The following is a 144,179-nucleotide window of genomic DNA, read 5'->3' on the forward strand; positions in this document are numbered from 1 at the left end:
ATAATTTTAAATGGGACCTTATGGCAAGTGATACCTCGTTTGAAAGGTATTTAAAATACCTATTCAATCATACTAATTTTATTTGAGTTTAAGCTCATTTTGCTGAATAAATGAAATAAATATAAGATCGTAGTTCCGCATTAAATTGATAAAAATTCAAAATGTCGCCTATGGTTACTTGTCAAAAAGGTTGACGTTAACGTAAAAACTACTAGACAATTGAAAAACGTCAACTTTTTTGACAAAAAAACCATAGGCGGAAATTTGTATTTTTATTAATTAAATGCGAAACTACAATATTATATTTATTTAATTTATTTACCAAAATTAAAATCAACTTAAACCCAAAAACAATAGTATGACTGAATAGGTATTTTGAGTACCTTTTAAATGAGGTATCACTTGCCATAAAGTCCCATTTAAAATTATTGGTCACAGTAGCTCTGTAACGTCATCTGTCACTATCACGTCATCTGTCATGACTAGTTAAGAAGCCTACGTCCGTTTATTTCCTCTCTCCAAATTTCAATATTATAAGTATAACCGTTCAAAAGTTACGAGGGGGGGTACGGACTTTTGACTAGCACTGTATAAAGAATATATTCTATTGAATAAACTTAAAAACAATCTGCTAGTTTTCACAATCATAAACTTGTCGGGATGATACCAAAATAATATAGACGTTAAGAGTATATATTCTTTGTGATATGCAGGAGAGTAGATATTCTTTGATGATACGTTCCACAATTAAAATCATGTTCCACAATTAAAACTTTCCTGTTCCCATACATCAAAGTGTGTCCGACTAGACACCGTTAAGCTATTAACAAATTATCAGCTTGCTATTAATAACCTTTTTTTGGTACGCGGAATTCAGGCCTTTATCAGTTAGCGCTGAGTTAAATAATGTTCACGTCGTACTTAAGAGGAAAGGCGCAAAATGTCGCCTGTCAAAATTTTCAATGTGTTTTAAATGTATTCATTTTTTTCCAATCCTGAGAAAACTAATAAGTATTTTTGAAAAATTTAAACGCACATTATGAAATATTACGTTATTACCGAAGGTCGAAAGTCCCTTAGAATAAATAAAAAGTTTCTTTCGAATGAAATATTTGCAATTAAAAATCACACTAAATTTTCTCTTTTATTTTCACCCCTGTAGCTTATTAAAATAAACATTAGGTAGGTATAGAAGTTTTCAGGGACTTTCGGTCCTCAGTAATGTAATCTATCATTCTGCGTTTAAATTTTTCAAAAATATTTATTAGTTTTCTCAGGATTCGAAAACATGAATATACATTTAAAACACATTGAAAATTTTGACAGGCGACATTTTGCGCCTTTCCCTTAATATCTGAACTCACAGAACAATGTAACAATAAACATCTGGGAAATTAAATAATACAAACGTAATAACTTAAAAAATATATATATTTTTTATATAAAATAACATCACTATTCAATTTTTAATTCTTTAGCAAGAGTAGTTGCACAAACATGCATCATATTATGTCTATTAGATTTAAAATTTTCAATAGCTCTATTTCGACTAACCTCCCATTGGAATAATTCTCTATATAAAGGTTTTACAAATTTCATTCTACCAACCACATTCACCCAATCTAAAGCGTTTTGAATTTGTACTTCCCATTTGGCCTTAATGCCAGTTTTCAGCCAACGGAATTTAATTTCTGAATTTTTAACACCATCAAAACCAAACAGTTCATTTAAAGCAACAAGTTTTGGAATTGGTTGCGACTCAGCTTCTGACAGTTTCTGCAAAAAGTATATTAGTTGTTCTGGTATAAGTTGTTGCTTGTCTTCAGCAGATATTGGCAAAGAACCTTCTCCCGTCCAATTGTAAAATTTCTCCAAGAGTTGATCACAGGCTTCAGCCAAGGAAGTATCGTAATCTGGAATGGTTAAAGGCATTCCTGGGGTATGCAACCATTTGTCCCAATCGATATTTTTGATTTCAGGTTCACTTTCAAAGTAATTTTCAAAAAAGTTTTTAAAATCTGTGGTGTCAATAGATTTGTATTTGAAGGTATCAAAGTAGGATCTTAAAAACGGCTCGAACTTATCTAAAATAAAAATATTATGTCAGGTTTATTGACAATTGAAGGGTACAGGCAAAGAAGGTGCTATGTCAATTTTTGTAGAAAATGAGCTTCTGGTCCCCTCTGTTAGCCAGGAATCTCGACTATCATTATATAAATCACCGTTATAAACGTGTTCAGTCAGGAATAACAACATATATTTTAATTTCTTTAGTCATGCTAAGAAGGTGGCAAGTACGCGCGGTCCCGGCGAAAAAATGCTATGTCATGTTGTACACATAGGCTGATGCCATCGCTGTAATTCCAGCAAAATAAACGAGTTTTCGTCAGTGCATAAATAATAAAACACTAGAGAGTTTTAACCTTTAAAACCATTTTTTTAAAAACTTATTATTTTGACGTAGCACCTTCTTTGACTGTTCCCTTCAATTTTAATATATATAATATGGATTTGTTCCTTATCTACACTCGGAAAAATGAAAGAATGCCCATGAACGATCATGTCAATCACATACAATCACATATTTTGTATTTGATGTCTTTTTATATAAATAACAAACGAGAGAGATAGATTATTAATTATCTTAATATGTGATTGATATGATCGTACATGGGTAATCTTTCATTTTTCCGACTGTAGTTGAAGCGAATATACTTGCTTAAAGTTGCTCCGACTATAATCTATTCATTACATTTATGTTAAAATATACACAGTACAAAGAAGTTTTCTGGGAGTTTTAGATCAAAATGTTTTATAGAAAAAAAAATAGTGCGACTTGTAATTTTAAGAAAAACGTGACTTCATTCTTTTATTTTTAGGGCACAATTGTGATTTTAATAATGTTCCCCCACTTAAACTTCAAAATAAACTCCATTTTCGTTGTTAGCACCATTAAAAACATAAAGTAAGACCAAAATTAGCTATTCAAGTACAACCAAATTGGAAAACCAAGTACAACAATTTACAGAATTAATACAGTATGCCTCGTGGGAATCTACTCCACCATTGGTCAGAACCCAAAACAGAAGTCACTGTCCTCCTAGTATAAGGGAGAAGATTAAAGAAAAGCGCCACTTAAGACACCCTGCAGATAAAACCAATTACAACAGGGCAGCGAAACGTTTAAAAGACTACCTATCAAGCATTAAAAATGAGAGCTTCCAAAACTATGTCGAAAACCTAACGTCAACAAAGGATACAAATTACAGCTTATGGAAAGCAACTAAAAAATTGAAGCAACCCAAAGAACATATTCCATCGATAAGGAAACCTGGTGGAAGTTGGGCAAAAACAAATAAAGAGAAAGCAGAAATTTTCGCTACACATCTTGAAACAGTTTTCAAACCTCTCTCAACAAGAGAAGATACAGATGACGAAATTATAGCGTTTCTTGATGCACAAATACCATCAGATGAGCAAATACAACATATTACACCAAATGAGGTACGGTGCATTACAAAAACAGAGCTAGACCCTAAAAAAGCTCCAGGACACGACCTAATCACTGAAAGAATTATGAAAGAACTACCGCGAAAAGGAATACTTATGTTAACCTACCTTACTAACGCCGTCATAAGACTCAAATATTTTCCTGCGCAATGGAAGGTAGCGCAAATAATACTAATCCCTAAACCTGGTAAACCTCAACACGAAACAACTTCATACCGACCGATAAGTCTACTGCCTGTCATGTCGAAAATTATGGAAAAATTACTAGCTAAAAGACTAATGAAAATTATTGCAGAAAAAGAACTTCTACCGATACACCAATTTGGATTTAGAGTCAAACATTCAACAATTGAACAGATCCATCGACTGGTAGAATTAATCCAAGACTCTTTTGAAAGTAAGCAATATTGCTCAACTGCATTCATCGATATGAGTCAAGCTTTTGACAAGGTGTGGCATCAGGGACTACTCTATAAACTAAAAAGGGACCTACACCAGAACATGTATGACATACTATACTCATACCTAAAAGAAAGATATTTTCAGGTAAAATATGAAGACGAGATAACCGGTCTACATCTCATAAAGGCAGGCGTTCCTCAAGGTAGCGTTCTTGGGCCGATCCTGTATCTACTATTTACCTCCGATTTGCCTACGGACAATAAAGTATATACAGCCACATTTGCAGACGATACCGCAATAATGGCGGTACATTCAGATCCCGTTGTTGCAGCAGACCAACTCCAAGAAAACCTAAATAAAGTCCAGAAATGGACTAAGAAATGGAAGATAAAACTTAACGAATCCAAATCAAGCCACATAGTATTCACTAAATGTCATAGCGATTCTCCTCATATATCATTCAACAATGCTCCCCTTCCAACGGTAGATACTGTAAAGTACTTAGGCCTACATATGGACAAGAGACTCACTTGGAAAACTCATACATGGAAAAAAGAAAACATCTTGATACCATATATAGAAAATACTATTGGTTGCTCGGAAGAAAATCCCAGTTGTCGTTGAGAAATAAATTACTAGCATACAATGCCATTTTCAAGCCAATTTGGACCTACGGAATACAGTTGTGGGGCACTGCTTCAAAATCCAATCTAGCAATCATGGACCGGTTTCAAAACAAGCTGTTACGAGCAATAACTGATGCGCCGTGGTTTGTAAGCAACAAAGACATCCTACAAGACCTTCAAGTGCCAACTGTGAGTGAAGTGATAGTGTCACACAGTGATAAATACTTACAGCGACTAGAAAACCACCCAAATGTGTTAGCGCTAAATTTATTAGACAATAGTCAACAAATTAGACGCCTTAAGCAAAAATTTCCATTAGATTTACCATTCTTAACTTAAGAAACACTAATTGTAAACGTAATTGTAATACTCATGTAGAGTAAATATTTATTGAAATATTTCTCTTCGGGCCATTGTAATTTTCAACAAATGTGTTTATGGTCTGTTTTTTTTAGACTAATTGCACAGTAAACAAACAATAAAAAAAAAGTTTTTTTCTATAAAACATTTTCATCTAAAACTTTCCAGAAAACTTCTTTGTACTCTATATTTTAACATGAACGTGATTAAAAAGCTAAATTTCAAATTTCGTCACTCAACTCTTGCAATTAAACTTTGCAATTCAGGAATCTGCACCTTTTCGGAAACAATCGAAATACGATCTAGAATTGAAAATGCCAGAGCAACATTAATATATTCAGCCATTGCGACATATTTCGTTCACTAAAAATACGGCTGCTCAAATGCTATGTATTTCCAGTCTTGCTGTATGGAGCAGAGGCCTGGACAATAACGGAAACATTAATGAGGAAGCTGGATGCATTCGAAACGTGGGTGTACCGACGTATCCTTAAAATATCCTCGGCGACTTACACCACCAACGTAGATGTATTGCGCCGAATGGGAAAACAAAAAGAAACCTCTTTCACAATTAACAAACGGAAACTTGAATACCTCGGTGATAATATGAGACATGATAAATATCATATACTCCAACTGATAATACAGGGTAAAATAGAGAGCAAACGCGGACCCGGAAGAAGAAGACACTCATGGCTTCATAACGTACGCCAATGGTTTGGACTAACATCGATCGAGTTATTCAGAAACGCCGCACACAAAATTAAAATTGCTATGATGATAGCCAACGTCCGCAATGGACAAGGCATATGAAGAAGAAGAAGAAGAAACGCCTTTTACTTTAAAAAATAACTTTATTTTTAAATTACTTTTCGTAACTTATTAGAATAAGACTGAACGCTTGAAATAGCCTCAATTGTCTTTAGAAAGGTGAGACATATACATACAGTGATGAGCGCGCTAATAACCGGCAAAATAACGCAAAAGATGGAAAACATATTAAGTTGTGAGATAAAAAAAATGAAACTTGTGGAGGTGGGAGATTTAGCGATAAAACCTATACACTTGCATTCTATTTATTGTTCCCACCTTTAGACGTATCAGAGGAGTATGTCAACTAAAACTGTCACTGAGACAGTGGCAGTTGCCAAACTCGTCCGATACCTACGTCTAAAGGTGGAAAACAATAAGTAGAATGTAAATGTATAGGTTTTTATCGCTAAATCTCGCACCTCATTTCTTTTTATCTCACAACTTAATATTTTCCATCTTTTGCGTTATTCTGCCGGTTATTAGCACGCTCATCACTGAATACTATAAAAATTTCAGAAAAAAATATTAAAATGGGACAGTCGTAGCGAGTTAAACGCACAAAAACGTGATTTCATTTTTTTAAGATAAAATTGCGATTCTTATCGTGTTCCCCCACTTAAAATTCAAAATAAACTTCATTTTCGTTGTCAGCACTATCAAAAACATTAATAGTGCAGTCACTGAAGGTGGATATGAACTATTATCTCCGATTTCGTTGAACCTCCATCGATTTGCGTGAAAATTGGTGAGTGGTTAGAGGATATCTCAAGGAACAAAGCTGACATGGTGTCAACTTACGCTTTTACCCTAGGGGTGGATGCCACCCCACCTCGAGGGTGAAAATTATTTTATTCTAAATAACCACCTAAATCGATAGAGGGACAAATTCTAAGCAAAATTTGTTATATAAAGTTATTAAAATAAATCAACATTTTTTGAGTTATTAAAGATCAAAGATTTTAATTTTTCGTGAGAAAAATGCATGTTTCAAACCGATTTTTCATACATAACTCAAAAACTATAAGTTTTTACAAAAAAGTTGTTATTACCAAAATTGAAGCTAATAAAAAATGAACTAAACTCCTTACTTGAAAAACCTTTTAATGTTAACTAGAAGTGAGTTATAGGTAATTGAATATATATTTTTTTTCTGCGAGCACCCAAATCTAAGTATTCCAGCTTAAATAACGGGAAAATTATGCATTTTATAACACAAACTTATTAAACATTTTTCAAAGTACTTAGAAATATCTATCAAATAGGCTCTCGAACAAGCTGATAGTATTAAAATTTAGGCTCCAAAAATTTTTCAAAATTTTATCTTTTAAAATTTTTTCCAAAATATGTTATTTGTTTTGAATAACTCCGTTAAGAGGGGGTATGGTTTGAAAACAACATATCAAGCACATATTTGTGAATTTTTTTCGAAGCTATGGTACAAATATTTTATTTTTAAATTAAATAAGCATATTAAGTACAATTCAAAGAATGCTTAGAAAAAAATCCAATCCAAAATATTGGAAAATAAGCCATTGGTGACAAATTTTGACAGGCAGCTCACAAAAGAATGGATTTTGCGGTGGACATCAGAACTCGTCACTCGATCATACGAAACAAAAAATTCAAAAAGATTTAATAAGCTTATGAGTTTCACGAGGTCACAACGTCGAGTTTTTTATTTTTAATGATTTTTGAATTTTTGGTATCACTCAGAAATAAAAAAAAAATGGAATTTATGGTAAAAATTTTGTGAAAATCAACAGACTTATTATTGTTGAACAAAAAATAAGCAAAGAAAGAAAAATATCTCGACGTTGTTACCTCATGAAATGTCTAAAGAAAATATGTGCAAAATATCAGGTAGATCGGCCCAGTAGTTTTTCAGTTACAATGTCCACCGATTTGAAAAAGCAGTTTTGAGAAAAATGCGTTTAAAGTTTTGACAACTGCATCTTCATCTTCTTATTTGTCTGCCAAATCGTAAAGTGATGCACATTGCAATATGTTTTTTAAATCGAGGAGTAATCTACAAAAGAGAAGGCGAACAGTTGTTTAACGTTTCTCACTACGCTCAAGCGTGCTGGCGCGAAGCCGCGGCAACGCAAGTCGAAGGTAGGGATATTCAACACCCTGTATCTCTGGTAATTTTACTCCGATTATTTTGAAATTTTCAGAGAGTATTCTTGGAAGTATGCACTTTTATTTGAAATAATAAAAAAAATTAAATATGTCAAACCATACCCCCCCCCTTAATATTTACGATATCAGGTTCACCTAAAAACCATTTGAAAGTTAATTTCAAGGGCTATTAAGACACGTTGGATTTAATCTTTTGGACTTTTGGATTTAATCTTTAAAAATAAAAGGTTAAATAGCCCCGGTTACATGGTTCTCGTAGCCAAATTTAAGTTTTAAACGTTTCTATCTCGGTTATTTTTTACCCTACAGAAATAGTAAACAAGGTAAAATATTTGATACAAAAAAAAATAAAATTTGGTTATATATCATTTTTTACGTATAGTGAGTATTTTTGGAGTTATTATCAAAAGAAAATGAAAATTACGATAATTTTAAAACTTTTGATTTTTGTTAATGATACCTTTCTTTCAAAAATATGCATTCTAAATGGGTCAAAATTGTTGAAATCATTACTTTTGCTAATATAAAGACATTCTTGTAGGATTACTATAAATTTTAATTTCTGTGGAATGGGCGTATGTTTTATTTTTCACTTTTTCCTAAAAAAATCGAAAGAGTTCTCTTATTTTCATCATAACTTGCTTAATTTTGATGTTATTAACTTCTTCTGGAGGTCATTTAATGGGTATTCCGAAGTACTTTGACAGGTACTTAGCGGGTAGATTTTATAAAATGCATCGTTTCCCGTTATTTAAGCTTGAATACTTAGATTTGAGTACTCGTCGAAAAAAATATACATTCAATTACCGATAACTCACTTTGACTTAAAATTAGTTTAGTGTTTTAAGTGAGGAGCAAATTCAATTTTTTATTATCTTCAATTTTGTTAATTATAACTTTTTTATAAAAGCTTATAGTTTTTGAGTTATAAGTGAAAAATTGCTTTAAAACGTGCATTTTTTACGAAAAAATAAGATTTTTAATCTTTAATAACTCAAAAAGTATTAATTTATATTAATATCTTAATATAACAAATTTTGCTTAGAATTTGACCCTCTATCGAATTATGGTATTACTTTTAATACAATAATTTTCACCCCCGTTAAGGGATGGCATCCACCCCCAGGGTAAAAGCTCAAGTTGGCACTATGTCACCTTTGTTCCTCGTGGTATTCTCTAACTACTCACCAATTTTCATAAAAATCGATGGAGGTTCAACGAAATCGGAGGTGAAAACATTTAGTGACTGCACTATAAGTACGACCAAAATTAGCCATTCACAAGTGGTCAGTATCTCGAAAAATAAGGGTTATTTTGAGGTTTTATAACGTCGATATTAAAAGTCGCACCATTTTTTTTCCATAAAACATTTTCATCTACAACTTTCCAGAAAACTTCTTTGTACTCTATATTTTAACATAAACGTGATTAAAATTTCGTCACTGAACTTTTGCGATTAAACTTTGCAATTAAGGAATCTGCACCTTTTACTTAAAACATAACTTTTACTAGAATAAGAGTGAAAGTTTGAAACAGGCTCCATTGTCTTCAGAAAGTTGAGAAATATATGCTATAAAAATTTCAAAAAAAATATTAAAATGGAAGAGAGGAGTTAAATGCGAAAAACGTGATTTTACAATTCAAAATAAACCTCATTTTCGTTTTCAGCATCATCAAAAACATAAAGTAAGACGAAAATTAGCCAATAGCCACACTGTGATCAGTATCTCGAAAATAAGCGTTTTTTTGGGGGTGTACCGCCCGACTAATATACAAACGGAAAGATAACATCTTAAGTTTTGATACTGTCAAAAATTTTAAACATACAACTGTAGCATGTATATAATCGTACTAACTTTACCTCTATAACTATTAATTAGCACAAAAATATACATGCTACAGTTGTATGTTTAAAATTTTTGACAGTATCAAAACTTAAAATGTAATCTTTCCGTTTGCATATTAGACGAGAGGTACACCCCCAAAATTTTACCTCTACAACTATTAATAACGAGACTGGCTGAATGACTATAGTCCAAGCAAAAAAACTATTAATAATAAAATTCTCACCTGGACCACCAACAGTTTTTTCTAAATACCTAAGGAATGTTTGACCCTTTTCATATGGGACTGTTGAAAATGCTTCATCTGGATGGACTCCTTTTAAATCTACTATAAGATTAGTTAAAGGACTATCAGCGCCCAACACTTCTATCTGAAAACAATTTTGTCCAAATACGTTTTAACCAATATACCACTTTAATACTTACAGCTTCTTTTAAATCACTTATGCCCGTGTAGGCGTCAAAGTCTTGCATTTGTGGTGATACCAATCTACTAATAATTTTCCTCTCAACCAACATTGTAAAACCCTCATTTAACCAGAAATGCTCGAAGGTTTTGTTCGTTACCAGATTTCCTGTCCAACTGTGTGATATTTCATGAGCTATTACATTAGCTAAAGATCTATCGCCAGCCTAAAAGTAATAAAAAATCTAAGTTACATCTTTTGCCTTCTCCACCAAACCTGATATTCACAAAACAGACTACTTCTTGGAAAAAACCACATCAATTGGGTGAGTTTCATATAACTCTTCTGGTGCTTGCCTTCTATGTATAGGCATTCGAGTGAATATATATTTATCCCTCCTACCGATTGGTGATTTACCTCTTGCTATTTTGACCACACGTGTCTCCCCCATTCTGGTTATGTGGTTATTCCATTCTTTTTTCTATTTAGTGTTCATTCGTTTATACACTGTACGTTACATTGTGTTCTAATGTCTTCACTATTCTTTCGATCTCTCAGCGTATTTCCTGTAATTCTTCTCAGTACTCTCATCTCTGCCGTTTCCAGTAGTCTTTGTGTTGTGGCTGTATCGGGTCTTGTTTCTGATGCATATGTCATTATTGGTCTTATACTGGCTTTATCAATTCTTGACTTCATCATCATCATTCTCTTTGCCTTTATCCCTATGCGGGGTCGGCTTCCCTAATTGCATTTCTCCATACAATTATATTTTGGGTCATATCAATATTAATCCCCTTTACCAACATGTCCTGCCTAATCGTCTCCCCCACGTCTTCTTTGGTCTTCCTCTTCTAATCCTTCCAGGAATCTGCACTTCAGCAATTCTTCGTATTGCGTGATTAGCGTCTCGACGTTGAACATGACCAAACGATCTCTACCCATGCTCTCTCATTTTGGCATCAATTGTTGCCACACCTAGACTTCCCTTAATATACTCATTTTTAATTTTATCCTTTTTTGTCACTCCACTCATCCATCTAAGCATTCTCATTTCCGCCACATGCATTCGTTGTTCCTCTTTCTTTTTCACTGCACAACATTAAATTCCGTACATCATAGCCGGTCTTATGGCTGTTTTACAGAATTTTCCCTTCAACTTCATTGGAATTTTCCTCTCACACAGCACACCACTCGCTTCCTTCCACTTCATCCACCCAGCCCTAATTCTACAGCATGCATCTCCATCTATTTCTCCATTACTCTGTAATACCGATCCCAGGTACTTAAAACTATTGCTTTTTTACAATCAGTTCACCATCCAAAGATATCATTTTATTTGTAGTAACTCCATCTTGAACATTGCAAATACTCTGTCTTTGTCCTACTAAGTTTTAAACCTTTTTCCTCCAGAGCTTGTCTCCACTGTTCCAGTTTTTGTTCTAAGTCTCTTTCACTATTTCCTACTAACACGACATCATCAGCATACATTAAGCACCATGGAATGTTACCCTGTAGTTTCGATGTGATCTGGTCCAAAACTAATGAGAATAAATACGGACTAAGCACCGAGCCTTGGTGCAATCCTACTTTCACATGAAACTGATCAGTCTCTCCCACACCTGTCCTAACACTAGTCGTTACACCCTCATACATATCCCTCACAACCTTTACATATTCACCAGGGACTCCTTTCTTATTGAGTGACCACCACAGAATCTCTCGAGGAACTCTATCATAAGCTTTCTCAAGATCAATGAATACCATATGAGCGTTTGTTTCTTTACTCCTGTATTTTTCCATCAACTGCCTTATATGTAATGAAAAATTGCATCTGCTGTTGATCTGCCCTGCTAAAGCCAAATTGATTCTCGGATATTTCGATCTCTTCACATATCCGTCTATCAATCTACTTTCCCATACTCTTTCCCATATTTTCATGGTGTGGCTAAGCAGTTTTATAACCCTGTAGTTTGTACATTGTTGTATATCTGCCTTGTTTTTGTAGACAGGTACTAGTATACTGCTTCTTCATTTATCTAGCATTTGTCCAACTTCCATAATTCTACTAAATAAACCTGCTAGCCACCTTGTTCCTGTCTCTCCCAATGCTCTCCATACTTCCCCAGGAATATCATCTGGTCCTACCGCTTTTCCTTTCTTTATTTTTTGAAGCGCTTGAGCCACTTCCTCGTTTGTTATTTTGGTGACCATTGCTGCTACTGTCTCCGTTGACTCTACAGGCAGTCTGTCAAATTCTTCATTTAATAAGCTGTCAAAGTACTTTCTCCATCTCTTTTTGACATCCTTTTCGTGAACTAGTATTTTATTATTTTCATCTCGGATACATCTAATCTGATTAAAATCTTTTGCTTTCTTTGCTCTCTGTTTGGCTATTTTATATATCTTCGTTTCGCCTTCCCTGGTATCAAGTTGATCGTATAGGTTTGAATACGCTTCTGCTTTGGCTTTTGCTACTGCTACTTTCGCTTCCTTTTTCGCCACCATATAGTTTTGAAGATCTGTGTTGGATCTGGTTTCTTGCCAGTTTTTATATAATTTTCCCTTCTCTTTTATTTTTCCTTGTACTTCATTTGACCACCAGTAAGTCTCTTTATCCTCAAACTTTTTTCCTGACGTTTTCCCAAGTATTTCAATAGCAGTCTCTCTAATGCTACAGGCCATATTTCTCCAAATTGTATGTATTAGGGCTTCCTTTAATGTTCCAACAAATTTTTGTCTACTATTCTTTCCCTGAATTCTTTCTCATCTTTTAGCATCCACCACTTGATTTTTTGTGGTCCTCTCCGATATTCTGGTTTAGCTTCACTTTTTACTTCAATGTCCAGAACAAGCAGCTTATGTTGTTGGCTTACTGTCTCACTAACTATTACCTTGCAGTCCTTGCATTCACGTATGAAATACGTATACGTATTCCTTATTCAATACGCCGTCCTTATCATGAAATAGTCTATTTGGGATTGATGTTGTCCACTTTTGTACGTAATAAGATGAGTTTCTCTCTTTTTAAAATGACTTCATCTCAGTTCATTTTTAAAATGACTTCAATCTCAAATTCTTGACTTCATCTCAGTGTTAATATGTCGGTTTAGCCATATAGTGTTATTAAGGCATCCTGCCAGTCTACTTACTTTTTGTACTTGATTTCTCACTTTGTTCAGGTCTCCGTAACTTGACAATGTAATTCCAAGGTATTTTACTTCCACTACTTGTTCAATACTGATACCATCAATTTCTATTTTACATCTGATTGGTTCTTTACTGATTACTATTGTTTTAGTTTTCTGAGATGAAATTATCATATTGAATTCTTTTGCTCTTATGTTAAATCTGTGGACTAATCTTTGGACTATCTTCATCTTGGGCTATCAATATTGCGTCGTCTGCGTAGCAGAGTATTTTAACTTCCTTGTTCCCCATTCTATATCCCCTTCCTTTGTTGACGTTTTTGATGATTTCATCCATGATTAAATTGAAGAGCATAGGACTCAATGAGTCTCCCTGTCTTATTCCGCTGCCTATATCTATAGGTTCTGTAAGTTGTCCATCTATTCTGACTTCCACGTTGTTGTTTTGGTAGATGTTTTCAATACTTTTTATATCTAGGGCGACTTCTCTATTATACAGAAGATGGATTACATCTTTGAGTCTTACTCTGTCAAATGCTTTCAGTGCAATCAGACATAGAAATGCTGGTCTATTATACTCTAGTGATTTCTCAATAATTTGCTTTATGACGAATATTGCGTCTGTACACGATCTTCCAGTTCGTATGATCTAGATTCTAGATGAAATATATAAATTGAAAAAGTAGTTAAAAAAGAGCAGATATTTGAATAGGGCATTTCTAAGTCTTCGGTTTGAGTATTACCATGTGATTTTTAAAATAAAATTATTATAAAACCTATATAAATTACACAAACCTACCAATAAAGTGGGCGTAACAAAAGTTAAACAAGGGTTTTCCATTCCTCCATATGGAAAACTGGGAGGTAAGACCAGAAGATCATATATACCCCACACATATGGTCCACAAATATCTTCAGCAGTCTTAAGTTGATGTTCTGTTTCAGCAAATTCATAGGCACTCTCCTCGATCAGTTCTTTTTCTGCCCAAACGTGTGATCTGGGTCCCAAACGCCTAGATTCAAGAGCACCTACAGCAAGGGCTATAAGGTAAGAAGGCACTGGAATCTGCTGGTAAAAAGAATATTGCTTCTTGTCGCCAATCACCTTGGATCCTTCATTGATAGCCGACATTAACACTTCCAATTCCTTTGGGGCAGAAATCTACAAAACATTATTTGTTTGCATTATATTTAATCCATATTATTATTATTAATTATTAGCGTCAACAATATGTTTTATCAGAAACATGATGATGTCAATTGCATTTTATTCAAATTATCTTATGCATTAGGAAAGTGTATATCTTAAGTACTGATTACTTTCAGTGTTTGCACTAAACAACTTTGTAGATACATTTTTACACAATCAGTTTGTTATTTATTTATTAAGTACCAGATATTATTAAATACTATTAAATACAAGTAGATATCAAACAAATATTGACAGTCATTCGGGATCAAAATCCTGTAATACTGACATTATCAATTTTATACAAATGATATTTACTTCTTTATTTTTTAGTAAACGTCAAACGGGACTTTAAACCCTTTGGATCAGCTGAAATTGGCCTTGAATTAATTTGAAGATTCTCTGCATACACACATAATAATGGATCAAGGTTTACATTATCATTTACTCGATTTTTAAAAACTATACTTTCTGCTATAGATTTTTTTATACTCGAGCTGTTTAAAAGATGGAATCCAAGGTCGCGTGATAACTCAATGCAAGCATCGACCGATCGTTCGAAGCCAGATCTTCTAGCAACTGTTTACACCCTACACCGTCATTATTTGCCTTACAAAAGCCCAACAGGGTCAAGAAAGCATAACAATACATGGAGAACAATTTAAAAAGTTGAAAAATATAAATATCTGGGTACAATAATTAATAAAAATAATGAATACAGAAAAAAAAATTAAATCAAGAATAGGACAGGCACGAAATGCTTTCAACAAACTGAAAACAATATTTGTAGCAGGGACATTACTTCTTCTTCTTCTTCTTCTTCTTATAATATACCTCTTGGCCTGTTCCTTACCGATTTTGAGCTTGTATTCGTAGCTGTGATGTTGACTGCCAGCTATCTCGCCACCTTTTAAAGGGCCTTCCTATTGGTCTCTTGCCTGTGTTGGCTTCGAATCCCTGGCTATACGGGCTATTCTCTCGCTGTCCATTCTCGTCACATGCTGATTCCACTCTCGTCGTCTCTGTCTTCTCCACCGTACTATATCTTGTATGTTACAGAGATCTCTTATTCTGTCGTTCGGTATTCTGTCTCTCAGTGTTTTCCCAGTTATTGACCTCAGCGTTCTCATTTCTGATGTTCTCAGTATCCTCTTGGTTTCTGCTGTATCACATCTTGTTTCTATCGCGTACGTCATGATCGGTCTGACACATGATTTGTATATGCGTACTTTCCCTTCCAGCCTCATATCTTTGTTTCTCCAGATGACATCCCTCAGACATCCTGACACGTAATTGGCTTTATTTGCTTGCTTTCGGACGCTCTCTTTAACATCTCCATAACTACATATTTCGATTCCCAGATATTGGAATCTCGAGACTTGTTCAATTAGTTCGTTGTTAATTACTAATTTGCATCTTATGGGTTCCCTTGACACTACCAGGGATTCTGTCTTGGCTGTTGATATTTTCATGTTGTAGTTCTTCGCCACTGTATTGAAAGTTTGTGCCATTCGCTGTAGGTTATCCTCGTTATCGGAGATTAAGATTGCGTCGTCAGCATAACAGAGGATTTTTATTTGTCTTTCCGCCATCTTATATCCTTTTCCAATACCTTTAATGTTTTCTATGACTAAATTTTGTCCATGACTAAATTAAAAAGCAATGGGCTCAAGCTATCCCCCTGTCTGATTCCCGAGTTGATTTCTACTTCCGATTCTCGACTTTCGGTTCATTCTCGACTTTTATTCTGGTTTTGTTCTTCGTATTAATGTCTTTAATTATCCTTATCATCTTGTTGGGCTGATTTTTCTTCTTTAGCAATCTTAGCTCATCTTCCAATCTTACACAATCGAAGGCCTTAGTCAGATCTATAAAGCACATAAATGCAGGTTTATTATATTCCAGTGCTTTCTCAGCAATTTGTCTGGCTATGAATATGGCGTCTATTGTGGACCTATTTTTCCGAAAACCTTGTTGTTCCTCACTAATTCTGTATCCTTCATTTATTTTATTGGCAAGTAATTTTGTTAAGAGTTTAAGGGTTGTGCTCAGCAAGGTGATGGTACGGTAGTTGCTAGGGTCTTTGCTGTTTCCTCTCTTGTGTATAGGTATTGTTATACTCGTCCTCCACTGGTCTGGTACACGCTGGCTACATATTATTTCTTGAAAGAGGATCTCTATGTTTTCGATTAAGGTTTCTCCTCCGTATTTCAGGAGTTCATTTGGTATCCCATCGGGTCCTGGTGCTTTTCTGTTTTTTAATTTACGTATGTTATTCCTTATTTCTTCTTTTGTGATTTCTAGTTCTGTGTCTATGTTGGATTCGTCTTCATTTCCTGTTTCTTCCTCTTCTTCAGGTACTATAGTATCTTCCTTATATGGTTCTTCTATATAGGCGGTCCATTGTTCTGCTTCTATTTTATTTAAACTTCTATATTCGTTAATGGGTTTTTTTCCTATTTTTTAGTATTTTCCAAACTTTTCTTTGCGCCCCATACAAATCGTGTTCCATTTCTTTGGTAAAGCGTGTCCAATATTACCTTTTTATATTTCTTATCTTAGAATTGATGTAATTTCTTGTGTCTCTGTATTGTTGGTAATTGTTTGGTGTTTTGTTAGTGCAGTATTGTAGGTATGCTTTCCTCTTCTCATACAGCTTTCCTTTGCGGCTTGTAATATATTATATTCTATTTTTGCCCATGTCTCATTTACTCCTTCACCTGTTGTTACTGGGTTTATCTCAAATCTTTGTTCTAAACGTCTTTTATACAGCCATTTTGTGTTTTGGTTCTCTAGAGACTCAATGTTTAGTTTTTCGAAGTACTTGAGTGGTTTTTTCTTGTTTTGTGGTATTTTGAGCAAAAATTTTCCAAGCACCATTTTATGGTCTGATCCGATATTGGGCGATGTTAATGCTCTTACGTCTAGTATTTGTTTAGGTATGATTTCTCTATTTGTAATTATATAGTCAGTCTATTGTTGATTGTTGGCCTTGCGTGTTTTGCCTCGTGTATTTGTGTTGGGGTTTGTGTGGAAGAAACGTGTTGTTTATTCTCAACAAATTTTGGGTACAGAATTCAACAAGGTATTCTCCATTTCGGTTCAATGTATCTTCGTTAAATCGTTGTTTGCTATTATCTATGCTGTCGTTTCCTATTCTTGCATTGAGATCTCCAAGAATAATTATTTTTTCGTTCTTCTGTATCTTGTCGATTACATCCTGTAGTTTATTATAGAAGTCTTCCGTCTCCCCCTCGGGTTTACTTACAATTACAGGGACATTATAATTTCTTTAAAAAATAAGACTTGTGAGATGCTACGTGTTCTCCGTATTATTTTATGGGTTGGAGGGTTGAATATTACAAAAGGATGTTTCGGACAGATTAGAAACATTCGAGTTATGGGTCTACAAAAGGATATTAAGAATAAGTTGGGTGGATAGTCACGAATGTCGAGGTATTGAGAAGAATTCGAAAAGATAAAGAGGTTTTAAATACAATTAAAGTCAGAAAACTGCAATATATGGGTTATAACTTGTTGCAATTGATAATACAAGGAAGAATACAAGATAGAAGGAGTCGTGGAAGAAGATGCATCTCCTAGTTAAACAGTTTGAGAGCTTGGTTTAACTGCACCTGCTGATCTCTTTAGAGCAGTGGTATCGAAAGTGCGAATTGCCATGCTGGTTGCCAACCTTCTCAAAGGAAATGGTACATGAAGATGACTGATCCTGCTCGAAAAAAGGACATTAAGAGTACTACGGAATATACCAGGCGCAGGGAATGTCACTTACTGAATCTGTACAGCTGGTTGGAAAGATTTAAAAATAAAATAAACATTACATAAACAGTACAAGGAAATATTGGTGAAATTCAAATGGCAATCTCAGTGTCATTGTTAATGTAGATTCTGAGCTATGTTAGTTTGTAAATGTTTATGTAAATAGAATTTTTGCGTAAAGAAAAAACGTTATTTGAAAATGGGCTTTATGCAACTATTGACTGGACGTCCATTTTTGGTCTATTTGTCATTTATATAATTATTGTCTTCTTCTTCCTCTTTATAAGCAATTCTGCTTGTTCATTGGCGGATTGATACCTCTATGGAAGGTTATCACTCCATCTTTTGCGCGGTCGGCTGATACTTCTTCTACCGATTGGTGATTTATCTCTTGATATTTTACCACTGACATTCTGCTTGTGTGGTTATTGCCATTCTGCTTATGCGGTTATTCTATTCTTTTTTTAGTGTCCACTCGTTTATACATACACTGTCAACTCTGCCTGCAGTTTTGTTAAGTGGATCGAGTAGAACTGTTGCCGGTCCCAAGCCCGGATAAAGGAGGAGGGGGTCTACAGCCAGGTTAGCACCCTACTGCTAAACGTTAAAAGCATACAGCTCATAGAAACAGGAATATGCCTCGGAACAGGAATGATATAATCAATGTGTGCATCAAAAGTATTGTCTATCTAAATAAAAATTATGAAACTATGTGCTTATTACATATGCGCATAGTTTGAAAAAAGTTTGGTGCATATATTATATCCGGTCTTTAGTAATAGAATATAACAATAAAATATGTATGTGTTCGACTTACTGTAGCTCTGTAAGGATGTTTAACAGCTGGAGTATCTTGGCAAGGTATCACAGATCTTGCATGTGTTGGCTGAAAATACAAAATATAATGAGTAAAGTTAACAATTTAAAATCAACTGTTGTCTTACTTGAAATTGGCTAAATAAAAATGGGTGTATTTTTCCTGCGGTTGTTTGCGGCTGAAGCCATTGAAGACCACTAGCGTCGGGGGCAGTTTCATACTCGATATGAATTCTGAAAGTTAATATTTTGTTAGTATTGATAATAGGAAGTGCATTTTAAGAATTTAATATATTATGCTATATGTATGTATTTTGTTATTGGGACCGTGCAAGTTCGGCAAAGCGACACCTGGTTTCTACGCTCAGCAACATTATTCGCACTTTTAATTATATTGGCCAATTATATTAGTCCTGGTTACTGGATAATTGTCAAGGTCATAGTCCAAAAAAATAATAAGAAGAAAAGCTAAGATTCAGGTTATGTTATTAAAACGTAAACAATTGTAGGTAGTAAATAAAATTAGTTATTAAAATGCAGTACTGCAAGCAAAATGCAATTAATTAAATTTACCTTTATAGGTATAATAATTGCATATCATATCAATATTGTGGAGCAATATATAATTTTTCTTCTTCATTGACAGTAGATATGAAATATACGCCAATTTGACAATTTCAATTGACAATGAATTATTTAAGAAAGTTACAATATTTCTCTGCTATTCTCGCACGATCGTTTCTCGTATCCCCTCCAAGTACTTGCACACCGCGAATAGAAGAGAAGTCATACTGGCACTTGTACAAAGTATTGGCTCTACTATCATTCTCTTCTAGATACAATTTTCGTTTCATTCATGCCAATCTTTATTATTGTACTCGACGCCTATTGTCTTAGTTTGAATTTGACTAAGTATATACAAAAAAACCTGTTAAAAAAGGTTTTGACTAAAAATGACTACCCGTTGTCGTTTATAAACAAGGAACTCCACAAGATTGAAGAGAAGAAACAACAAAACACCACAAGCACTTCAGAGACACCCACAAGAAAGGATTCAAAGATAATTGAAGATGATAGGAAACAAGTACATCACAACAAAATTCAAAACAACCAATACTCTGATATCTATCCTGTCCAAACCAAACAACACACACGAAAGATCCAAAAACTGCATCCATAAAATACCGTGAATGCAACAATTTCTACGTGGGAGAAACTGCAAGAACACTAACTGTCAGGGTCAACGAGTATGAAAAATCATCAAGAACAGAGAAATTCGAGATATTCAAACATTCCTGGGATAGCGAGCATAGAGTAGAATAGAAAGATAGACCAGGGCGCATATGAAAAATATTAGTACATTTGGATGTTGAGAGGTGACTCATATTTTTTTGCAGAAATTGCTTGAAAATAACTCATATAATAATATTTGAGTTATCCTCCCACTCAAAAAGGTCCGGAACATGTAAATAATCAAAATTTAAAAAAATAAAGGAAAAATTCGATTTTTTTTAACTTTTCAACAATTATAACTTTAAAAGTATTCATTTACGAGAAAAGTTGCACTAACATAAAAGTTCAGTAATTAAATTTCCTACAATACAGGATTAGTTGAAATTTTTAAAAATTGCCACCCTGGTTGCAAAATAGCAATAATTGCGAAAAAAAAAACAAAAAAACAAGTATTCGCATTTTACGTTTTTCAACCATTTATAGAATTTATACTACACATAGGACCTTCATATTTCACCCAGAAAAACTTTATGATATAGTGAAACAATACTGTTAATTTCATTAAGATGGATTTAATAGATTTTGCAAAATAAATTTTGCAATCCAGCTTTCGCAAAAAAATTAATCTTTTCAAAATGTTGCAGGACTGAAAATAAAGCAGACAGCAAGTTGAATTTTTTTGACATTTAAAAGAATACTGTACCTTTCACTTAAAATTTTCAAAATTAAAATCGGTTAACTACCACGGCGTCAGCAATTTTTATAAATAAACATTAATTTTTGAGATGTTACGCGCAGGATAGCAGATACGTTTGCTCTGATTGGGCATTCCAATGACCTTTGATAATGATTGATAAATTTTAATTTTTTAGTACATTTCGATATAAATAAATAAATTTGTTTATTGCAAAATAAAAACACATTCTCTGTCCTTTGAAATTACACTTTTTTTAGCAAAAACTTTCTTTGTTCATATATTTTAACTTAGATAATAAAAGTTTATTATTTTTAAACATATCAATTGTTTAAAAAATATTTCACAAACAATAATCAGATTAGTTTGATTTTTGTGGAATTAAAATATTAAAATACAACAAAATATAGAGTTAGAAAATAATATATTAGATAAAGATTGGAAGAAATTTTGGTGGAAATCAACTTGTGTGAATCGAACACCGCTGTGCTGCGCGTAGCACCAAAAACTAATGTTTATTTAAAAAAATTCCTGACGCCGTGTTAGTTAACCGATTTTAATTTTACAAAGTGCGAATGAAAGGTACAGTATTCTTCTATATGTAAAAAAAATTTCAACTTGCTATCTGCTTTATTTTCAATCCTGCAATATTTTGAAAAAAATATTTTTTTCGCGAAAGCTGGATTGCAAAATTTATTTTGCAAAATCTATTAAACCGATCTTAATGAAATTTACAATATTGTTTTACCATATCATAAAGTTTTTCTGGGTAAAATATGAAGGTCCTAAGTGTAGCATAAATGTTTGAAAAACGTAAAATGCGAATACTTGTTTTTATGGGTTTTTCGCAATTATTGCTATTTTGCAACAAGGGTGACGATTGTTAAAATTTTTAATCAATTCTATATTGTAGGAAATTTAATTATGTAACTTTTATGTCAGTGCAACTTTTCTCGAAAGTGAATACTTTTAAAATTATAACCAAAAACGAAGAAAAAAATCGAATTTTTCCTTCATTTTTTGACATTTTGATTATTTAAACAATGTTCCGGACCTTTTTCGAGTGGGAGAATAATCAATTATTATTATATGAGTTCATTCCAAGCAATTCCTGCAAAAAATATGAATCACCTCTCAACGTCCATCTCAAAATAGATGCGTCCTGGACTAAGATGCGTTAATAATTATGAAAGAAACATACATGAAAAGAGAAAACTTAAAAAAGCAGCCTCATCCTATTTAACGAAAAATAATGAGTAGCAAACTTCTCAGCAGAATGCAGTAGGCTTTGGTTGCCAATACTAAAAGAAGCCAGCATCAAAAACATATAATACCAACAACTGGGCTGAGCTGGGATATACAGAGATAAGTCTTCGTGAAAGCCTAGGTAATCACTATACTATCGTCCAAGCGGAAATTTATGCTATAGAGATGTGCCTGCAGGAACTAATCACGAGGAACTATTCGCGGTGTGCAAGTACTTGGAAGGGATACGTGAAACGATCGTGCGCGAATAGCGGAGAAATATTGCAACTTTCTTAAATAATTCATGTCAATTGAAATTGTCAAATTGATGTACATTTCATACTACACTGTCATTGAAGAAGAAAAATTATATATTGCTCCACAATATTGATATGATATGCAATTATTACATAAAGGTAAATTTAATTAATTGTATTCTCCTAGCAGTACTGCATTTTAATCACTAATTTTATTTACTACATACAATTGTTTACGTTTTAATAACATAACGTAAATCTTACTTTGTCTTCTTATTATTTTTTTGACTATATCCTTGACAATTATCCAGTAACCAGGACCATATGATTGGCCAATATAATTAAAAGTGCGAATAAAAATGCAGCGCGTAGAAACCAGGTGTCGCTTTTCCGAACTTGCACGGTCCCAATAGGAGCAAATCTATAAAAATTATATCTAATAACCAGGCAGGATTGAAGGTACTGGAATCCAAGTTAGTTTAGAACTGTATTCAGAATCTGATTAGGATCCGAAAAAGTAATAAAGTAAGTTTACTCTGGGTGTCTAGAAATATTGGTATTGAAGTGAAAGAAAACCTTTCCTACTTGCTAGGGAAGGGACAAAAGAAACATTCATAGGCTCAGAACATGTTGTTCGCCTAGTAAGAAGGACAGCCAAAAGAACAATATCGTACTGGGTGGAACGGATGAAACATAACCACTGGTACGAACAAATAGGTCTTAAATATTCTGAGATCCAAAGATCTACTTAAAGTGTCGTCTCCTCAATGGAGGTTGGCTACTACAATTGCAAACTCTTCTCTGTCTTCAGCTGTTCTTATTAGCTGTTTAAAATTTAGCCCTGTCCATTGTCGGATATTTCTGAGCCACGATAGTCTCTTCGTTCCTAGTCCTCTCCTTCCCTCGATCTTTTCTTTCACTATAAGTTGAGCATATTGGTACTTATTATTTCTCAGTATGTGGCCCAGGTATCATGTTTTTCTAACTTTCACTGCGTTGAAAAGTTCTCTTGCCTTGCCTATTCTATGCAGCACTTTTTCGTTTGGGGTATGCGATGTCCACGAAATTTTAAGAATTCTCCGGTAGATCCACATTTCAAAGGCCTTCAACTTATTTATGGTTGATGTTTTAAGGGTCCATGTCTCAACTGCATAGAGAAGAGTCGACCAGACGTAGCATTTGGATAAACGTAGTCGAATTTCGAGATTTATTCGAGAATCACAAAGCAGTTTTTTGATTTTTTCGAAAGATTTTCTGGCCTGTTCTATTCTCGATCTTAATTCTAGATCAGGATTTAGGCTGCTATCGATCCCACATCCCAAGTACTTAAATCTATTGACTTGTTCTAAAATGTGCCCATTTATTGTGCAAGGTTGAGGTACGTTTTGGTTTTTTCGGATTGGCATCACTTTGGTTTTTTTTAATGATTATTTTCATACCAAACTGCTCACAGGTCGAGTTGGTCTTGTCGATGAGTCGTTGTAGACCCAAGTCGGAATCCGCAATCAACACCGTATTATCGGCGTATCTGATGCTGTTGATATTTACGCCATTCACCTTGACTCCATCCTTCGAGTTCGCCAGTGCCTCTTTAAATAGAAACTCGGAGTAAAAATTAAACAGCAGAGGCGACAGAACACATCCCTGTCTAACTCCCCTCCTAATTTCTACTTCTGCGGATGTGGAATCCTCGATTCTAACTCTGGCGTTTTGGTTCCAGTACAAGTTCTTTAGTAAATTGACGTCTTTTCCATCTAAACCGACTTCTTGCAAACGTTCTAATAGTAGGTCGTGTCTTACTCTATCAAATGCTTTTTCGAAGTCTATAAAGCATATAAATATATATTTCTGTTGGTCTTAGCATTTTTGCGCGAGAACTAGTAAATTGAAGAGGGCTTCTCTCGTTCCCATGCCGGCTCTGAATCCAAACTGATCGTCTCCGATGATTGTTTCGCACTTTCTATAAATACGATTATGTACGACTTTTAACAGGACTTTTACTGCAAAGATCTACTACTGTAAATATCTACTACTCGTTGATATGAATAGGAGTGATTTGGGTATTATCGTAGGCCTGTTAACAGGACACTTCTGTCGGCTCAAGGGGCTCATGAACAAAATCAGACTGACAGAAAGTACGAATATCCGATTCTGTCATGCTGATGACGAGACGGCGGAACACGTTTTAGGCATTTCCCAGGATTGGATAGGATAAGGCGCATTACATTTGAGTATTATCAACTAGATCCCTACGACGCACGTCGTAGAAGTGTCACCTAAAGCCTAAATAGACTTTGTTAAAAAGGCTGGGCTAAAGGGACAACATTAACCTAGGGATGATCCACAGTAGACCTCTTAGGTCGAGTGGAAGACTGGTTAAGCGCCCACTGAAGTTGAACCTACGCTACCTAATAGATGCTTCATTATTTTGTATGCTACTTCTTGCCATCCATGGATGTCATGTTCGATGTTATATTTCATAGCTACAGCGTTAAGCAGTTCTTCTGGCGTCTTTAGTTTCCTTATGTTTTGTTCTGTATATTTCGTTGTCATCTTCCATAGGCGTTTGAAGATAATTTGAATCCTACGTTTTTCTTTTCAATGGTATTTTTAAGTTCGGAGCTCTTTACTTTAAGCCCTCTCTTCTTATAGTTCTTCTTTCGTTTTCCTAGCACTTCTGCTGCAATTATTGTATGTATGTATACAGAGTGAGTCTGTAATTTGGAATAAATTCAATATCTCAAATACTAATCGTTTTTTTGAAAAATGCTCAGGCCCGTCGATTAGTATTTCAAATTGTCCTTTTCGACATACAATAATAACGTATACAGGGTGTGTAAAGTTATACATAACTGCAAAATTTCAAATTTTTATTCCCTACCATTTACAAGATAATAAAAAATAACAATGTTATGAAAAACAAGTAATCATATAATAATTGAATAAAATTATTTCAATTAAGCAAATGCTCATAATGTTGCCCATTGACTATTTGACAGTAATTGAGGGCAACATTATGAGCATTTGCTTAATTGAAATAATTAAATTCAATTACTATTTGATTACTTGTTTTTCATAACTTTGTCATTTTTTATTATCTTGTAAATGGTACTCAATAAAAATTTGAAATTTTACAGTTATGTCTAACTTTACACACCCTATCAAAATAGCTATCAAAATGACAGTGTTGCCATTTAAGAAAATCAACGATGACGTCATATCTCTAAATTGGGACACCCTGTATACATTATTACTATATGTCAAAAATGACAATTTGAAATTCTAATCGACGGGTCTGAGCATTTTTCAAAAAGACGAGTAGTATTTGAGATATTGAATTTATTCCAAATTACAGACTCACTCTGTATATAATTTTTTGTAATGGCATTCCATTTGTTGATACTGCTTTTGATTGCTGTGATTTGGGCAAACAGCATAAATAATCATATTTGGTACATATCTTTTGACAGAAATATCTTGAATTAGATCTATTTTGCAGATTTCAGCTGTATTTGGTATTTGTAAGTCAAAATAAAATAATCTAGTTATAAACTAGGTTAGCAACTAAGTTGTAAAAATATAAGTACTAAGTACCTATACCTACAATACGGTTATAGTGATTGTAAATTTTGAGGAATAAAAAGCTATATAAATTAAGAATGATATGTGTTGGAATCGATTGACATAATGCATTTTGTCCCACTTTAATATATAGTTCTTTTCTAAATTATAAATGAATATGTAGAAAAATACGTAGGTAATTAACTCTGGGCCATTCTTCTAACCTAAAAAATATTGTACCTACTTTCTAATTTTTAGATTTTGTTCACAAGCAAATGTTGTTTACCAAATAGTACAGTAGCTATTAATAACTTATCAACGAAATATATTTTATAAAGATAAAAAATTGTAAAAACATCGGTTGATTATGATATCGGGATTTCCACCTTTCAAATGGATGTCGAATCAGTTTCGATTAAAAACTTATCAATTATTTGTATTTTTCTTTACGAAGTACCCGTTCTACCAAAGGTTATTAGATTAAAGCATATGAAATATATTTCAAGTACGAAATATACTTTCTAAAAATAAAAAATTGTAAAAACATCTGTTAATTATTAAATCGGGTTTTCCACCTTTCAAGTGGATGTCGAATAAAATTCGATTAAAAGCAAATCAATTATTTTTATTTTACTTTACTTTGTTTTTAAAAGCTTAGCTTTGAACTGTAGGATTGCCAATAAAGGTAATTCTTAGTGCAAAGTTAAACATAGGCCCCCCAACGGCGTAACCAGGATGATCCTGGTTACAGTATAGGATTCCAACTGTTGAAGGGCTTCTGGGAGTATGAAATACCGCCAATTTAATCTCAAAGTTCATCCCAATGGTTAACCACTGGTTACGCCACTGGGCCTCCCTTAATTTCTTCCAGCTTCCAGTTCTGTCTGTATTGAGCTTCCTGTAGCTAGTTCCCAGCGATTCTGTTGACGTCTTTAGTTTTGGTGTTGCTGTTGTTGATACAGCATTGACGTATTTTGTTTTGGGATATTTATTTCTAAACCTATTTATCTGCAGGCTCTTTCTAGGTCTTCTAACAAGGTGTTGATTTCGCCTAGGCCATCTCTTATTAAAAATATGTCATCAGCATAACTCAGGTGGTGCAGTCTTTCCCGATCGACATTTATCCCTTTATGATTCCAATTAAGGGTTTTAAAAGCGCGTTCTGGGGTAGTTTTGGCGATAGTGTGTCACCCTGTCTAACTTCTTCTTTTGGCATCATAACCCTGGATGGGTCTTTGCCTGTCTCGCTATGTTTTTCCATTCAGATCATTCTTGTGTCCGTCTTCTTCATTTTCTTAGGTTATTGGTTTTCAGGTCGTCTTCCATGTCATCCTATAATGACCGGATGGACAAGAGGTCATGGGAGCTGAACCAGAAGGGTCAGGGCGATATTATCCTTAGATGGAATAAGGAATGACCGAATATGGAAAGGTCCAATCGCATACATTGACGAAACAAAGGCCACGTTGCTCAGTCGGAAAAGATGTGGGCGTGGTTCTTTGGGTTGGGCTTCTGTTGCAGTAAGAGATGTTAGATGAATAAAGAATGACATGCGAATAGGGCTAATGAAACGACAATAGGTAAAAGATGGATAGATAACACTAACTGATGGTTTGACACTTGGACTCTAAGAAAACGGAAATACTGAATACATCAAATTAAAAGTCAGGCGCCAGGAGTTTTGACCGCTAAGCTCTCAAAGGAAAAATTAACGAAACATAACACAACAACAGAAAAATTAGCAACACTGCTACGACAAAACACCAATGTTCTAGTCTTGAGCTGTAAATAATAATTAAATACAATGAAACATCGTACACTAAAACATTTATTAAAATTCTCAACGAAATCTCAATATTTACACAATACGTACATAATATGCAGTGTTAAATCGTCAACAAAAAAATTAAGAAACCAAAAAATACCTAAACAGTTAATCTGTAAAACAAAATGTTAACGAAACAATAACTGCCGAATGTAATTGTTATCACTGCATATAAATTGGTGTATTCACCAACACAGTAAAACAAAAAAAAAAATGCTAAATGTAAGTGAACGAATATAACTCTTATTAACTCAAAAAAAATGAACTGAAGTTCATTTAAAAAAATAAAAAATAAAAAAAAATAAAAAATCGATACCCTAAATGAAATCTAAAAATGTAATTGTTATCACTGCATATAAATTGGTGTATTCACCAACACAGTAAAACAAAAAAAAAAATGCTAAATGTAAGTGAACGAATATAACTCTTATTAACTCAAAAAAAAATGAACTGAAGTTCATTTAAAAAAATAAAAAATAAAAAAAATAAAAAATCGATACCCTAAATGAAATCTAAAAAAGTTCACTTACAACAAAAAAAGGAAAGAGCTCTTTGCTTAAATCATAAATCTAATACTTAATAATACTCAAAAAAATATTTATATAATGTAAATGTCTAGTTTAAATGATCACCCATTTAAAAATAAAAAAAATAATCAATAATGACATAAACTCCATACTAAAAGTATGATCTGCTTTTCAGAATATCACTATCACAACCTGAGCGAAAAATTTAGGTCATTAAACTTATTCCACGAAAACCACAAAAAGGTCTTTGCCCTGGGCATGCCAAAGGCATCTCTACTACCTTCTTCAGTAAGTAAAGGATGAGTAACTTACTTAAAACAGCTGTCAGAGGGTAGCCCGTGTCACAGGCGTCCCTGTCGGCTAGTTCATAATATACCCAGCCGCAAGTCGAAATAAAAGGAGAGACAAAGAATAGCTTTGGACCACAGCGCAACGTGGACCCAAATATTAGCGGTAGGTGATAAATTGGACTGGGACCAGCCCTATGAACAAAATTAATTATTCACAGCGAGTGTTCTATGAAGAAAATAGGTTTTTAAAGACTTACCAGACTAATCCAGGCTGGTCTTAAGATCACAAAATACTAGAGTTCACTACATGACTGCACTCTATCAAAACTCAACTCACAAGATTGACAAAATCGCACGGATTTCTGCTTAAATATAGACGCTGGCTTACCCAAGCCGCTTGATCAACCGCCGTAAAAGATATGCAAAAAGGGAATTTAAAACCCTAATTTATAAATGAGTTATGGCTCGTGGATGAAGCATTAACGACTTAGTTTACCTAAAAGCTATTAAATCCTCACATTTTTCGTGAGAACGCGTCTATCGATAAGGCACATGTGTTTCTGAGAAAAACACGCCGATAGAGACTCTAAAATCTACAGGCAGTTAAGTCAAAAACCGTGAAGCGGTGAAAACTGAATTAAAATCTACACTCAGAAAACTTAAACGTTACAATCCAACCATCTCGTTCTGGGCCTTCCTTATTTTCGCCTTTCTATCGACTTTCATTGTAACATTTTCTTTGTTGTTTTTGCATCGTCTTGTCTCTGCACATGTCCCAGCCAAGACAGTATTTGACTTTTCAGAAATCTTACAATATCATAACCCTTATTTAATTCATTAACCTCGTCGTTTCTCCTTAATCTCCATGTGCCATCTTCCTTTTGCACCGGACCATATACTTTTTTCAGTATCTTTCTCTCGAATGTCCCGAGTTGGACTTCATTTTTTTTTTGACATTACCCAAGTTTCACAACCATAGGTTACTACTGGTCTAATCAATGTTCTGGAGATAGTCATTTTAGTTCTTTAGTCTAATAATCTCGATGCCATCAATCTTTTATAGCATAGTATGTACGATTCCCGCTGAAAATATGTACGTGCATTAATTTCTCTACTTCTCTACGTAATTCTTCCTATTGATTTTTGTGCCCAGATATGTAAAGCCATCCACACGTTCAATAGTATAGTTGCCTATTGTGATATTATTTTCATTGTCATGTGTTCTTTTGACGGTCATGTACTTCGTTTTTGCTTCGTTTATTTTAAGCCCCCTTTTACGTGCTTCAGGATCAATTTCTTTGAACGCTTCCATTAGTCGTGGCTTGTTCCTATTAATCTGCATATCTGCATATGCAGTAACTCGTACTGTTCATCATTATCATCAGTAGCTCCACAACCCTTTTTGGGTCCTGGCTTGTTCTAGGATTTTCCTCCATTCTGTTCTGTTCCTTGCTTTGTTCTTCCAGTGGGTAATCTCAAGTGTTTTCAGATCTTGTTCCACTTGTTCCATGTATCTAAGTTTGGGTCTCCCCTTTGACCTTCTCCCTACTGGTGCTTGCCTCATTATATGTTTTGGTGTTTCGGTCTTTAACATCCGTTCAACATGGCCCATCCAGCGCAGACCTCCGATTTTTATGGATGTTATGACGTCGGGTTCGTTGTAAGCGGCGTATAGTTCAAAATTCTTCTGCGCCATACGTAATTTTCTTTCACCCCCTTATATATGTGTCTGAGGATTTTTCGTTCAAACGTACCTAATAAGTTCTCATCGCTTTTCGACAGTGTCCATGTCTCTGATCCATATATAAGGACCGGTTTTATCAGGGTTTTGTATATTTTGCATTTGGTTTTTCTCGTGATGTTGTTAGATCTTAGATGTTTAATTAGTCCATTATATGTTTTATTAGCAATATGTATTCTTCTCTTGACTTCTTCGCTGACATTGTTATCTGTGGTGACTAGTGAACCTAGACATGTAAAAATTTTTTCCACCTACCTCTACCGAAAGTATACTTTTCCGGAAAGTTGTACTTTTCCTCCCAAAAATACAAAGTACAAAATCGCGCTCCGCGCTGGAATTTTAAAAAGGCGGATTGGAAAAAGTACAGGGAATGCACAGATGAAGTCCTTACTCAACTAACACTACAAGAACCAGAAGAAGCAGCAAAGAAAGTAACCGAGGCCATACTTAAATGTGCAAAAGAGTGCATACCGCGAGGTCAAATTAAGGGGCATAAGACTTTCTGGTCCCCAACGCTATCCAAATTGAAAGCTGCCAGAAATAAAGCCAGGGGCAAAGCTGAAAAATCCAGGCAAATGAACGATTGTGTAGAGCTTCGAAAGAGACAAGCGATCCTAACTCAAGCCATTAAGTCAGGGAAAAGAGAGGCTTTCAAATCCTTCCTTGCTAAGCTCGACTTCCGAAAAGACGGCGTCAAAGCGCACAGGTTCGTTACTACGCTAAACAATGATGGAAACAAGCAACAGCAAATGCCAATGAGAGGCATGGCTAGAGAACTCACTACACATGCCGATATAGCAAACGAACTCTGTAAACACTACACAAAAGTGAGTAATATTAAGATAAATAAGAGGAAGAGAGCAAGACTGTTGAGCTATCCCCTCCTCGGCGGATGAGCAAAAGTATAAAGGACATCTGTACAGAAGATTTCTCGATATCAGAGCTGGAAGCGGCTCTCTCTGACACAAAAACGAAAAAGGCAGCAGGGATTGACGAGTTGTACCCGGAAATGCTTAAATATCTGGGAGCCGCAGCCAAAAACATCATTCTGAACTTGATTAACCTAACATGGAATTCAAGAGTCCCAAGTCAATGGAGGAAGAGCGAGGTCATACCCACCCTAAAGAAACAAAAAGACCCGAGCCTGACTGATAGCTACCGTCCAATATCCCTCACAAGCTCCTTATGCAAAGTAGCCGAAAAAATGGTTCTGGACAGACTGAACCGAGCCATAACCCATCTTGAACTGATTGACGACGCACAAGCTGGCTTCAGGAAACACAGGAACACCATGGACCATGTAGTCGAGTTTGCTCAAAAAGTCAAGGATGCTTTCCACCGTAAGATGTCAACAGTTGCAGTGCTAGTAGACCTCAAAGCTGCATACGACACAGTATGGAGAGGTTTGCTGTTACACAAGATAGCGAAGTCTGGAATTGACGGTAAACTGTTCAATTGGATAAAATCTTTTCTCGGGGAAAGGTATCAGAGAGTCAAATTTCACAACCATTGCTCCAAATTCAGACTACAAAGACAAGGGCTGCCACAAGGAGCTGTCATCAGCTGTCAATTGTTCAACCTAATGATAAACGATGTGCTCGCAATGATTAGAAAGACACCTGGTGTTGAAGCCCTCCTGTATGCCGATGACCTCCTAATATGGGCATCAAGTAGCAGTCTGAAAGCGCTCGAGGGAGTAATGAACCAGGCTCTCAAAAATCTAGAAAAATGGGAGGATAAAAACTGCCTAACTGTCAGTACAACCAAAACCGTATATCAAGTACTTACCCTTTCAACAAAACAGACTGCTGTCAAGCTGACATACAAAGGAGTCGACCTGGAAAGAGAGGATGTAACAAAATACCTGGGGGTGTACATAGATAAGAAAATGACGTGGAAACCTCAAATCGACGACATTGCAGAGAAAGCCACAAAGAGATGTCGACTGCTCAAACGTCTCACAGCAACAAAATGGGGCGCCACGCAAGATGTCTTGGTAGCAACATACAAAACCTATGTCCGGCCGATACTAGAATAAGGGAATGAAGCTACAATAACTGCGAGTACAAACACCGCCTCCAAGCTTGAAGTCGCCCAGAACACTGCCCTTCGCGTCATCACCGGTGCTCCAAAATCAACACCGATTACATCAATGGAAGCCCAGACCGGTATTGAACCAATACAATGCCGCAGAGAGCAACACGCGTTAACCTTCTGGGAAAGGCAAAGACGAATACTTCCACAAAAATGGGACGAATATAGACAAGCAGCCTCACGTCTTAAAACACAAACCCCTCCGCTTACAGTAGCAAATCAAATCATGGAAAAATACCACACTGACCTGTCGAAAGCCGCCCCCTTCCCAGCGCAAACTACACTTGCCCGCTCTCTACCAAACACAGAATTGCGTCTTGAAAACCATAACGACCCGAAGCACTTATCGTCAGACATTGTCCTAAGGAAAGCCGCCCTAGAGACGATACACACCAATTACCCAGCGCATGAGTGGCTCCACATCTACTGCGATGGCTCCTCGATGCCGGACTCGGGAAGAACAGGAGCAGGATATGTCTCAACGTTCTCCAAAGGCTCCATAGCTGTGGGTGCCCCTCTCACCAACTATGATGGCGAAATTGCTGGTATACACGAAGCCGCTAAAAGTCTCGAGAATCTCCAACACCCCCAAAAAGTTGCCTTCTTCATCGACTGCCAAGCCGCAATCCTCGCCCTGTCGACAAATCGATATACCGACTGGGCCCAAAAAATATCTTGCCGCGTCCAACTATCGAACTTGCTGGAGAAAGGGTGGCTGATTACTTTACAATGGATCCCTAGTCATGTCGGTGTTGAAGGGAATGAAGCGGCGGATGAACTTGCAAAAGAAGGCACTACTCTTCCACAGCCCCCTAGCTTCCAATCGTACACATCGGCAAAGTCCACCATTAAAAGAGGAATCAAAGCGAAGATAAAAGACCAGCAAATACAAGCCGGTGCTGGAAAATCTTGGGCCCACCTAATAGAGTCACCAATCCCTCACAACTTGCCGAGACCCATCAGTGTAGCCGCGTTTAGAACAACTACGGGGCATGACTACCTGGCCTCCCATCTACATCGCATCGGCGTCCGTGAAAATGACAGCTGTCCACTATGTAATCAGCCCCAGATGGATGCTGCTCACCTCCCAGAGCGCCCAGCCCTGATAACAGACCCACCCGAGGAGGATGAAGATCGCCTACGAGAAACGGCTCGTCTATACTGGTCAGCGCGCCGCCAAATGGCTAACATGCCAAGGGTGGGCGTTGGCTAGTAAGTAAGTAAGTACTTTTCCTCCCTAGGGAGGAAAAGTAAAAGTGACGTCATGAAATTTCATTCATGAAATATAACTTATTGACGCCCTGTACAATATCTATTTTCTATTACGTAAGTATCTATACGTTTTAACGGTTATTTATAAAACACCCTGTATTTTGTAGAACGGTAAAAAACAGTAAATTGTTATTTTGATTTAACAATGTTTACATTAATAATTAGACTTATATTTGACAGTTGACAGTTATATTGTACCTACTTGTTAGTTTTAGTTCTAATAAATTTTGTTGGCTAGTTACATAAATAAATGAAGTAAAAATGAAAAAATGACTTGTTATTTGAGGAAGGTGGAAAAACCATGTGTATAACATGGGAGTAAAGTGCCTTTTCCTCCCTTGAATGATTACTGCTCTCCGCTACGCGTCGGGCAGTAAACTTCATTCTCGGGAGGAAAAGTAGCACTTTCCTCCCTTGTTATACAAATAGCTATTACGCTTTCGATGTTATAGTCTCCTATTGTCAGATTCTGTAGGTTTCTTTGGCCTGTCGATTTGCTGGCCTTCATGTATTTGCTTTTTACTTCATTAATATTTAGGCCACTGTTTTGTGCCGCTCTTTCTATCGCATTAAATGCTTCTATCATTTCTCTTTTGTTTCTAGCTATGATATCAACATCATCTGCAAATGCCAATATTTGTACACTTTTTGTTATTATTGTTTCTTTGGTGTTGACTTTTGACTCTAATTATTTTCTCTAATGTGATGTTGAATAGAATACAGGATAGGGCATCTCCCTGTGGCAGTCCCGTTCTAACATGTATTGTATCTGTTAGTGCGTTTTGAATTCGAATTTGGCTCTGTACTTTAAGTGTTTCTTTTACTATATCAATGAGTTGAGTTGGAATATTAAACCCTTTCAGGGCGTGAATCAGAAATTCTCGATGGGTACTATCATAGGCACTCTCAAAATCAATGAAGAGATGATGTGTGTCTATATTAAATTCACTAGACTTTTCCAAGATTTTCCTCAAGACGAAGATCTGATCTATTGTGGACTTCTGCCTGCAGAAACCACATTGATATCCCTTAACTATTTGTTCCTCATATGGTCTCAATCTCTCATAGACAATATTTGACAGTATTTTACATGCCACAGTCAGTAGCGTTATTGCCCGGTAATTTTTACATTCAAGCTGATCTCCCTTTTTATGTAGTGGAAGAATTACTCCGGAATTCCAGTCTTGTGGCAGTTGTTTATTATTCCATATGTTCACTATTATTTCGTGTATCGCATTCAATAGGGAGCCTCCGCCTTCTTTTATTAATTCTGCGGTAATATGCACGTATATGCAGTAGCTCGTACTGTTTTGATGTTTATATGGCCGGTTACATTGGTTTTTTGATGACTGCCTCAAGAACTAGGTTGAATAGCATGGTTGATAGAGCGTCTCCCTGTCTAACACCTCTTTTAATATTTGTTTCTTTACTATTTTCGTGTAAGTTTATTACATTTGTCGCATTTCTATAAATATTATATACAAATCTTGAATAGCAACTATAAATACAACAGTTGTATTAAAGTAACTTTAAAGTAAAGTTACTTTACTTTAATAAAAAGATCCAGATGCCTACCTTTGCAATAAAGAACCAGAAGATGTAAAACAGGCGCTGGACCGCAAAAGACGAAAACTATATGAGCAACCAAGATAGTCCTGTCGCCAGGGGGGGGGGCACAACGTCCTCCTTCATTTAGATGGACTTACCCAAGTTTTTTTTTTATATATTTTGACCCGTAGAACACGAATTTTTTGGGTAACAGTTGATCCGAATGTCGATAAGATTATTATAAACCAAGAACTTGAGGAATTACATAACAACAATTTCTCGCAAAAAAAACATTTTTTTTGTATTTTTTGGGTCATTCTAAGCAAAAAATGTTGTTACAAGTTTTTTCGTAGGATGCATAGTTTTCGAGATAAACGCGGTTGAACTTTCAAAAAATAGAAAAATTGCAATAACCCGAATAACTTTTAATTAAAACATAAAATAGCAATTCTGCTTACCGCATTTGAAAGTTCAAGTCAAATTATATCGGTTTTGATTATATGTATTGCTAAAAATTTATTTTTTTATTGTTAAACAAACCTATAAACACATAGTGTTTCCCGTGAAAAATACATGCGTTTTAAGCATGCTACGTAGAAATAGCCTCGCTTGCACTTGTACACTTCGCGTCATATAAAACTGGTACACTTTTTTTCCCAATGTAAACCTGTGTTCAGACTGACAATTATTGTTCGTGAATCACTTCGTTGTTGCCATCACAGATAACGGAATTGCACCAAATGTAAATACAAAAAAATAATGTTTAAAATGTATATTTCGAATTGTAATACATACATATATTTAAATTACACACTTGTTCACTGTAAAAGTTATTCATTTTGTATTAATTTCAAATTAAATTTTTAATTTTTCCAGTGTGTTTTATTTATTCTGCACAACTTAATGCAGTTTTGTTCTACAATTTACGAGAAACCAATCACACCTCTCGATTTGACATTAAACATAATAATTTAAAGTCATGTCAAGATTTATTATCTATCATTATTTTTGAATTGAAATATTTTCATAAATTATAATAAAACACGAATTAATGTATGGATACTTAATTGAGATGACGGAAAATTACAATTGTTTTAGTTTTTAGTATATTAAAAAATGCGGTCTGTCGCACAGCCCCGTTTTTACCTAGTTTGATATAATATTTTCGTTGAACTGGCAACGTTGCCCTAGAAATTGGAATGACACTTATGACAAGATCAACTTACACAACTTGAAAAACACGATTTTCGGTTATAAGAGTTGTACCAGTTTTTTTTTGAGGCGAAGTGTACCTACTCGTTCGATTTTAAATGAAAATCATTGAAAACATCACTCAAGCACTATGTGTTTATAGCTTTGTTTAACAATAAAAAAAATAAATTTTTAGCAATGCAAATAATCAAAACCGATATAATTTGAATTGAACTTTCAAATGCGGTAAGCAGAATTGCTATTTTATTTTTTAATCAAAAGTTATTCGGGTTCAAACATTTAAATTTTTCGATTTTTTGAAAGATTAAGCGCGTTTATCTCGAAAACTATGCATCCTACGAAAAAACTTGTCAGAACATTTTTTGCTTACAATGGCCCAAAAAATACAAAAAAATGTTTTGTTTTGCGAAAAATCGCTGTTATGTAACTCCTCAAGTTCTTTGTTTATAACAATCTTATCGACATCCGGATCAACTGTTACCCAAAAGATTCGTGTTCTACGAGTCAAAATACATAAAAAAAACTTGGGTAAGTCCATCTGAATAAAGGAGGCCGTTGTACCCCCCTGGCGACAGGACTAGGAGGAAACTTTGGTATATTTAGGACAAACCAATCAAAAGATCTATACAAACTTCTACAGTTTAAAGCTTTATACTAAATAAGCTTTAGCTTCAGTGATAACGGCGATATTTTTAGATCAGACAGACCCATGGAAGAAAAAAAAATATATTTAAAGCATTAGTCAATAAAATAATTATAGACAGAATGATGCTATTGCTTATTGTTTATAGCAGATATGCTGTTATTCGAAACGAATAGACACAAAGCAAGAAGAAGCATATTTTTTGCAGCACTAAAAAGGGATGGAATAAAACTTTCAACAAATCTTATAGTGTAGGACACAGAGGTTGAACCTTGCAAAATGGACACAAGTCCGGTTTTATTTTTTTCTGGTATATCAAGGGGTGCTTATTATGAGACTAACTTTTTCTTAAAAAATTTCGCCCCGGAACCCCCCTTTTCACCCCTTTAAAGGGGTAATTTGTGGTTTTTGCGGAACGTAGCCTTTCCTGTACCTTTTGCAAAAAATTTCTTTTATAGAAATATGAAGAGGACTATGTTTTCTACGATTTATTTCCCAACAGCATATGTCTATCACCCACCGTTTAGTGGGGGTGGGGCCCCAAAAATGACAAGTTTTTAAAAAAGATGTTTAAAAAAAATATTTTTCCCTAACTGTAATGGAAATCAAGAAATCCTGCGGCAATTATTTACAAATAAGTGACTGATTTTTTGGTATAGGTTTCACTTAAGGATAATTGCCCTTTTTTTAATTACAGGGTGTTACATTTAAAAAAAACCCTTTTTATACAATCTGAACCGTTTATGATAGAGTAAAAAGACTTTCAGCGATAACCCATGTACTGGTGCTATTTGCAAATTTGAATAATGCACCCCCATTTTTTCCCCGTAACCACCAAAAAAAAAAAGAATTAATACAGAAAGTGATTTTCTTGGAATCCTTCACACACAATGCCCTTTATTAATATACTTCATGTATCATTTTGTGCACGTTATTATTACCCATGCACGGACACCAAAAGCGATTTCCTAGTGCTACACCCGTAGCCAAAAAAAAAAATAAATAAAATGGGGGGTTGAAAAAAATTTTTTTTGTTTGCTTTTTGATCCATATGGGCATATGCTTCATCAATAGTGTTTTTCAAAAATATATATGGTTATTGCAAAATCCTTGCGGAAATCACCCCTATCCTTGAAAATATACTGCAGAAACTACCCCTATCCCTTGGCGAGCATGTTTTTACGATTTTCTCATTACCTATGCATTCTTTTTAAACAAAACTTATACACGATTAAAGACCACTATTTATTGTAAAAATTAGGTCCTGTTCATTTTTTTCGTATAAGCAACCGTTACGGCACAGTGGCGCCGTAAACCTCAGATATGCTTTGGCGGGCTTCAGTTTTTGTTTTTTTTTCGTCACCTGTTCGTTTTACTGATAAGGTACTTATGTAAAATAAAACAACACAGTGTAACCTACAAATTATGACGTATGCACATTTTACATTCTTTGCGCCCTAAAGCCACATTGGTGGCCCAAAATAAATTTTTGCATATTTATTGCATTAATGCTACCTTAATAGCGCAATATTCACCCTTAAGTGGTCGCTAAGCAGTGGCGGATCCAGGGGAGGTGAAGGGGGCGATCACCCCCCTCTCTAGCCAAGTGATATTATATTTAAAGATTATAAAATTATTCATTTATTTTTATAAAAATTTAGCCAAGTGGCACCCCCCCCCCCTTAACGATGCTGGATCCGCCACCGTCGCTAAAGCATAAAAAGTACGCCATTCTTATAAAAATAATAATATAATATTAGTACATATTTCTATAAAAATAAATGAATATTTTTACAATCTTTAAATATAATATTACTTGGTTTGAGAGTGGGGGATCGCCCCCATCACCCCTCCCTGGATCCGCCACTGCTTAGCGTCCACTTAAGGGTGAATATTGTGCTATTAAGGTAGCATTAATGCAATAAAATGCGTGTAGGTGGCGAAAATATGAAAAAATTGATTTTGGGCCACCACTGTGACTTTGGGGCGCAAAGAATGTAAAATGTGCATAGGTCATAATTTGTAGGATACACTGTGTTGTTTTATTTTACATAAGTACTTTATTAATAAAACGAACAGGTGACGAAAAAAAAAACAAAAACTGTAGCCCGCCAAAGCATATCTGAGGTTTACGGCGCCACTGTGCCGTAACTGTTGCTTATACGAAAAAAATGAATAGAACCTAATTTTTAGAGTGAATAGTGGTCTTTAACCTTGCATAAGTTTTGTTTAAAAAGAATGCATAGGTAATGAGAAAATCATAAAAACATGCTCGCCAAGGGATAGTGGTAGTTTCTGAAGTATATTTTCAAGGATAGTGATGGTTTCCGCAGGGATGTTGCAATAAGCATATATAATTTTGAAAAACACTGTTGATGAAGCATATGCCCATATGGATTAAAAAGCAAACAAAAAAAATGTTTTTTCAACCCCCCATTTTATTTATTTTTTTTTGGCTTCGGGGGTAGTACTAGGAAATCGCTTTTTTTGTCCATGCATGGGTAATAATAACGTGCACAAAATGATATATGAAGTATATTAATAAAGGGCATTGTGTGTGAAAGATTCCAAGAAAATCACTTTCTTTATTAATTCTTTTTTTTTTTGGGTGGTTCCGGGGAAAAAATGGGGGTGCATTATAAACATTTTTAAATAGCACCAGTACATGGGTAATCGCTAAAAGTCTTTTTACTCTATCATAAACGGTTCAGATGGTATAAAAAGGGGTTTTTTTAAAATGTAACACCCTGTAATTAAAAAAATGGCAATTATACTTAAGTGAAACCTATACCAAAAAATCAGTCACTCATTTGTAAATAATTGCCGCAGGATTTCTTCTTAATTTCCATTAGTTAGGGAAAAATATATTTTTTTAAAAACTTGTCATTTTTGGGGCCCCACCCCCACTAAACGGTGGGTGATAGACATATGCTGTTGGGAAATAAATCGTAGAAAATATAGTCCTCTTCATATTTCTAAAAAAGAAATTTTTTGCAAAAGGGACAGGAAGGGTTACGTTCCGCAAAAACCACAAATTAACCCCTTTAAAGGGGTGAAAAGGGGGGTTCCGGGGCGAAATTTTTTAAGAAAAAGTTAGTCTTATAATAAGCACCCCTTGATATACCAGAAAAAAATAAAACCGGACTTGTGTCCATTTTGCAAGGTTCAACCTCTGTTTCCTACACTATTAAGCTTCAGACGAGTCTTAAGCTCAATTTACGAAACGTACGAGTTGCACCATTGAGTCTTAGATCGATTTTCAACTTGCCACAGTGGACTGCCACGTGCCAACGTGAGATAAGAATCGAAAATTATGGTACAACATAAGTGAGACTTAAAGCGGCCCTATCTATAAGCTGAGCTGGGCTAAGCTGTAGCTTAAGATTTGTTGGTGCGACCAGGCGTTAAACTCTCCACTTATATTAGATTACATATGGCTGGTATAGTACAAACACCGTTGCCCGTCATTATCTACACTACAGATGTAAGATGAACATTGTTGTCAAATTACAACAAAAAAATCCTGAATTCATTTTCAATCAAATATTGCACAAAATTATTGCAGAAGCGGATTATTCAGCAAAACAAATTAATATTCAATGTAAATAAATAAAAACTTTAGAAATAGAAAACAAGAATTAAGTAATAATTTTAAGTTAAAGTAAATAATCAAAATAGTAAATATAATAAAATAAATAAAATAAAATAATAATCAACACCGCAACTGTCATAAGGTCTTACGCTCTTAATAGAATATTCATTCCAGGGTTTGCTAACCCTATTTACTGAAAATACTATGAAAGAAAATAATCACAGACATCAAACTTAACTTATGTAGAACCATATTTAGTTCTTATCTCTTGCTAAATGACTTACTTTTTAACTTCTTTTTGGGGCAACTGAATTGTTAATTTTGATCCAAAATCTTCTAAGTGATCTGATAATGTATATTCTAATTTTTCTGTACAATTTTTATCAGCGTCAAATATCGACGTTATATTCAATTTAAATGTGTCAAGTACCTAAAAGCAATAATTAAATCTATACTCATACAGCATAATAAGGTCAAGTTCAAAATGATTAGGTGTCAGTTTTTATTTTAAAATATCCTATGTATAGATTAATAAATAACAAAGGAATACAGTATTCTAGTGCAGTCACTGAGGGTTTTCAACCCCGATTTCATTGAACCTCCATCGATTTTCATTAAAACTGGTGAGTAGTTAGAGGATACCTCAAGGAAAAAAGGTAACATGATACCAACTTGCGCTTTTACCCTGGGGGTGGATGCCACCCCTTTTCTGGGGTGAAAATTACTTTATTAAAAATAATATAAATCGATAGAGGGACAAATTCTAAGCAAAATTTGTTATATTAAGTTATTAACATAAACCAATACTTTTTGAGTTATTAAAGATTAAAGATTTTATTTTTTCGTAAACATATGCATGTTTTAAAGCTGTTTTTCACGTATAACTCAAAAACTGTTAGCTTCTACAAAAAAGTTATTCTTAACAAAATTGAAGACAATAAAAAATTGAATACACTGTTCACTAAAGTACTAAACTAGTGTTAATTTGAAGTGAGTTATGGGTAATTGAATGTATATTTTTTTCGATGAGTACTCAAATCTAAGTATACAAGCTTAAATAACGGGAAAACGATACATTTTATAAAATATACCTGCTAAACACTTATCAAAGTACTTTAGAATACCTAACAAATGAGCTCCAGAAGAAGTTAATAGCATCAAAATTAAGCAAGTTATGATGAAACTAAGAGAACCCTTTCGATTTTTTTAGGAAAAAGTGAAAAATAAAACATACGCCAGTTCAACAAAAATTAAAATTTATAGTAATCGTTACAAAAATTTCTTTGTATTAGCATGAGTAATAATTTTAACAATTTTCACCGGTTTAGAATGCGTATTTTTGGAAAAAAGATATAATTTAAAAAAATCAGAATTTTTAAAATTATCGTCATTTTCTTTTTCGTTTGATAATAACTATAAAAATACTCAATATACGTAGAAAATTGTAAATAACCAAATTTTAGTTTTTTCTATATCAAATATTACACTTTTTTACCATTTCTGTAGGGTGAAAAATAACCGAGATAGAAACGTTTAAAGCTTAAATTTTGCTGCGGGAACCATGTAACCGTGGCCATTTAATCTTTGATTTTTAAAAAGGTAAGGGGTTTAAAAGATTATATTTAACGCGCTTCAATAGCCTTTGGAATTACCTGTTAAACTGTTTTTAGTTGGACCTGATATCTTTAAAATTAACGGAGTTATTATAAAAAAACGATAACATTTTTTGGAAAAATTTTTAAAGATAAAGTTTGAAAAACTTTTGGAGCATAAATTTTAATGCTATTAACTTGTTCGGTATCTCATTTGATAGATATTTCTAAGGACTTTTTCATAAATGTTTAATAAGTTTATGTTATAAAATGCATAATTTTCCCGTAATTTAAGCTTGAATACTTAGATTTGGGTACTCGCCGAGAAAAATATGCATTCAATTACCTATAACTCACTTTTAGTTAATAGTAAAAGGTTTTTTTAGTAAGAAGTTTATTTAATTTTTTATTGACTTCAATTTTGGTAATAATAACTTTTTGTAAAAACTTTTAGTTTTTGAGTTATCTATGAAAAATCGGTTAAAAACATGCATTTTTATTTTTATTTTGATCTTTAATAACCCAAAAAGTTTTTATTTATTTTAATAACTTTATAAAACAAATTTTGTTTAGAATTTGTCCCCCTATATAATTATGGGATTATTTTTAATAAAATAATTTTCACACCGAGAAGGGGTGGCATCCACCCCCAGGGTAAAAGCTCAAGTTGGCACCATGTCACCTTTGTTTCTTGAGATATCCTCTAATCACTCACCAATTTTCATGCAAATCGATGGAGGTTGAACGAAATCGGAGGTAATAGCTCACATCCACCTTCAGTGACTCCACTATTCCTGCATTGCATCAGTTCTAATGATTGTAAAGTTACATAAAGATGTATAAACAATGTCATTGCAATGATTGTAAAGTTACATAAAGATGTATAAAACAATGTCATTGCAAGGGATTACCTCATTAAAAACTTAATCGCTAAAAAATACATTAAAATTTCTAGTAAGTAGTAAGTAGTAAAGAGTAGACTGAATAGCAACAGATTTCACTGTTTTAGACTTTTATTTATGGGGACCGATTAAAGACCTTGTTTTTGCCGCTAGGCCCACTACGCGAGAAAACATGATCTAGAATCTAGAGAATACGAAACGTCATTCAAAGCATTGCGAAAGCAGAAATTGAGACTGCTGTTCTGTTCAATCTACTTTTGAAAGAGTAAATGTTTGCATTGAAAATGATGGGCAACAATTTGAACATTTAGGTCGTCTCTAAGTAAGTATCTATGGTGTATTCCACGAATATACGACTGTTTTGGATTATTGCGACAACGAATATTTTAGTGTGCAACATAAGAAGTACGAAAGTCTTTTGCTCTAATAATTACTTCAATAAACAACAATATAATTTGCAATTTACTTTCGTTCTTCATATTTTGCACAGTAAAATATTCGTTGTCGCGATAATCCAAGAGGGTCGTATATTCGTGGAATGGGGTATAGTTGCTTTTATTTCTTTGTTATATTTTATAGTGTTGTTTGTCTTATTGTTGTTTTAATTAATTATATACGTTTACATCTGGAAAATGTTTATTTGTTTTTGCCATAGCACACTACTTTTCCTTAACCTCGTTTACCAGTGACAGTAACAGTTATGTTTAAAACTTACACATTTCTTAAGATATCTCGAGATAGAAAAAAGGTATTGACATGCGGTTTTCGGTATTATGTGCTAATTTGGTCTAATTTTGTAATTCAGGATTAAAAATGCATACTTGTATTTAATATTTTCCAAAGAAAACTAGATTTCTGAAAATAATTAAATAACGCCTCCTAGCTTGCATATTACTTATCAGGCTATTTCAAAAATAAGACACACTGACGAAAAAGAGCTGTTTTCAACAAGACCAAGTATACAAAATTCGATTTAGCAGAACCGGACGCATATTTACAAATGCTCCTATACTACGGCACCAGGGTGCCGAAATCGGTTAGCCTTTGAAATACACTATTACGCTACAAACCCTCATTGATTTCGGCACCTATTAAATTGTACGACTTCTATTAAATTTTGGTGTCTAAGTTTTTATTGCAATTAATATTATTGTAAAATGTCTTTCGCAGAACTAATTAGCCAGACTTGTTTGTGATTGATTGCAGATTCATAGTCATAAATTTCTTATTTCATAACATAACTACTACAATATTATTTTTATAGATACATAGATACATTTTGTTGCTTTACTTTTATTTTTTTTTCATAGAAATATCGAAATTTTTAATATGTACCAATGTCTAAACTGCAATAAACCTAGCCTATATAAGAATGTGTTTTTTGACCCTAACCCGAGGAACAAATAAAACAAAAATTATAAAAAAAGCCATTGAATAATAGCTATTTGTATAACAAGGGAGGAAAGTGCTACTTTTCCTCCCGAGAATGAAGTTTACTGCCCGACGCGTAGCGGAGAGCAGTAATCATTCAAGGGAGGAAAAGGCACTTTACTCCCATGTTATACATATGGTTTTTCCACCTTCCTCAAATAACAAGTCATTTCTTCATTTTTACTTAATTTATTTATGTAGCTAACCAACAAAATTTATTAGAACTAAAACTGACAAGTAGGTACAATATAACTGTCAACTGTCAAATATAAGTCAAATTATTATTGTAAACATTGTTAAATCAAAATAACAATTTACTGTTTTTTACCATTCTGCAAAATACAGGGTGTTTTATAAATAAACGTTAAAATGTATAGATACTTACGTAATAGAAAATAGATATTGTACAGGGCGTCAATAAGTTATATTTCATGAATGAAATACCATGACTTCACTTTTACTTTTCCTCCCTAGGGAGGAAAAGTACAACTTTGCTCCCTACAATCAGGTCCGGAAAAGTATACTTTCGGTAGAGGTAGGTGGAAAAAGCAATATTTTCTATTTTTATTTATTTATAGGTACAGATACAACTACTAGTATACAGTGCGTCCATAAAGTATCGCATAAATTCATTCTTAACTAAAAAAACAACATTATTAGAAATTACCGAAACAGGTCGACTTTTGATTTTAATTTATGATATTTGGCATATATATCATACTAGTGACGTCTTCCGTCTGGACGTGATGACGTAATCAATGATTTTTTAAAAGATTTAAAGGAGAATAGGGGTCGTGTGCTAGCTCATTTGAAAGGCAATTTAATTCTCTATTCAATAATATAAACATTAACATAATTATTTAGACAGGGTGTCCAATTTTTTATATTAAATTAATTGACACAAAAAGACAAATGTGCCTAATTTATTTAATTAAAAATAAATTTTACTGCTGTCATACAACAGAAATAAAATTTTTTATTTGGCAAATAAACATTGCCTTTGGCTTAAATGAAATGTTAAAACTGTCAAGAGGCAGGTGGGTGGCAGCTTAAACATTGAATTTAAGCAAAAAAGTAATGTTTATATTTAAAATAAACATTTTATTTCTGTTTTCTGACAGCAGTAAAATGTATTTTGAATTAAATAAACTACCCAAAGTTTTCTTTTTGTGTCAATCAATTTAATTAAAAAATTGTTTTTGAATACCTGTATAAATAATTATGTTAATGATTATATTACTGAATAGAGAATTGAATTGCGTTTCAAATAAGCTATCACACGATCCCTATTCTTATTGAAAAAATCATCAATTACGTCATTACGTCCAGACGGATGACGTCACTAGTATGGTATATATGCCAAAAAATCATAAATTAAAATCAAAAATCGACCTGTTTCGGTAATTTCTAATAATGTTGTTTATTTAGTTAATAATGAATTTATGCGTTACTTTATGGCCGCACTATATACGAGTAATTATATCTGTAGGTACTTATATATAAAAATAAAAAATATTTATTTGTTTTTTATTCATTGGCGTTTTTTTTTTCATTATTTTTTTATTTGTTTCTCGGGTTAGGGTCAAAAAGTCACATTCTTAAGTATCCTAGGTTTATTGCAGTTTCGACAATTCTATTTGAATACAATAAATTGAAGTACACAATACTTACAATAATATTAATTGCAATAAAAACTTAGACACCAAAATTTAATAGAAGTCTTATAATTTAATAGGTGCCGAAATCAATGAGGGTTTGTAGTGTAATAGTGTATTTCAAAAGATAACCGATTTCGGCACTCTGGTGCCGTAGTATAGGAGCATTTGTAAATATGCGAACCGGACTTACAGCCATTTTTTCATAAGAAGGTTCCCACTCACCCCCACCTCTTATTTGCAAAGGTAGACCTAAACTTGTGAAATCAAATATGCGCAGAATTTTATGAAGAATACGATGATTGGATTTCCAGTGCCCCTTAATTAGGTAAATTTTGTAAACTTCTGATTTTTCAATTTTTAATATTCAATTACGCCCTCTAGCGGTGGACCTACAATTATGAAAATAATTTCCAGGCTTTTCTCGAGTCAACTTTTGTTATAAATATTTTTTTCTCATAGCTGTACTATAAACGGTTCCTGAGATATGGCCGAGAGCCATTCTTATTGGGACACCCGGTACATATGTATGTATATACATACATAATATGTATTATAATAAGAAATAAATGTTCGGATTATCCGTGCATTTCAATTATCCGTGCCACGTCCGGTCCCGAGAAGCACGGGAATGGGGTTCTACTGCACATAAAAAAAGCCAAAAATTGTCACAAACGATCCTTAGTGGTAAAAATCCTAAGGTTAAAAACACATACAATTTTTTTGAAACATGAGGCCAGAAGAAGAAATATTTTCTTAAAGTAAACCGTCTACAAACGCTCTGACCAAACCTGACATGACAGAATTCCCCGACCATTTTTGGGGGTCTAGGGTCTACGACATTTCGCCGTCGCCGTTTCGCCGTCGAGCCATTTCGTCGTCGCCGTTTCGCCGTCGAGCCATTTCGCCGTCGCCATTTCGTTGTTAGCATTCGTACTTATAATTTCGCGATGATCATTACTTGTATATGTTACAGTTCAAGTTGATTCTCAGTTAGAGTTGACTCCAACTAGTTGGAGTCAACTCCAACTGAAACGAGCAGTAAAAGTTGATTTTAAAAATTTAAATCAAATTTTACTAGTTGGAGTTGACTCTTCCTGGATCGATTCAGTAAATGTTGATTATACGAGAATCTCAAGTGCATTTTTGATCAGTGTGCGTTTCTTTGTTTTGACCGTTTCAACTACTTATTAGTATAGTCTGTAACGTCGCCCCCGTTAAGTAAATTATTCTGATTCGATTTTTTGCACAAACTTACTCAAAGAAATACATCCGTATAACAATCCTTATAACAAATACACAGGGTGTCACGCGGTACCGCGGTCGAAAAATTGTTTAACCAATTTCAGTAAAGTAAAGTCAGTCAGTAAAGTGACTCTTTATCGAACGAGTCTGATATTACGAGCAGAGGAACAGACGCGTTCGATAAAGAGTATTGAGGTGGTGCGTACAAAATTGTATCGTTAATCATAAAAAACATTAACACTTACTTACAACTTTGAGAAAATTTTTTTAATTTTAGACGAAATAAAAAATTCGTATGACAGTAATGACAGATGACTTTTGCATGATGGCCGGTTTTGATGTTTAATCGATAGTTATCAATATTGTATACCTACCTTATTACTAAATCTGTAAAGTTTTGATTTATTTTGTATGAAAATAATTGCGAAACACTACAGAATTTTACTTTTTGACATAAATTTTATTAATAATAAGATAAATTTTGTACAATATTTTTAATAATTAAAGTAAATAAATTTTAATTTCACTCAAATAAATAATCGATTGCTGCCATTGACCACTTACATTTAATCTCGGTTAATTTGATTAATTATCGCGGCAGGTAAAATAACATTCTTCTTTCAATACAACAAAGTGTTACTGCCGAAAATGAGGGCAAATAAGTACAATAATGAATGATTTTAGTGAAGTTTGGCGATAAACAATGATTTTAAACAAATTCGCAAAAATACATAGTTTTTTCACTTCGTACAATTTTTTTTGGATCCGTTGGGCCTTTTTTTCTCTAAAATTGACTGTTGTCGAGTTATTAGCAACTTGAAATTTGAAAAACGCCAAAATAACCATTTTCAAGGTTTAATAACTCGGTTAAAGATAATTATTGTGAAAGTCGAGCGAGCGGCCGTGGAGTAACGGCATAATCGCTGGCCTCATACGCCAATGCACGTGGGTTCGAGCACTGCTAAAGACAAAACATTTTCATTTTCAATAATGACACGAGCCGTCTCACCGTGCCTCGGAGAGCACGTTAAGCAGTCGGTCCCCCTGGGCTAGTGTACATCGACACTAGTTACTTGAAACAGGGTTAAAGATGTAATTGGCGCCGGAACTGTCCGAAAGGCAAAAATGCCATACGATATTATATATTATGAAAGTCAGAAACTAAAAAATAAAAGATTAAAGCTACCTCTATAAGATCCTGAAGAAATTTTTGTCATTATTTCATTAATAAGATATTATTTTTAATTATCAACAATGAGCGCTAACCGTGTATTGAGGCGCCGTCAATGTGAGTGCGAGTGAGATTCACCATTGGATGGTGCATCTCTTTAGCACTCACCATTGACGGCCGCCTAATACGCACTTAGCGCTCATTGTTAATAATTAAAGATAAAGCTTAGTAATAAAATAGTGACAAAAATTTCTGCTGGATCTTGTAGAGGGGGCTATAAATTTTGATTTGGCCACTTTCTGACTTTCATAATAATGGATTTTAACCGAGTTATTAAGCCTTGAAAATGGCTATTTTCGCATTTTTTGTCTAAAAAAATTGTTTAAAAAACAATTTATCGATCAAGGTACTGTCTGGCACCCAGTAGATTTGTTATAAGGACCTCTTTTTGAGTAAGTTTGTGCAAAAAATTCGAATCGGCCTAGACTAATTTGAACATATTCAGTAACATTTAATTTCTAGAATCGGCTGTTTGTGTGAATCAGAATCAACTTTTACTAAATGGCATTGGGAAGAGTATACTTTTCCTAGTTGGAGTCTACTTTTACTAGTAAATGTTGAATATAAATCTTCATTTTATATTTATAATCAACTTTTACTGAAACCAGCCGTTAGAGTTGACTCCAACTAGTTGGAGTCAACTCCAACTGGATAATCAACTTGAACTGTAACGTAAGTTTTTTATTTTTGATACAGTAAAAACAATTGAAATTGAAATCCCTTTTCTCAATATTCTTTATTTCCGGGAATCTGATAATAGTCATATTTATCTATTTAATGATGTATTCTAATTATACTCTTGTTTATTGTCCTTAATTTCCTAGAAATAATAGGTTAAACTTAAAATTACAAACAATAGGTGACTATTAAAGGTTGGCAGGTACATCAGGTACCGTTAACAGATTATTATCTACTTAATGATGTATTTTAAGTATACTCTTGTTTATTGTCCTTAATTTCCTAGAAATAATAGGTTAAACTTAAAATTACAAACAATAGGTGACTATTAAAGGTTGGCAGGTACATCAGGTACCGTTAACAGATTATTATCTACTTAATGATGTATTCTAATTATACTCTTGTTTATTGTCCTTAATTGCCTAGAAATAATAGGTTAAACTTAAAATTACAAACAATAGGTGACTATTAAAGGTTGGCAGGTACATCAGGTACCGTTAACAGATTATTATCTACTTAATGATGTATTCTAATTATACTCATTATACTTATATTAATACTTATATACTTACATTAATTAAACTTAAAATTACAAACAATAGGTGACTATTAAAGGTTGGCAGGTACATCAGGTACCATTAACATATTATGTCCCTTTTTCTCATTTCTCTCTTTGGATTTACTATCTAAGCGCAGAATTCATCTGAGGAGTTCAGTAGTATCTTGAAAGTGTTTGCGATAATTACGAACTTAATCATGGACCGACAAATTCTATCTACTAGAGGAAAGCCAAAATTTAGCTCAGATGGTTTTATTTATGTTCTTGATGCCCTTAGCAAAAATTACGATGAAATTAGATTTTGGAGATGTGAGAGAAGAGGCATGTGTAAGGCAAGAATTCACACTAAAAATGGTGAAATAATAAAAAAGGTTAACATGCACTCTCATGACGCCTCGGCTGTGGATGTAGAGGTTGCCCAAATAGTAACAGTCATTAAAAGACGAGCAGAAGATACAATGAAAGGAACAATTCAGGTAATTTTCAATTTATTCGAATAAATTTTCTTATTTCCAACAATATTTTACTTTGAAATTTTCATTGATTGATTAATTTTTTTATTTTAGGTAGTCAAAGAATGTTTGAATAATACCAGTCAGGCTTCCCAAGCTCGACTTCCAAATAGTTGCACACTGAGGAAGACCATCAGACCAAAACGCAACGAAATTCAAGCTGCACCGCCAAACCCTGTTAATTTGGAAGACTTGCGGATACCGGAACATTACAGGATTTATGAAGTGTCGGATGGCGTGGAAGAAAATTTCCTTTTGGCGGACAATGGAAAAGGGCCCAGCAGAATATTGATTTTCGGAATAGAGGTCCACTCTATATTTTATGCCCTTTTGCCAAACAAATCACGAGCTACTTATAGCCGTATGTTCGATCTAATAAAGAATTTGAAGCCAAATCTGAGCCCTACTGCGATCCATTGCGACTTTGAGCAGGCAGCATTCGCAGCCATGGAAGATTGCTTCCCAGGAGTAAATATCAACGGATGCTTCTTCCACTTAGCACAAAACATGAAGAAGCATGTGGCACAGTTAGGCCATCTTACAGAATACAATAAGGACGCCCAATTTGCCTTAAATTGTAAGATGGTGACATCCTTGGCATTCGTTCCAGTTCGTCATTTAGATCAAGCCATTGATGTGTTGGGAAACGCTTTACCTGTTGCGCTTCAACCACTGTTGGATTGGTTCGAAGACAATTACGCAGGACGTGTGAACAGGTAACTATAAAGTGTACTTCTTTAGAAATTCCAAAGTCTGTATATCATTTTATTAATTATTTATAGACGAGGAGATGGTAGACGTCCTCCATTATTTCCCCAGGAGATGTGGAATCTCTATCAAAGGACGATGAATAGGGAGGATCGAACCTACAATTACGCGGAGGCAGCACACAGAAGGCGTCAAACAGAATTAGGAGTCGACCACCCTACAATATGGAAATTTATCGACAGCCTCCGTAAGGTGCAGAAGGGTAAGGACGTTCACTATGAACAATTAGTTGCTGGGAATCTGCCACCCATGAAAAAGAAAAAATATAGGGACGCGGATGAGAGAATTTTAAGATTAGTCCGAAACTTCAATGCCGATGGAGATATTTTAGAATATCTTAGAGGACTTGCCCATAATTATGAAATGTAACTTTTTAAATATTTTTAAAACTGTAAATAGTCTATTTTTCAGACGAAAACAATGTATAGTTGAATACGAAAATATAACTTGGTTTTAATAGCAACATCAGCATGTTATTTACACTGACATTTAGTATAAAAAAAATTAGTCTGTTATCACGTTCTTGCGACATTTAGTATAAAAAAAGTTAGTATGTTATCACGTTCTTGTAAACTTAACCAATGCCGGGATAGCGACGGCGAACCGGCCGACGGCGAAACGGCGACGGCGAAATGGCGACGGCGAAATGGCGACGGCGAAACGGCGACGGCGAAACGTCCCAGTCCGCATTTTTGGCGGGGTCAGCTCTACACACGTTCTGACCAAACTATCTGACAGAACGTAACGTTATTATTTTACTTACATTTTGTTTAAACATAATGTGAATAAGCCGTATTCTTTAATTTCTAATTTACAAAAAGTGCAACGTTTTAAAATATATAGCTCCAAGTAAATTCTCATAGTTAACAAGTCATTTGTGTTTAAATAGATCATTACATTTTATGAAGTGCGTTTCTACTTTTACTATATGTACTGCAAAATGGACACGCTACAAACCGTACGCGCAACTGCCCAGCGCATTTTTTGCATTTTGTTGAATTGCAGCTTAAATAGGTGTATTTTTTTATTCCGCATACCAATATAATATGTTTTAGGGCCGGTTTCACCAACAACAAATAAATCAGTGATAAGTTATTTGTCGAATAAAATTTATTAGTTGATTATATTTTTATTGTGTTTCAATACAATTTTTATAATTTAAACTTAACCTGACGAATTTTCTTTGTTATAGATATTTAAAGCTATATTAACTTGTTAATTTATTCGAAGATAAATTTGATAAATAAATAAAATAAATCTTATTTGACGTTGGTGAAACGTAGATGTGCCAGTTTTATTGGTTGAATAAATTCTATTTGCTGAATAAACTACTATTTGTCGTTGGTGTAAGCAAATTGTTTTTTTATTTATAATTTTTTTTATGAATTTGTATGTTAACGCATACCGAAAGAACGAAATAAACAACGTATTACGAAAATGGTAAATGGTATATTATGTAAAATTATCATTTTACTTACATTTTTTCTAAACCTAATGTTGATAAGCCGTATTTTAAAATTTTTAACGTCATAATTGGGAGAACAAAAAATGCAACATGTTATAATAAACAGCACCAGGTAGTAAATTATCTCTATAGACCTTAGCACTATACTTATAGACCTTAACATAGTTGACACGTAATTTTTGTCCACCGCTTTACAAAAGCCACCCACATAGATTATTATCAATTATTCATCCGTGTTGGAGTCAGAGGTCAGGCCAACAACGTTGCACACGCCTTGGTACGACAAATTTTGTCAGGAAATCAAGGACTGTTTAGAACTAAGGAGTGATTTATAATGCTAAGATTATCAATACAAGTACGATTATTTACGGAATTTTGCTCTCTTAAGATGTGACACATTTCCAGGAAGGATCTCTTATAGAAGTTAGTTTCAGAGACTAAGGAATTTAATGCTATCAACATCAATTTGTTGATTAAGAGCCGGTTGTTCGAACGCTAATCAACATTGATCACTATCAAATATTTAATTACTGTCACAACTGTCAATGTCAACTTTGGTTGGGTTGCTGAAAACATAGTTAATTATAATTATGAGATTAGTTAGTCAATTAACATAACAATTATTAACATAATTGATTAACTAATTTCATAATAATCATCAATAATTATGTTTTGCGGCAACCCAACCAAAGTTGACATTGACAGTTGTGACAGTAATTAAGTATTTGATAGTGATCAATGTTGATTAGCGTTCGAACAACCGGCCCTAAGTGAAATGGAATGTGAGCTGAGGGCACAAAAATCCTTATTGCATTTAATAACACTTTTGTAGGAAATCATACGCCTTTTTTGTTTGACCAATACAGGTTGTCCCCGGAAATAGTGCGTTCCTTTAAGGTATGGATATAATACACAATTTAGAACAAAAAAGTCCTATAACATTTTTTTCTAAAGTTAACCGTTTCCAAGAAAAAAAATTACATTGTTTTTCACATAAGTGAATTTTTATTTTCATAAATTTGAATGACATGGCTACATGGCCTAGAAGAACTTGCTGTAACTGTGGAAATTTAACATAATAACCCCTTGTTTATTTACTTTGTGGTGTGATTTTTGGGGTTCCGCAAAATAATGGATATGGGTTTGGTTGATATTTACATTATTTTACCTACCAGATGCAACTGACCTACAAACCTGCTTTTTTAATCTTTAGATTTTTGAGTTGCGCGTTTTTGCTAGACTTCAATTTGCATATCTAAATGTATTTTCGTTTTTCGGTCAAACGGATCAATTTAGAAAAAAAATGTTGTAAGACTTTTTTTGCTCTACATTGTGCTTTCTAGCTATACCTTTAAGGAACGCACTATTTTCGGGGATACCCTGTATATTTCAACCATATATTTTCAATATATTTCAAATATCTATCAGTGTTTTGGTTTTACAATTCTTGATACCAATTTTGGTGGATAACGGTTTAACCAATTTAGTACATTTCTCACCATTATAGTTATGATTGGCAAATGTAGAAAAAATTATAATAAATACTTTGCTTTTTTGCTAAAAATGCTTTGCTTTTTGCTAAAAATGCTATGCTTTTTGCTAAAAATGCTTTGCTTAAAAATTATAATAAATACTATGCTTTTTTTATAATAATAAAAGTTATAATATTACTTTTCTATCAGAAACGAGTCAACAGTAGATAGCAAAGCAAATATTATAACAATAGACACATTTTTAATATTTGATGACCAGAAAGATATGTTTAATTAAATAAGGATAAGTAAATAAAAAGTTACACGAGTTCAAATTATCTTGTTGTTAAAGATTATAGTTTTATGAATATAGTTAGGTACCTATTTAAAATATGGTTTCAAATAAAAAATATGACGATATTTAAAAAAAATTAGAGTTTAAAAAATATAAAATGTAATGATTAAGGGGACGAGTACGTATTTTCGGCTGCAATGCTATTCAAATGGGGATTCATTTTTTTCGAATCCTGAGAAAACTAATAAGTATTTTTGAAAAATTTAGACGCAGAATGAAACATTACGTTATTAGCGGGGACCAAAAGTCCCTGAGAACTTCTATAACGTTTATTTTATTAAGTTACAGGGGTGAAAAATTAAGAGAAAATTTAGTGTGATTTTTAATTTCAAATATCTCATTCAAAATAAACTTTTTATTTATTCGAGGGGACTTTCGGCCCTCGGTAATAATTTAGTCTTCTATTATGCGTTTAAATTTTTCAAAAATCTTTATTGGTTTTTTCAGGATTCGAAAAAAATGAACATATGTAATGTCCGTGGTAATATTTTCCAAATCTATCTTTGTCATACAACGCACTCAGTCGAATAGAATATCGTCAGCATATTGTCAGTCAGACAGTGACAATCAGTAACAATTTTAAATATTTGACATGGCATCGGGAATATTTTGAGTTGTTGATAAGGCCATCGGTACATAATTCGCAAATATTTTACGGCTATCCCTACTTTTTCTGTCTTTACACGACAAATTACGTGTAGTAAAATTCACACTGGTATGAATATGTAAACATTACTAGAATGTCATTCTACTTGACAATGCCATCATTAACTTTAAAGAGATGGCTTTTGAATGTTCTTGGATAACTGTTATTTGTATAATTGCACATTATTAATTCAGTTCAGAAATTTGATAATTTTTTCGCTAACTATGTATTCAGTGATTGTAATAATTTATATGTACAACAAAAACTAATACTCAATCGAGAAAAGAGGAAAAGGGTTAAAGTGATTTTTTAATAATATATTGTTACTATGGAACGCTTACAATTTTGAACATATTTAACAAAAAAATACTTGGATCACAGAATATATCCTGATGCTTAGATCTTTCATAAATGCGTGTGTTTGTGATTTATTGGCAATAAACAATAAATAACTTTTTATTAAGTTCACGTCTTAAATCAATTATTTATCAAATACACTATTAATATTATTTAATCAATAACTCAAAATATTCCCGATGCCATGTCAAATATTTAAAACTGTCACGGTCTTGCCATCATATTCTATTTGACTCAGTGCGTTGTATGACAAAGATAGCGAATGTTAGATTTGGAAAATATCACCATGGACATGGTGTCCATTTTTTTAGAGTCCTGAAAAAACTAATAAATATTTTTAAAAAATTTAAACGCAAAATGAAAGACTAAACTATTATCGAGGGCCGAAAGTCCCTTAGAATAAATAAAAAGTTTCTTTTGAATGAGATATTTAAAATTAAAAATCCCACTACATTTTCTCTTAGTTTTTCACCCCTGTAATTTATTAAAATAAACATTATAGAAGTTTTCAGGGACTTTCGGCCCTCGGTAAGAACGTAATCTTTCATTGTGCGTTTAAATTTTTCAAAAATACTTATTAGTTTTCTCAGGATTCGAAAAAATGAATCCCCATTTGAATAGCATTGCAGCCGAAAATACGTACCCATCCCCTTAAATAATATTGATACCTAGTGTATTTGATAAATAAATGATTTAAGATGTGAACTTAATAAAAAGTTATTTTTTATTGTCTATTATTTATGGAAGATCCAAGCAGAGTATGTGATCCAAGTATTTTGTTGTTAAAGATGTTCAAAATTGTAAGCGTTCCATAGTAACAATATATTATTAAAAAATCACTTTAACACTTTTCCTCTTTTCTCGATTGAGTATTAGTTTTTGTTGTATGTACATATAAATTATTACAATCACTGAATACATAGTTAGTGAAAAAAGTATCACATTTATTAACTGAATTAATAATTTGCAATTATACAAATAACAGTCATCCAAGAACATTCAAAAGCCATCTCTTTAAAGTTAATGATGACATTGTCAAGTAGAATGACATTCTAGTAATGTTTACATATCCATACCAGTGTGAATTTTACTACACGTAATTTGCTGTGTAAAGACAGAAAAAGTAGGGATAGCCGTAAAATATTTGCGAATTTTGTACCGATGTCCTTAAGTAAAAGTACCTAGGTTATGTAAAAAGCTATAATCTGCTCAAGACTAAGCCTTATGATAAAGAATATACCAGGAGGTGAATCGTTAAACAGTACATAGGAAACTCAATGGGAAATTCTACACTGTTGAATTCCTGCTTCCCTAATTATTTTTAAATCTGTATTAAAAACATAAATTTAAATTGTTCATGGCTGGTTTCACCAAGGACAAATAGTAGTTTATTCGATGAATAAAGTTATTCGACCAATAAAACTGACACATCTACTTTTGAGCTACGTCAAATAAGACTTATTTTCTATATATTCCATATATTTCCATATTTTTTTCCTTTTATTCTGCCATATATTCTTCTTATGATTTTGCACTCAGAACGTTTAAGCAGTTTTTGTATGTTAGTACTGGTCTTATTAGTGTCTTATAGATCATCATCATCATCACCATCATCATCATCAGTAGCTCGACAACCCTTTTTGGGTCCTGGCTTGTTCTAGGATTTTCCGCCATTCTGTTCTGTTCCTTGCTTTGTTCTTCCAGTGGGTAATCTCAAGTATTTTCAGATCTTGTTCCACTTGTTCCATGTATCTAAGTTTGGGTCTTCCCTTTGACTTTCTGCCTACTGGTGTTTGCTTCATTATATGTTTTGGTGTTTCGGTCTCTAACATTCGTTCAACGTGGCCCATCCAGCGCAGACGTCCGATCTTTATGGATGTTATGACGTCGGGTTCGTTGTATGCTGCGTATAGTTCAAAATTATATCTTCTGCGCCATACGTCATTTTCTTTCACCCCTTATATATGCGTCTAAGGATTTTTCGTTCAAACGTACCTAATAAGTTCTCATCGCTTTTCTACAGTGTCCATGTCTCTGATCAATATATAAGGACCGGTTTTATCAGGGTTTTGTATATTTTGTATTTGGTTTTTTGCTTCCCTAATTATTTTACATCAAAAGACGTTATAAACTATTTGTATAGGATTGAAATCTATATTGAAAACAGCTGTTAAAATTGTTCTACGAATTAAACATATTCTAAAATTTTGTAAAAATGTAATACATTTTTCAGCCCCAAAATTAGGCCACATACAGTGCAATAATGTGTCATAATGAAGTTATTATTTTTATTTATTTATTGGACGGGAAACCCCTATTACAAAAATAATAGTACATTTTTGATTAAAGGCTATATAACTATTAAGACAAGCTTAAAAGATAGTCTACATATAACAGGTACATATATATATACATATGTATACAAAATTAACAAAAAGTTACTTAAATAATAAATCCATTAGGTAGATAAGTTATCACTAGTAAACTGGTACATAAGTAATAGCAATATAACAATAAAATGTTTCCAAAAGAGTTCTCTTAAATGACTGCAAAGAGTTATTAAACACATCTAATCTATCTTCTCTATTCAAAAACTCTAGGGATCGATCCATGAATGAGTGTCTACCATAATTTGTTGCATGAAGCAAGTTATTTTGCCGTAGCATTCTCTGTGGAACAGCAAATTTGATTTGTGAAAGAATTTCTGGACATGATATAATTCCATTCAATAGTTTGGAAACAAAGCAAATATCAAACATGGTTCTTCTCTTCTCCAATGTATCCAGTTTAAGATACTTTAAAATATGAGAATAGTTGTGGTCAGAAATCATATTCAGATTGAACATATAATTATAATATCGTAGAAATTTATTTTGCACACTCTCCAGTAATGACTTATAGACATTATACTGAGGAGACCAGATAATTGACCCATACTCGAGCTGTGATCTGAGCAACCCAGCATATACTGTCTTCACTGCCTCCAAAGATAACCTTTTACAATTTCTTAGTGTAAAACCTAACATCCTGTTCGCTTTTACTGTTAATCTATCTATATGATCACTAAAATTCAGTTTGGAGTCAAATAGTATACCCAAGTATTTAGCTACCTCATTTATTTTGAGCTTTTGCCCAATTATAAAATAAAATAATGGTATTCTATTTTTTTTCTATGAAATGAAATCTGAAAGCATTTATCAATATTAAGATCTAAGAGATTTTGTTCACACCACTGAGAAAGACTATCCAGATCTTTTTGTAGTAAACTAATGTCAAGTTCATTACGTATAGTTAAAAATAATTTGAGATCATCAGCAAACATCAGAAAGTCACAAAACTTCAAGCCCTTTTTGAGATAATTGACAACCAGGTTAAATAACAAAGGAGAGCAGTGAACCCCCTGAGGAACCCCTGAACATACCTCAATCACTCTAGATATAAATTTACCGATTTTAACTTCTAGTCTTCTATCACTCAAAAAACTAAGCAACCAATCCACCAATCTATCAGAGAAACCCATATTTCTCAGCTTCTCAACCAATAATAAGTGATTGACCTTATCAAATGCCTTGGAGAAGTCAGTATACACAGCCTCAACTTGATACCCCTTCTCCAAGGCATCCAACAACTTACTATGGTATACAAGCAAGTTGGTCATTGTGGAATGACCTCCTCTAAAACCATGCTGTTCATTAATAATGATCTGCTTGCAATGCCAGTTCAAATAACTATACATGAGACTATCAAATACCTTTGGGATAGATGACTGTATGAATACACTACGATAGTTTTTAACATTATTTCTGGAGCCTGTTTTAAATATAGGAGAGATATAACTTTCTTTCCAGATATGGGGAAAAATTCCAGTAGATAGAGACAAATTATACAGTTTACACAATGGCTGAGATAATGAATATTTGCACTGTTTTAAAACAAGATTTGGAATGCCATCAGCCCCAATTAGCTTATTAGGAAGAGTCCCTAACTTTCGAAAACAATAGACGTATGACAGGACAGATCGAAAGATAGATGTATCACAGGACAATCTATGATAATTTGGCTATAAGATTTTTCAGGAGGCATTGCCTTTGCATTTGAGAAGACTGTAGAAAAGTGATTAGCAAATAAGTAAACAATTTGTTGGCCATTGGTAGCAACTGAATTATTTAGAACCATGTTTTTTGGAATATTACTTGATATTCTACCATTAATGAATTTTCAAAAATTTTCGTAATTTTCCCATTTTTGAACTGTGAATAATTTGAGGATTTTGAGTCATTTTGTGAAGATACCCTCAGTTGCGGAGAAAGTATTAATAATAAAGATTTTTTATTCAGTCAATGGTGTGAGCATTGTCAGTTAAATAGTAACGTGTGGCCCAATTTGTACATACATACCTACTGTTGCAAATTCATTATACAGGGTGTCTGCGTGACTTGGAACCATATGGGAAACTTTTTTAATATCAATTTTACGAAAAAAAGTCATTCTTTATAAAGTGCTCTGCATAGTCTAAAACCTAAGATGCAATCATCAGATATCAAATTTTGTCAACAGTATACGAGGTATGTCAAAAAATATGAATTTCGCTCAAGAGCAAACTATCTTTATATTTCAAAATATCAAAAAATTTTATTATGAAAAGTTATTTGTAATTAAAAACCATATTCAAATATGCAATAACAGCCTTCTACTTGAAAAAAAGAATTCTGAAATTTTCCTAAATTACCGATTCCGAACATCATTTTTATTTATTAGACATGTAATAACTCTTTTATTCATAATTTTAGAAAAAAAAAGTTATTCTTCATAAAAATCTGTGCATAGTCTAAACCTCAAGATGCAACCATCAGTTATCCAAGTTTGTTAATTTTATATGAGGTGTGTCAAATAATATGAATTTAGAAAGAATTAAGAAAGAATTTTTTTTTAATTCATATTATTTGACACTCCTCGTATAAAATTAACAAACTTGGATAACTGATGGTTGCATCTTGAGGTTTAGACCATGCACAGATTTTTATGAAGAATAACTTTTTTTCCTAAAATTATTAATAAAAGAGTTATTACATGTCTAATAAATAAAAATGATGTTCGGAATCGGTAATTTAGGAAAATTTCAGATTTTTTTTCAAGTAGAAGGCTGTTATTGCATATTTGAATATGGTTTTTAATTACAAATAACTTTTTATAATAAAATTTTTTGATATTTTGAAATATAAAGGTAGTTTGCTCTTGAGCGAAATTCATATTTTTTGACATACCTCGTATACTGTTGACAAAATTTAATATCTGATGATTGCATCTTAGGTTTTAGACTATGCAGAGCACTTTATAAAGAATGACATTTTTTCGTAAAATTGACATTAAAAAAGTTTCCCATATTTAGTTAAGTTACGCAGGCACCCTGTATATTTCAATATTTTGAAATGCGTTTAAATCGTAGAAAAATTTTAACTTTTGAATTTAATACAGATTTCAATTCTCTACAAATATTCTCTTGACTTTTGATGTAAAATAATTAGGGAATCAGGAATTCAACAGTTTAGAATTGTACATTGGGTTTCCTATGGCCTGTTTTACGATTCACCACCCGGTATACAATATCTAATGATTTCTAATAAGAATGAAACTATTAAGATTGTTTATGGAGTTCTCTGAACAAATTGAAATATAATGAGTAATTCCTCCTATTTTCATTTCATGGAAAAAATTAGTTTTACTCCTATCTGAGTACCGAGACCATGTTTTCGTTGGAATTTTGCCACATTGGATAGACGGGTAGTGAGATGCAAATTATAGATCTCTCCTTAGTCTTCTATAATCTAACATTCGTTTGGATTGCAAGTAATTCAAACCACGAAGGCGTAAGTAACCAGGAACTAGGTCTCATTAAAAGTTTTATATTTCTTTGGAAATATAAAACTTTGAATTATGTTAGGGTCACCTAGGGTTAGTGTGACATAAAAATATGCAAATTTGATTTTAGAATAAAAAAAATATATTTGTTTTTAATTGAACGGTTTCAGATTTTTAACGAAGACTTTCTGGTTAATTGTCACAATCATTGCACAGTGAATAGGCATGTTGCATTTTAAAAATTCCTTCTACATTATGTTTTATTTAAGAGGATAAGGTATCACACTATCCCTTCATTATGGGGTTACTGTGACTAGGATTAGGGATAGTGTGACAACTAGCTTTTTTGCTGTTTAAAAGCACTTACGATTGAGTGTGCCTTGGTGTGACAAAGAAAGACATTACAAAAATATTGTAATAATTTTTGGCATTTAAAAATTCGAAAATTTTAGAAAAAAAATGTGAAATTTCTTATTTAAAACATCAATTTTTATCTACTCTATGTCATATTATGTATAAGTTTTTAGTTTGTGAAAACTGTCATTATAGATAGCAGTGCGTGAAGGGTTTAAAGTGTGCGTGAAGTAACAATGTATTTTAAATGGGATTTACTTTTTCACACACTTTCAATGGGTTTTTTTGGCACACTTTCATATAATCAAATATCCTTAACTTTCGTGTTGTCATGATGATGACAATATGAGCAATGACTTAGAACAAAATTTTTGACAGTTTTGTGGTTTGAAAGTAGTTAGGATCTTTAAATGTCAAAGTTCTAAAAATTATAGAATAGAAATGAATTCCAGTGACGAAAAGTTACAGTTTTTTTAGTTGTTTATAGTAGATAAAATATTGTATGAAACTGTGCGTGAAGTACTTTTTGCAAACTTACGCGACATATAGCACTCACTCCGTTGTCGCTTGTGCTCTAAAAATCCCGTGCGTTTGCAAAAAGCATACTTCACGAACTGTTTCATAAATAACTATTTCTATTAAACGTATGTATTTTATTGAGTATCTTTTCTTATTTTACAAATTCAGTAACATCTATCATTCAAAAACATTAACTTTTCCATTAAAAGTATGCCGAATTCTTTCACTATTAAAGGATAATATCGGATCCATCAATATTCCTATAATCTGAGACATTCTAATAAATGAACTGTCTTTTTCATTAGCAACAACACTCTTTTTTATCCTTATCAACACTTCTTAATCCTACCACTTCTATTTCATCTTTAGTGTCATCAAAGTTTTCAATTACACACACATACCTAAAAGCAGTTCTACCACGCTTCCCATCCATGAAAGTTGCAACTATAAAAGAGCCTTGTTTAATATCTTCCTAGTTTACAGGTTTTAGTGTCGCAGTTTTCTCTAAGAATTCCTTTTCTGCTTCGTCACTTTCCCCTAAAGACATATATCTTCTATCTCCTCATTCCTATCTGATTCATCTTTCTTTGACTTTTTCTTGATTGTTTTTGGACAGGTTCTCTGTTTTCTTTTAATGGACTCAGCCTTTTTGTGTTTAAAGAACTGATGTATTCTTCTTTTGTTATTATTTCTGCAGTATCAATTCTTCATTTAACTTTCTTTTTTACTCTAGTTGGAACTATCTTTTCCAGAAGCATATGCTCAAACACTTTCTCTGGTGTTTCTTGCCCAACAGAAAGTTCAGTGATTTGACACCCTTGTAATGGACTGGAGGATTGGCCAGTGATTTGATGCTCTTTTAATAGAGTGATAGATGATGAACCAGCGATCCCTTGCTATTCTGATGAACGGTTGCAAGTTACTGTCAACCATAACCTGATCAAACTAAGCGGTAGTAAGTGGTGATAGTGTCACATGTCACACTATACCCATGTTTCACCGTCACAGAAACCCCACAGTGTGAAAATCTGTGGGGTTACTGGGACATGCCTAAAAAAAGAATAGATAAAGACAATTAGGCCTTTAAAATAAGTTTAAATGTTTAAAATAAGTGATGCAACACCATGCAGAGAAAAAAATCATAATTAAATACAAATAATTTTGAAGAAATTCAAAATTTGGACTAATATATCAGAATTTCAAATTCGAGTTACAATACATACATAAATAAATACTATGATTTTAACCTAAAAAACAGAAGGGACTGAAACAATTTTTTTTAAATAATCTGTTGAAATGCAATAGAAGTGTAATATAACATCATATGTAAAATAAAAGCAAAATATAAATTAGTATTTAATGTTGTCACACTAACCCTAAGTGACCCTATGCTATTAGTTTAGTGGGATTGGTAATAATTATGTTTGGATGGAAATCACAGACCAAAAGCAATTTTGCATTGTGTTTAAGCAATTAAGGAATATTTTTATGGTAGTAGAAATAACATGGAAAATTTGATTTATGTCATTATTTTTGGTTTTCAAAAACCTAGCACTTACCAGTTCTGTAGCTGTTTCATCAATTTTATTTATAGAAAGAATAGCATGTCCATGTAATGTTTTTGATTCAAAATTAACATCCAAATTCAAAAATAATTCAGTAACAATGACTTGATCTAGAAAAGTAAAAGAATAAAATTAGGTATAAAGGTTAATTAAATGATTAGTCACCTGGTCTAGAAAATGAACTAGGATCACAAGGACTTAGGCCTGCTTTTACCATGTTGTTTTATATTTAAAACTACAAAGTTTATAATTTAAGGAGCACTGCCCTAATCTGAGTATTTTTGAATTAAGGGACTTAGAACTGTCACTACAGTGTCGCACTGACACCTGACACGGCACGTTACACGTGATTTATGCTTAGACAAGGAAAAAAGAGAGGACGGGTAACACTCAATTAAAACACACGTTCACAAACCATACATACTTATAGACGTTTCACGACCATGTTAATCTTTCGGATCGAATTAACGCCATCTCTTGATTGGAATGGGAACTATATTGACAAATTTTAGTTACGTGAGAATTTCAAATTATAAATTTTGCGGAATTTTTGATGAAATTTCGCAGGAAATTAAAACAACAGAAATACAATTCAATGTTTTATTCCATATTTTACTAAAAACTTCAAATATTCCAATTTGTTTTCAAAATGCTAAACACTACTGCTATGTGTCACGTGAAAGAACTAATGTGTATCGAGTTGAATGAAAATTTTTGAAAAAATCTTGTAGATAGGATGATTGTTTAGATAAATATTACCTTATAATCTTTTACAAACTTCCAAAAATATATAGGTCCGAAATGTTGATGACACACTTGTCTATTGGAATAAACTGTTTCGGGATCTATTATATTGTTTTTTTTAATGTGGAGAAACACAACACGGGATGATCAATGTAAACTAAAAATTCTGCTCATAAAAATGGAGAGAAGGTTAATGCACTTATTAAAATTGTGATTAAATCTAATTAAAAACGTAACACCACTATAATAAAATAATTAAGCCACAAACTGTAAAATAAAAAGTAAATAAGAAATTAATTTAATTGTCAACTGTCAGTTGTAATTATGACAAGAGAATTGACTGACAGCGGCATCTCTTGATTGGAATGGTAACTAATTTGCTGTCTTGACCTTGACAATTTACGTGAAACGTCTATGAGTATGTATGGTTTGTGCACACGTTCCAAAAGTGAAGCCAGTTTTTGGTTTGTTTGTCACCAGAAACATGGCGGTCACGTCAAAAATAACAATGGGTTGCCAGTGGTGGGTGTTCGTTGAAGGTTAAAATTTCATAAAAAATAAAGTAAATCATCATCTAAAATTCGTAATAAAAACATATGTATGTATTGAAACATATGTACGTAATATGAGCAACTTAATAAAACATTTACCGTACACAAATTCTTCATTTTAAATACATTTCATGTTTTTATTCTAAATACTCAATGCATAACAATACCCCAAAGATACGTCGATGATCAAAATCTCTGGTGTCAGTTTGGCTTCACTTTTGGTCAAGGATTACTCGTCCTCTCTCTTTCCTTGTCTAAGGATTTATGTCAACAAAAATCTTCTTTTTGAGTGGCCTCCTACGTTTTAGTAATCGTGTTCCAAATAAAATGTTTATAATAGAGATGAGATGGTTATAAATCACTAATAGTTATGGATCACTCGTTATTATATAGTTCTTCCACTCTATCTTTGCACATCGTCATCATGCGTTCATGCGTATGGAAATAAAGGAAAATATGTGAGCCAAACGTACGTCCATTATAAGAATACGAAAATAGCTAAATAATCATGTTTATCTCAGGTGTTTATAACCACCTTTTTGGCTAACTAAATGGGAAAAAGCCACAATTTAACTAAAAAAAAATGATTTTATTAACGTTTCGACGTCCACATTGGACGTCGTTGTCAAAATAAAAAATATTAATACTAAATTAAAGAGAAATGTTATTGCTTAGTAAAAAATTCTTCTAATAATTTAATTTAATCTATAATAGGTACCTATATTAAACTTATTCAATTTTGTGGAATTTAGTTCCTCAAAATATTTTTAATTGGTACAATAAATAATGTTCTCGTTTATTTGTTATCAATACACTATATTATGGAGTAATACAAATAATTGGCGTAAAATTTATATTATTTATGTTTGTTTACTCGTAAGAGGCAACAGTAGCGCGCGGAAAACGCGGTCCAAGATTACGGCTGTAATTTTGAATATTTTGTCGAGATATTTGGCACACATATTCGTAATATAATAAAGAATGGCAGTACAGAGAAATTTGAGAAATATGTGAGTATGTGGAAATTACTCTATAACTAAATAAAATATTGCAAAAAGGAGCCTGTACCTCCATTCAGAAGAACAAAAAATACAATTTCTTCAAATAAACTTTTTTATCCCATTCCTAGATTTTGTGTCACATTGGATCTACTAAAAATGGATTTTCTATAACAAGAAATTTGAACGTGACTGACTCGGCAACATTTAGCGCGCCTATGAGTATAAAAATTATTGTCTTTGAGAGCATAATATCACTGTCAGCCTGTCAGCGTCGAATTACCGACGCACTGTTGTCTCACTGTTGAAAGTTCGCAGAACTTTCGAAAAACAAAGATATTGATGGCGCGCTACTGTTTACTCTTAATATTGGTTATGAGCATATACAGGGTGTCCCGAATAGATTGGTCATAAATTATGCCACAGATTCTGGGGTCAAAGATAGGTTGATTGAACCTCACTTACCTATATACAATAGTGCACACAAAAAAAGTTACAGCCCTTTGAAGTTACAAAATGAAAATCGATTTTTTTCCATATATTGAAAACTCTTAGAGATTTTTTATGGAAAATGGACATGTGGCATTCTTATGGTAACAACATCTTAAATAAAAATTAAAGTGAAATTTGTGCACCCCATAAAAATTTTATGGGGATTTTGCTCCCTTAAACCCCCCAAACTTTTGTGTACGTTCCAATTAAATTATTATTGTGACACCATTAGCGAAACACAATATTTTTAAAACTTTTTTGCCTCTTAGTACTTTTTCGATAAGCCACTGTTTATCGAGATATTTTGAATATTTGTCGAATCCACCACATATTTGTATATGGTTAAGTACGATTATAGAGACCTGTTAATAATCTGAAAATTTATTTATAATTTACATTTTTAGGTATATTTTGAAAAAGAAGCCACATCTCGATAAAAAGTGACTTATCAAAAAAAGACAAGGAGGCAAAAAGGTTTTAAAAACACTGTGTTTAACTAATGGTATCAAAATAATAGTTCAATTGGAACGTACACAAACATTTGGGGGGTTTAAAGGAAAAAAACTCCCATAAATTTTTTATGTAAATATATTAAAAAATAAGCTGCATCTCGATAAAAAGTGACTTATCGAAAAAGTACTAAGAGGCAAAAAAGTTTTAAAAACGTTGTGATTAACTAATGGTGTCACAATAATAATTTAATTGGAACGTACACAAACGTTTGGGGTGTTTAAGGGAGCAAAACCCCCATCAAATTTTTATGGGGTGCACAAATTTCACTTTAATTTTTATTTAAGATGCTGTTGCCATAAGAATGCCACATGTCCATTTTCCATAAAAAATCTCTAAGAGTTTTCGATATATGGAAAAAAATCGATTTTCATTTTGTAACTTCAAAGGGCTGTAACTTTTTTTGTGTGCACTATTGTATATAGGTAAGTGAGGTTCAATCAACCTATTTTTGACCCCAGAATCTGTGGTATAATTTATGACCAATCTTTTCGGGACACCCTGTATATTGGTTGTATAGTAATTTACAGCTATTTCTTGGGCCGATCCTTTCTGTCCCGATTAAACCCCGGTTAGATGAATTTTGTCATGCAAAATCCCTTTGCATTCCCCGAACCAAGGGTCTTTTATCTAATCTTATAAATTAATTATATCCAATTTATCCTACTTATAATTATGCCCTATTTATCTTACGACGGGACGTAGACGGCACGTGCCGTAGAACAATAGACGGCGCACGTCCCCGGTGTCACCCTTTCCGTTCCCACATAACAATTTCTTGTTCTTAGTAGATTCATAGAACATACTTTTCAGAAAAAGTATACCTATACTGAGAATATGCGTAATTACCATTGGGAATGTGCAGAGCACATACTGAGTATATACTACATTACAGTACTTAAACGTTTTATGTATATACTTAGAATGTACTACCGAACTTCTTTTCAGTATATACTAATAATATGCTTTTTAGGATATTCCAAGGACGTGCTATAAACCTTCTATTTATATACTTAGAACGTACTGCCGTACATCTTTTTAGTATCTGGGAAGAATATACTTTTAAGAATATCCCAAGGAAGTGCTATATTGCTCAGAAGTATGTTTTCAGCATCACCTAATCTCATCTTAGGTTCTACTGGTTCTACCAAGTAGGTACCTAGTTGATATTCTAATTACATATTGAGAATGTAGTTAGTACATTCTACGTTACTTAAAAAGTAAGTATATCTAAATTTTAGTTATTCATTATAAATATTATATAATATTTATCTAAACTAACCTATAAGTAACTAAAATTTATATACTTCAGTACCTACTATTTAAGTAATATTGAGTTACCAAAATGAATCATATTTTGAAGCACCGCAAACAAAATAAAGAGATTATATATGTTCCTAGTCCTACTCCTTTTAGTACTTTATCGTTCGCCTTCATCCTTAACACTGCATAATTAGACACAAATGTCTGTTTTCGTTTTCATATTTTACCGTTGCGTACTTAATCCCTATCCAGGTAGAAAATGGTCAGAATGAGACTGGCCGTTTACAGTTGAATGGAATGGCCCATATCACGCGTAGATATAATTCCGATCCGATCTTTTATAATAGGGCTTTTCATTCACAGTCATTTGTTTCGAGCTTCTGTCATGTGTCACATAATATTAATATATCTACGCCGTACGTTATTGATATATACCCATGATACAAACCAAAGACGTATGACGTAGATATATTAATATTATGTGACACATGACAGAAGCTCGAAACAAATGACAATCGATGAAAAGCCCTATTACTTGCCTTTACGATCTGGGCCCTGATTCTAATTCATTTCGACAGTCGCAATTTCATTTCGACACCGCCATGACAGCCGCAGAATATAGCGATTCTTATTCATTTCGATATTAGTTACAACTGGGGATATTAATCTTATCATGTTGAGACTGCTCAGAATTTGGGTTGGCGCTCCCGTTTATTGGAACTTGTTGATAGTCTGGGAAAATTATCGAAAAAATGCCATTTTTGGGAAAAATTATTTACCAGCTATTTTATTGCTAAAATCGAATCTTAAGATTGCATATACAGTGCGTCCATAAAGTAACGCATAAATTCATTATTTCGTAAACCAGAGACATTAATGAAAAATCCTGAAACGGGTCGATTTTTATTTTTAGATTGAGATTTTTTGGCATATATATCATACTAGTGACGTCATCCATCTGGGCGCGATGACGTAATCGATGATTTTTTTAAATGAGAATGGTCATGTGATAGCTCATTTGAAAGGGTATTCAATTCTCTATTCACTAATATAAACATTTACCTAATTATTTATACAAGGTGTTCAAAAAACATTTTTTTAATTAAAATAATTGAAACAAAAAGAAGAATGTACGTAATTTATTTAATTCAAAATACGTTTTACTGTTGTCCGAAAACAGGAAAAAAATGTTTATTTGAGAAATAAATATTGTTTTTTGCTTAAATTCAATGTTAAAGCTGCCACCCACCTGTCGCTTGGCAGTTTGAACATTTCGTTTAAGCGAAAATCAATGTTTATTTGTCAAATAAAATTTTTTTCTGTTTACTGACAGTAGTAAAATGTATTTTGAATTAAATAATTACATTATATTCTTCTTTTTGTCTCACTTATTTTAATTAAAAAATGTTTTTTGAACACACTGTATAAATAATTATGTTAATGTTTATATTCTTGGATAGAGAATTGAATACCCTTTTAAATGAGCTATCATATGACCCCTATTCTCATTTAAAAAAATCATCGATTACGTCATCACGCCCAGATGGATGACTTCACTAGTATGATATATATGCCAAAAAACCGTAATTTAAAAATAAAAATCGACGTGTTTCGGGAATTTTCCTTAAAGTAACCAGTTTACGAAATAACGAATTTATGCGTTACTTTATTAGTAATATGGGGTATGACAAGTCCGCAGAAAGTGTGTTATTTTATTTATAAACAAATTAGCACTTCTAAATCTTCTTTATTTTTCAATTAGTGGTCTGTAACTCCTAAAATTTTTCCTTTGAGCCAAAAAAAACTCAAATAAAAATTCACCGTAATTTAGTTCTGCACAAAGTTATTTTTTTTTCCGATTTCCTTCAACAAAAATTTTACTCAGAAAATCCGAGTTTTCCCAAAAAATCTGCAATTTTCAAATAAAATTTTAGGGAAGTACCTAATTATTTATCAATAATTAAATAATTAATGACATGAAAGATTTATTATAGTAGATTATACAGAGGGGCTAAATTATGGAATAAATTCATTTCTTTAAAGCGGACGATTTTGGAGCAAAATCCCGAAAGAGGTCGATTTTTATTTTTAAATTACAATTTTTTGGCATATATTTCTTACTAGTGACGTCATCCATCTGAGCGTGATGACGTAATCGATAATTTTGTTAATGGGAATAGGGGTCATGTGGTAGGTCATTTGAAAGGGCGTTCAATTCTCTATTCAGTAATATAAACATTATTATCATTAGGTATTTATACAGGGTTGCCAAAAAAATTTTTGAATTTTAATTTATTTAACTCAAAATACATTGTACTGCTGTCAGAAAATAGAAGAAAAGGTTTATTTCACAAATAAGCATTTCTTTTCGCTTAAATTAAATCACAAACAGCCTCCCTCCTACCTATTGGCAGTTTGAACATTTAATTTAAGCTAAAAGCAATGTTTATATTTGCAAAATAAACATTTTTTTCTATTTTCTGACAGCAATAGAATGTATTTTGAGTTAAATAAATTACATGCATTCTTCTTCTTGCGTCAATTAATTTAATTCAAAAATTTTTTTGGCCTCCCTGTATAACTAATGATATTAATGTTTATAATACTGAATAGAGAATTGAACGCCTTTGTAAATGAGCTACAACACGAACCCCTATTCCTATTTAAAAAAATAATCGATTACGTCATCACGCTCGGAGGGATGACGTCACTAGTTTGAAATATATGCCAAGAAATTTAATTTAAAAATAAAAATCGACCTGTTTCGGGATTTTTCTCTAAAATCGTAAAAAATTTTAGAGAAAATGAATTTATTCCATAATTTAGCCCCCCTCTGTATATCAGGAGACCGGCGACAATCTAACCAATAGTTTAGCAATAATTAAAATGTTAATTAAAAAATTTCGGTCGAAATAATAACCAGAAAGATTATGATACACCAGAATAACTATGATTTTCGTATAAAAAAGCACTATACCTATTCAACGTTCCTTACAGGATTGAAATTGGACCATTTGAGCGGTCTCAGGAATGTTATAAAGAAACAGTTTTTTGGCTTATAAACAAATAGAACCCCTCAGAAAATATTAGATTTAATTAAATTAAGTTAACGCTGTTGAAAAGGGCACGGCTTCTGTGTCCTTTTCGAAGAAAAACAAATTGAATTGCGAGGAGTGATTCCAGGTATAACCGGTCAAATCTGACCGGCATTTGTGACAGAGTTATAAACAACAGGATTTTAATCTTTGAACCATTAGATACCTTTTAATTCCGGTCCTCTTTGTACATACAAATTTTCATATCTTCAAGACACTTATAACAAAAAAGATTTATGTCACTGTCACCAAATTATTTAATTATTGATAAATAATTACTTCCCTCAAATTTTAGTTGAAAATTAAAGATTTTGTTTGGAAAACCCGAATTTTCCGAGGAAAATTTCCGTCGAAGGAAATTGGAATAAATTATCAATGTGCAGAATTACTGTCAATTTTTATGTGAGTGTTTTGGTTTAAAGTTAAAATTTTCGGAGTTATAGAGCAATAATAAAAAAAGATTTCGGAGCGCTAATTTGTTTATAAACAAAATAGCACACTTTCTGTGGACCTTGCACAGCTATATTACTAATATAGGAAGTCTTAAGATTTGATTTCAGCATGTCCAGCAATAAAATAGCTGGTAATTAATTTTTCTTGTTTTTTACTAATTTTCCCAGATTATTACCTTACATCTTTCATTGAGTTGATGATTCATGTTGTGGACATTCTCAATTATTATATTTCTAATTTAATACTATTCTATCTAATTCCTCAAAACAAGCAAATTTCAATTAAACCCAGCTATATTATAATACCTTTTGCTTTAGTTTTCCTTGCAAGAAATAAACAAAACACATCTAAACTAAACCTAACCTCGCTTTTGGCCAATCGTTCATCTCCGTGTCAAATAATTTCGACAGTCGAAATTATAATATCAACACCCTTTTTAAAGTCGCTATTAATTTCGATAGTCGCTATTTCATGACGTCACTTCGTTAGTTCAACTAAAATCCACAAGGCTCGCACAATCGCATTTCAACCGTCGCCATATTGAAAGCGACTTGTTTAGTGTCGAAATTTGATTTAGAATCAGGGCCCTGGTGATAAAAATTGTGGACGGTGTATTCTTTCAGTTGTTTAGAACTTAATGTACCTAATCCAACGATGTAAAAATACTCATGGTAAACTCAAAATGATAAATTCATTTCAATTATGAAAACGAACATTTTTGTTTCGTTAATACAATTAATGTTTAAACTTTTTTACGATACAATTAAAACAATTTTAAGAAATATCCGTCCAATACTAACTACATACATAAATTTTATTAATTATTCTATAAATAACGAAGTTAATTATCCATAAAGCTCACTCACATTATTAGATATATAATATTTTTAAGATATTTTAAAAGTATGTATGTACTTACAAGTATGTGTTAAGAATATACTCAAATATACTTTTAAAGAATATTCGATAATAGTACATTATATACCGCGGGACTGAAGTAGTACATTTAATCCTGAAGGTAAAGTTTATGGCCCGACCGCAGGGAGGGCCATAATTTACCTGAAGGATTAAATGTACTTCAGTCGCAAGGTATATACGATACTTTTCGTACTTCCGGTATGATTTTATTAATTATTTCAATAATTTCAATCAGTTTTTTCTCTCTTCAACTCATTTAATAAACTGTCTTTAAAATAAGTTACCATAGTAACATTGCGTTGTGACAGTTATAATTTAGAAACATTGTCATTACTAGTGTCATTGTAAAGAAACATTGTTATTGATAATTATTGGTATCATGAGTGAAGAAGGTGTATCTGATATTGATAAAAGAGCAGCCGAAGTAGGTGAAGAATTGTTACCACCGAAATCTAGAAAACTATACGAGCAGCAGTACGATGCTTTTAAAAAGTGGTGCCGCTTAAAAAATGTGAGACAACCTACTGAAAATGCGCTGTTAGTCTACTTCGATGATAAATCAAAAGCGGTTTGTGCCTCAACTCTCTGGGCACATTACTCAATGCTGAAATCGGTTATTAACATTAGAGAAGATATTGATATAAGTAAATTTCCAAAATTATTAGCTTTTTTGAAGAGAAGAAATGAGGGATTTAAGCCAAAGAAGTCAAGAATTCTCACGTCTGAGCAGGTAGATCAGTTCTTACGGGAGGCTCCGGATGATAAATATTTAATGCTTAAGGTAAATTTGGAAATTTGTTTATATTCAGAAATTTTAAGAAATCAATTTTTTTGTAGGTTGCACTTATTTTGGGCGTTGCGGGAGCTTGTCGTGGAAAAGAGTTGGTTGATTTAGAAATCGACGATGTGAGAGATTTGGGCGATTCCTTCCTAATTGCGATTAGAAACACCAAAAATAAAATTGACCGAAATTTTGTGATCAAAAATTTTACCTGCTGCATTAACCCAGGAAAGACTGGTCAATATGACGAACTGTCACAATATTAATTTGAATATTAACGTTAATTACCATTCTAATTAATTATATTTTTCAATAAAATATCCCTTAAATTCGTTTGTTTGTGATTTAATCGTTCCGGGAGTTTCGTCAATATTTAATCCCGGAGGGATTAAATGTGACACTTTAGTACCTGTCACAAGGGAGTGAAGTTGTCACTTTAGGCCCGGAAGTACGAAAAAGTATATTCTGAGAATAAACTTTTACGAATATTCTGAGATGTACTACGTACACGAATGTGCTCAGTATATTCGGTACGAGAATATTCTTTGAAGTATATGCAAAGAACATGAAATTTAGAATGTTTTTAAGGTACATGCTATGCATGTACTACGCATTTACTAAAAAGAATATACTCCGACGAATGTTGGTGTAGTATATGCTTTGAACATGATGCGAACATCATTGTTATGTGAGTTGTTAGATAAAAAAAATGAAACTAGTCGAGCTGGGAAATTTAGCGGTCAAATTAAATTTAAAGGTTAATTTAAAATTAACCTTTAAATTTACATTATTTTGATTGTCTCACCCCTTTACACATATCAGAGGAGTATGTGAACTAAAACTGTCACTGTGACAGTGGTAGTTTCCAAACTCGTCTCATACGTCTGAAGGTGGGACACAATCAATATATTGTAAATGTATAAGTTAATTTCGCTAAATTTCCCAGCTCGACTAGTTTCATTTCTTTTTATCTCACTACTTAATACGTTTTCCATCTTTTGTGCTATTTTGCCGGTTATTAACGCGCTCACCACTGTATGTCCAGCCCACAAAGACAAAAGAGATTCTTCAAACACATATCTGGAGACACAATCAGCCAAACTGATATGCGATATTTAATGAAAGGTCGTACGAAGCGGGTGTTTTTGAATATAGCATGATAACACGACGATACTTTAGTGATAAGCAGACATAAAATTTCAATAGTTTATAAAGCGCTATAAGAAGTAGTCACTTCTGTCGCAAGTGCCACGTGCCGTTATTTATTGTATGTCGTTTTTGAAATCTATGTCCATATATGGATAATAAGAATAAACTAGAGGGAGTCAGTAAAAATTAGAGGGTGCCCGAAAAAATTTTAGGGTGCCCGAAAAATCGGAAGGAGTCAGATAAAAGAGGAAGGGCCAGAAAAAAATAGAGAGAGTCAGAAAAAATTGGACGCAGATACGATATAATAGAAGTAAATAAAAAAATGAGTGCAGTGACTGTTACAGGGCAATTAATTGTTTGTGTCCTCCGAGGCATAGCGACTATACTAAACTTACAATCCAGATGCAGTAGAAATAAACAAACCAAGATACGTTAAATGCTACTTAGTCCTGTCGTCAGGGAGGGTATAACGGCCTCCTTAATTCAGATGGACTTACCCAAGTTTTATTTATGTATTTTGATCCATAGAACACGAATTTTTTGGATAACAGTTGATACGGATGTCGATAAGATTGTTATAAACAAAGAACTTAAGGAATTTTTTTGTATTTTTGGGTGATTCTAAGCAAAAAATGTTCCTACAAGTTTTTTCGTAGGATGCCAAGTTTTCGAGATAAACGCGGTTGAACTTTCAAACAATCGAAAAATTGCAATTTTTGAATCTGAATAACTTTTGATTAAAAAATAAAATAGCAATTCTGCTTACTGCATTGGAAAGTTCAAGTCAAATTCTATCGGTTTTGATTATTTGCATTGCTAAGAATTAATTTTTTTATTGTTAAACAAAGCTATAAACACATAGTGTTTCCCGTGCCCAATGCATTCGTTTTAAGAGGATGGGTACGTATTTTCGGCTGCAATGCAATGCTATTCAAATGGGGATTCATTTTTTTCGAATCCTGAGAAAACTAATATGTATTTTTGAAAAATTTAAACGCAGAATGAAAGATTACGTTATTAGCGAGGGCCGAAAGTCCCTGAGAACTTCTATAATGTTTATTTTAATAAGTTACAGGGGTGAAAAACTAAGAGAAAGTTTAGTCTGATTTTTAATTTCAAATATCTGATTCAAAATAAACTTTTTATTTATTCTTAGGGACTTTCGGCCCTCGGTAATAATTTAGTCTTCTATTCTGCGTTTAAATTTTTCAAAAATATTTATTGGTTTTTTCAGGATTCGAAAAAAATTAACACAATTTCCGTGGTAATATTTTCCAAATCTATCTTTGTCTTACAACGCACTCAGTCGAATAGAATATTGTCAGCATATTGTCAGTCAGACAGTGACAATCAGTGACAATTTTAAATATTTGACATGGCATCGGGAATATTTTGAGTTGTTGATTAAATACTATTGATATATAATGTATTTGATAAATAATTGATTTAAGACGTGAACTTAATAAAAAGTTATTTATTGTGTATTATTTGTGGAAGATCCAAGCAGAGAATACATCAGGATAATATATTCTGTGATTCAAGTATTTTGTTGTTAAAGATGTTCAAAATTGTAAGCGTTCCATAGTAACAATATATTATTAAAAAATCACTAACACTTTTCCTCTTTTCTCGATTGAGTATTAGTTTTTGTTGTACATATAAATTATTACAATCACTGAATACATAGTTAGTGAAAAAATTATCACATTTATTAACTGAATTAATAATTTCCAATTTATACAAATAACAGTTATCCAAGAACATTCAAAAGCCATCTCTTTAAGTTAATCAAGACATTTTCAAGTAGAATGAAAATTCTAGTAATGTTTACATATCCATACCAGTGTGAATTTTACTACACGTAATTTGCCGTGTAAAGACAGAAAAAGTAGGGATAACCGTAAAATATTTGCGAATTATATACCCATGGCCTTAATGTACGTAATTGGCTCTACGTAGAAATTGTCTGCATGCGCGCCTACTCGTTCGATTTTAAATGAGAAATGTATTGAAAACATCATTCAAGCACTATGTGTTTATCGCTTTGTTTAACAATAAACAAATTAATTTTTGGCAATGCAAATAATCAAAACCGATAGAATTTGACTTTAACTTTCCAATGCAGTAAGCAGAATTGCTATTTTAGCATTTAATCAAAAGTTATTCGGGTTCAAAAATTGCAATTTTTCGATTTTTTGAAAGTTCAACCGCATTACTATGAATCCTGCGAAAAAGCTTGTAGGAGTATTTTTTCTTAGAATCACAAAATAAATACAGAAAAATGTTTTCTTTTGCAAAAAATCGCTGTTACGTAATTCCTCAACTTCTTTGTTTATAATAATTTTATCGACATCCGGATCAACTGTTACCCAAAAAATTCGTATTCTACGAATCAAAATACATAAAAAAGAATGTGTGTGTACTTTGTGAGCACGTAAGAAATTATACTTCTATTATATGATTTCAACGAAATAAATATACTTTCAACAGGTTATTTGTATTTAACGATTAAACTAATTTTTACATATACTACTTTTCAAAAATTTTTATTAAAACAATACTAAAATAAAAAAAAGTTAGATAACACACGGAATCGAACCGGCGACTTCTCCATCTCCGGTCGAACGCGCTACCACTGAGCTAAACTCCCTTTGCTTTGACAGCTTACAATATTTCGCATAACATACTGACAAATAATTTAATAGACCAAGAAGTGAGGTATAAAGATACTTTAAAATTTAAAGTAAATATACTTAAAGACTAAGTTTTCACTCTAATGGCATATAAAACAACATAATGCTATTCTACATCCCACCAGAATGAAAACAATGGGAACCTTCTCTGGTTACACCTCCGAGGCTTCTACAATTTGCAAGCCATACGGATGCTGAGACTAATGAAGATGAGGGAATTCTACAATTTTTAATTCACGTCCCATCTGCTCAGCGCGGTAAAGTTCCAACGAGAATGGTTCCCTTCATACTCCAATCAGAGTAAATGTAAATCAAAAATGAATAACCATTTTCAATTTCGTTGCAAAACGAAAATCAGCCGAACCATATTCTGGTCCAATCAGAGAGTGCAGCAAGCACCTCTACCGGTTTCGAAACTTATTAGTCTCTCATCAGGAGGCACATATGCTGCTCTCCCTGATCCAACCAAAACAAACCCCAGCGTGCAGTCCCGGATTGCAACGTACGAAATGGCATAGATGCCCTAGCGGCAACTGCTAGCAAAAAGACTAAGTTTTCACTCTAATGGCATATAAAACAACATAATGCTATTCTACATCCCACCAGAATGAAAATAAAGGGAACCTTCTCTGGTTACACCTCCGAGGCTTCTACAATTTGCAAGCCATACGGATGCTAGACCTGATCCTAATGAGAGACTAATAAGTTTCGAAACCGGTAGAGGTGCTTGCTGCACTCTCTGATTGGACTAGAATATGGTTCGGCTGTATTTTCGTTTTGCAACGAAATTGAAAATGGTTATTCATTTTTGATTTACATTTACTCTGATTGGAGTATGAAGGGAACAATTCTCGTTGGAACTTTACCGCGCTGAGCAGATGGGACGTGAATTGTAAATTGTAGAATTCCCTCATCTTCCTTAGTCTCAGCATCCGTATGGCTTGCAAATTGTAGAAGCCTCGGAGGTGTAACCAGAGAAGGTTCCCATTGTTTTCATTCTGGTGGGATGTAGAATAGCATTATGTTGTTTCATATACCATTAGAGTGAAAATTTAGTCTTTTTGCTAGCAGTGGCCGCTAGGGCATCTATGCAATTTCGTTCGTTGCAATCCGGGACTGCACGCTGGGGTTTGTTTTGGTTGGATCAGGGAGAGCAGCATATGTGCCTCCTGATGAGAGACTAATAAGTTTCGAAACCGGTAGAGGTGCTTGCTGCACTCTCTGATTGGACTAAAATATGGTTCGGCTGTATTTTCGTTTTGCAACGAAATTGAAAATGGTTATTCATTTTTTTTTAAATTTTTAAATATATTTACTATTATTATAAAATATTTTATTCCCGAGGAAGACAAATCCAAAGACACAAAAATTATAATAAATAATACATTTACTAAAAACACTATTCTTTTAATGACTTATTCGCGCTGATACATACATAATTTGAAAGGCTAGCAACGAACTACATACTGTCTGTCTGCGCATGCGCCAGGCAAGTATAAAATTTCACCCTCGATCGTAAAGAAGTATAGTTTCAAAAAAACTTGGGTAAGTCCATCTGAATTAAGGACGCCGTTGTACCCCCCCCCTGGCGACAGGACTAACTAGGAGCAATTCCCAAATCATAATTTACCATGTATGTACATTCATTGTAAATCCCAAATCATGATTTCCAAAGTTTATACATTGTAAATTATGATTCGGGAGTGCCCCTAGTAGCATTTAACGTGTCTTGGTTTGTTTATTTCTACTGCATCTTGATTTTAAATTTAGTATAGTTTATTAATAATTGTTCGACACAATTGACAGTTATGATTGTTTTATGTACTAAAAATTTCTTGACCTATTCTGTGACCTAAACTCCCTTTGCTTTGACAGCTTACAAGATTTCGCATACATACTGACAAATAATTTAATAGACCAAGAAGTGGGTTATAAAAATACTTTAAAATTTAAAGTAAATATACTTACTATTATTATAAAATATTTTATTCCCGAGGAAGACAAGTCCAAAGAAACAAAAATGATAATAAATAATACATTTACTAAAAACACTAATATATTCTTTTAATGACTTATTGGCGCTGATACATACATAATGTGAAAGATTAACAACGAACTACATACTGTCTGTCTACCCAGTACCGGCGCTAGGGTATCAGGCACCCGCCTACAAAACTAGCATAGGCTCCCTTCAGTTTCTTTTAAATTAATATTTTGTATCACACCAGCAGAAAAAAAGCCCATTTTGGCGCCCCCCAAACAAGGGCGCCCACCTGCAGTGCATCCCTTGTAGGCCCGTTATCACCGGCCCTGTGTCTGCGCATACGCCAGGCAAGTATAAAATTTCACCCTCGATCGTAAAGAAGTATAACTTCAATAAAACTTGGGTAAGTCCATCTGAATTAAGGACGCCGTTGTACCCCCTGGCGACAGGACTGACTAGGAGCACTTCCCAAATCATAATTTACCATGTACATTCATTGTAAATCCCAAATCATGATTTCCAAAGTTTATACATTGCAAATTATGATTCGGGAGTGCCCCTAGTAGCATTTAACGTGTCTTGGTTTGTTTATTTCCACTGGATCTTGATTTTAAATTTAGTATAGTTTATTAATAATTGTTCGACACAATTGACAGTTATGATTGTTTTATGTACTAAAAATTTCTTGACCTATTCTGTGACCTAAACTTCCTTTACTTTGACAGCTTACAAGATTTCGCATACATACTGACAAATAATTTAATAGACCAAGAAGTGAGGTATAAAAATACTTTAAAATTTAAAGTAAATATACTTACTATTATTATAAAATATTTTATTCCCGAGGAAGACAAATCCAAAGACACAAAAATAATAATAAATAATACATTTACTAAAAACACTAATATATTCTTTTAATGGCTTATTGGCGCATTGATATTGATACATACATAATTTGAAAGATTGGCAACGAACTACATACTACCTGTCTGCGCATGCGCCAGGCAAGTATAAAATTTCACCCTCGATCGTAAAGAAGTATAACTTCAAAAAAACTTGGGCAAGTCCATCTGAATTAAGGACGCCGTTGTACCCCCCCTGGCGACAGGACTAACTAGGGGCACTTCCCAAATCATAATTTACCCTGTACCGGGTGTCCCAATAAGAATGGCTCTCGGCCATATCTCAGGAACCGTTTATAGTAGAGCTTTGAAATAAAAAATTTTATAACAAAAGTTGCCTCAGGAAAAGCCTGGAAATTATTTTCATAATTGTGGGTCCACCGCTAGAAGGCGTAATTGAATATCAAAAATAAAAAAATCTAAATTTTACAAAATTTTCCTAATGAAGGGGCACTGGAAATCCGATTATTGTATTCTTCATCAAATTCTGCGCATATTTGATTTAACAAGTTTAACTCTACCTTTTCAAATAAGAGGTGGGGGTGAGTGAGAACCTTGTTATGAAAAAATAGCTGTAAGTCCGGTTCTGCTAAATCAAATTTTGAAAACTGGTTCTTGTTGAAGACAGATCTTTTTCTTCAATGTAAGCGTGATAATTTTGAACCATCCTAATAAGTAATAAGCCAGCTGGGAGGCGTTATTTAATTTTTTTCAGAAATCTAGTTTTCTTTGGAAAATATTAAATACAAGTATGCATTTTTAATCATACTTTATAAAATTAGATTAAATTAGCAATAGAATAGCGAAAACCGCATGTCGATACCTTTTTTCTATCTCGATATCTCGAGAAACGTGTAAATTTTATACATAACTGTTACTATCACCGGTAAACTAAGTTAATGAAAAGTAGTGTGCTGTGGAAAAAAACAAAATAACATTTTCCAGATGTCAACGTATAAAAATATAATTAATTAAAACAACAATATAAAGAGAAACAATACTATTAAAATTAAATATAACACAGAACAAAAAGAACTACTTAGTGACGACCTAAATATTCAAATTGTTGCCCATCATATACTAAATAATTGTTGCACATCAATACTAAACGCCATTCAAAGCATATCGAGAGCAGAAATTGAGACTGCTGTTCTATCTACTCTTGAAAGAGTAAATTTTGCAACGAAAATGATGGGCAAAAATTTGAACGTTTATGTCATCACTAAATAGTTGTTTTTATTTCTTTGTAATAGGGCTTTTCAACGCTTCTCATTTGTTTCGAGCCTCTGTCATATGCCGTATAATCCGTGTATAATATTAATATACGAGATATGAACGAGGCTCGAAACAAATGAGAAGCGTTGAAAAGACCTAATATACGTAGACAGCTGTAAATTGTTTCTTTGTTGTTTTCATAGCACACTACTTTTAATGAATTTCGTTTACCGGTGACAGTAACAGTTGTGTTTTTAAATTTACACGTTTTGTAAGATATCTCGAGATATAAAAAAGGTATTAACATGCGGTTTTCGCTATTCTGTTGCTAATTTTGTCTAATTTTGTAATATGGTATTAAAAATGCATGTTTGTATTTAATATTTTCCAAGGAACACTAGATTTCTGAAAAAAAATAAATAACGCTTTCTAGCTGGCATATTACTCAGTAAGTTGGTTCGAAATCATAACTTTTACATTGACGAAAAAGATCTGTCTTCAACAAGACCAAGTTTGCAAAATTTGATTAAGCAGAACCGGATTCACAACCAGTTTTTCATAACAAGGTTCCCACTCACCCCCACCTCTTATTTCCAAAGGTAGACCTAAACTTGTCAAATCAAATATGCGTAGAATTTTATGAAGAATACGACGATCGGATTTCCAGTGCCCCTTCATTGGGAAAATTTTGTAAAATTTAGATTTTTTAATTTTTGATATTCAATTACGCCCTCTAGCGGTGGTCCCATAATTATGAAAATAATTTCCAGGCTTTTCCTGAGGCAACTTTTGTTATAAAATTTTTTATTTCAAAGCTCTACTATAAACGGTTCCTGAGATATGGCCGAGAGCCATTCTTATTGGGACACCCGGTACATACATTGTAAATCCCAAATCTGATTTCCAAAGTTTATACATTGTAAATTATGATTCGGGAGTGCCCCTAGTTGCATTTAACGTGTCTTGGTTTGTTTATTTCTACTGAATCTTGATTTTAAATTTAGTATAGTTTATTAATAATTGTTCGACACAATTGACAGTTATGAGTTATTCTCATTATACTGTTACATTTTATGCATATTATTTTGATTTGTGTTTTTTGAATTAATTATTTATTGAATAATAATAATTTTGTTATATTATTCTTCTTCTTGTTTGGGTGCCGTGTCCGTATTCAGACGTTGGCCGTCATCGTGTTTACAAGTTCCTGAAACCTTTCTCTATCGGCTGCTGCGCGAAATAATTCTGCTACCGTGGAACCACGGCATTTTATAGTTATATTTTTACACGGTAGTTATATTATCACACAAGTCTAACCAATTTATTCTTCTTCTTCACGTGCTATATCAGAATTATCTGACGTTGGCGATCACCACTGCGAAGGCTTCTCGATCTTCTGCAATATGGAACAATTGTCCTGCATTTGATATCTGAGCCCATTCACGAATGTTTTTTAACCAAGAAACTTGTTTTCTTCCTACACCTCTACGGCCTTCTATTTTGCCTTTAAGGATCAGTTGTAATATTTTATATCGACTTCCCCTCACTATATGTCCCAAATAAGACATTTTTCGATGTTTAACAGTCTTTAGCAGTTCTCTATCTTTGTTGACCTTCCTTAGTACTTCTTCATTAGTTTTTCTTGCATCTTGCTAGTCCAGGGTATCTTCAGCATCCGTCTATGAATCCACATTTCCAATGCTTCAATTCTGTTCATGATCGATACTTTTAGCGTCCACACTTCTGCACTATACAAAAGTACGAACCAAACATAGCACTTGATCATTCTTTGTCGGACATCTTGGATTTTAAAGCACCCTAATATATGTCTGTGTAGATTGGCATTGAATCCGACCCGGGCCGACCGTCACATGTAACACCGTTGCCGTATCCTCTATTTTTTCATACTATCACGTTACAATTTTTTGTGATATTATATTTGTGTGTGAAATGTATCATTTTTTTGTATTTTAGGTATGTTCTAATATGTTATGTATATATAGGTTTTTACTTGATTATTTTAAATCATTGTGACGTTTAACTTGCTAGAAACCTTGTAATATTGTGTACCTAATGTGTTAAAAGTAAGTAGTTTTGAAACACCAATTAAGTAAAGTTTATTATGTTGTTGTTTTCACCAATTTTGAAAAAATGTGAAAACATTGAATTGTCCACGTCCGTCTGTCCGTCCGTTTGTCTTGTCTGTCTGTTTGCAAACTCAACTCCTTCGTCATTATACCAGGTAGAATGACAAATGAGGTGTCAAATGAAAGCTTATCCAAGGATGGTACTAAAGGTGAGAAATTTAACCTAGGCTGTCTGTCCGTCTGTCTGTCCGACCGCGTATATGATTCCTTCGTCACTGTACCAGGTAGAATGACAAATGAGGTGTCAAATGAAAGCTTATAATCCAAGGATGGTACTAAAGATAAGACATAGGCTGTCTGTCCGCCTGTCCGTCCGACCTGGTATAGTGACGGAGAAGTTATATTCGCGGACAGACAGACAGACGGACAGACAACCTAGGTCTAATTTCTCACCTTTACTACTATCCTTGGATTATAAACTTTCAGTTGACACCTCATTTGTCATTCTACCTGGTATAGTGACGGATGAGTTATACTCGCGGTCGGACGGACAGACGGACAGACAGCCTATGTCAAACTTCTCATCTTTAGTACCATCCTTGTATTATAAGCTTTCATTTGACACCTCATTTGTCATTCTACCTGGTATAGTAACGGAGGAGTTATATTCGCGGTCGGACGGACAGGCGGACAGACAACCTATGTCAAATTTCTCACCTTCAGTACCATCCTTGGATTATAAGCTTTCATTTGACACCTCCTTTGTCATTCTACCTGGTATAGTAACGGAGGAGTTATATTCGCGGTCAGACAGACAGACGGACAGACAACCTAGGTCTAATTTCTTACCTTTAGTACTATCCTTGGATTATAAGCTTTAATTTGACACCTCATTTATCATTATACCTAGTATAATGACGGAGCAGTAAATGTTATTATTCTATTATTATTGTAGGTATATTTAACATTGATTGAAATTATGAAAGAAATATATAGAAAACAGCATGGCAACACTGTGATGCACAAACATAAAAATGCAGCCACATTCAGCTGTGCCAGCTGTGCGTTACATAGGGTGCTTTAAAATCCAAGATGTCCTCTTTGTTTTAGTTCTAAACTGAGATGATTATTGCAAAGAAATGACTTCGTTTTCATAGCAGTAGTTTTAGTCATTGCTATTCTACGTTTTAATTCTATGTCTGGATCTAGTTGGTCCGTTATCACAGTTCCCAAATATGTCATTTTGTGAACTTTCTCAAGTTGGACTCCGTTTAATTGAAGCTTTGCATCGGGATGTGGGTCACGACTAAACACTAAAAATTTGGTTTTGTTTGAGTTTATTTTAATGCCCATTTCCTCTCCTACTTCGTGAATACGATCAAGGAGAATTTGGAGACCTTCAATATTATCTGAGAGAATTACTGTATCGGCTGCATATCTTATCACATTTAGTAGTTCTCCGTTGATTTTTATTCCATATGGCTGTCTTTCAAGTGCCTTTTTAAGTAACTGGTCCGACTAAACATTAAACCATGTTAGTGACAAAATGCAACCTTGTCTGACTCCTCGTTGTATGGAGATTTCATCGGTGTAGTTATCTCCAATTTTGACCGTAGCAGTTTGATTCCAGTACAAATTTTTAATGACACGAATATCTTTGTCATCTCTTCCGATATTTTTCAGTATTTGCATTAATTTTACATGCTGTACTTTATCGAATGCCTTTTCGAAGTCCACGAAACATGCAAATACATCTTTTCTTTGATCACGGCATTTTTGTAATAGGATGTTAAGCGCAAAAAGTGCCTCCCTGGTACCCATAGCATTTCTAAAACCAAATTGGGTATCTTCGAGATCTTCTTCGCATTTGCGTCTAATTCTGTTGTGAAGTATTCTTAGGAAAATCTTAAGAGTGTGGCTCAGGTTAATTAATCGATATTCTGATTCTGAGCATTTTCTCGCATTGTGTTTTTTAGGTATTGCGACAAAGATAGATTTGAGCCAATCTGTGAGAATCACTCCGGTATTATATATTGAATTAAAAAGTCTTACTACTACTTTTATGTTATCATCCTCTATTAGTTTCAGCAACTCAGTTGGTGTATCATCTGGATCACAAGCTTTTCTAATTTTAGCACTATTTATAGCGTGTTCTACTTCGCATTTCATAATTTCTGGGCCGTCAGTACAGTTTTGGTAGAATTCGGAAATATTATTCCTGTCATCTTCAAACAACTCTGATATATACAGTTGCCATTCTTTTCTTATTTCGTGCTCATTTACAATAATTTTGTTATTATTGCCAACGAGCACAGAGGGAACTCGTTTTTTAAATATGTTACTTCTTTCTTTTAGTTTTTTGTGCACATTAAATAAGTCGTATCTAGATATCACATCCTCCATTTCGTCGCAACTTTCTCTCATCCATTTTTCTTTGGCTAATTTTATCTCCTTTTTATTCTTCTCTGCAGGTGTCTATATTCTGTTTCATTAGATTTGATCAGTCGTCGTTGTTCCATCAATTTCAAGATGTCGTCTGTCATCCATTTATTTTTCTTGATTAAGTTTTTTCTATAATCATTGTTTGTGGAGATTTCGTTAACTTGATTTTTAAATTCACTCCATAGTTCTTCCGGATCTTCTAGTTGTTCTCCGATGTTTTTTATTGTATTGTTAAATTCTTTTTTAATGCTATGTTTTATGTTTATATCGTCAAAGTTAAATACATTGGTTTTTGGTTTTTTTCGCTAAATTCGTTTTAACCTTAGTTTAATACCTACTACAAGTGGTTGATGATGAGATCCAATATCTGCCCTAGGAAATGTAGTGACTCCTTTGACGGCATTTCGGAAACGCTCATTTACAAGTATATAGTCTATTTGATTTCTTGAAGACTCAGGGTTACTGCCATCATCAAATGGGGCTTTCCAAGTGTATAGTCGTCGCTTGGGTAGTTTATACCAGGTGTTTGCAATGATCATATCGTTTTCTTTACAAAATTCATACAATCTCTGTCCTCGATCGTTAGGTTGTCCAAGACCATAAGGACCTACAGTCTGACCTCGTCGACCTTCCCCAATTTTTGCATTGAAGTCGCCTATAATATATAAAATTTCGTGTTTATTAAGTTTCTGCAAGATGTCTTGGATCTGATCATACAACTTCTCGACTTCATCGTCATATTTTCTATCTGCAGTCGGGGCATAGATTTGAAGTCTCACTTGAATCAATTTATATCTAGAAAAATTAAAGGTATTCCCGAAATTTGAAGCGAACTGTAAAACCCCATATTTTAAGAACAGGGAATCTTAATATGAAAAAATATAGAGGATGTCCAATTTAAAAAATTGTATGTTGACCTTACCATGTAGTTATTAATCACCCTGTAGAATTTACTCTACAACACCCTATATTTCCAAGCCTGGAGAATATCATTGCCTACATTTTTTCTAAATAGCTTTTTTGATAGTCGGTAAGCATTAAGTTTTGATTGTTCAAGAAATTAAATCTCAGCGACTGAGATGGGCAGGCCACGTGCACAGACTTCATAACGAAAGACTTGTAAAACTGGTATGGGAGGAGATTCCTACAGAAAAAGACCACTTGGATGTCCCAGAATGCGATGGAGAGATAACATCCAAGCAGATTTCCGGAAAATGAACATTCCATTTGACCCTAGGTTGATGGAAGACCGAAGAAATTGGAAGAAAGTTGTACAGTCAGCCAGGACCCACCCAGGGTTGTAGCGCTACATGTTGATGATGATACCATAAGGAAATTATTGACCAATGTGTCGCACTAAAAACTCACCCTATATATCTGTTTTTTAAACGATTCTTCCCAAATACAGGGTGTCCCGGAAAATAGTGCGTTCCTTGAAGGTATAGGTAGAAGGCACCATGTAGAACAAAAAACTCTTATAACATTTTTTTCTAAATGCAACCGTTTGACCAAAAAATTAAAATGTATTTTGGTATGTAAATTTAAATCTGACAACTATGTGCGGTACGCAAATTTAAGCATAGACAGTCCCATGTAAATAGATAGAAGATACTAAGATACATAGTAAACAGATAGTTTTAAAGAATCCTGTTTAGTGTTTAGTGTCAATGCGAAAATGTTTTCGAATAGTGAGTGTATTACCTATTATGTTATTACCTATGAATGGTGTTTGTGAAAGGTTACTTGAAACATCTATTCGGTATAATAATTATTTTCAAGTAAGTACAACTTAGTTATTTCAGTTCACAAGTAAACAAATTACTGAGACATTATCTGGTGTATTTAAGTTCCACTGTAAACTATTAAAACTAGGTAATTCAGTTAAAGCCCTCAGCAGTACTCAGCATTCAACCCATTTAAACCTTACTAAATACATAATACTAGTTTAGTTAAAAGACGTGTTTTTATGTTAAAAGATGTGTAATTCGTTTAAAATTATGCAATAGGTATTTCAATACATTTCAAAAGAAAATAATTTTAGTAAACAAATCGTAAATACATAAGTATTACCTACTATTAGGTTGGATTATTTTAAATACTGTTAATCACAATCACAAACGAGTTTTTATTATGTTATTATTCCGTAGTGCGTTCGATGTTGCCAGTTTATTAAAATTTCCAAACATTAAAATACAGGTATATGGAAAACAATGTTAACTTTTTTTTGGAAACGGCTAACTTTAGAAAAAAATGGTACAGGACTTTTTTGTTCCAAAGTGTGTATTCTCTCCATACCTTAAAGGAACGCACTATTTTCCGGGACACCCTGTATACATATATTAAATTACGCTTCAATATAATATTTATTATGCTTAAAAGATCGCTTCAAATGTGTTGTATGCTAAAATTATTAATCCTTGAAACTTCAAGTTTAAGTTGATTTGGAAATTTTTCCAAAAATAAACATTATGTTATTCTCTCTCTCCTGTCGTTTCCCCATTACTGAGGATCGTGATTTCTTCGAATATTCCTAACAATGTTTCTCCATTGGTCTCTATCTTCAGCTGCTCTAAGAGCTTGCGTATGAGTTTCCAGCTGAATGCTTTATTTGGTCAGACCATCTAGTTGGTGATCGTCCTCTTGATCTTCTCCCCGGAACGTTTCCAGAAACAATTAATCTCTCCAAACTGTCGTCACCTCTGCGAACGACGTGACCAAAGAATTGCAGAATTCGTTGCAGACATATTGTGGACAGCCTTTTTTTAATATTGAGTTGGTTTAGAATGGAAACGTTTGTCCTATGAGCTGTCCAAGGTATGCGCAGCATTCCTCTCCAGCACCACATCTCAAAGGCATCAATTTTTTGGCGCTCGCATGCGCGAAGAGTCCAAGTCTCTGCTCCGTATAGAAATATTGAGAATACAAGAGCATTCACCAGTATCATCTTGATATTTTGAGAGAGAGATCTGTCTTTCCAAAGTTTAATTAGGCGACTCATCGCATTTTTTGCCATACCAGTACGTCTCCGAACTTCTGCTTCACAGTTACCATCGTTAGTTATACTAGACCCGAGATAGACAAAGGTGTTTACTATCTGGTATTCCTGTAATATGTTAGTCAGTTGAATAGTGTCAAATCGGTCGAACACCATTATTTTTGTCTTAGCTTTATTGATTTTCAGACCAACTTTATTGCTTTCGTACTCAACTTTTCGCAGAAGATCAAACATTTCTTGCTCATTTGCTGCTATAAGTGTAGTGTCATCAGCAAATCTTAAATTGGAGATTTTTCTACCAGCTACTGTTACTCCACCGGCCCATGCTTCTAAAACCATCCTCATGACATGTTCACCATAAATGTTAAATAAGTAAGGTGACAACACGCATCCTTGTCTAACACCTCTATCGGTCTTGAATTGGTTTGAGAACTTCTGATCTAGTCGTACTGTCGCTATATTAGACTGGTACAGATTTTTAATAAGTGTCACCAGGTGCATTGGTGCGCCCATTTCTATTAAAATTGACCACAGATTTATCCAGCTTACACAATCAAATGCCTTTTGGTAGTCAACGAAGCATATAATCATAGGTACTTGAAATTCTCTAGACTTCTCAATGAGTTGTCTCAGGTTCAGGATTTGTTCCCTTGTATCTTTACCCTTTACAAACCCCGCTTGTTTCTGAGGTATTTGGTAATGTAGATAGGTTTTTAATCTGTTTTTGATGATACGCAACAATATTTTACTAGCATGTGTTATTAGTGACAGTGTGCGGTAGTTTTCACATCTGGTAGTAGTTCCTTTTTTGTGTAGTGGGATATAAATTGAGGTACACCAATCAGATGGCCATTTACCTGAATTCCAAACAGCGACACAGATAGAATGGATGATATGTAATCCTTTGTCACCTAGTAACTGTAGTATTTCACATGGTATTGAATCAATGTCTGGGGATTTATTTCTCTTTAGTGATTTAATTGCATCTTTGACTTCTTTGACTTCAGCGAGTAAGACAGTAGGTTCTCTAGGGTAGTCAGAAGGCCACTGATTTTCTGCTGATACCTCGTTATTTTTATATAGCTCGCCACAGTAGTTTCGCCATGTTTCCAATATTTCATCAGTATCGGTCTTTAAATTACCTTCCTTATCTATTACAGACCACGTTTGAGGTTTAAATTCTCTGGTAAGGAGTTTGATCTTCTGGAATAAGTCCCTCCGTTCATTTCGACAGCCATGTTCTTCTATCTCTCTGCATATTTGAGAGATGTAATCAGCTTTATCTTTGCGGCACTGTTTTCTGATTTCTCTCGATAACGCTCTGTATTCATTGTTTGTTCCGTATCTAGTTTTATGTTCTTTTCTGCGTTGAATCACAGTCCACGTATTATCGGATATCCATGGCTTACGGCCAGTGGAAACCGCTGCCTCACAGTCTTTTGCAGCCTCGATTACCTTATCTTTGAGATAGATCCAAGTGCTCTCAGGCTCACTATCTACTTGGTCTATAGAAAGAGAATCTTCTAGGTTTTGTTGGAAGTCATTGATTTTTGATGGACTTAGAGACATGACTTTTCTCTGGGGTGTTCTTTTGGGGACTTTGAAACGAAGTCGAACGTTCAATACCGGGAGTTGATGATCGCTTCCACAGTCTGCGCCAGGAAATGTTTTACAGTTGATGGACGACGACTCCCATCTTGATCTTATTAGGATGTAGTCTATTTGATTCCTTGTTCGTCCATCTGGGCTGCGCAATGTGTATAATCTCCGCGGATGATGTTGATATAACGTGTTTGTAATTGTAAGATGTTGTTCTACACAGAACTCCACAATTAATCTCCACATTATGTGGAGATTAATTCATAATTAATTAATAAACTCCACATTATGTTATTACCACAATATAAATATTATGTCTGACCAAAATATGATGATTTCTACTAGGTCGGTCCGACAAGTAGGTACTTAGCCTACAAAAGAAAAACGAAAATTTTGGAAAAGTGGCGATTTATTTTTAAAAATCATCTACTTCTAGCTCTAAATACTTGACCCAGCGTTGCTCCAACTTCTTTAACCCCTTTGAAAAATACGTTTTCTCGAGGTATGTAAAGTAGGCCTTCGTGGCAGTGATAAACCCTTTTTCCGACTTAAATTTCTGTCTGGCGAGTGACTTTTTCAAGTATGGAAAGAAAAAGAAGTCGTATAGGACGAAATCTGTAGAATACGTTGAATGGGACAGCAGTTTGTAGCCCAATTCGACCAATTTGGCCATGTTGATGTTATATGTATAGATAAGTTTTTAGTTGATTATTTTTTTCACCTGTCAAATTCTGACGTTTTTGCTTTTTCAGCCAATCACCACGCGTCGTTCTAGCCAATCATTGAGTGTAATACTGATAAAACAGCCTCTTCCTTGATAAAACAGTCTCTTCCCTGATAAAACTTAAGGTACCCTAAATTTCACATAATACGTACATACCTACCTTAATTACGAACGACATTGGAAAATCTCATATTAGTTATAAAAATTGTGTTTTTAATAATTGTTCATTTTCGATTTAAACAGTTTTTTATGTATTAACAATATAATAAATAAATTGCTTCATTTTTAAATCATAAAATAATTTATCTATAACCTACTTAAGACATTGATCCTAGTTGTCTTAAAAATATTTCACAGATGCCCGTATTTACTAATAATACATATTGGTTCACAAAATAATCTTTTCAAATACCACTCGTCCTCTAAATTTTGCTTGATAAATCTTTTCGTTTCCATACTTAAATTTCTTTTTTGCACGATTGATCATTTTTGACTGTTTACCGTGACAGATTTTTCGTCAGTAGGTGACATTTACTAGCAACTCGACGGTAAGTAATCCAACTCGACGGTAAGTACTCCAACTCGACGGTAAGTAATTCACTTACCGTCGAGTTAAAAAATCTCTTAATTTTAATTTATTTTTGAAAGAATAAAGAAAACTAACGAATTATTTATTAATATTGAAACTTATGGTACAATTTGTTAAATTATTGTGCAGAATTTCTAAATATGGAATTTTATCGTCTGGTTTATTAACGACTGTAAAAGTACGCTGGATGTTCGTTTTTGTATTGGGTACTTTTACAATTATTAAACCATCGGTTTGTTGGATGTCATTCATAGTAATATTATATAATTCTTCTCTTCTACAGGCACCAGATATTCCCAATATCATTGCGACCTACAAATTATGAAAAAATCTTCATTAGAGTATTTCTTTTACCTAAACTAGCTTATATTACCTTGTGAACTAGAAATTCTTCATCCGGTGCTTCCATCAGAAATTTTTCAAATTGCTCCCGTGTAAAAATGCTCGCTTTCTTAGGCCTATAGCCAACATTTTTTCTCTTCAAATACGCGATCAAAGTTGAAAACTTGGAAATACCAATGCCATCATAAAGAAAAACGGTGGATTTAATCATTGAATATTCTGCCCAGAGGCTTCCAGGAGCTTTCAACTGCATATGTCTTTGAACGAAATATGCCAATAGAGTCTTTTCTTCGATTCTTAAATTCTTGCCTTCGCACCATTTTTTAAAACTTTGGTAAGTATTTTGATAACGGATTTTGGATTTTTCGGGAATAATTGCGGAACACCCTTCTTCCCAAGCCCGTTCAATTTCTTCAAATTCACTTTCGCTCATATTTTAATTTATAATAATCAAAATTGTACTTAAAATTATTGACAACTAAATAAAAACTCAATTCTCAATTGTTGTTATGCACCCTAGTTACTACCTAACAACCAAAGTATCTATCTTGATAAAATGAATGAAACTAGTCAATATGACGAAAATGTTTAATTTTATAATTTATAATGGTATCAATCGTGCAAAAAACGTTATAAGCATGTGGAACGTTAAGGGTAACCGATCTCAAACAATTGTCTTCGATCGGTATAAAACCCTTACCGTTCTCCATACTTAATATTGTAACAAAAGCGAGCGTTCGGGTATTTATTTACGACTTTATTATTTATTTATACAAGTTTACTTTACAAACTTTAGCTTAAGACTAAAAACTATTTACAAATATGCCCGTATTTATACCCAGTTGTTATTCTGGAACAATCGACGCCCATCTCTAGCTATCAGCGTGTTCCGCCTACGAGTCGTACGTTCGAGAAGTTCCTCCTCCTTTCCGCCGAGGCCTAGATCATTCGATGCCGTCATTCTCGAGGTGTTTACTGTTATACGGCGGTCGGCCAAGATTTCTCTTTTGTTACACTGCTCCCCTCTTAAGATCTGAGCGTCCCGATCAGCAACTCTAGATGAAGGCCCAGGATGGCGGAATCTACACGACTCTCCAGCTCTGCATACACCCTTCAAGAAGAAATAGCAGTCTACTGTCTTTGAAGGGTATGACATCTTCGGGTTCATGCAATACACAGTAATTCGTACGCCAGTTTCTCTGAAGATCACTTCAAGCATGCTTCTCACAATCTTCCAATCCAGATTTTCTACTGCATGGCCTATTTTTGGTATAGCCAAATCTTTGATGTCATAATTACACACGGTTTTCTTCAAATTAGTTAGAGCACGCCATATGTTCTCGTAGCTTGGCGTGTCCGTGTAAGACTTCCTAGTCACCATATACAGCAAAGATCGAGGACCATCTTCCAATCGCAGTACTCTTCCAATTTTAGGGTGCTGATGTGTTAACTCGTCCAGGCGGCCGAACTTTCTATTGAATACGAACGAGATTCCTTTAGTCATCTCGAGGTCTTGGGCAACACAGTGGGCTAGAGAGACGTTTTCTGGGACACCAAACAGATCTTGCTGAACTTCTGTGGTCACGCCGAATCTAGCACTCTTTCTCGCTGCGTAATTTGACATAAATTGATTAAAACTTGGCTGTGCGGCGTCTTTCATCTCCTGTTGGAGGACTCGGGCTTCTTCTGTTTCATTTGAGCCAGAAGACGATTTATGTGAATAACTTTTGGTTTACCGTTTGGCAACTTCTTAATTCTGTATATTACGTCATTTATTTTCTTCTTAACTTCATACGGACCTTCCCATTGTCTTTGCAGTTTAGGACACAAGCCGCGACGACGTTGTGGATTATAAAGCCAGACAAGATCACCTACTTCGAAGCTTTCATTCTTGCATCGAGAATCATATTGATCTTTCATTCTGTCACTGGCTATCTGGATGTGTTGTCGGGCAAATTCATGAATGTTGTTCATTCGTAACTTCAGGCGGTCGACGTATTCTTCGCCTGCAACATGTTCCTCGGAAGGTCTGCAGCCAAACTTTAGGTCGCAGGGCAAACGAACTTCACGACCCAACATCAGGCAGGTTGGTGTTTGACCTGTAGTTTCATTTACGGCCGAGCGGTAGGCCATCAGGAATAAATGAATGTGTTGGTCCCAATCTCGCTGATTTTCAGATACAACTTTGGACAAGTGTTTACCCATCGTTCGGTTCATCCTCTCGACCATCCCATCTGATTGAGGATGCAGGGGTGTTGTTCTGGTCTTATTGACACCAATCAATTTACAAACGTTTTGGAAAAGAGCTGACTCAAAGTTTCGCCCTTGGTCGGAGTGGATCTCCAAGGGAACACCAAATCGGCTGAAGAATTCTTTAACAAGTACCTCTGCCACGGTAACAGCTTCTTGATTTGGTAATGCATAGGCCTCGGTCCATTTCGTAAAATAATCCATGGCTACCAGGATGTATTTATTTCCAGCATCAGTTTCTGGAAATGGACCTGCAATGTCGATTGCTACTCTTTCCATAGGACTGCCAACATTATACTGTCTCATGGGTGCTCTCTTTTTACCAACTGGACCATTACCGGATGCACACAGTTCACATTTCTGGCACCATCTTCTTACATCATCTTTACAGTTCACCCAATAGAACCGTTCTCGAACATTTTGCAGAGTCTTCGTAATACCAAAGTGTCCACCTGATGTACCGTCATGCAACTGACGCAATACTTCTGACACTTTACTTTTAGGTACAATCAACTGAAGCTTCGATTCTGTACCATCATCGTTCTCAAAGGTTCTGTACAGAAGATCATCTTTTAGTACCAGGCAATTCCATTGGCTCCAGTAGGCCTTGACTTCTGGACTATATGCACTAATGTTCTGCCAACTAGGTCTCTCACCTTGCCGCATCCAATCCAATACTCTTTTTATACATGGATCATCCTCCTGGGCGTCTTGTAACTGTTGGGGCTGCCACTGCTCATTAATTACGGTGGTTCGTCTCACGGGGCAAAATCGTTCCTCTAATTTGGCACAGTGATTACAATTTGCACTGCATGGTCTTCTCGAAAGGGCATCAGCATTTGAATGAACTCTTCCGGCCCTGTGTTCTATATCGTAATCATATTCTTGTAATCGTTCTAACCATCTTGCCATCTGACCCTCTGGATTACGGAATTGTATGAGCCATTTTAGAGCAGCGTGATCGGTGCGAAGAAGGCACTTTCTGCCATACAAGTATTTATGGAAATGTTCGCAAGCCTTCACTACACCCAGCAGTTCTCTTCTGGTAACGCAATAGTTTCTTTCTGGTTTCGACAGGACTTTGCTGAAATAAGCGATGACTTTTTCTTGTCCATCCTGGATTTGGGAGAGAACAGCTCCTATAGCACTGTTGCTAGCATCGGTATCCAAAACAAATTTTCCTGCCTGTCCCGGGTAGCTTAATATCGGTGCACTGATCAGAGCCATGTGTAGTTGTTCGAAAGATTTTTGGCACTCTTCACTCCATGTATATTCTTTGCCCTCCTCCGTCAACTTTGTTAGGGGCTTGGAGATATTGGCAAATCCTTTGACAAATCGTCGGTAATATGTACATAAACCAAGGAAACTTCTAATTTCATGTTTATCTTTTGGTACTGGCCAATCTTTAATTGCTTCAATCTTTTCAGGATCAGCTGTTACACCATTACTCGATACAATATGTCCTAGGTACTTAACTTCTCGTCGAAACATGTGACATTTCTTCGGACTTAACTTCAAGTTCGCTGCCCTCAATCGTTGAAAGACTTCTATTAGATTCTTGGCATGTTCATCAAAGGACCTTCCAACCACGATTACATCATCTAAGTAAACCAGGCATGTTTTCCATGTTAGACCTCTTAAAACTGCCTCCATTAATCTTTCAAATGTAGCAGGGGCATTACATAAACCAAACAGCATAGCCGTAAACTGCCAAAGCCCTGATCCTATCGAAAATGCGGTTTTCTCCCGATCGGCTGGCTCCATGTCTACTTGCCAATATCCACTTTTTAAATCAAGTGTGGAAAACCAACGAGAACCGGAGAGAGTATCCAATGTATCGTCTATTCTGGGCAAAGGATAACTATCTTTTTTTGTTACCGCATTGAGCTGGCGGTAGTCGATACAAAAACGTGTTGAACCATCTTTCTTCTTTACCAGAACTACTGGTGATGTCCATGGACTGTTCGATGGTTCAATTACCCCTTGTTTGTCCATATCCTTGATAATCTCTTCGGCTTCATCTCTTTTCGCAAATGGAAGTCGTCTAGGCCGTTGTCTGATTGGCTGAGCGTCTCCAGTATTTATTTTATGCGTTACTATGCTTGTTTTGCCTTTATCCTTCTTATCAATAGCAAAAACATCTTGATACTCTATCAGCATAGACCTCACTTTTTCCGTTCGTTTATGATCAAGATCTTGGCATCTTTCAATGATCATCTCAACAAGGTCTTTTGGATACTTTGACTTCGATGATTTCTTATTGGTATTCATAGAGCAAATTGAAGCCACGGGGACACACTGTCCGATCAAAGCTCCTCTACTTAACTTGATAGCAGTTTCCCTTAAATTCATAACTCTTACAGGGATGACATCTCGAACTTTTACCAAAGTTTTCGCCGTTAGGAACCCGACATTATCCACATCTTCGACCATCCTTAAACTACCCTCTCGGCAGTGTCCATCAAGCATGGTCATCAGAATTTTCTCACTATTACCGGGTATGGTTACGTCGCATGTAGTTAGTAAGCGGATGGCATCTTCTTTGTCGTCGTGAAAGGGCAACTCTTCACCATTGATCCTGAGAACTCCATTTTGAACATCCAATATTGCCCCCACTTTTCTTAGTACGTCCATCCCCAATATGAACTCGTCGGAGATCTCGGCAATTAATACTTGATGTTCAGCTGTGGTCTGGCCAATGGATATTGACATATTAGCCTCGCCATATGTATTAATTAGCTCACCAGTCGCCGTTCTAAGCTTTACTGTTGCAGGTGATAACTTATGGTGGCCTCGTACTACGTCTGGACGTGCGATAGTTCTTGTTGCACCTGTATCCACCAAAAACGATCTACATCTATTATTGATACGACCTTAGATGTATAGGTTGTGGATTGCACCGGAGGACGTAAGGTTGACAGTTACTATGGGGGCTTTAGTTCTCGAGGTCGGCAGTTGCCCCTTGGTGTCGACCCGCTCTAGTTTTCCGACGGCTGTACGATCTTCTTGCAATTACGACGAATGTGGCCTACGTCGCCGCAATTCCAACATCTAGGCTCGAGTCTCTTTGGCATCTCGGTACGAACTACTCTCCGTATCATTTCCTCCAGAGGTTCATCGTTGTGTTCGTCACTTTCTTCAATGGTTCTTACTCTATGGCTTCGTGAAGTTTGACTAGCCGTTTCGTGCTCCAATGCAATAGCAAGTGCTTCATCTAAAACTTTCGGTCTTGCTAGTCGTAAGGCTTTCTGTAGTTCACTCTCTTTCAACCCATTGATGAAGGTATCTACGGCAATTTCTTCTAAAATACTGTCTGGCGCCTCCGGATAAGCCAACCGCACCACAAGAGCAACATCTGCTTCAAATTCTTGCAGATTCTCACTTGTTCGTTGACTTCTACTTCGCAGTTGTGCTTTGTATACTTGTTGTAGATGAGCATCTCCATAGCGTTTTTCTAGACGGGTGAACAAGGTCTGGTAACATTTTTCTTGACCCTTCGGAATTGACCTTAAGATATCTGCAGCATCACCTCGTAAAGCAGCAGTCAATGAAACAGCCTTTTCTTGTTCGGTCCAATGATTGGCGGTCGCAATAGCTTCGAATTGTCTAAGGTATATGGACCAAGAGGACTTTCCATCAAATGGTGGTAATTTGAATCTCATATTATGCGACATTTCGTCTCTCGGTAGTTCATCTTTCACTACAGGATCTAAACATACTGCATGAACTGACGGTTGCACTTTTGTATCGGTTATCATGCTCTCTAATTCTTTGATCTTCTCTTCTACGGCCAAAACTACTGCATTAACTGAAGGTAGGACTTTCGTATTGGTTACCATAGTCTCTAGTTGTTTGATCTTCTCTTCTAACATTTCTTTACTGTCGTCTACGCTTTTTTGTATCTTATCGAATGTTCTAGAAACCTCTTCAAATTTTTTGTCGTTCTGTCTACAAACGTCTTTAATTACTTGAGAAACACTTTCAAATTTCTTGTTGCTCTGTCTACAAACTTCTTTAATTACTTGAGAAGTCTCGTCGATCTTTTGAGAAATGGTTTCGAATTTCTCATTATTTATCTTAGAAGTATCATCGATCGTTTTAGAAACAGTTTTTAATTTCGATAAGATTGCTTGTTCTGCTGACTGGAAGTGGAACGTCTTTGGGTCTTCTCCGTTCTTCGTGAGGACATCCTCAAGTCGTGCTTGTAGGACTATCTTCAGCCCACTGCTGTCCAGATCCCGTTCCTCTAGCTGTTCACGGAGCTGTTTTACTGTAAGTTCTTGTAGCAACATCTTTGGTAGACACACACGTACTTTCCAAAATGTCTTTTAAAAGTCTTTCCGAATACCGAACAATCATCTCACTTTAACTATTCCCGACGAATAAAGTCCAAAAGTCTTTTAAAGTCTTTCCGAATACCGAACAATTAACGCACTCCGGTTATTCCCGACGAATAAAGTTCAAAAGTCTTTTAAAGTCTCTCTGTAATTCACTTATTTATATCGCACTAACTTTACCCCACACCTGACACCAACTGTAACAAAAACGAGCGTTCGGGTATTTATTTACGACTTTATTATTTATTTATACAAGTTTACTTTACAAACTTTAGCTTAAGACTAAAAACTATTTACAAATATGCCCGTATTTATACCCAGTTGTTATTCTGGAACAATCGACGCCCATCTCTAGCTATCAGCGTGTTCCGCCTACGGGTCGTACGTTCGAGAAGTTCCTCCTCCTTTCCGCCGAGGCCTAGATCATTCGATGACGTCATTCTCGAGGTGTTTACTGTTATACGGCGGTCGGCCAAGATTTCTCTTTTGTTACAATATACTATATTTAGGGTAAAATCACTCAAACAAACCGAAATGGATAAAATCACTCGTCCTTCGGACTCGTGATTTTATCATTCGGTTTGTTTTCGTAATTTTACCAAATAAAGAAGTTTTCGTGAAAACAAAAAAAATTATCGATAAAATTTAGAGGACTCGTGGTATTACCTTTGATTATTTTAAATCATTGTGAAGTTGAACTTGCTAGAAGCCTTGTAATAATATGAAAAAACTAAGGAGTTTTGAAACACCATTTAAGTAAAGTTTATTATGTTGTTGTTTTCACCAATTTTAAAAAAATGTGAATTATCCACGTCCGTCTGTTCGTCCGTCCGTCTTGTCTGTCTACCACTATACCAGGTAGAACAACAAATGAGGTGTCAAATGAAAGCTTATAATCGAAGGGATAGTACTAAAGGTGAAAAATTTGACATAGGCTGTCTGTCCGTCCGACTGCGAATATAACTCATCCGTCACTATACCAGGTAGAATGACAAAAGATAAGAAATTTGACATCGGACTTCCGGTTTTAGATTTGCAACCGTAAGTACTGTTTTAAAGTCACCGAAATAGTATAAGCGATATATCATTCGACGTGCCTTACCAAGATGAGAACAAATGTAGAATTTTGGTTTTTATATCATTTCTGGTTAAAATTTTCTAACCGGAAGTGCCATATTATAGTCGCAGAAATACATGTAACACATCAATCGAAGCGTACCGAAAAGTCGAGTTTGAATCATTTGTCATTCTACCTGGTATAATGACGGATAAGTTATATTCGCGGTCGGACGGAAATACCGTCAAATTTATAACCTTTAGAACCATCCTTGGATTATAAGCATTCATTCTCATTTGTCATTCTATCTGTATTAAGAACGGAGGAAGTTGTATTCGCGGACGGACAGAGAGACGGACAGACAGTCATTAAACCAAAAGTATATATTTATTCTTCGCTTGTGAAGGCGCGTCGAATAATATATTCCAGCATTGTACTATTCCAGTGACTTTAAAACAGTACTTCTGGTCGCATTTCTAAAACCGGAAGTCCTATGTCAAATTTCTCACCTTTAGTACCATCTTTGGATTATAAGCTTTCATTTGACACCTCATTTGTCATTCTACCTGGTATAGTGACGAAGGAGTTATATTCGCGGTCAAACAGACAGACAACCTAGGTCTAATTTCTCACCTTTAGTACCATCCTTGGATTATAAGCTTTCATTTGACACCTCATTTGCCATTCTACCTGGTATATTGACGGAGAAGTAAACGTTCTTATAAAATTATTCTATTATTCTTGTAGGTACATTTAACATTGATTGAAATTATGAAAGGAATAAAAAAACAGTATGGCAACACTGTGAGGTACAAACATAATATTCAGCTATAGGTTACATCGGGTGCACTAATATCTAAGCTGTCCTTTTTGGATATTTCTCGATTTCGGTATTTCGACATTTATCTGGTTTTCTCAGTATACCGACGATTTCATCAATGAAAGATAAACAAAGGTGACATCCTGTGAACGAGTATGATGTTCTGGAGTGAAATCAGAGCCGCTGAAACCGTTCAGTCCGTCGCCCGGTAAAAAAATTATTAGGTAACAAAAAATGTTATTTTGTTTACACAATAGTATATTAATTGTACAACAAGTTAGGAAAAAGACATATTTCTCACGAACGCAGAAGTTTGTTGGCACGAGGCCAGAGCCCCAAATTAAGCGAGGGAGAAATATGTCATTTTCTCATGTGTTGTACACTGTACTTTTTCTATGGATGCGGTTTTATCAAGAGTTCAAACTTCAAAATCAAATTATTTAAGTGCTTTTAGGTATATTATATGCATAAATTGAAATAAAATACAAATACCTGATCTGTACCGTGGAGGTAAACAGTCGTAACTCCACTTTTTGCCGAAATGGAGTTAATACCACGCTCTTGTTGTCAGATTTTCATAGCATATTGTGGCAAAAAATCGTACATCCAGCGTTATTAGTTGCCTAGATAAGGCGTTTAGAAACAGTAGCAACTCCATTAGTCAGTTGAGGTAAACAGTAGTATATCCATAGCAACTCCATAAATACGTGCGTATATAGATAGTATGCTTTCGTATGCGGTAGTGGTAAACAATCGTAGCTCCATTTTTATATTAAATGGTATTTTGAGGGTGTTAAAACGGGATAATGAAAAACAAGAGTTCTTTTTTGTTCCAAACATTGTGATTTGGTTTTTGCATTTTTAAATACGGAATATACCTACTATTTTTGTAATCACTTACGATTTTTATTTTGCATATTACCTGTTTAAAGACATAGAGGTAAAAAGTCGTAACTCCCATTATTATACATCAGGTAAATAATTTCTTAAAAATACTAATACCCAGTAATAGATTTGCATTTACATATTATAATATACCAATAATGTTGAATTCGACGTAATGGAAATAATTTTTTTTATAGTTTATTGACTAGTCTGTATGTTTTGCGCTTTCTTGCAAATGTATACATTGTATGTGTGGATTGTGGATATACGACTGTTTATCTCCACGGTATAGGTAGGTATTTAATATTCTTAAAATTTATATAAGTACCTTATTTTTTAAAATTCTAATTAACAGTTATTTTTGAACGGTTTTGAAAGGTAATTCCTGGTAGGTTTTGCTTTAACACATTTATTTGACAACATTAATTGTGTTTGTATTGTGCATGTTACCATGGAAACGGCGATCATAGTATGAAAGGCCGTAGGAAAACCCGTGAGAAAAAAATATTTCTCACTGCAATGGTCGACTTATTTCACTGCGTGAGGAATTGTTCGTTTTGAATGTATGTAAGCAGTGAAAGAAGTTGCATATTATATAGCATCCATAGAAAAATATTGTTTAAATAATTATACAGCATTCGAATGAGAACATTTGTATTTATAAAATTAAAAGATACAGGTAAGTTTTTATAAAAGAAATCTACAACATAGCAAAAAATATGTGGTTGTATTTTGTTATAAATAAATTAATTTATTATAACAAAACTAAAGCATATTTGGGATTTGATAGTACGTTATTTAGGTGGTTCTACTCGAGTTACTTCGGATTAAAAAAAAGAATGAAGAAAATTGCTGGATTGGAAGCCGAGAAAATGCATTTTTTTACGGATACCGATTTTTGAACTTTGAAGTTAAAATTCCTTCAACCTAGTTTTTTTTTTGTATTTTTGGTATTTTTATACCAAATAATCACGCAATATCGATCGTTTTCATTATGATAATATATTTTATCGCCAACCGTCACTAAAGTCATTCATTATTGTACTCATTTGCCCTCATTTGTGACAGTAAAGTAACACTTTATTGTACTGAAAGAAGAATTTTACTTTACCTGCCGCGATTAATCGGAATTGAATGTAAGAGATCGATGGCAGTAATCGATTATTTATTTGAGTTAACTTACAATTTATTTACTTTAATTATTAAAAATATTGTACAAAATTTACGATATTGTAATTAAATTGATGTCGAAAAGTGAAATTCTCTAGTATTTTGTAATTATATTCATATAAAATAAATCAACACTTTACCGATTTAGAATTATTCAATATTGATAACTTCCGATTAAAAATCGAAAGCGGAAGTCACCTGTCATCACTGTCATGAAATTTTTATTACGTCTAATATTTTAAAAAAATTCTTAAATAGGGCTTTTCATCGATTGTCATTTGTTTCGAGCTTCTGTCATGTGTCACATAATATTAATATATCTACGCCATACGTCTTTGGTTGGTATCATTGTATATACCAATAACGTATGACGTAGATATATTAATATTATGTGACACATGACAGAAGCTCGAAACAAATGACTGTGAATGAAAAGCCCTATTGTAAATTGTAAGTAAGTATTAAATCCAATATCAAATTGCTGGTGATAAAAATTTGTATGCACCACGTCAGTAAAGAGTCTTTATCGTACTCGTCTGTTATTGAACTTTACTGACTTGGTACATAAATAACTATTATGAATATCTTGAGCATATGAAAATTTACATAGAGAAAAAGGATCGAAAAAGTAAGGTAATAGTTCAAAGATTATCATTCTATTGTTTATAACTTCGTTGTAAATAACGGCCAAAAACCGGTTGTATCTCAAGAACTAGTCACACAATTCAACTTTTTTACTTTTACAATAAGCGTCGTACCGAGTATTTTCTAGTGCCGTTTTATACATTTAATTTAATATAATAGTAACGGAGATATTCTATTTGTTTATAAGCCAAAACGTTGTTTATAACTTTAAAACATTGCCGAGGCTGCTTAAATAATCCCATTTTAATTCTGTAAAGTGTATAAGATAGGTAGAGCGCTTGTTTATATGTAAAAAATTAGCAAACTTTTAAATGGTCTACTTTTTGTTCAGAAAGATGTTAACAAAATTTAACTTAAAAAAAAAGATTGCAAAGTTATTATGCAAAATCTATTAAGTCAATTTTAGTGAAATTTGGGGGTCGGTTTAAGTATGTTATAAGAATTTTCTAAGCGAATTAGGAAGGTTCTAAGTGAATTACCAAAGTGGTTGAAAATCATTGAATAAAAACAGGCTTATTTAGCCCCCTTATTTTGTATTTATTTCTATTTTGCAGAAAGGGTAATAATTTAAGACATTTTTAGCCAGTCGTATATCATACAAAATTCAATTATTTTTCATACAGAATAAGTAAAAACTTCGTTTGTACAATGGTGCAAAAAGGTTTATTGAAAAACTATTAAAAAGTCATCCAAGAGGATCCGCAAAACGTTTTCGATCTAGATCAGATCATCTTCAGTGCGTTCTGCTTAGTAGATGAAACTAGCAACCTTATAAAATAGGTGACATCGATAAATATGATTTACATGTTGAAAATCTGGTGTTAGTAGCGACTCTAAGTCGATTAAAAAAAAAATAGTGCTCAAAGGGCAACATGATTCACTGCTCGATAAGAACGTGTGGTTCTTGCCAGTTCAATGGACACATACCACAATAAATTTATCTTTTAACATCGACTTAGAGTCGCTACTAACATTAGATTTTCAACATGTAAATCATATTTCTCGATGTCACCTATTTTATAAGGTTGCTAGTTTCATCTACTAAGCAGAACGCACTGAAGATGATCTGATCTAGATCTAAAACGTTTTGCGAATCCTTTTGGATGACTTTTTAATATATATATTGCTGTGATCTTGATTATTGATATGATATAATATTTTCATATGTCATTTAATTTAATCAATGCATTAATAATAATCTAATTAATTTACCAGATCACATATCAATATGTTTTCAATCTCAGGGCTTTTTATAAAATTAATTACTTACATACGTGGCTTCTAAGTATTTCTTAATGGTTGCTAATCGGGATAGGAAAGAAAAGAGTAAAATAATAACACATATGGGTTACAATTGTAATCAAAATATTGTTTATTTTATTTAAATGGCAATCACTGCTTAATATTTGCTATATCTTATTATTCTTAAACATAACATTTATACATGGGAATCTTATTTCCTTTTGATTTCCAATTGAAAGTTTTTATTAACATTTAACTATTATGATTTATCAGCAACAATTCTATTTAAGTTTGATGAAGCTTTTCTGATATTATTGATTATGTTTTTCAATTTTAAATGTGGTATTTACTACGAAAAACCCATACATTCATGTCCAAACAAATGAGACTGACCTTTTTCTGGTGCACTGAGAATGTCTTCACACAAGACCCGTTTCCTGCTATCCTTGGCTGCAATAAAAACCTCGTCCTGGCTTCCAGTAATGTTCTCCTCTGAAACTAGCTCGTATAGCTCTCGTTTCCTGCTTCTGTCGTGATGCTGTGTTCTACCTTTTTCGAAACTGCAATCAGCTACCGGGAACTCTTGGCTCAAGGAGGTTCTTTTACTCTCAACCTGGCCTACCTCTCGTTCTACGATAGATACTCCACACTCACGGAACTACACCGGCTTTCTCACTCTCCGTACACTACCGTCTACTACTCGACTTCACTTCTCCACAGCTCAAAACATTCCTGATCTCTATTTGTCATTCATTCCCCTACTTTCTAAATATCCCTTCCAGATTCACAAATCAAAATTCCACCACCAACTCTCATTCGCAGTATTCCTCAAAACCAATTTTTAAACTTTCTAAATATGCTTAATGGATTTCAAAGAAAATAGTTAATTCCCATTCTAAAATTACTTTCTACTATATACAAATTTTAATGACCTATTCTCTATTTCCACTTAGTCTTATTTAGCATCGGCTAATGACCGATCCTTCCGCGAACAACGATAATGACCTATTAACGATTTCACTTGAGTCTTATTTAATCACTTCTTAAAATTAAATATAACAATTTGTTGTATACAGGTTGTTCTAAATTTATATGCCCGTGGTTGAGAAAATTGAAAATATTTTATATTAAATTGAATTTTGCCTATAATTATCAAATTTTAATTTTCATATCAAATAGAAATATAACAAATCCCCGCCTTGTATTCGATAAAATTTATCTGCATTTTTAAATAAATTTTCTCGAGGCAAAACCAACTCCCTGTATATTTCCTTACTTTAATCTACGTCTTATACCCCTTCTTCTTGTATTACTCTAATTAGTCCCACCTGTAGAGTAATTGTTTCCTTATTTCCAGTGTCCTCATCCTGTGTTAGAGTGTCGGCTATTATGTTGTCTTTCCCTTTTTCCCATATCAATCTTCTGTCTTTTTCCTCAGATTTTTCACATACTTTTACCGTGTATTCTGCATCCTCGTTTTCATATGCCTCCTCTTCAAATGCCACTGTTTCGATCATATCTTTTTCGCTTTCATTTGTTAGCTTTATTTCTTCTTCTCCTGAGCTCATCTCTTCTTTTGAGGAATCCCAGTTTTCTTTTGCTTTTGATACTCTCAATTTTTCTTCTTCTGGGCTCAACTCTTCTTTTGAGGAGCCACAGGTTTCATTTTCTTTTGTCTTTTTCTGACTTTTTCTCCCTTTTCTTCTTTGTCCTTGCTTCGTTGCCAAATTCATTTCCACTGTTTGTTCTTTACCTGATTCGTCCGTATTTTGTTTCTCCTGTTCCTTGTTCTGTTCTTCTTCTTTTTCTTCTGTTAGATTCATCGTATTATTTTTAAAATCTATCACTACATGTTTTTCTGCCAATTCGTCAACTCCTACTATCATGTCATGTGACATGTTTGGCATTATTACACATTGTAGTGCATACATCTTCTTACCCAGTCGTACCATTACTCGTATGCCTTCATTTATAGTTGCCAATGTCCGTTTGTTTGCGCCCACTAAATTTACCCTAGGTATTTTGTAAATTAAATTTGTTAAGTTAACTTCTTCTATTAGTTTTCTGTTGACCAATGTTATTTCAGATCCAGTGTCTATCATAATTTTAATTGGTTTCTCGTTGATAAATCCATCCACAAATTTTAAATTAACTCCATTTTTCTTTTCGTTGTTCCTTGCCAATTTAATAAACTCCTTGGGGTTACAAAAGATTCCTGTTTGATTTTTGGTTTTTAGTGAGCGCCGTCGTGAAAAAACGCCGGTTGCTCATCGTAGTTTATATTTTCGTCATAATGTCTCTCTCCGTCATATTCATCTGTCTGGGTATTATTTACTTCTCTTCTATTTTCTCTTGGTCTGTCGGATCTGTTTCGGTTTTCTCGATATCCCTGTTCATTTTGTCTACCATTATTTCTGTTTTCTTGATTTGAGCGTGTGGTGTTTCTATTCTGGTATTCTCGATTTCTGTCCTCATTCCATTGCCTATTTCTTTGTTCATAATTTCCTCTTCCGTTGTCTCTATTTTCGTTTTCCCTTCTGGGATTGAAATCTCGTCTTGTATAGTCCCTCCTATTTTGATTTCTATCTCTGTAATCTTGTGTTTCTCGGGGCCTGTAATCTTCGCGACCTTCTTGATTTTCTTTCTCTTATACGTGATTCTCTTATTTGTAGGAATTGGCATAAACTATCTATGTCTTTGTAGTTTTGCAATGTGATATGGTCTTCCAGCGTTTCTTCGAAATGTCTTGCAATCAGTTCGACTAATTGTTCCGATGAGTAATTATATTGTAAATGTTTTGCGTTATAGTAAATTTGTAATGCATATGTCCTTTCTGATATACCCATCCTATCATTGTATTTCCCATTTTGCAATTCCTTGTTAATTTCCAATTGTTGGACTTTTCCCCAGAAATAATTCAAAAATTTTTGTTCAAATTGTTGCCAACTGTCAAATTCTTCTTCTTTGCAATCGAACCATAGGCTTGCTTCATATTTTAGATGGTTTCTGATAGTTTCTTTTGCTGTTTCGAAATTTCCGATGTGTTGTATTTTCTTTTTCAGGCTATTTATGAACGGCACTGGGTGTAATCTTCTTACATCCCCGCCAAACCTTATCTTCACGTCATCTGTGCTATGTATAACCATTTCTCTTCTTTCTCCTACATTTTGTTGAGTATTGATTTCCGCAATCTTTCTTTCCACTTCTTCTATGTCTGCTTGAATAGCGTTTTGCAACTTGTTTTCCAAACTTTCTATTTCCTTTTTCTGGCAATTCGTTATTTCCTTTATTTTGCTTTTGATTTCTTTAATCTCTGTCTCTTGTTGTCTCATATCGTTCTTGATTATTGTCAAACATCCTTTTACTTCCTTTTCATACTTTCCTATGCGTTCCTCCATTTTCTTGTTGTTCTCTTCTATTGCTTGTTTCATTTTTTGTTGTGTTTCATCCATTTTTTGATCCAATTTTTGTTGTGTTTCATCCATTTTTTGTTGTGTTTCATCTATTTTTTGATCCACTTTATCCATTTTCTTTGATGTTTCTTCCTGATTTTTATCCATTTTTTGTTGTGTTTCATCCATTTTCTGTTCCATTCTTTGTGACTGGAGTTGCATCATTTGTAATATTTTATCTATTCCTGATAATTCTTGCTGTTCTGATGCCATGATTGTCTTGTCTAAAATATCTTCTTGGCCTGAATTATTCTCTTGATTTGAATGTTCTTTTTGTTTTTTGTTGTCTTTGCTTTGGCTTCTTGTCACAGACATTTGTTTTCAAGAAGTACTGTCCCCGCCAAATATGAAATTTTACTAGTATGTTACCAAGACGACTTTTTCTCACCCAAATATTATAAATTGTCAATAAATATATCAAATGTAAATATCGTAAAAATAAAATATTAAATCAGTTATGTAAAATTTGTACCTAAAGAGATCTAAAATTTTATGTTATCAAATGTAAGTATCTCACTTTTTACCACAGGCATATAAATTTTCAAATACCGGCTTTACTCTTTCTATCCTTCAAATTTGCCACTAGAAATACTTTACAATGCCCTCCACGTTGGACGACAGTTGTTGTGATCTTGATTATTGATATGAGATAATATTTTCATATGTCATTTAATTTAATCAATGCATTAATAATAATTTAATTAATTTACCAGATCACATATCAATATGTTTTCAATCTCAGGGCTTTTTATAAAATTAATTACTTACATACGTGGCTTCTAAGTATTTCTTAATGGTTGCTAATCGGGATAGGAAAGAAAAGAGTAAAATAATAACACATATGGGTTACAATTGTAATCAAAATATTGTTTATTTTATTTAAATGGCAATCACTGCTTAATATTTGCTATATCTTATTATTCTTAAACATAACATTTATACATGGGAATCTTATTTCCTTTTGATTTCCAATTGAAAGTTTTTATTAACATTTAACTATTATGATTTATCAGCAACAATTCTATTTAAGTTTGATGAAGCTTTTCTGATATTATTGATTATGTTTTTTCAATTTTAAATGTGGTATTTACTACGAAAAACCCATACATTCATGTCCAAACAAATGAGACTGACCTTTTTCTGGTGCACTGAGAATGTCTTCACACAAGACCCGTTTCCTGCTATCCTTGGCTGCAATCAAAACCTCGTCCTGGCTTCCAGTAATGTTCTCCTCTGAAACTAGCTCGTATAGCTCTCGTTTCCTGCTTCTGTCGTGATGCTGTGTTCTACCTTTTTCGAAACTGCAATCAGCTACCGGGAACTCTTGGCTCAAGGAGGTTCTTTTACTCTCAACCTGGCCTACCTCTCGTTCTACGATAGATACTCCACACTCACGGAACTACACCGGCTTTCTCACTCTCCGTACACTACCGTCTACTACTCGACTTCACTTCTCCACAGCTCAAAACATTCCTGATCTCTATTTGTCATTCATTCCCCTACTTTCTAAATATCCCTTCCAGATTCACAAATCAAAATTCCACCACCAACTCTCATTCGCAGTATTCCTCAAAACCAATTTTTAAACTTTCTAAATATGCTTAATGGATTTCAAAGAAAATAGTTAATTCCCATTCTAAAATTACTTTCTACTATATACAAATTTTAATGACCTATTCTCTATTTCCACTTAGTCTTATTTAGCATCGGCTAATGACCGATCCTTCCGCGAACAACGATAATGACCTATTAACGATTTCACTTGAGTCTTATTTAATCACTTCTTAAAATTAAATATAACAATTTGTTGTATACAGGTTGTTCTAAATTTATATGCCCGTGGTTGAGAAAATTGAAAATATTTTATATTAAATTGAATTTTGTCTATAATTATCAAATTTTAATTTTCATATCAAATAGAAATATAACAATATATATATATATATATATATATATATATATATATATATTGATACATGTATCCATGTGACTTCCAAAGTAGATTCTCGTAATACGTTGTTACTTCATATATACCGTTATGACTTCCGATTTCGGAAGTCACAACGTTTTGCCTATATTTTTACGAATTGGGCTACTAGATGGTATCAGAAGGCTTATATTAAAAATTTCGCTGGAAGTCATATCGTATCTAACATACTCATAAGATCAGATTTTAGTTCGACGGTATATCACCAGCGCTAGTGTCGCTCCCGTGCTACTATACAGGTTATGTACACAACGCGTAGCGTCTTCCGTATACCACACCGCTCGGTGTGACTTCCGTTTTTTGGCAACCCTGTGTAACGGTTTCCAGACATTTATCTGTTGTAGATTCGCGGTCCTAATCGTACTTAGTGTTTTGTGTGCCTTTTGTTTTTAAACATGAATAATAGCAGATCTGCTTTACTTTTAAAGTTAGCCTTAAATGAAGGTACAATAAGTGATTATATATCTCTATAATTATATATTTTCTGTACTTATTTCAATCTATAATATTTACTTACCTATTTACTTATATAAATTCATTTTTCTCGTGTTTTTGTTTACTTCCTTTTTTACAATGAACTTCTAATTTAATCTACACTCACCGGCACGAAAAACGGGCACCCTAAAAAAATGGGTAATTTTTGATGTCTCGTATCTCCCAAACCTTTGGTCCGATTTAAGTAATGTTTTTAATATGTTATAGCCTTATTATTTAACAATATAGCTATGATAACATTGTTGATAGACAGGTAAATTTTCATTGTATACCGGGTGTACCAATCAAACTGGGTTTTTTTCTCAATTTTCACAACACCCTGTGGAATATTCTAGCCTTTATAAAATATTTAAATTAAAGCCTAACTATAGCTCCAGGTTTTATTAATATTCTGTTTTTTTATTCATTCGCTTACGTTGGATAATAAAAAAGTTAAGGACTTTAACAACTAGCCATGTTCTTTATCGATACAGGTGTTTCTAAATATAAGTGCGACAAATTTTAAGGGGTAATTTCTGCATGAAAAAATAATGATCGTTTGGCAAAATAATTTTATATTTGCAAGCATTTGCGGACATAGCTTTATCAAGTAAACGATCATTATTTTTTCATGCAGAATTACCCCTTAAAGTTTGTCGCACTTATTTAGAAACACCATGTATTGATAAAGAACATGTTTAATTGTTAAAGTCCCTAACTTTTTTATTATCCAACATAAGCGAATGAATAACAAACAGAACATTAAGAAAACCTGGGGCTATAGTTGGGTTTTAATTTCAATATTGTATAAAGGCTAGAATATTCCACAGAGTGTTGTGAAAATTGAAAAAAAAAAACCAGTTTGATTGGTACGCCCAGTATACAATGATAATTTACCTGTCTAGAAACAATATTATTACAGCGATATAGTTAAAGAATAAGGCTATAACATATTAAAGAAATACTTAAATCGGAGAATAGATTTAGGAGATACGAGCCATCAAAAATGACCCATTTTTTGGGGTGCCCGTTTTTCGTGCCGGTGAATGTATCTATTAAATAATCTAAATTATTTTTAAAAATCTTATTAAAAGCTTAAATACAAGAAATGTAGGTAAATGTTCTCATTTAACGAAATTTCCGAAAATTGTTTATTTTTTTGACCCAAGTAGGCTGAAAAATCGATTTTATAGTTATTGTTATTTCGAAAGTAATAAAACGTGTAAAAATTACAAAAAAATTGAATGTACAATTACAATTGAATGGAATTAAATACACGATAAAATGAATCAAGAGCGATAAAAAGTTTAAAGTAATAAATTCTAGTAATAATATAAAATACAGTAAACTCTCTCTTAAGAGAGAGTAGGCGCAAAATCTCTGTCCAATGCTATTTAAATACATTTATTTTTTTCGAATCCTGAGAAAACTAATAAATATTTTTTAAAACATACACCCAGAATGAAAGATAACATTATTACGGGGGACCGAAAGTCCCTTAGAATAAAAAAAAGTTTCTTTTGAATGAAATATTCGAAATTAAAAATCACACTAACTTTTCTCTTGTTTTTTCATCCCATTATCTTTATTAAAATAAACATATATTAGGTATATAAGTTATTAAAATAAACATTATATAAGTTTTCAGGGACTTTCTGCCCTCGGTAATAATGTAAGCTTCCATTCTGCGTTTAAATTTTTCAAAAATACTTATTAGTTTTCTCAGAATTCGAAAAAAATTAATGCATTTAATTAGCACTGGACTAAGATTTTGCGCCTATCCCCAACGAGCACCTCCTCTATACGGACGGTATTTAAAACAAAATTCATTTGCCGATATACTGAGCCTGTACTCTTCCGGACAATCCCTTAAAATGATGTGTACCTAAATGAAAAAAAAAATACATAGATATTTTGTCCAAATATTTTAGAATACAAAACTACAATATTTATATTTTATTATTTCAAATTAACACAGAGATGACAACGAGTGATATTTAATAACTCTTTACCTTATCAGCAGTAGGTAATAAAAATCTGGTTCTAGTGTGGGATCCGTCATTAAAATATTTTGTGTGTCGGTCATTAAAAGAAATGTGACACCATATGTGTTGTGACTAAAAATGTTAACGGAATGTCTGCTTGGCAAAAGAAAACATCGGCACAATATCAATTTTCTTCTTTGATATGTTACCTATGTGTATGCCAAATTTCATGTCAATCTTAAGTGGTTTTTTAAAATTTATGGGTTTTGCAATATTTTACCGTCAGCGAACGGACTAATAGAAGAGGATCCGATATAAGGCCGATCTGCATCGATCTATTTAATGGATAACAATAATTATTGGATATGTAATTTATTATGTTAACAATTATAAAAAACAAGGGGTGCATGATCTAATTTTCTTCTGACTATAATCAATTAATAATTAATAAATGACTTTTATCTACTCTATGTCATATTATAATATATAAATTTTTAGTTTGTGAAAACTGTCATTATAGATAGCAGTGCTTTAAAGTAAGCATGAAGTAACAATGTATTTTAAATGGGATTTACTTTTTCTCACTGTTTTTGACACACTTTCATATAATTAAATATTCTTTCTTAACTTTCGCGTTTCATGGTGATGACATCTTCTTTTTCTTCAAGTGCCATCTCCGCGAAGGAGGTCGGCAATCATCATAGCTATTCGGACCTTGGAGACGGCTGCTCTGAAAAGTTCGTTTGATGTACATCCGTACCATTCTCTCAGGTTGCGCAACCACGATATTCTGCGTCTCCCTATGCTTCTTTTTCCTTGAATCTTTCCCTGCATAATGAGTTGGAGCAAGTTGTATCTCTCTCCACGTGTAATATGTCCGAGATATTCCAATTTTCTGGTTTTAATTGTATTTAAGACTTCCATTTCTTTATTCACCTTTCTCAGAACCTCTTTGTTTGTGACGTGTTCTGTCCATGATATTTTTAGAATTCTTCTGTATACCCACATCTCGAATGATTCCAGTTTTTTCATTGATGCCGCATTCAAGGTCCAAGCTTCCATTCCGTAAAACAGAGTCGAGAAAACGTAGCACCTAGCCAACCTTATTCTTAGCTCTAACCTTAGATCTCTTGTGCAGAGCACAAGAGAGGTGATGACATAATGAGCAATAAATTACAAAAAAAAAATTTGACAGTTTTGTGGTTTGAAAGAAATTAGAATTTTTATATGTCACAGTTCTAAGAATTGTAGAATAGAAATGAATTCCAGTGACGAAGAGTTACAGTATTTTTATTTGTTTATCGTAGATAAAATATTGTATGAAATTGTGCGTGAAGTACTTTTTGCGAACTTACGCGATGTATAGCACTCACTCCGTTTCATAAATAACTATTTTCATATATTAAAAAAAAATGTTTCGACCCGGGTAGATATTATTCCAGATTTTCAGATTTGGGCACAGAGTTGGATTGTTGGGGCATATATGGAGAGCAGGTAGCGCAACAACTATAAACTCAATTTTACAATGGAGACCCGGAGTTAGAAGGAGACGCGGAGGAACTAGAATAAATGGTTACAGGAATTAAAGGAAGATTTATATAGGGCAGGAATTAGAGACTAGCAGAAAAACAAAAGAGGATAGAAAGAAATGGAGAAGCATAGTCAATAGTATCGAGTAGCAGATTGGGAAAAATCTGCTCGAAAAAGATGGATCTAGATAGCTTTTTAGCGGGTAATCCCCACCTGGAGGGTTTAGCCATTTAATTTTTTATTACATATTATTATTGGTACCTACATCAAAAATTAAAAGGACGGTGCCTGTAATAAAATCTAAAATATTAAAATTTTCTATAAGTTCAAATTTATTTATTAACATTTTTGATATAATTTTCATAAATAAATGACTTACTATTAACACTTTTTTAATTAATTCCAATAAATCCATTTTACAGCAATAATAATATATTAGTATTTTTGTTAAAATAAATATCAATCATATTATCATAAATAACACAGGTTTACAAAAAAACTAAATTTCGGACAATTTGACGAAACCATATGACAAGGGGGTTTTTGGAGTGGCTGATCACAAATACGGGGTCTGCTCACCTCTATCGCGTCAGGTAAAGGTCATTTCAAGGTCAAATCAAGATAAATCGACAGTCGCTCTGAAAAAGTGTATTAGGGGGTTCTTGGGGTCGCTGAAGATGAATCCGGAGTCCGCTGACCTCTATCTCGTCTAGTTCAACGTCATTTTAAGGTCAAATCAACATAAATTGACACAATTGCTCTGAAAGTATAGGGAGTTTTGGGGTCGCTGATCATGAAAACTGCGGTCCGTTGAGCTCTACTACGTCATGTAAAGGTCATTTCAAGTTCAAATCAGGAGGAGTTAACAAAATTGATTTGACCTTGAAATGGCCTTTACCTGACGTGGTTGAGCTCAACGGGCCCCAGTTTTGTGATCAGGGACCCCAAAAACATCCTAATATACTTTTTCACAGCTATTGTGTTGATTTATCTTGATTTGACCTCGAAATGACCTTCAGCTACACGTGATAGAGGTCAGCGGATCCGGGATTCGTTATAAGCGACCCCAAAACCCTCCTAATATACTTTTTCAGAGCGACTGTCGATTTATCTTGATTTGTCCTTGAAATAACCTTTACCTGACGTGATAGAGGTTAGCGAACCCCGGATTCGTAACCAGCGACCCCAAAAACCCCCCTAGTCATATGGTTTCGTCAAATAGTCCGAAATGTATTTTTTTGTAAACCTGTATAATCAAAAGAATATCAATATTTTAATTTAAATAGACAACTTTAAAACACAGACAACTGTATTCACAGTAAAAGTTTCAAAAGATCACACATTACGCTCAAAATAGGAGGTAAATCTAGCAGACGAGTCGTTGTGACTTCCAAAATATGACAACACCGCTGGAAGTGACAACGCGCCTTGAACTACCCTATATATGGAAGCCATAACGTATGCTGTACGCTTCGGTATATACGTATATATATACAAAATTTATTTTGGTAAATCCTTTCCCCTCAATAGGTAGACCCATTTTATAAGCCCCCCTTTTACCAAATACACAATTTTTAAAAAATAATTCCTAGTAGAAAAGGTGGAAGTCGGACAGCCTCTTCTGTATACCGGAAGTCACAACTTAACGTGCATCAATATATATATTTATGCACAGATATCAAAGTGAGGTCCTGACATTACGCGCACTTAGTGAGGACCGGTAGAAAACGTAGACATAATCGTTTCAACTCTTCATAGTGACCTTGACAAGTAAATAGCAATTAAAAAATGACGAGTATACACAAAAAAGATTACGTATATGTGCCCCGTATTGTTCAAGTATATTGCCACCCAAGTGAGGCCATTATACGCATCTATTAAAGTGAGACTGTATATACTTTTTCGTAATGCGCACAAAGTGAGGACAACTTTACGTGTATATTTCCTTACAGCTCATCAAGTGAGGACCATACAGTGTTGTCGATAAATATGAGATTAATCGTTTCTACTGCCTTTTTCTGTATAACACAGTAAGAATTATTATTGTTTCGTTGTTTCAGTCACTTGTAGTTCTGAGCTAGTGTGCTAGCTCATTTGAAAGGATATTCAATTCTCTATCCAGTATTATTAACATTGACATAATTATCTATACAGAGTGTATTTTAGTATAGGTACTGTTGCCCCTGTCGATTTTCATTTTGAAACGACAATTTTCCAACCTTAATTTTAGTATACAAGATGATTTACTTAATTTAATTAAACTTAATGTACCTTTTTTACTGACTTAATTTTACAGTTATTCCACTAGATGGCAAATACAGTGAATATGATCATATGTTTTATTTCGAATAATCATTTTAAAATAGTTTTAGTTTTCTATTTTCTCTGAAAATTGTTGCAAGCTTCTTGTTCTTATACTTAAAATCATGTCACTACAAATTTATACGAGACTACATATTAAGAGTATAGAAAGTATTATAATATATAACATACATGCTTTTTTCCATTTATTGAAGATATTTCACCTTATCCTGAAACAATGCAATGTGACCAAGTGTCCTCAACTAAAAAAATATATCCCACTATTTTAATACTAAGTGTATAGTTTGTACTATAAACCGTATTGAAATAGATTGCAACATGTGTGTGTGGTTGGGATATTGACTGCGAAACCTAAGGCTTCATTCGCCTAATCATATTTACCTTTGATTCTTATAACAATAAATAAAATTGATTAACATTTTATATCAATATTATTAGTGTTTTTAAACAATATCAGTATGATATATCAGTATGATAAAGTCAAGATAAACAATACTATAACAGAAAGCTTTGAGGTCAAACAATGACTACGGCAGGGTAATCCATTATCGTCTAGTCTATAATGTTTAGCATATTACTAGAAAAGGTTATACAGGAAGCAAACATTAATAGAACAGGTCTGATCTACCACAAAAAACATCAGTGCTTGGCATTCGCAGACTATTTGGTAATCTTGGCTAGGAGCAAAATAGAACTTATAGAAACAGTCATGAGACTCGAGGAAAGGGGAAGCAACCAAAGGATTGTATATAAATGAAGCAAAAACAAAGTATATGGAATGAATAAATAAGCAATTCGTTCGGGGGCAATACATAACAATGACAACAGCGAAGGGAACACAGTATAAATTCGAAGAAGTTTAGAGATTTGAGTACTTAGGAACTGTCTTCACAAGAGATCCTAACTGTGAAGAAGAAATACAAAAGAGAATTATGTCGGGCAACCGCGCTATATTTGCTTTTAATGGGTTGTTAAGAAGTAAACATATATCACGAAGAGCAAAACTAAGAACTTACAAGACCGTAATAAGGCCGATAGTAACGTATGCTTCTGAAACATGGGTCACAACAAAAAAACATCAAGAGTTGTTATTAGTTTGGGAGAGGAAAATACTGCGCAAAATCTTCGGTGGGAAAAACTTAAATGGACAATGGGTAAGAAGAACAAATAAGGAACTAACTGAGCTCTATCAAGATCCTAACATACTAGCAGTAATTAAGGCGCAAAGACTTAGATGGTTGGACCATGTGCAGAGGATGATTCCATCTAGAATTCCCAGAATGGTACTATCTAGTGCATTGGCAGGGAAAAGACGAAGAGGAGGACCGAGGTCACGATGGAGTAATGGAGTTAGAGAAGATATGAGAAGAATTAACTTAAGGAACTGGGAAACAAAAGCGACTGACAAAAGGGAGTGGAAAAGAATAGTACATCAAGCCATGGGCCTACTAGGCTCGTACTGCTTACATATTATAATATCAGTTTTCTAATATTATCCAGTTCCATATCCAGTTCCGAATCCAGTGGTTATATTTCTTCCGTATTGTTCAGTTTCGCTTCCAGTGATTGTATTTTTTTTCTTGTTTTTTTTTTGAAATATTTATTTATTATTTTATTACTATATTTTTTTATTGTGCTCATAATAGATTGAAACATTGTCTACAGACATGAATGCAGTAACAATAAATAAAAAAATCGGAGATCCACACCCCGGATTTGAAATCGAAACCTCTGCTTTACGAATCCGAGATCCGAGGTCTACCCACTAGGTCACTAGGCTATCGCTCTTAAGACAATATTTTTTCCTGAAACGGGGAACTTCTAAAGCCGGGTCTAGACTATGTAACAAAACATGCTAATAACAAAGTTGTACAACAAATTTGTTGTACAACTTTGTTATGTAACTTGGTATAATATAGCATGAGTATCCAGACTATATAACAAAAAACAAAACAACAACATGCGCATAAATTTTGCAGCATTTTAGATGGATAGCTGGTAGGTTAGGTAGTATATAGAATTGCGTCATATAAGTATGGAGTATCTCTTCATAGCAACAGCAGCTTGTGTAATATTGTGGAGGCGACACCGGCGTGTTAAATTAATATTTTGGATGTGTCCTTCATTAGCAGCTCGAGCAAAATATAGGTAGTGGTACAGCTCTTTTAGCTGATCTGGAAAGAGATAACATAGACCCATCGACAGGAGACATTAAATGTGATGGCAGTTTTAAAAACTTCTTAAGAATAGAAAGTTCTGATTTTGAATTTCTTATAAATGACATCGGCCATAAAGTAGGCAGGAAAGACATTTCGAGATGCAATTCCAATAAGAGAAAGATTAACAGTTATATTATTAGCAAAGTATATTTTTTAAGCTTTTTACTCATTGTTTCAGAGAGGAAGTATAACATTTGTGTAAAATTTAATTCCTCAGTATTATCGTCTTCACCTGTTCATGATTGAGTGTCACTGTCTGTTTGAATTGGTGTAGCTGGAGAAGTAGCGGATGTAGGTGTAGTGGACGGAATAGAAAGGCTCAGATATATTGTATGATTGAGTGCCTGTTTGGGTAGCTGATGAAGCAGTCTGCATCTGTGTAGCGAATGAAGTGAATGTTACAGGTTTTAGGTCTGAACACTCTGCTCTGTAGAGAATAGTATTTATGTCAAATTTAGAGTTGATTTGCACCGATTTGCTGTTAAGGTTCCGCGTACTGCTTTTCTTTTGTTGGCTTGAGTTATAGGCGTACGTGCATTAGTTTTAACTACAGTTTCTGTATCTATTTTCACTTCTATTTCAGTCTATTCATCGTGTTTTTTATTTGTTTTTTAAATCAATAAATGTAGCTCATCCCATAGCAATCCCATAATACTCGTTACTTACGAAATAGCTCAATTAAATGAGTAGTCAGTTCTTTCGACAATTTCATCGCGTAAATAACCCTACGTGAACAGAGCAAAGAAAAATCTAGCACAATCACTCCAGAATGAACAAGGCGATATGACTCCAACGGTTGCTGCTCGCGTAGGTACTATGCCAGAGAAATGTTTCAATAACATGTTTTTAGGTGTAGATCAGTCGCGGTGCGGTTTTATAACTTTCTTTGATGTTTACCGACATCTGTTGGATAACATAAAACATGCTATATAACCAGAAAAATGTTATACAACACTGTGTTTTAAAACTTGTTTATTTAAAATTTTGTAACAAGTTACAAAACTTTGTTATTTAACATGTTTTTGTTACATAGTCTGGACCCGGCTTAACGGTAACTGCTTATAGGTAATACACTACAATTTCTGAATATTTTTTCTGAAATCTATCGAATGGTACCAAACACGACCCCCACGGAGGTGGGGGGGGGGGGGGGTTACTTTAAAATCTTAAAAAGGAACTCCTTTTTTTTATTTCAGATTTGGATTCTTTGCGTAAAAATAAGCAACTTTTATTCGAAACGTTTTTTCTAATTACGGATAGGTGGCGCTATAATCGGAGAAAACGGGTGTTGGAAATGGAAAATTAAATTAAAATATGGAAAGTCCCCACTAAAATGGAAAATTTTACTTAACTTTTTTGGTTTTAGAACCTAATAATCACAACCCAATAGGTCCCCAAAGCGCTCGAGTGACTGCACATTTAGCATACTTTGCTCCCCTACTAATATGTATTATAAATAATATGCGAAGTAATTATTAACCCAAACAACCATAATTCAACTTTTATTTACTAATAAAGAACTGGACGAAAGTGTCACATCAGCTTTTATGAAACACATGAATATTTACATAAAAAGGTATGTGATCTGCTTGAAATCGATATTCCCAAAATCATCTAAAAATTGTTTATACTTGAGTACTTTGAGACTCTTGTATGAAATGTGAATACCGAAATACGATTAGGAATCTCCATTATGTAATTTTAAAATAATACATTACATAATTCTTAGGAAATGAAAGGTATCATACAAACGTGTTAAAAAATACTACCTACTGAAATTTTTTGATGGCAATAAATGATGAATTGGTTTATCGAATTTATTTTTAAGGTGATACAGTAGCGATCAACAGGTAGCCAAAACGCGTTCCAAGATTGAGGCTGTAATTTTGAATATTTTTTCGAGATATTTGGCACACGTATTTATAATATAATAAAGAATGGCGGTACAGAGCCCAATTTGAAAAATATATTAATATGTGGAAATTACTCTGTAAATAAATACAATATTAAAAAAATGAGTCTGTACCGCCATTAAGAAGAACAAAAAAATACACTTTCTTCAAATAAACTTTTTTATCAGATGCCTAGATTTTGTGTCATTTTGGAACTACTAATGAAATAAAAAATTTTAGTAGTTCCAAAATGACACAAAATCTAGGCATCGGATAAAAAAGTTTATTTGAAGAAAGTGTATTTTTTTGTTCTTCTTAGTGGCGGTACAGGCTCGTTTTTTAATATCTATTGTATTTAATTACAGAGTAATTTCCACATATTAATATATTTTTTAAATTGGACTCTGTACCGCCATTCTTTATTATATTACGAATACGTGTGCCACATATCTCGAAAAAATATTCAAAATTACAGCCGCAATCTTGGAACGCGTTTTCGCTACCTGTTGATCGCTACTGTTTCCTCTTAAGTAAAATATGTCATTTGGATATTTTTTTAAACTCGATAGATCCTAGGGACATGTCGGTAGATCGGTAGGATCATCACTTTTGGGAGTTTGGGGAATATCCCAATTGACAACGCAATATACACCGACGCCGTCTACAACGAGCGACGAATCAGAGATGCCAGATTGGGGTACTTTCGCTCATTTTTAGGGTAATTTGAAAGCACATGGGAAAATTTTTATAGGTTGAATTGGTTGGGGAATTTTTCGGGAGGAAAATTGAGCAAACTGAATTGCAATATAAATGTATGTAACATATAACATTATATTAACATTATAACCTATCGAGTATATAAGAAGGAAGAGAGACAGACCCCGAAAATCTTTTAGAGATCCTGCAGGATGCAGGAAAATGGACGAAGCAATATTAGAAAAGAAACCTGCAGGACTGGAAAAACAGAAAGAACTGAAAATAACGGTCAAGTGAAATAATACAGGAAAAACTATGGAAATTAAGGGTGGTCAAGAAAAAACAGAATGTTTCTAAATAAATGCGACAAACTTTAAAGGGTAATTCTATATGAAAAAATAATGACAGTTTGCTCTATAAGCGTATGTCAGCAAATACTTCGTTTCCGAGATATGGGGTGTTGACATTTTTCTTACAAACTGACGATTTCTTTATTGTTCTAAAACCGGTTCAGATATGCAAATGAAATTTGATGTGTTTTAAGAGGTAATTATTGCGCATTTTTTGACATAAAATTAATAATTTTATATCTACTGTTGAAATGGTGTGAATTTTTTTAAAGAAAAACATAGTACGCCACTGAGATATTTCAAATAACAAATCATTTTGGAATTACTTGTTCAATTTATGATATATACAAAAATCTATTATTCCTTTTTTTCATACGTCATTCGTGCCGTTTTTATGCAAAAAGTGAAACATCTTAACGCGTACAAAGTATTCGAAATAAATTTCTATATATTCATATTATGAAAAAGAACTTGTCAATTCTAATTCATATAGATATACCTGGTTTGTTTTTTTTTTATTTCAAATTACACACCCACGGACACACGACAATGTTGATAAAGCAAAGTTTACAGAACAGGAAGACAAAACTATTTAACCATTGAGGCTATAATGACAAGCAGCAGTATAATAATATCACTGACTATTCATAAATTTGTTGATACTTCGTAAATCTGATCTTCGTGTATTTTAAGTATGTATGTATAACATTGTAATACCATAAAAGTGATAGGTGTTACCTGACAAATGACCTTTAAAAGCCATAACAATTTTTAGGTTGCATTATTTTTATTAGAGAATTTTTGTGAGCTAGAAATAGTTTTCTTATTGTTACAATTATTTAATATTAATTGTCTTAGGAGTAATCTTAGCCCAAAGATAATCTATAAAGTCCAAAAAAATAATGAATGTAAAAAATATTATATTTTTTTTTGTTTAGCTAATGCCTCGACAACTAATGGCCATTGGCATGGTCGGTACGGTAATTTTGAACAGTTGGGTACCTAGTGTCATGTGTAAGTAGTGTGTGTTGAGTAAGCGCCTTGTTACTTTGCAATGTCGCCGTCATTGTCTTTGCAAAGAGACGCTAATTGTATCCGAACGTCTGCGGTCCCTCCGGTGAGAACCGATCCCACGAGGACAGAAACTATATTCATTTATTAATTTATAATAAATGAAAAATTTCCGACCCTGGTGAGATTCGAACCCACAACCTTTCGGATTTTTTCGATCCACAGGCAGGCGCTCTTACCACTGAGCCACGGAGGGGGGTAAATATTATATTTATATATCAGCGTCTCTCAAAATTTGGCGCCCCCAAATTCTGGCGCCCCGGGCGGTCGCCCGGCTCGCCCGCCCCTTTATCCGCCGCTGCTTTAAGGCACTAGTGCTTTAAAATTTTTATGGCACTGCAATTCGTATTGATCGTATAGGCAATTTTGATATAATGTCAAAAAAATTTAAAAATGGAATGTCAGTCAAGTTCAAGTAAAAGTTTTTGTAGATATTCTCCTGTAATTACGTTTGTAGCAAAAATATTGCATGATATGCTTGTTAAAAAGTGCATTTTTAAGGCACTCATGTGAATTGCAGAACACGCTGTCGCTCATTCTGCAAACTTTCACATGCGTGCCTTAAACGTGTACTTTTAACACTTATATCATAAATAACTATTGAAATACTGATTACAAAAATTTATAGTATTTTAAGCCTTTCTGAGAGCATATGCGCAAAAATTTCGCTCGAATTATTTTTAAATGCGTTAATTTTTTTCGAATACTGAGAAAACCTTAAGTATTTTTAAAAAATTTAAACGCAGAAAGAAATATTACTGTATTATCCATGGTCGAAAGTCCTTGAGAACTTCTATAAATATTTATTTTAATAAGTCACAGGGGTGAAAAAAAATAGTCTGATTTTTAATTTTAAATATATCATTCAAAAGAAACTTTTTGTTCATTATAAGGGACTTTCTGCCCTCGGGAATAATGTAGTCTTCTATTTTGCGTTTAAATTTTTTTAAAATACCTATTAGTTATCTCAGGATTCGAAAAAAATAAATGCGTTTAAAAAGAACTCGACCGAAATTTTGCGCCTAGGCTCTCAAAAAGGATTAAAGTATTAAACATTTTTGTACTGTTTGAATTTATGCGACGATTGACGATCCACTGTTTTAAAGATTGGTTGAACAGATGTTGCCAGTTGTATGGTCCTCACTATGTGTATCGTAAGTTATTCAACAGGGCATAGAATATACATGGTTAGAAAATATACGCCAAAGTCAGCGCCTCTATGCGGAAAATCTCTGAACTAAAAATTGATGTGGACCATACAAAGTGAGGTCCCACTTTTTTTTGTAAAAAAACAGTGTTTGCTATCAGTACATGTCTACGAAAAAGTCTTACATTGATTGACTAAGTGAGGTCCGTATACTGGACCTCACTTTGTACAGGACCTCACTTCAACCGCAGTTTCTTTTGATATGTGGCTCACTTCATACGCTGGGAGTAAATATATATATATATATATATATATATATATATATATATATATATATATATATATATATATATATATATATATATATATATATATATATAATATAGCTCAACAGGCCTTAAAGGCCCATGGCTTGGAATTTCTCCACGGTTTTTCTCCATTTTCTCCTGTCCATGGCCGCAGTTCTCCAATTTGATATCCCGATTGTTTGCAGGTCTTCCTTACATGCTTCTAGCCACTTTTTCCTGGGTCGTCCTCTTCTCCTCTTTCCTTCCCCTCTCAGCAGCGAGTCCTTTGCCCACCTTCCGTCAGCCATCCTCGCAAGATGACCTAACCAACTTAGTCTCTTTGTTCTGACCATCTGGCTTATTTCTGGTTTCCGGTACAGCTCTCTGATCTCTGCATTTGTTCGTCTCCTCCAAATTTCTTCATCGTTTTTTACTCCCCCGAATATCTTCCTTAGGACACTCCGCTCCCAGATGTTCAGCATATTTTCTTGGTTTTTGTTCATGACCCATGTTTCGCTCCCGTAAAGAACTGTGGGCTGGATCACTGTTCGATAAAGTCTTAATTTTGCCTCTCTGGAGATGTTTTTGGCTCTTAGTAGTTTGTGTAGGGCGTAGGGCTCCGACTGTCTTTCTTCCTCTCGAGATTCTTTTTTCGATTTCCTGGCTTTCTTCCCCTTTACTTGTTAGCGTTACTCCTAGATACTCAAACTCCGTCACCTTTTTGAAGCAATACTCTTTATTCTCATTGTTTGTGGTAGTTTTCAGTTGTGTGTCTTCATTTGACGTCTGTCCCATTTCCATATACTTTGTTTTTTTGCTCAATAATTCTCAGTCCATACTGCTTAGCCTTTACTTCAAAGAGTTTGAAAATCCTCAGCAGTTCCCTTTCCGTTCTTGCCATTAGCACTATATCGTCCGCAAAAGCCAGAACCTGGTTTCTGGAGTTTTTAATAGTTTTTCAATAAACTTTTTATACCATTGTACAAACGATGTTTTTACTTGTTCTGTATGATTTTTAATTATGGTATACAGCCAGCTACTGTGATTTTTCCATTGATTTTCAATTATTTTTATTTTATTTCACTACGAATTTGTTCCAAAATGAATCGTTTTAAAGTTATAAGCAAAGAAAGTAGAAAAAAATCGATTTTTTTCGAAATTTTTAAATATTTTAATTTTTTATTAATGTTCCTGGCATATTTGAGAAGGAGCATAAGTCAATTATAATTATTGCAGTTGTCACCTAACTTTATCTGCAAAAATCCGAATGCCACCTCTCACATCCACCTCCTGGTCAATAAAATATATCCACCCTGGTCTAATAGAAAATTGAAGTTTACACATTCAGTTTCAAGATTCTGAAGAGTGATCGGATCTAACCTTAATTATTTAGACCAGCGTTTCCCAAATGGTGGGTCGCGACCCGGTACCGGGCCACGAAAGCAAAATGCCGGGTCGCTTCGCCTCGTCGTTTACAAGAAGACTGTGCCTTTGAATTTTTCTCAGAACGCTCAATCTGAAAACATTGTAATGGCTTCTTATGAAATAACAAAATTAATTGCTGAAACCGGTTATTCTCACACAATTGCCGAGAAATTGATAGTTCGAGCAATCAAAATAGCATCTCGGATATGTGATAAAAAGCGGGAAAAGCAGGTGAATTCGCTGGCTCTATAAAATATCACAGTGAAGCGTAGGATTGTGGAGATGCCAGATAGTATGAGAAACTATTGTAGGTCACTTAAAAGAGTGATTCCTTGCAAGTTGAAACAGTATGAAAGTACAGACATATCAGATAATGCTAATCTAATGTGTTTTGTAAGATACGATTTTGACAATACTATTCACGAAGAATTTCTATTTTGTGGATCTCTGTCAACAAGAACAACGAACGGCTGAAGAAATATTAATTTAATCTGATTGATAGCTTCAAACTACACTTAAGACGTGGGTCACGAAGGATAAGCACAATAATAACTGGACCACGGAAAAATAAGTTTGGGAAACGCTGATTTAGACCGTTGTTTTTTAATTGTTAAATATGCGTGTCCATCCGATTTTTGGCCGGTGCCGAGCGCTCTATTTCAACAATCTCCTATTTTCTTCTGAAATATATTTTTTTAGATTCTTTAGAATATTCTAAATAAAATAAGTTTCTTGTCATTTTTCTCAAAAGTTAATAGTTTTAAAGTTATAAGAGAGTTAAAACTATTAACTATTGACAAAAATGACAAGAAACCTATTTTATTTAAAATGCCCCAAAGAATCTGAAAAAAATATTTTTCGGAGGAAAATAGGAGATTGTTGAAAAAGAGCGCGCCGCTCCGGCAAAAAAATCGGATCGACACGCATAATTAACAATTAAATAACAACGGCGTAAATTGAAGTTAGACCCGATCACTCTCCAGAATCTTGAAAATGAATGTTTAAAATATGTAAAATATACAAAAATTAGAAAATCAGCATTTTCGAGGCTTAAAAACTCATATTTAAATTAGTATTTTTGAGGTTTCCAAGTATTTAAATTGTAGTTAGGTAAGGTCGCCAATTAAGGTCACCTTAAGGTTTAAATATCTGTAATATTTTATTCAGGAAGAATATGGGGGAAAACTCTTGCATACGTATTGCCTAACATTTTAGCTATTGAATTTCAGGATAAAATACTTACTAAATAAATAAAGAAATATAAAATTTTAACATTGAATAAATCTGGAATATTTGGCCTTATTAGGAACTGGTAGCTTAATAAGGCCAGTTTCATTTTTACGCAAATTGAGGTAAAAACTCATATTTAAATTAGTATTTTTGAGGTTTCCAAGTATTTAAATTGTAGTTAGGTAAGGTCGCCAATTAAGGTCACCTTAAGGTTTAAATATCTGTAATATTTTATTCAGGAAGAATATGGGGGAAAACTCTTGCATACGTATTGCCTAACATTTTAGCTATTTAATTTCAGGATAAAATACTTACTAAATAAATAAAGAAATATAAAATTTTAACATCGAATAAATCTGGAATATTTGGCCTTATTAGGAACTGGTAGCTTAATGAGGCCAGTTTCATTTTTACGCAATTTGAGGTAAACACTCATATTTAAATTAGTATTTTTGAGGTTTCCAAGTATTTAAATTGTAGTTAGGTAAGGTCGCCAATTAAGGCCACCTTAAGGTTTAAATATCTGTAATATTTTATTCAGGAAGAATATGGGGGAAAACTCTTGTATACGTATTGCCTAACATTTTAGCTATCGAATTTCAGGATAAAATACTTACTAAATAAATAAAGAAATATAAAATTTTAACATTGAATAAATCTTTAATATTTGGCCTTATTAGGAACTGGTAGCTTAATAAGGCCAGTTTCATTTTTACGCAAATTGAGGTGGATAATAAATTTTAAACCTAAGAATTAAAGAACAAATACAAAATTTAGTGAAAAAAAAACTTTTATTTATACTAAAAACAAAAATTTGTCAATACATTAAGCACACATATCGCACATTTACACGCATCTAGGACAATTGGCTTTATTAGGACACTGTCTACTTTTTTAATATTTAACATAAAAAAATAATAAAAAGCAATATAGAGCAAAAACAGCTCGAGTTCCTTAAAAAGTATTAATTTACTATCGCTTTACAAAGAAAAAATAATTGGCTTATATTCATTAAGTACCATTTTAGTAATTTTATAACTTACCTAAAATTTATAAACGAACTTCCGCACCGTAACAAACACTTATCTAGTCTACTTGGCGCTGCTATGTGATACTACCGACTGAATGGCGTAGACGATTTCGACTGAGAAAGATATTTACGGTGACCTCTAATATACAGGGTGAGGCAGATAAAAGTCCTATTATAAATATCTCGTGAACTAAAGGAAACAGAATCATGAAAATTGGAATGAAGGGGTTTTGAAGCGTGATCTCTTTAACGAAAATATTTTCATCGATTTACTACTTCCGGTTATACCTAAGTGGCTTATAACTTTGTTTTTTTAAATGGGACACCCTGTATATTTTTACATTTTTGGATTCTCCTGGATGTCTTCTTTCTTAAAATATGAGGCTTTGTAATGTTATACAGGGTAGTATAAAAGATAATTACGTCTTTTTTCTTAATTTCCTAGCAACATTCACACCTTGTAGAATTGTAGTAGTTTGACATCAAAAACTTTATTAATGTTCAAATGATTTTTAATATAGTCTACTATTGTTAAAAATTGTTAGTATAGTTAAATGTTGAATTGTACTATACAGGGTTGGTCGAAACTCGGAAAGAGTATTTTCTGAGTTTTCTTAAATGGAACAACCTATATTTTATTATTGTAATGAAATAATATTTTATGCTACTTTTTTATTTCTTAAGCATTCCCTATACCTAACTACTTTAATTTGTGAGTTATTGGTGATTCTAGCCAAACATTAATTTCAACAAAAAATACGTGAAATTTTATTAGGTTGGCCGTGAAAATATTCAATCATAAATATTTTTTTCAGAAATAAATACATATTAATCTAGACTGATCTTTAAAATTGCCAATAATGGTTGAGCTATGAAAATACCTACGTAGTTAACATTCTTGGCGCGATTAACAATTAAGCACAAATTAAAGCATTTAGGTATAGGGAATGCTTAAGAAATAAAAAAGTACCATAAAATGTATTTTCATTGCAATACTAAAATACAGGGTGTTCCATTTAAGACAATTCAGAAAATCCTCATTCCGAGTTTCGACCAACCCTGTATACTAAATTTTAATATTTTGCTATATTAATAATTGTTAATAATAGTAGACTATATTAAAAATCATTTTAACATAAGTAGAGTTTTTGATATCCAACTACTACAATTCTACAGGGTGTGTTCTATAGGAAATTAATAAAAAAGCGTAATTTGCTTTTAAACCACCCTGTATAAAATTACAAAGCGGCATATTTTAAGAAAGAAGACATCGAGGAGAATCCAAAAATGTAAAAATATACAGGGTGCCCCATTTAAAAAAACGAAGTTTTAAGCAACTTCCGGTATAACCGGAAGTGGCAAATTGATGAACATATTTTCATTAAATAGATCACCCTTCAAAACCCCTTCATTTAAATTTTCATGATTGTGTTGCCTTTAGTTCTCTAAATATTTCTAATAGGCCAGTTATCTGCCTCACCCTATATAATATCTATATTTAAGAAAATATTTGCAATTGGCCTAATTAAGACACTGGCCTTATTTGACGACACTACCGGACTACAATTTAAATACTTGGAAACCTCAAAAATACTAATTTAAATATGAGTTTTTAAGCCTCGAAAATGCTGATTTTCTAATTTTTGTATATTTTAAATCGCCTATAAATCGAAAACTATCAATAACAACAAAACATTTTTTTTAAAGTGAAAGAAAAAGGAACACAAAGAAAACCTAAACCTGCGAGCTGTTGAATCGGGTTTATTTATGGTTTAGCGATGTGAAAAAAAAAATAGAATAATAATTAATATTTTGTTAATATTTAGTATTAGCATTTAAGTATTAGTATTGTGTATTAGCAGTTATGTCAACGTAAAAAAATAATGTGTATGTATTTTGTACGCACGTAAGAAGTTATACTTCTATTATTATGATTTCAACGAAATTAATATACTTAACAAATTATTTGTATTTTATTTAAATATTAGACTAACTTTCTTACCTACCACTTTTAAAAAATTTTTATTAAAACGATACCAAAAATAAAAAAAAAGAATATGAATCGTCTGGGATTTGAACCCGGGACCTCTCGATCTCCGATCACACGCTCTACCACTGAGCTATATCCCTTTGCTTTGACCAAGTGAAGAATACAAACATACTTTAAATATACTTACTATTATTATAAAATATCTTATTCCCGAGGAAGACAAAAAACCAAAGACACAAAAATTATAATAAATAATACATTTACTAAAAACACTACTATATCATTTTAATGACTTATTTGCGCTGACAGCGCTGATACATACATATCTTGAAAGATTAGCAACGAACTACATACTGTCTGTGTGCGCATGTGCCCGGCATTATAAAATTTCACTCTCCATCGTAAAGAAGTATAACTTCAATAATACGTAAGAATAAAGGCCATTCTTCGTGTTAAATAATCCTTTCCCCCTTCCATTTACCAATAAATCTAGAAATAATAGTACCTATGCTATGTATACCTACTTGATGAAGCACTCTTTGTTTGAATGGTATTCCTTAGGAATAATATGTATTTTTGTGAAAATGCTTTAGTCTAAAATGCCAAAGAAAATGCCAAAAAGGTTAATAGGATGGAGTGAAGGTTGTAATGGACAGGGCATTTTAAAAATTAAATTAGATAATTTATTAACAAATGTACATAAAAGTAATAAAATATTAAAATCATCAACTGTATGTACTGTCGTGTCGCACCTAATCTTCAATATGAAAATAAAGATCTTCTAAAAATTTTAATTTCCTAATATCGGATTTCCATCCAACTGCAGTGATTCAAAAACAACATCTCCCAAAGCATTTTCATCTATTAAAGTTATTGCATTATTTTGAAAATTTATTTTATCTAGGGGAAGGGAAAACATCCCTTCCGTAATTTCCATAAGTTTATTGTTACTTAAATTAATAGATACTAGTATAGTTATGTCATCAAATGCACCTACTTCAATTTCAGATATTTCATTATCAGACAGATCCAACACTTCAACAGTCTCACCAGCAAACATTCCTTTTTTGATAGATGTTAATTTGTTCTTATTTAAATACAGATGGTTTATTACTAAACCTTGAAATGCTCTAGCATCAATTTCTGATATTTGATTGTCCGAGAAGTCTAGTTTATAAAGCTCTGAAGTTACTCCAGCTAATATATGCTTTGGTAAATAAGTTAGTTGGTTACCTGAGAAAAGTAAAAATTGTAAAGGCAAATCTGCAAACGAGCCTTCTTCAATATTAGATATCTGATTATTTTCCAGAGATATAGCTTCAAAGTGTAGTCCATTAAACACATCTTTTTTTATTTCAGTTAACTGGTTGTTGCCTAGGTATATCCATATTATTTCGGAACCTGCGAAACACTCAGCGGAAAGGCCTTTGATGCAGTTACTTTCCATATTAACTATTCTTAATATACTGGAAAAATTGTTGAATACCCTACCAAAATCTTCAATATTATTTTTCTCCAAACTTATGTGAAAAAGTGTCTGGATGTTTTTAAACGCATTTTCTTCTATTTCACTTATTTCATTCGAGTCTAACCTTAAGATATTTGTACAGCATCCCTCAAACATAGCTGCTTTTATTTCTCTCAAATGATTGTCACTGAAGTCAATAGTTTCTGAACTAAAATCTTCGAGAGCACCATCTTCAATAACACTGATTTTATTTTTAACAAGTGTGATACTTTCAAGAACAACTCCATTTAGAACACCCTTCGGTATTCTTTCTATCATATTTTCATCAAGGAAAATATTCTTAATATCACTACCATCAAATGCACCACATTCTAAGGAGTCAATTCCATTACGGCGTATGTAAATATCTTCTAAATGGACACCGTCAAAAACACCTTTAGGAAGTAGAGAGAAACACTGATCTTCGATGCGAACATCCACTATGTCATGCCCATAAAGCAATAGCATATCCCGGAATTGGCTAATTGTATTAATTGTTGTATCAAAAACAAGGCCGGTTTCCATATGAGCGGCATAACCTTGTACTGAAATTTCTTTATCCTGCATTTTCCTGATCGATACGTTGCCGGCCGTGAGCTCAAATGCTACTACGAGCATTCACGTGCTTTTAGTGGCGTATTTCTCTCAAAAGCGGAGACTCAAAAACGGATCGATGACAAGAACCTTGTGAGATTTAACAGGATGACTGACGAAATTTGGTAAACGTATTTAGACGGAGAGCTAGAGCCGAAAAATCATCGTCATAAGTAATATGGAGTTTGGCATGTGAAATGTGTCTATTGTATATTGATAATTATGACCCCTTTCAGGCTGACACCTCAGTGGATACAGGAAGTAGCAATAAAGGATGAAAGGGGAAAGTTAGTGCAGTCATTAAAGGTTTTCACCTCCTATTTTGTTAAACCTTCATCTCCAAAATTGGTGACTAGTTAGAGCATATTTCAAGAAACAAAACTGATTTGGTGCAAACTTCGGCTTTTACCCTGGGGGTGGATGCCACCCCTTCTCGGGGGTAAAAACTTTTTTATTAAAAATAACCACACTAATCGAAAGAGGGACAAATTTTAAGCAAAATTTGTAATATCAAGGTATTAAAATAAATCAATACTTTTTGAGAAAGAAATGTAATGAGTTGGAAACATATATAGGTGGTAGGAGAAGTAGAGAATCGTGGAGGTTTATCAAAACATTGAGGTCAGATACAACAGAAAATGTAAGGCTTGACAACATAACAACAAATACATGGGAACAGCATTATAAATCTTTGCTGACTGAAGACCGCCCAAAATACATACAAGAAGAATCAAACCCAGTAACAGTAGAAGGTGAAGAAATAACAGTAACAATAGAAATGGTACAGAAAGCTATCTCACAATTAAAAAATGGTCAGGCACCTGACCCTGACAATGTTCCCGCAGAACTAATAAAATCAGGTTCAAAGAAATTAATCCGAATGATCACAGAATTCCTTCACAGATTTATTAACGGAGAACAAGTTCCGAAAAGCTGGAAAGAGGGCTGGATCTCTTCAATACACAAAAAGGGAAGTAAAAGTGATGTCAACAATTATAGGGGAATAACTGTAACAAGCACAATGAGCCGTTTATATGGCAGAATACTGAAAACCATTATTTGCGAAGAATATCAACCCTATGAATCCGAAGAACAGTGTGGTTTCAGGGCCGGTCGATCTACGATTGATAATATATTCTGTCTAACACAGGTTATGGAAAAAAGACTAGAACGTAGACAAGACACACATATACTTTTTGTCGACCTAACGAAAGCATATGACACAGTGCCCGTGAAAAAATTGTGGGAGGTTTTGGACAATACACACATATCTGCAACTGTCATCAAAGCCATATAATGCCTCTATAAAGATTCTATGTCAAGGGTAAAGAGGGGTAACCATCTGTCATCTAGCTTCCAAGTAACAAAAGGCCTTAAACAAGGGTGCTGCTTATCTCCCATTCTTTTCAATATATATACCGACGGTGCTCTCAGACTTTGGAAGCAGAAATGCAGTGGTATGGGTATACTAATCGGAGACATACCATTATACACTTTGAACTACGCAGACGACCAGGTGGTAGTTGCCCAAGATAAGGAGGACTTAAAATATATGACGAGAAAATTGATGGAAGAATACAGGAAATGGGGTTTAGAGGTAAACATAAGGAAAACACAATATCTACACATCGGTAACCAAATACAACAGGAGGACCTAGATCTTGACGGAAGTGACTACATCAGGGGTTGTACAGAGTATATATATCTAGGGATTAAATTAACAAATAGTGGAAGAACGGAACCCAGTATAGATGATAGAGTGACGAAGGCTAGAAAGGTTACTAGAGCCCTAAACCCTGTCTTATGGCAACATAACATAAATTTAAATACAAAAATGAGGATGTACGACGCTATTCTGAAACCAATTTTAACGTATGGCTCCGAAGTGTGGCAAATGACAAAAAAATCCGAAAATAAGCTGCTTACTACTGAAATTGATTTTTTTAGAAGGTCTGCCAGAATATCGAGATGGGACCATGTTCGAAATGAACAGATCAGAGAAAAAGTAGGTAAGCAGAAAACAATAGTGGACGAGGTACAACGAAAACAACTTACTTGGTATGGACACGTCCAACGAATGGGAGATGAAAGATTACCAAAAATTACAATGAAATGGATACTGCCAGAAAAACGGAAAAGAGGAAGGCCACCGACCTCCTGGAAACAAGGAATTACAAAAGCCATGCCAGAAAGAAATCTTCAAGAAAGAGACTGGCTAGATCGACAGGCTTGGCGATTGGGTACCGGAAGGCGTAGAACGCTATAGAACCGGTTATATATATATATATATATATATATATATATATATATATATATATATATATATATATATATATATATATATATATATATATATACATACTTTTTGAGTCAATAAAGATAAAAGATTTGAATTTTTCGTGAAACAAATGCATGGTGTAAAGCGGTTTTTCATAAATAATTCAAAAACTGTAAGTTTTAACAAAATAGTTATGATTGCCAAAATTGAAGATAATAAAAAATCGAATAGATTCTTTACGTGAAAAACCCTTTAGAATTTAGAATTAATTAAAAGTGAGTTATAGTTGGTTGAATATATATTTTTTTCGGCTAGTACTCAAATCTAAGTATTCAAGCTTAAATAACGGGAAAACGATGCATTTTATAAAATATACTTACTAATAAACACTTGTCAAAGTACTCAAGAATACCTATCAAGTGAGCTCCAGATGAAGTTCATAACATCAAAGCTAAGCAAGTGATAATGAAAATAAGTGAACCCTTTCGAAGTTTTTAGGAAAAAGTGAAAATTAAAACATACGCTATTTATATATTTATTATGAAATTACTTAACAGAATAATTTTCGTATATAATATCATAAGAGAGAAAATTTTGCCGGCTATATTTTCGACTGGTATGAAAGTTTGTTGCCTGGCAATTTTCGCGAATTAAATTTTGACTTAAATCACGAGACGTCAGTCGAGTGATTGTGTTAAAATTTAATAAGCGAAAATTACCAAAAGGCAACAAACAAAGAAAACAAAGCAAATTTTGCCGGTAAATAATTTTCTCTCGAATGATATTCGACAAGACTATTTCACGAGACAATTAATGCACCATATCAATGAAATATAATTTTTATTTATTTGTTATTACCAGACACTTTCGTGACGGATCTGTCATGTCAATTTTGTCGCAGAGAAATCACGTCGCTAAGGAGTTTTGTCAGTAGGAAACGATGCGTTGCTATGACGTTTTATCAGTTAAAAACAGTCTAGTGAAATAGTCAGTAGTAATTGCACAAGAGCTCTAAAATTATCGAATTTTTTCCGAGAACAATTTGACAGTTTTAATTTCACGACCCGAAGGGGAGTGAAATTATGTCAAAGTGGCACGAGGCAAACAATTCGATAATAATTTCAGACATCGAGTGCAACTTGCTGCGATTATTTCATGAATAAAACTGTTCAAACCCAAAATTTTATTGTAATTTATTTATGTAGATAAGTACAAATTACTTCAGTTAAACACACAGTTGTTATAAAAATTTGACGGTTGAAAGTCATCACTTTTATAACTTTTAAAAAAGTAATTGTCATTAATGTCACTGAATGTATTTTTTCGTAGCAACGAAGGGCATGTGACGTAATATACTTGACGACGGGATATTATTAAAAATTATCACTTTAATTTTTATTTCTGTAGCTTTCTATTGGTCAGAATCTCCTATGAATGAAATAATCAAAGGAATTTCGGGAATGAAGTTAGGATTATAATTTAATAATTCAATTATCAAGTTCGTTTTATTACAATTCAAATATTACAAGCTAAAAATTCGAGCATTATTATAAAGAAAACTTTGTTTATTTATGTATTTAAATTCCTAATATGGAAAATTGCTATTATGAAAAGTTGTGTAGAATTAAAAATTATGTTGTAATGTACAATTATATCCTTCTATTTAATATTGTGAGCTATAAAAGTACTTTACTGAGCGAATTTCTTGAGAGAAATTCATATTTTTTACATACCTCGACTAAAATCGATACACTTTTATATATTATTATGATGATTGCATCTTGGATATTACACCATGCAGATCTTTTTATGAAGAATAATTTTTATTCGTAAAATTAATAATAAAAGAGTTATAGATGAAAATGATGACGGGTATCTGTAATTTGAGAAAAAATTAAAATATTTTTTTTTTCATTAGAAGAATGTAATAAATAATTATAACATATAATTATAACATAAGCAATAATAACATTATTATAATAATTATTAATTAATTAATTATAATAATTATAATTATTGCATATATTATTACATAGTTTTTAATTCCAAACAATTTTTCGTAATAACAATAATTTACAATATTGTGAAAAATAACGGTACTTTACTCTTGAGCGAAATTCATATTTTTTAAAATACCTCGTATAATATAGATAAAATTTGGTATCTGATGATTGAATTGTAGGTTTTGTAGAACTTTAGCCGAATCGATGCAGAACTTTTTATGAATTATAACTTTATTTCATAAAATTAAAAATAAAAAAGTGTCCCGTAATTGTGTCCAACTGACGTAGACATACTGTATATAATACAGGGATGAGCGCGCTAATAACCGGCAAAATAGCACAAAAGATGGAAAACACATTAAATTGTGAGATAAAAAGAAATAAAACTAGTAGAGTTGTTAAATTTAGCGATAGTAACATATAAATTGACATTATATTGATTGTTTCCCACCTTTAGACGTATCAGAGGAGTACGTCAACTAAAACTGTCACTGTGACAGTGGCATTTCTTAAACTCGTCCGATACGTCTAAAGGTGGGAAACAATCAATATAATGTCAATCTATAAGTTACTATCGCTAAATTTAACACCTCCACTAGGTTCATCTCTTTTTATCTCACAACTTAATATGTTTTTCATCTTTTGCGTTATTTTGCCGGTTATTAGTGCGCTCATCACTGTATACAATATCTATAATACCTATACATAATACATAAATCATTGGGTAGACAGCTTAAAAAATTTGTAATCTGCCATTTAACATTACTTATATTAACATTAATAAATAATATTTATTTATTTGATATTTCAATTCTTTCGCCGTTTATGTGTCAAATGAAATAAATACTTGCATCTCGGGACAGCAATTTAGGGTCTTGATCACAAGCATTTTTAGCCGATGTCAGTCGAATCACGCGCTAGTTTGAAATAATATGAAATTTTAATGCATTTTAGCAGTGTCTCCATTGTACGAGTAGAATTATCTCGCTATCTAAAATTGCTAAAAGATCCTAAATTACTGTCCCGAGATGCAACTTGTCTTTGAGGTCGGTTATCTCGAACATGGTTTGAGATATCGAAATGTCGTTTTCAGATTTGGAGTCAGGAGACAAAACTACATTGATACCGGTAGATAAGCTCCAGATATTGCAGGGGCAATGCACGAACGAACGAACGAACAGACTTTGCGAATTTAAAAACGAAAACAAAATTTTCGTTGAAAATACTATTTATTTTTTACTTTCGCTGTCACATTCACTTAAATCGCTATCATACTTATTTTCATCACTTTCGCTATTATGAATCTCATCAAAAGCTTGCTTATCATCCATCTCATCGTCTGTTTCATTCTCAAAAACAATATCTCTAACAATCTCTGGCATTTGAGACCCTTTAAACCATTTGAATTTATATGTGTTATCTTCAACAAGTTCCCCACCATTTTGTTCAATAACCAGCTCTGTTGGATTTTTTTTATAGGCGTTCAACCAAATACTTGTAATATATCGTGCTCGTAAAAGAGGTTTGTATAGCTCAGATTGAGATAGTGGTTTTTGAGTTATTTATGAAAAACCGTTTTACACCAGGCATATTTTTCACGAAAAATTCAAATCTTTGATCTTCAATAACTCAAAAAGTATTTATTTATTTTAATAAAATGATATAACAAATTTTACTTAAAATTTGTCCCATTAGTCCGATTAAACTATATCGATTAGTGGGGTTATTTTTAATAAAATAGTTTTCACCCCCGAAAAGGGATGGCAACCACCCCCAGGAGAAAAGTGCAAGTTGGCACCAAATCAGTTCTGTCTCTTGAGGTATGCTCTAACTAGTCACAAATTTTCATGCAAATCGAGGTTTAACAAAATAGGAGGTGAAAACCTTTAATGACTGCACTAACTTGCCCCTTTCATCCCTTATTGCTACTTCCTGTATCCACTGAGGTGTCAGCCTGAAAGGCGTCATAATTGTCAATATACAATAGACACATTTCATATGCCAAACTCCATATTATTCATGACGATGATTTTTCGGCTCTAGCTCTTAGACTAATAACTGTACCTATAAGACAAAATAAACAATACCACTGCGATGTTATGTAGTTGAAATAGCTATTTGTATAACAAGGGAGGAAAGTGCTACTTTTCCTCCCGAGAATGAAGTTTACTACCCGACGCGTAGCGGAGGGCAGTAATCATTCAAGGGAGGAAAAGGCACTTTACTCCCATGTTATACATATGGTTTTTCCACCTTCCTCAAATAACAAGTCATTTTTTCATTTTTACTTAATTTATTTATGTAACTAACCAACAAAATTTATTAGAACTAAAACTAACAAGTAGGTACAATATAACTGTCAACTGTCAAATATCAGTCAAATTAATAATGTAAACATTGTTAAATCAGAATAACAATTTACTGTTTTTTACCATTCTGCAAAATACGTTTTATAAACAAACGTTAAAATGTATAGATACTTACGTAATAGAAAATAGATATTGTACAGGGCGTCAATAAGTTATATTTCATGAATGAAATACCTTGACGTCACTTTTACTTTTCCTCCCTAGGGAGGAAAAGTACAACTTTGCTCCCTACATTAAAGTCCGGAAAAGTATACTTTCGGTAGATGTAGGTGGAAAAATATTTTGTAGTTTATGAGATATTTAATTTGTATATAGGTATTAACTGTTACTGTTTTTTCAATTGAAAAACCGCTGTTATTGCCGATAGAGTATATTAGTCTAGGCGCCAGAGGGGTCACCGTGTCCTTTTCAATTCTGATGGACAAACTCAACGGTTTCTTATGGATTTTTGGCTGCTGATTACGAATTTCGAGGGTGGATTTCGATCCGAGTGGTCAAAAAATTGTTATAAACAATTTAATTGTTTATAAATTATTTATAAGGCTCTGGCTCATAAACTAAAAGAGATAAAAAATAATGTTTCAAATCAAATTTGTTCGTCAATAAAAAACGAAGAAAAAAAACATTCACTAAACTTAAATCCAACAGTTAGAACTCAAGATATTGTAAAATTAGTGCACAATGCAAATTGCAAATTGCAAAATAAGTATTTTTCGAAGCTTTATCGACCGTAACTCAGTTTATACGCATGTAAATGAACCCTAGTAGATCTTATTTTAAAGCTTCGTTAATATTATTCCAAACAAAGTTTGTTAAATTACTTTATCTTCATTTGTTTTAAAGTCATACCAGTTTGAAATTATAATGTTCTTAAAAAAATTGTACATTAATTTGTTTATAAGGATTTCAAGTAAATTTGAGCTGTAAACATTTTAACTTTAATTAACAATAATGATAGAAAAACTCAAAAGGAATATTTTGAGCTTTTTGAAATGTTCGTAAGTTTAGTTTTGCTCAAGATATCGATATTTTATTGGCGCGCTATGAGGCGCAAAATCGGCTCACAGTCAAGTATGTAAGTATTTTTTGACGCTTTATCGATAGTAACTCGGCTTCTACGCATGCAAATGAGCCAATATGTAATATCTATATAAAAATGAATCGAGTTCTTTTACAGCATCATCATTGCATATAAGACGAGCATTTATGTTGTGGAAGCATACACACAATTGACGTGCCTTGATGATGTTGCAAAAGAACTAGATCCACTTTATATGGATATCATATAGATAATTAGACTCTGAGGCCACAGAAAGTTTTAGTTTTACTGCCTATAAGAACAGACTTAGTACCACCATGTAACTGTAAAAATTGCTCCAAGAACTTATGCAGAAGTAAAAAAAGCTGAGATTCTCTGTATATCTCGATGCAGATGCATGAAAGATAATGGTTGCAAAAATAGTATTAATAAATAATATCAACTTACTTTTTAGTTATATTTCTAAAATATTAGTTTTTAATGTTTTTTTTTTCATTTAGTACAAAAAAATAGTAGACAAAATGAATAGAATGAAAGGTGATACGAGGTAGAGTATGATGATTTAACTATAAGAATTATATGATAAAATTTTATTAGGATCTTCAAAAATGAAAAATGAACATAACGTATATATACATAGATATTATAATTTGCATCGAGAAGTTAGCGCGTGAACTTTTACGCGGTGAGCCAATCTCGCGCCTCAGAGCGCTTTTAAAATATCGATATCTTGGCTAAAAATAAACATACGAACATTTTCTTAAGCTGAAAATGTTCCTTTTGAGTTCTTCTATCATTATTATTAATTAAAGTATAAATGTTTATAGCTCAAATTTGCTTGAAACCCTTATAAACAAATTAATGTACAATTTTTTTAAGAAAACTTTAACTTCAACCGGATATAACTTTAAAACAAATGAAGACAAAGTAATTTAGAAAACTTTGTTTAAAAGCATGTTCATTAAACTTTAAAGTGAGACCCTCTGAGCCTCATTTGCATGCGTATAAGCCGAGTTACGATCGATAAAGCTTCGAAAAATACTTATTTTGAAATTTGAACTTTGCATTTTGCACTAATTTTACAATATCTTGAGTTCTAATTATTGGATTTAAGTTTAGTAAAGGTTTTTTTCTTTATTTTTTATTAACGAACAAATTTTATTTAAAACATTCTTTTTTATCTCTTTTAGTTTATGAGCCAGAGCCTTATAAACAATTTATAAACAATTATATTGTTTATAACAATTTTTTGACCACTCGGATCGAATTCCACCCTCGAAATTCGTAATCAGCAGCCAAAAATCCATAAGAAACTGTTGAGTTTGTCCATCAGAATTGATAAGGACACGGTGACTTCTATTTGGCGCCTAGACTAATATGTACTTACATTTTTATAGTCTCATTTTTTTTGCGGTTATGTATATCTTCGATAAATGCATTGAGGACGCAAAATTTTAATTAAATTGCATTCTAAAATGGCGTTTGAAAATTTTTGTAATTTGTTTATAACTTGATTATAACATCGCTAAGATTAAAATTTTTGAAATGCTGTTTTGTTATTCGTATTCCTGACAATTTTTCACACATTAGAAAAGGTTTTCTATGACCATTTTTACCGAGACAGCTTTTCCAAATTTAAAAATTCATAATTTGTCAAAACATATGTTATAGTCAAAGCCCGAATTTCAGGCACTCCTAGGTTTGACTAGGCAATCCTCAGGTCTGACTGACGGTCTTAGTCAAAGCCCGAAATAAATTACAGTTTCGGGCTTTGACTAGTCAAACCTAGGAGAGACTAAGTTGGTCAGGCAAAGGTCGAAATTTAATTTTATGAAATCGGGGTTTGACTAGTCAAACCCCGATCTGCTATTCAAATGTCGTAATTAGTTAGATTAGGTTTAATATAACGCCATTTTTTAATTTTAATGTTTATTATTTTTATATTGTCGTAATTAAAATAAAAAATTAGTGCTGATTACCTCCAGAACACTTCTATTTAGAAAAACGCTTAACTTTATTGCTTATTCTCCCAGAGATAAATCGATTCCATTAATTACGAATTTCTAGTACCGGTCATAGGCGTCTGTTTTGGGTAGGTCAACGGATATTTTATCGCATAACTTTTTTGTCATTGACTTCTAAGCACTTTTGACACTGGATTATTAAATTGTGAGGTATTAAAATGTATGGTATGTTAAACAGTAAATGGTTAAATTCAATTAGTTACCACTATAAACAGCCCGGATTAACCTATAATAGTATAAAAGGCCCGGTTTCAGGTAAAATTTATTTTAGGCTTTATTATGGGAGTACCGTCTAGTCAGTGTTAATTGCAAAAGACCAACTCTGTCTACCTCGGTGGCTTATCGCTCCGGGTGGGTCTTAACAATGGGCCAGGTCAGATAAATTTAATAATATTTACGACCGCACTAATTGAACTCAAACCATTTACTGTTGAACAAACCATACTTTTACTCTAAGTCGGTAGGATGAACCGTTTCTAGAAAAATCGATTTGATTTTTTTTTAATTTGAAAAAACATTAAAAAAACTATTTAGAAAAACGAAAACTGGTACGTTCTTTGCGAAATTCTAGTACAGGTTATATGCGTTAGTTTTGGGTAGGTCGACGTTATTTTATCGCATAACTTTTTGTCTCTAATTTTTAAGCTTTTTTGATACCTGAAGATTAAATTATGAGGTATTCTAGCACTAATAGCTACTTTTGCTTTAAGTCGGTAAAATACACCGCGTTTTTCTGATTATTTCATTCATAGGAGATGGTGACCAATAGAAAGCTATAGAAATAAAAATTAAAGTGATTATTTTTTGATGATTTTTTTAACTTCCAATCGTATAGTAAGATATTTGATCACGTGTTTAATTCTGACCAATCAGATTAAAATTATACTGAGAATTATCTACTGTAGAAAATTACCGATAGATTTTTTTAAGTATATTGTTTCTGTTTAATGGCAACCAGTTTCCTAGTTTTGACAACTGTCACATTTAAGAAAATATCTATAATATACGTATTAAAAAATAATCTTACGAATATCACACGACAGTAAGAATAAATAAGAAAATAATGCTTCATTTTTACTCAAATTTGTTGTCATTATTTGTTGTCAGACAACAAATTTTCGAAAAACTGTCGCAATATTTTCAATTTATTCTCACTCTCTTGTGATATTATACCCGATAATTTTTGATAATATCCCGTCGTCAAGCATTACGTCAGATGCCCTTCGTTACTATGCAAAAATGAACATTCAGTGACATTAATGACAATTAATGTTTTTCAACTTGTCACAGAGAACACCAAGAAACACGTTTAGCAAATATTCGGGTGAAGATATCAATAAAATATTAGTTAAAGTTATTTAAAATGACAGTTTTATTCATGAAATAATCTCAGCGGATTCCCCTCGATCTCTAAAATTAATATAGAATTTTTGCCCTCGTGACACTGACATAATATCACTCCCCTTCGGATCGTGAAATTAAAACTGTCAAAGTGTCACTCGGGAAACAAAGTGATAATTTTAGAGCTCTCGTGCAATTACTACTGAAATTTTTTTTCAAATTCAAAAAACTAAAAATTTTCAAATCGATTTTCCTAGAAAACGGTTCATTTATAGACTTAAAATAAGAGTACCTTTTAGTATTAGAGTGGTTCATAATTTAATAATCTAGTGTCAAAAATGCTTAGAAGTTAAAGACAAAAAGTTATGCCATAAAATAAACGTTGCCCTACTCAAAACGGACGCCTATGAACGGTACTAGAAATTCGTAATTATTGATGGAATCGATTTATCTCTGGAAGATAAATAAGCGTACCAGTTTTCGTTTTTCTAAATAGAAGTGTTCTGGGGATATTTAAGAAAAACTAAATGCCATAATGCCTCAACATGTGAGAATAAACACTAGTTTAATTATTTTAATTACGACGACCCGCATCCAAGCCATTTTTTCACACACACACACACACACAATATAAAAGTAATAAGCAATAAAATTAAAAAATGACGTTTTATAAACCTAATCTAACAAAGTACGACATTTTAATAGCTGATCGGGGTTTGACTAGTCAAACCCCGATTTCATAAAATTAAATTTCGACCTTTGCCTGACCAACTTAGTCTCTCCTAGGTTTGACTAGTCAAAGGCCGAAACTGTAACTTTATTTCGGGCTTTGACTAAGATCGTCAGTCAGACCTGAGGATTGCCTAGTCAAACCTAGGAGTGCCTGAAATTCGGGCTTTGACTATAACATCTATATAATTTAGCGACCTAAATGAAAACTTGTTGCCTGAATAGTGATGAGGGAAGTACTTATGTAGTTTGCAATATGTCAGTTAATAATGAACCAATTTCAATGTTTTTTTTTTTAAATTTGGGGTATCATATAAACTAATAACATCGACATGGCCCTATCTG

At 33.5% G+C, this 144,179-nt stretch overlaps 2 protein-coding genes across 2 annotated transcripts; both read right to left on the reverse strand.

The window, feature by feature from the left end:
• Positions 1-1,413: 1,413 nt before the first annotated feature.
• LOC126889691 (leukotriene A-4 hydrolase) lies at positions 1,414-64,326 on the reverse strand. The gene is made up of 9 exons (XM_050658211.1): positions 64,097-64,326; positions 63,926-64,041; positions 41,051-41,196; positions 19,161-19,266; positions 19,034-19,102; positions 14,047-14,409; positions 10,121-10,327; positions 9,921-10,065; positions 1,414-2,084 (listed from the first exon to the last, which is right to left on the reverse strand). The coding sequence occupies exons 1-9, from the start codon at positions 64,146-64,148 to the stop codon at positions 1,456-1,458; spliced, it is 1,833 nt and encodes a 610-aa protein (XP_050514168.1). The 5' UTR covers positions 64,149-64,326; the 3' UTR covers positions 1,414-1,455.
• Positions 64,327-130,610: 66,284 nt separating this feature from the next.
• On the reverse strand, positions 130,611-132,066 carry LOC126889694 (P-granule-associated novel protein 1-like). The gene has a single exon (XM_050658220.1). The coding sequence runs from the start codon at positions 132,022-132,024 to the stop codon at positions 130,741-130,743; it is 1,284 nt and encodes a 427-aa protein (XP_050514177.1). The 5' UTR covers positions 132,025-132,066; the 3' UTR covers positions 130,611-130,740.
• Between the last annotated feature and the right edge of the window lie 12,113 nt (positions 132,067-144,179).

This window comes from Diabrotica virgifera, chromosome 8 (genome assembly GCF_917563875.1).
Source record: "Diabrotica virgifera virgifera chromosome 8, PGI_DIABVI_V3a".
Taxonomy (NCBI): Eukaryota; Metazoa; Arthropoda; class Insecta; order Coleoptera; family Chrysomelidae; genus Diabrotica; species Diabrotica virgifera.

Coding starts and splice junctions, on each gene's coding strand:
- LOC126889691 (XM_050658211.1), bottom strand. CDS start 64,148: ATGGTAAAAGCAGGCCTAAGTCCTTGTGATCCTAGTTCATTTTCTAGA. Junction 10,328..14,046: donor TTGTTACGCCCACTTTATTG/GTAGGTTTGTGT, acceptor TATTACTTTTAG/GCTGGCGATAGATCTTTAGC. Junction 10,066..10,120: donor TAAGTGATTTAAAAGAAGCT/GTAAGTATTAAA, acceptor AATTGTTTTCAG/ATAGAAGTGTTGGGCGCTGA.
- LOC126889694 (XM_050658220.1), bottom strand. CDS start 132,024: ATGCAGGATAAAGAAATTTCAGTACAAGGTTATGCCGCTCATATGGAA.